General features: G+C 39.5%; 4 protein-coding genes across 8 annotated transcripts; 2 read left to right on the forward strand and 2 right to left on the reverse strand.

Moving 5' to 3' along the window:
- The first annotated feature begins 13,785 nt into the window (after positions 1 to 13,785).
- On the forward strand, positions 13,786 to 36,982 carry klf5l (Kruppel like factor 5 like). Its single transcript, XM_026329175.1, has 4 exons — positions 13,786 to 14,052; positions 24,348 to 25,278; positions 25,833 to 25,892; positions 33,676 to 36,982. Exons 1-4 carry the CDS (start codon positions 13,912 to 13,914, stop codon positions 33,852 to 33,854), a joined length of 1,311 nt encoding a protein of 436 aa, XP_026184960.1. The 5' UTR covers positions 13,786 to 13,911; the 3' UTR covers positions 33,855 to 36,982.
- Positions 36,983 to 43,408: 6,426 nt separating this feature from the next.
- Positions 43,409 to 101,375, reverse strand: klf8 (Kruppel like factor 8). 2 transcript variants are annotated; one of them, XM_026329073.1, is made up of 7 exons: positions 101,010 to 101,375; positions 72,730 to 73,083; positions 56,278 to 56,541; positions 55,948 to 56,179; positions 51,589 to 51,700; positions 49,715 to 49,854; positions 43,409 to 49,277 (listed from the first exon to the last, which is right to left on the reverse strand). In XM_026329073.1, exons 1-7 carry the CDS (start codon positions 101,034 to 101,036, stop codon positions 49,096 to 49,098), a joined length of 1,311 nt encoding a protein of 436 aa, XP_026184858.1. In that variant the 5' UTR covers positions 101,037 to 101,375; the 3' UTR covers positions 43,409 to 49,095. The 2 variants fall into 2 exon arrangements, with proteins under 2 accessions (XP_026184858.1, XP_026184857.1); XM_026329072.1 differs by having other exon boundaries at positions 56,278 to 56,544.
- rbm41 (RNA binding motif protein 41) lies at positions 100,809 to 108,451 on the forward strand. 4 transcript variants are annotated; one of them, XM_026329071.2, is made up of 9 exons: positions 100,809 to 100,941; positions 101,435 to 101,725; positions 102,839 to 102,919; positions 104,363 to 104,479; positions 105,088 to 105,289; positions 105,530 to 105,734; positions 106,457 to 106,986; positions 107,773 to 107,905; positions 108,109 to 108,451. In XM_026329071.2, exons 3-9 carry the CDS (start codon positions 102,912 to 102,914, stop codon positions 108,246 to 108,248), a joined length of 1,335 nt encoding a protein of 444 aa, XP_026184856.1. In that variant the 5' UTR covers positions 100,809 to 100,941; positions 101,435 to 101,725; positions 102,839 to 102,911; the 3' UTR covers positions 108,249 to 108,451. The 4 variants fall into 4 exon arrangements, with proteins under 4 accessions (XP_026184856.1, XP_026184853.1, XP_026184854.1 ...); XM_026329068.2 differs by having other exon boundaries at positions 100,810 to 100,941; positions 107,758 to 107,905; positions 108,109 to 108,446; XM_026329069.2 differs by having other exon boundaries at positions 100,810 to 100,941; positions 101,435 to 101,662; positions 107,758 to 107,905; positions 108,109 to 108,446.
- Positions 108,452 to 110,900: 2,449 nt separating this feature from the next.
- On the reverse strand, positions 110,901 to 113,368 carry cldn2 (claudin 2). The gene is made up of 2 exons (XM_026328884.1): positions 113,255 to 113,368; positions 110,901 to 111,732 (listed from the first exon to the last, which is right to left on the reverse strand). Exon 2 carries the CDS (start codon positions 111,720 to 111,722, stop codon positions 110,901 to 110,903), a length of 822 nt encoding a protein of 273 aa, XP_026184669.1. The 5' UTR covers positions 111,723 to 111,732; positions 113,255 to 113,368.
- Between the last annotated feature and the right edge of the window lie 864 nt (positions 113,369 to 114,232).

A 114,232-nucleotide genomic window follows, 5' to 3' on the forward strand; every position in this document is an offset into this window, starting at 1 on the left:
TGTCAGTTCCACAATCAACCAGGCATAACACATTATCTCACTCATTATTGATAACTAGCAATTTGTCATATAACAACACTGCTGTAGCTGTGGCTAATTAATTTGTAGGCATATGGTGTTTCATCTGTGACTGTCTGAATTAAAATCCTGTCAATTAATTTAATTAATTAATTGATTATGTGGTATCTACTATAAGTTCAGCTTTTTACACCAGAAAGATTTTCATTAGGTTTGATAATGCAGTGAAAGGTCCAAAACTATGGAGGTTTGTCTGTGAATTTCAAAAATAGTGGATATTCTCATCAGACCAAGTCCAACAGTGATTAGTTACATTTTTGTAGAGATGAATTATATCCTGCCTATAAGGATGTCAGATCAGAATGTGTTGTCCTAGAGGACAATGTACAGTATTTTGACATTTAAGTTGGAGGATGTGTCAGAAGGACCTGTTCACAGAGAAGATGGCTGTAGACTTTCAGTGACTGGAGAATCCAATCAGTGATCTTTTGTTTTCATCAACTGCTGCACCACCCAGATAGTTGTCACATTTATGAACAAAAAGCATGTGGAGTAACCCACTGCAATGAGTGCTTTAAAGAAACTGCCTTTCTCACATGTACAATTTGAGTGGAGTACTGTTGCCTCTTTGGTCTCTTCAGAAACATAAACCTAAAATACAGTGGTGTGAAAAAGTGTTGGTCCCCTTCCTGATTTATTTTTTTTGCATGTTTGTCACACTTTGTTTCAGATCATCAAACAAATTTAAATATTAGGCAAAGATAACACAAGTAAACACATCATGCAGTCTTTAAAATCAATCAGGAAGGGGGCCAACACTTTTCCACACCACTGTATACCTCCCCACCCTAAAACACACACTGATTGTCTCAAGTCTCCAATGGTTTACCCATTCAATGACACATTGTTTTACATTGTGGTTACGGGCACTCCTGTTGACACATAGAGCTTTGTGACAGTGTAGAGTTATGTTAACATGACACCGTGATACTCGCTTTAACAGCCAGAGAACCTGATGCTGACAGCAACTCTGTACACTGTGTGTGTGTCTGCGTGTCTGTGGGTGTGTGTGTGTGTGTGTGTGTGTACTTGTACTTCTATATTTGTGAAGTCCATTTTGTCAGACTCTTTCTTGAGTGTTAACACTTGTTTTTAGTGTAACATTAGATTTAGGTTTTGGTTAGAGTAATGATTAAAGTTAGGCATTTAGTTGTGACAGTTAAGATTAAGGTAAGGGTCTAGGGAATGCATTATCTCGAGGAGTGTCCTTACAAAGATAGAAGTACAAGTATGCGTGTGCATCCGTTATTACTCACAATCTAGGAACCAAAACCTGTTTACATACTTACAATGCGTGCCTTCCTTGTGGGGACCAGTTAGGGTGAGAGTTAAAGTGTTTTAGCTACTTTCAGTACCCCTACACCTAGATTTATAACCCTTGAGAGAAAGGTTGTAGGGCAATGAATTTTTTTTTTTTTTTATGACTTGAGATCAAGTGTAGATGACGATCAATGTAACTTCTATCATATTTGAAAAATCTAAAAAAAGTGATTTAAAAATGGGACTATGTCTTTTGTGTGTGTGACTCAGCCTCCAGCACTGATCCTCTTGCAGGAGTGTTGGAGACATGTAGAAAAGAGAGAAAGCAAGAAATGTGAGTGCAGTGGAGACCTAGACATGGGGGAAAGCGTACATATGTGTGTCTGATGTCTGGCCTTTTCTAACCTCCAGCAGGCTTTGGACAAGTGGACAAATGTCTCTTGACATTAGGAGGAAGGCAGAGCTGCATCAAGCTGCTGCTTTCTTGTGTCCCCTGAGTTCAGGTTCGGGTCAGAGTGCATCTCCTATCCATCCCACCCCTCAACCTGCCCTCAAACCGCACACACTGCTACTTCTGTCTTTGTGTGTGAGGACGTGAGGGAAAAGCTAGCACCGCCATGATGCCTTCCCTCTAACCTTAACCACTCCTACTAGGCAGTAGTGGGTATGGTTAAGGTTAGGGTAAAGCTTGAGGTAATGAATCAATGTGGGGTTGGGCTTGGGGGTTAGGGTTTCTTCCCCATGAGGAATGAATGTGTGTCAGCAGTGAAATCAGATAAACTACCAAAATAATGCATAAATGTCCAGTTGTCACTGACATTTCGTGTATATGTGTGTGTGTGTGTGTGTGTGTGTGTGTGTGTGTGTGTGTGTGTGTGTGTGTGTGTGTGTGTGTGTGTGTGTGTGTGTGCGTGCGTGTGTGTGTGTGTGTGTATGTGTGTGTACCACCAGAGGTTTTATGATGTTTAAGGTCAATCATTCACCACAATTACTGCTCTTCTAGAGGTTTCCTGCCATTTGAAACTGGGATGACTCAGACCAGGAAACCTGCTATTTTCATTGTGAAAATTTCGTGCATGTCTTTAGTTCACTCTTGTGTTCACATAAATCTTGAGGTACATGACAAATTATGTTGTTGTTACATGTTGTTAACTCACAGAAACATTCACATACAATGCTGCACATTGGTATTGTCAATTTCAGCATTGTACTTCTAGCAAACAGAAGAAATGTGATCACTGTACTGCAGGAGTGACACAATACCACCAACATTCATCCCCAAGATAATTAACACATTTCCGGAAAAGCTTGTGCTATCACTTTGTAATAGGGAGTGACAACATACATTGAATGATTTGAAGAAAATGTTTCTAAGGTGTGTGTGTGTGTGTGTGTGTGTGTGTGTGTGTGTGTGTGTGTGTGCGTGTGTGTGTGTGTCTATACATAAACATCACGCTTGTTAGTATATCACAATGGCAGAAATGGAGAAGCAGGTTAAACAGAAGTAATATAACAAAATGGTTTTTAAGAGGCTGTGGAACAAACCAGACAATTGGATTTGCAGTAAATTGTTTGAATAATGAAATATGTAATAAGATCACAATATTACAGTTTCCCATAAATAATCATTTTTCTTTAACAAAGCCCCTTTGTTAAACCCCCTTCAGGGGTTTTTATGCCTCCTAACACTGTACTAATGTTTAGCTAGCAACAGGAACAACATTACGACTTCCAGACTAATTCCTTTTAAAGAAATGTGTCACATCTACAAATGAAAGCTGAACTTTTAGTTCTTTGTACAAAAGCTGTATTTTATCTTCACACTAATAAATCCTAGTTGTTTCAGTGTTTTACAGTTAATTTACAGATTTGTAAATTGTAACAACACCCTGTCATACTTAACCACTGTGCTTGCTGCTTGACTGTACTATCCCCGTTTCAGTCTGACTGCATTCAGATTCATAAATTTGTAGATTTTAACTTGTCACTAATTTGTGTCAGTTTACTAATTTGGGTATTCTCACTGATGTTTACACAAACTGGGCTTTATATATTATATTTTTTCTTCTCCCTGTCACCTTTAGCAAAACAACCACACCAACACAGTCTACTGCATCTAATCTAGTGTGATTTCCAACCAGAGTTTCCCAACTGTATTGTTACCTAAATCTAACCTGATGTGGGACTCAGGATGCAATCGCAGTCTCCAGTGTCACAGTCTCATTGCACCCTAACCCCACACTTAGCACTTGTGTGCAATACAAGCATAGAAGGTTTCCTTTGATGGAAAATATGCTGCTACTAAATGTAACATAATAACACAACAACATAATTGGCTAAAGCAATTAGTAGTTCTAAATTGGAATTTAAATCAGACCAGCCAAACTGGTCAGTAACCTGCAGGATATAATCAGACTTTACTGTCTTTAATGTCCTTGGTCTAACAGCAATTGGTCTGTGTAGAATACTCACAGTGGGAAAATGAGAACATAGCCTTAAAATTTCAAAACACTACTACTGAACTATAGTGGTGTTCAAAATAAATGTACAGGTACCATAATACTACTAATAATAAAACTATCAAAGTAGTTTTACAGTATATATCAATTATTTAAATGTTATCTATGCAGAATGTGGACTTGGGGCACACAGTAGGCCTCTACTTAGCCAGTTGCATATATTCATGGTTATTAAGTTTCTCATAACTACGTGGGTGATGGGAAGACATGGCTTAGCATGAAAAAGCACTAGACAAAAGCAACACATTTCAATGGGTTAAAGTCCTTATGAGCCTGTCAGGAGGTTTTACACTTTACACACCAACAATGAAGAGTTAATAATAGCTCAGCCATCCTCTCTTTTCTTCTGGTAGTTGTCTCTCTCACCTTCCCCCCTTGTTATACCCCTCTCAGACAGGTGGAGGGGTAACTTGATATTGTGGGAGTATTCTGTCTTTAGGGGTTAAATTAACAATCAGCACTCCACTCTTTACTGGGAAAACTGGAATGATAAATGGATTTCTGAGACCAGAGGAAAATAGGATTTTATCAGAAGTGTTTGAAAAGCAGTCATTGTTTATATTTTTCTGACAGTATTTATACTTTTTGAATCTACATCTACCTGTTGATCTGCATGAGTTTGGGCTCACAAGACATGCTGATTTGCAGCTTTCAGAGTCACACATTGTGATGGAATAGTGTGGGTTGCCTCAGCCAATTATCAGTCACAGGAAACCAATAACACAGCGATCACTGTGCACTCTACCCCCTTGTTCCCTCATGCCCTCTACCTGATGATGTCACTAGCCCACTCATATCTCACCTGAAGGAATTCCAGAACTTCCTGAACCCAAATATGGTCATGGATCCTGTAAATTATCAGCAGCCTGGGAGTTGCGAAACACATTTCTTGCTTTCTCTTGTCCTACTTTAAGCCTTTGGCAAGAGAGATATGAGCTTACTTGATAGTAAATCTGATAGACAAATATTCTATGGAACACCACAATGGCCCTGCTTATTGTCTTGCATGATCATGATTTAGAAATCAAATATTGTGGATTTGAATAGTTGCTAATGAATTCATATTACAGGTCATTTGTTTTTTTCTGTCAGTATGTTGTGTTGTCAAACCATAAAGTATGTGTTTTTCCATAGACATTCCTACCTTAGTAATCTGATTACTCGTAATTTTGTGATTCATTAACATTGGGTAATATGCTAGTACAGTGTTGTAGTTGTCACCATAGACTTAGGGAAGATACCGGCAAGGGTGTAAACTGCGTAACTTCCCTGTAAACACACCAAAGATTGCATGAGTAAACGGTAAATTGTTGCATCTGGATAGCTAGGCCAACAAATGACATGCAGTCACAGGAAGTGAGGGGTTATCAGCATATAAAATAACTTGGTAGTAATCCAGATGGGGCTAGTCTGAGACTTTACAGTATACAGTTGCATGAAAAAGTAATGGCACTGTTTGCAATGTACTGGTTTTCTGTATAAATTGTAATACAGAATAATATCTAATAATATCTAATACTCACTAAAGTCACAAATATCATCCATCTATCCATGCAATATCTATACCCGCTTATTCCTTAACCAGGGTCATGGGGATCTGCTGGGGCCTATCCCAACTCTCTTTTGAGTGGAAGGCAGGGGTACACCCTGGACAGGTCACAAATATCAACAAACACAATATTTCTAAGCTAAGGAAACACAAACAGTCAGGTCTTTCAACACAGCCATTAAACATACAAAGTGATGGAGAAAACATAATGGCATCAGTCTGTTAAAAAAAAGTCAGTCCTATCAGATCAATTTTTAAGCTCTTACCTTAGAGTAATGTAAACATACTGGCGTATGGTGTAATTCCTAAGAACAGTCAAAGGCTGTTCCTCCTTCAGTCAATAAGAGGCTTCTGAGTCCTAACGGCTAATCTGAGGATTTCATTTACTCACACGCAGCATTCACTACAACTGCAAAGGGAAGATTTATTCTGTTACTGTCATGATTATTATCACAACTACCATCATTATCACAACAATGCCATCATCACATGTCTTGCTTTCTCTTACTTTACTTCCTAATATGTCAGCCCAGTGTTCTTGAATGTTCCTGAAAAAAGCTCATGGCTGGTGTAGGAGGTAAGGCAAGTTTATTTGTATAGCACAATTCATACACAGAGTAATTCAAAGTGCTTTACGGGAATAAAAGACAAGTTAAAAGCACAAAGGCAAAAATGAAAATAAAAGAAGCAAATAGAAAATTAACTTGAAGTTAAATTAAAGGAGAATCAGTGCAGATAAAACTTTCAGTTGTCATATGCAGAGCTAAAAAGAAAAGTTTTTAGCTTGGACTTAAACATTGGCTTCTCTAACATCATCAAGAAGACTATTCCAGATTTTAGCTGCATAAAACTGAAAAACTGCTTCTCCCTGTTTAGTCCTGACTTTGGGCACGAGCAGTAGGCCTATCTCTGATGTTCTCAGAGTTCAAAATGGTTCACATGGCAATGATATGTCATTACTGTACTGTGGTGCTGAGCTATGAAGACACTTATACACAAGCAGTGTTGTTTTAAAGTCTATTCTCTGAGCGACAGGAAGCCAGTGCAGAGATCTGAGAACAGGAGTAATGTGGTTGTACTCCCTGGTTCTAGTCAGGACCCGAGCAGCAGCATTCTGAATGTACTGCAGCTGCCTTACAGCTTGTTTGGAGAGCCCTGTGAGCAGGCCCTTACAGTAATCTAACTTGCTGGAGATAAATGCATGGACGATTCTCTCCAAATCTGGTTTAGACATGATCCCTTGATTCTGCTTCTAAGATGTTTTTGAGGTGGTAAAATGCTGATGAGGTAATTGATTTAATGTGGCTGAGTCAATGATTATCCCTAGATTTCCAACCTGATTTTTAAATTTTAGAGAGTCTTGAGGTGACTGCTGACACTTTCTCTTTGTTTCTGTGGGCCAAAGATAATTACTTCAGTCTTGTCTGTTTAGTTGGAGAAAGTTGTTTTGGATCTGTTCAATGCAGTGACAGTGAATCGACTTGTCCATATTCAACTGCTGTGAGTGATATGTAAGTCTGAGTGTCATCTGCATAGTTATAGTAGGACACATTATTGCTGCATATTAACTGGCCGAAAGGAAACGTAAATATTGAACAAAAGAGGTCCCAAGATGGACCCCTGGGGGACCCCACATGTCAAGGCCATTTGGTCTGAGACACAGTTAACAATTTTAAAGTACTGTACACTTTGGAGTGCCCCTGCAAACATTCTGAACTTTTTTGACAATTTTTATTGATTTTTACTTTAGTTATTGATTTTTTCCTACTATAACACTTCCTGAAAGTACTTTCAGTTCACCAGCCTCTTTCTGATCAACAGGCATGGTCCAAACAGGTTTTTAGGACAGATGTATCACCTCTGAAACTGGAGCTCTGATCTGAATATGAAATAAGATTCAATGCAATGCTGCTGTCATTGGCATTATTTTGTTTGCTGAGTGACCCACTGGGTTCTTGGATGAGAAGATTAACCGATTCATAAAAGCACAATATGTCTTCGTGCATCACTAGAGCAACTTTGAATGAATGCAAAAAAAGAACATTGCATGTTTTAATCGATAAAATCTATTTGATGGGGCAGCATGGTGGCTGTTCTCCCTGTGCTTGTGTGGGTTTACTCTGGGTACTCTGGTTTCCTCCCACAGTCCAAAAAACATGCATGTTAGCTTGACTGGTGACTCTGAATTGTCCATATGAGTCTATATGTGGCCCTGTGATGGACTGGTGATCTGTCCAGGGTGTACCCCTGCCTTACACCCGAAAGAGAGCTGAGATAGGCTCCAGCAGATCACTGTGACCCTGGTTAAGGAATAGAAAATGGATGGATGGATGGAAATCTATTTGATTATTAGATGTTTTAGGTATTTATTCAAAAATGTAGCTGACCCAAAAATGTAATATTTTGGTATTTGTATTTCCTTCTAAATTTGACCTACTTTCTGTTAGCATGTGAGCACAACAAACATGGTAAAGGCTGAACATATATAGAAATTGCTTTCTGGTGCTCACTGGTGAGTTAACCTACATGCTCTTCTAAAGTGTTAAGCATGTTAAGAAAATAGTTAAATAGTAATAGAAATGCCCAGCTTTATTCCTTTACCAATGCCCTTCTTACCTATTCATTAATTTTGGTCTAGTTTTCCAATTTGTTCCAAACTTCATCCATTTCACAAGCATTGAGTCCACCATGGACCTAGACACACTGAAAACTTTAAAAATGGCTTTATACTCTTGCCCTGGTTTGTGCCTTGCAGCAGTTTTATCACATAGGCCTACAGAGAGTTCCTTGGACTTTATAGCTTGGTTTTTGTCCTGACATGTCATTTGGATTGTTAGACTTTATATAACCAGGTGTGTGCCTTTCAAAATTCTGTCCAGTCAAACCAATTTGCCAGAGGTGACGCCAATCGAGTTCTAGGCAAACCTCAAAGATAATTACAGCAAACGGGATGCACCTGACCACAATGGTGACTTGGTGGTTAGCACTGTTGCTTCACAGCAAGAAGGTTCTTGGTTCAAAACCCGAACGGGCTCATTGGCTCTTTGTGTTACTGGGGCATGGTTCTACATGTGAACGAAACTGAGCAATACCTTTTCAGTAATTAACTAAGTATTAAGAGTGAATTAGTTTATTCAACTGTTACACAATTAATGTTATTAACGACATCTAAAGATGAAAGGTGAAAATAACCACAGAGCACAGATTTAAACACCAACGCCATCTGTGACCTTTTCAAACTAGTGACCTTTTGCTCACAGCTCATAGCTGCAGGGTAGCACAACCCAATGACCTCGCTGGACCCTGTTCAAGATGAACAACCTGCCACTGCTCAGGCTAATTATTTGCAACATTAATGAAGGTTGCTTGAACGTCACTAGAATGTTTTTCTTATAGAGCTAACCTGCTGAATCCTAGGTACCTGTGATTCAAATGTTTTTGTTTAAATTGTTCTCTTGTAAAATAAATTAAGGCCCAGCAAATAAAATATGTATCCCAGAAATCTCACATCAATCAATCAGTTACTGATCTACAAATATACCAGCGCCTGGTAGATGTACTGTTTTATAGAAGGTGGGCGTTCAAAAATGCATGTATACATGTATTTCCTAAACTTAAAGTCTCATGAGCCAAGATCTAGAGGGCGGTAACCTGCTGGGTATGAAATGTGTGTCCTCATCTGCCCTCTGCCTAATAATACACCACAGCTAGAGAGAAACAGGCAGGAATGCAGTGTTTCCTGTTCACCTCATCTACAGATGTGGCTTCTTCTTTGAAAAACCAAATAACTTTGTTTCCATAGATTTTTTTCTACTATTTGCTATCCATCCTTCTTTATCACTATTCTTTAAGTTCTCATTTGCACTCCATCCATTTCATTCTCTATTTTCTGTTTACACACACATTGCAAATGCACACGCAATGATGAAAATGACAATTGACAGCTGACAGAAAATAAGTAGTCATACAGGTTTTGCCTTTGTAACAAGCTGCAGCCTGTTGGACTATCTGTTGTTGTGATCTTGTTTGATTTTCTTTGTGTTTTTATAGTCTACTATGTTACCTGATACATGTGAAAGACCATTCAATCATGTATTAGGTTGACTTCCATGTAAAAAACAGAGAAATAAATAAAGATAATATAAGCTCAACTTTATTCATCTCCAAAGGGAAATTCAGGTAGCCTTATAGTTAATTAGTAAGTCAGTAGTGAAGAGTAGTCAGTTGTCATCTGCCATTGTCTGAGGTGTAGTAGAGCCTCATGGCAGTGGGGATGAAGGATCTCCTGTATCGTTCAGACCTGCAGCTCAGTGAGGTGAGTCGTCCACTGCAGATGCTTCTCTGCTCCATCAGGATGTTGTAAGGGAACTTGTTCAGTGTATTCCAGGATGGCCTCTACCTTTTCCTGTGGGCATCTCTTCACCACAGCTTCCAGTGAGTCCAGCCTCATTCCAGTCACCAAACCAGCTTTTTGCACCAGTTTGTCCAGCTGCCTTGCATCCGTCTGCTTTATGTTGCCTCCCCAGCAGACTGCAGCATAAAACAGCACACTGGATCCCATAGTTTGGTAAAACGTGTAGCATCTTCCTACAGACGTCAAAGGACCCAAGCCACCTTAGGAGGAAAAGTCGTCTCCACCCTTTTTTGTATTGTACATCAGTTCAGTGACCAGTCCAACCAGGTGCACGCCTAGATATCTGTAGGCTGACACCATTTCAATGTCCGCACCATAGGTGTTTGCTGGATAACGAGTATGTTTATACCTTTACCATTTCCTTGGTTTTAGAGGAAGAAGAGAAAGAAGCAGTTCTATCTAGCCCCTGTATTCCTTTTATTGTCCATTTTTGATAGATGCATTTATAAATAAATTTATCATAATTTTTATCATATTTTTCCTGCAATAAAGGATTTGAAGTTCAATAGATCAGTGAGAAATAACCCAAATATGCTTATTCTTACAAGTCACCAGACAAAGTCAAACTGGTGAGCATCTTCAGAATTTTTGGAGCTATCTATAGAAATAGTGGTATTGCTATTACATACGACCATTTCTTACCAATTCTTCTACATCTAACATTTTGTAACACTAATGTTATACGGTGCTGTTTTATTCCTCACTTACTATTCTGATCACTTTGGTCTAATAAGACAGTCATGCAAAAGAATCCTCTCCTAAGATTATAGTTAACACGTTTACATATGTTGTATATTTTGTGTCAGCTTGTTCTGTGATTCTGTGAAGTGATTATACCTTACTTTTTATGGCTGTATTATTTCAACAAATAGAAATATTCTATTTGTTTATTATTGTATTAAAATGCCTCCATATTTGCAAATCTGCTGCTCTTCATTAGAATTAGATTGAATGAATTTGCATTTGAATAAAGTCTGGGCTGCACATCAGGAGCGTAATGACTGAGGTTAATACTTTCTGTGATGAACATTTGTTGTCTAAAAAGTCAGAAACCAAATGTTCCAAACCTATAACAACCTGAATACCTATTATCTGAGCAGTATAAGACAGTAAACACAGCAATAAAAGGTATTACACAGAAAAAACTGGGTTCTTTTGGACCATGACAAGTTGTGAAAAACCTCGAGGGGCATTTTTGGTTCACAGTGTTTGATATTTCAGTCATTATGATCGTGTCAGATGAAACCAACCTGTGTCACCATGTGGCCACAGTATATACTGTTAGGTCTGCTTCTAAGAAATGAATTATGTGTATGTGCTTTGTACAGAGCACAGGGATGGAGAAGTAGATTTTCCTTCAGTAGCAGTTTAAACATTTTTAGGAGCAATGAAAAACAACCGTCTTAAAGCTGTCTTTCAAATATACAGGAGTGGCTGCTTCATAGTCAAAGATAGCTTTTGGGTGGAGTATCATTTTACAACGATTTCACTTGGTATTATTATGTTTGCTTAATAAGAGCATAACAAAAGTAGCATAAGCCAGACTTAAGAGGTGTAATTAAATCAAAATCATCAGTAATGTAGTTGACCGATCTGGTTTTTTGACTCTAGCCTGCCCTCCCCTCAAAAACGGCGCCCAAATCAGTGCGAGCTATTACTTAAACATTTATTGGTAGACAAAAGCTTATTGTTTTTTAAAATGCAGCATACAGCTATAAAAAAACTTTAAAATACTAATAAAAAATCTGTAATTCACATTGCTAAAGTTAATAAGCAACATTTGTTCCTCTACAACTAACAAATATTGCCAGACATAGCTTTAATTTCTATGCCATACAGCTGTTGTTGTCCAAACACACTGAAGAACACACTACTGAGACACGGATTGAACTGAGTGCTAACATAGGGATGGATCCTCCAATGGGGTTTAGAAGCTGCTGGATTGAATTTTCCCACTGGTGAATGTCATGGGTTGTGTGAAACTCAGCAGGTATTTTCCCTTCTGAAATTTATCCTTTAAATTGTTTTAGGTATGCACAGGTTATTGAACAAAACGTTTATCACAGCCTACTTTGGTATACTCATAGACTGCAAATATGCAGGCCAACCAGTGGGACACACTAGACCAGTTCCTGTAGTTATATGCAGTATAAAGAGAATCCACATCAGTCAAGATTTTTCTCACGGTTTGTGACCATACAGAGCAGTAAATATAGTATGATCAGACAGTGACACTGCACAGGTATGTTGTTACTCAGGGTGGCAAAATGTTGAAGTATGATGGGTGGTATAAATCTAGGCCTTGTGACAAAATTATAAAAAACATTTGACATTTATGTGCAGTTAAATGAATCATAGGACAACATTAACTACTTTGAACAGAGAGGAGCAAATGTTGTAGAAAAGCTAGTCGCTGGTTTTGGTCATGAGTGTCTCTCTCAGCTGTAAAACCCTGAGCTAATCACTCCATGCTTCAAATTACAGGGCCCCACGTTGTCTCCACACTGGTAACCCCAAGGCTGAACACCCAGCCAAACACAACAGTAATTCTCTCTTCACTGAGGGGCAGGAGCATTTGATTGGCTTAAATTAGTGACATGCTACCTGTCAAAGCTGACAAAAAACATATTGCATCATCACTGCTCGGACTGTAAGGTATGTAATACATGGAGTTATGTCATATATGTGCTGTCTTAAATAAAAGATATCAATTCCTAGAGCACAACTCATTCGTGTGTTTAATATCATATGTTTCAAAGACAATGAAAGGCAGAAGCACATTAATGCACCCAGTTATTTTCTTTGTGTTTGTCCTTTTATATATAGCCAGAGCCAAGCCTACGAAACTCCAATAGGATTACATAAGTTCACATGCTCTCACAGAAAAAAAATGCCTAAATATGGATCTTGTAAAATATAAAAAAGCAAAAAATAAATTAATTAATTTTAAAAAAGCAAAACAAAAAAATAAATAAAACAAGTGAGGATCTCTGATGCAAAAATCATCAGAAGAGTCACTGATATGCACACCAGGCCTGCCTTCATAACACTTTTGTAAGCTCTCAAAGACCCGACTCACTGAAAAGTCCTATTTTATTCCTACCAACCATGTTTATTGGCCTGTTCTTCTTGCCTGTGCTGTGAACAAGCCTAATTTTCCTAATCTTTGTCTTATCTGTGCCTACTGTACATTTAACTTACTTTTATTACTCACTATGACTAAAGTTAAATCATTTTGTTGACTCTGCTGCACACTCATGATAAAGTTGACTGGCTTTCTCTGTTAATGTGAGCACTTAATGAGTATTACAAAATAATTACTTGGATTTTTTCTTAAGTTTAAACATTAGGTAGGCAGGTCTAATAGACAGAGAAAGAGGGCGATGCTGCCAGATCAAACATATCCTGAGTGGACGTGCAGCAGTGATTTTAAAAACACTCATCATACAGTTAAAAGATCCAATTTTCTCCTGGTAATTCCACAGTTACACTTGCCTGTTATCAAATACAATAGGTTTTAACTGCTTGTACAGGCACAAGGCAACTTTATCAGCATGACTCATTTATTTCCTTTTGTGTTGCAGGAATGCACATTATTGCAGAATCAAAATTTCAAAGAACATAATCAGGAAAAAGTAAAAGATATTTATTTGTTTGGTAGTTAATGGTCTATATAAGACACTTTCATCAAAGTAAAGGAAGATGGCCAGATTTTTGTTTTATAAACTTAATATCCACATTACTGTAAAAGTGAACATTGTACTTTTTGTAGTTGTATTTGGTTTTATGGTTTAATATGTGCGTGTGCGTGCGTGTGGTTGAGGAGACAGTACTGAAGCCTGATGTCTTCCAGTTCTTTTCCGCCTTCAGATCCTGCGGTGTGATTGGCTGTGCTGTGTGTCTGTCGTCGCCTGCAGGTAGCAGGTCCGTACATGAGCACAGGTGAAGCCTACCTGGGAAGCAGAAGCGAGGGGAGGGCTGTGGAATTACACTGTGGCTTCCAGCTTCAGTAGGGCACAGTTAGCATTAATAACTCTGTATGTGCTTGTAATCCATAATTCTGAAGAAGATTTGTTTATGCAGTAATTTTAATGGCAGCGAGCGTAGGACTGGCCATGAATCCGCCCCATACAACAGACGAAAGGGCAGTTTTCACGCAGCTCAAGCCGGTGAGGTTGTCGGGAGCAGACGGCGCAGAGGAGGCGTCCGTGTTTGACGACGTCAAACCCGGGGTGAGCCACTGAGCAGGGCCGGGCTCCCGGTGAGCCGGAGGTTCGGCCTGTTGAACTGCTTTTGTTTTTTAATGTTGACGTTTTGACTGTTTTAACAAGGTTTTTAGGTTCACGACAACAGGGCTGCAGGGACGGCCTCAGTCAAAATAAAAGGGAGTTGTGAGGATAAACAAAGCTGCTAATAGCTATTTCATTACCGTTGAGCTGGATGTTTTAATATTAATCATGTTGGTTTGACATGTGGGAAGAAGCAGTTTAACTGTAAAAACAGGCCTGCAGACTGAAGTCCCACACGGACACATGTTAGAAAATGCAGGTGATGTTCACCTGTAAGCTGTGGTTGAGGCAGCTAGTGACAGTTTAGTAGCACTAATGTTTCCAGTCACACTTTATTTGTACATCTGTCATATAAGGAAGATTGATTTTAGTAAATTTAATGTAAAATTGCTATTAGTTCATACTGTTGTTAAGTTTTTTATTGATATATTAGCATAAATGATCACACAAAGCACTTACATTGCATTTATTGTACATAGGCTAATAATAGACTGAAAGGGTGATGCAGTCTGTCAGCATATTAAAAGGAAAGACCTCAGTATAGCTGGTATAATACACTTATTGCTTGGTTTGACCGTTTTGAGTAAATACACATAGATGAGGTTTGATCAGTGAGCAGCACAGCACACATTCCACTCGTTTCCGGCTGGTCATGGGATGTGATCACATCACTGAGAGCAACAGGTTGAGTTTTTAGATTGAGATTGGAGTTTGTTCTGCAGAATGTTATCACACGTCTTTGTAGATCTGTCTGTCCGAGATAAAGTCTGCGAATATTTGTCGCTCTGATGCTAGAAACATGTGCACATTTCAGGAAGTAACTTGTTGTGAGACTATGTAAACACGTCACCGTGTCTAAGAACAAACTAACAAAACAAAAACAAAACAACAAGTTCAGCAAAACAGTGTTCAATGACCACCTCACCACCTCTTTTATTAAACATGAACAACTGATCACAGCAGAGGCATGAGAGAGGCATTAAAGTTAAATGGCTGAGAATTGTACGTTGGCCCTCCGTGATCACAGCAGAATGCAAACAGAAATCGGACACCATTGTACTGTGGTGAGTCTGGCCTCCCGCCAGGTGTTTGGTAAACAGGGAGCAGACCTTAAGACCTGAGGCTAAAACTACCCTGCTCCTCCAAGGGTCCCACATGACCAGCAGTGCAAACCCACAATTTTTCTGATAGATGGATGATTGTCGTATAGTTGATGCTTCATGAGTTTTTTTTTTTTGTTTTTTGGGCTTTTTTTGTTGTTCTGTTGTTCCGATATTGGTGATGTGTACATAGATATGGCTCAGTCTGTCATATGTTCGCCTGCATGATCAGGCTTGGAACATGCAATGGTAGTAGTCACATGCTGGAGCTGTTTTGAACTTACTTTAATGGCATTGTTATCTGAACGTTGTAATTATAGAAGGTAACCAGCAGCAGTCAAATGTGTATTTTCAAGTGTGATTTCTTTTTACTTTATTACTTCAGTTTTTAATGTCACCCTGTATCAGGACAAGAGTGGACTGTGCATCTGGTTTGTTTCAGGGAAAAATTATATGGTCTCAGAACTGGTATTGGATTAAGAGTTACAAAATCTTGGATTATCAGTAATCTGTCTTGTTTTCTTTTGTGGCTAGCCACATGACCATACAACTAACATTTAAGGAGTATTGTTTTTCATTTTTTGTTTTTGTTCTGTCTACACCACTATACTGACTCAAACTATAAACTGTATGACCTTATTATGCCTGTTCATATCAACAAAGCTAAGTTGGTTAGTTTTTCTGTGCTTTTTTATTTAAGATTTTTTATTTTTGAAGATAAACACATGATGCCATTGCAGTCATGAACAGAAGTATTTTATAGCTTAAATGAACTCATTTGTGAGTTTGTGGAATTCCATGAATCACAATGTAATGCACACACAGCACAGGTTTTAACTGTCAACTATTAACTTGAGCCTCTTAAGACGCAACTTTTGTCATGTTTGCATGGGTATCTTAAGATGGTAAGCACAATTGCTTTACATGAAACATCTCGTATATTTTGATAGAAATACTGCAGTGTTTTATGTCACTTTTGTTACCTGCTTTTTCTCATTTTTTCATTGCTTCGTGTTATGCAAAACGTGACTTTGGCAAGAACAAAGAAGTCAGGTTAAGTGAAATAGTGACCCTTCAGGCAAATAAATGCCAACCGCAGCAGAGAAGGTTTACTTTATATGTACTCTTGTTTCATCAGGAAGGTGGTTGCAGTTGGTTTGTCAAACACATTCCACACAGATCATTTTGTCCTCCTGTTTGTGAGTTTCCTTCACCGTCTTTCTCTCTTATTGTCCACATCATCCTTTTTCTTTCCCCATCTATAATTTAGACAGGATTTCTGTCTCAGGCAAAGGACAACAGTATGTTCTGGGTTCAAAAGTCTTTTTTTTCTTTCTTTTTTCCTCTGAGACCTGTCTTTGTGTCATTATGTTGGTTTTAAAGAGAGGTTAACTCCAGTGTCGTGACAGCAGTATGTTGCCTGACCTGTCTGAGCAGGGCCCGCATCTGTGTAGGCTGCCTCGAGGCAAGAGAGTGGATGATAAAAAGCCGACCTCATGAGAAAGCCAGAGCAGCAGTGAAAGGCTGATGAAGCTCCTCAAACACTAGTCACAATGCAGGTTTTGAGTTATCAGCAATATTGTTGTTTTCGTTCTTTTTAGCAGTACTATTTACGTGTTTGTGTGTAAAAAAAAACAGTTTTCCAACTGCTGAGTAGTTTGTCAAAAACCTGTTGTGTAAATTCATTTACTAATCTTTTGCCTATATCTCTGGCAAGAGTTTTGGAATAGTTTTTAGTTGTAAACAGTCTATAAGAGTTTTTAGTAACGGTCTAAAATTTGATGTTTTAGCCTTATTAGTCAAATAAGATTTTGGTGGTTTTAATCAACTAAAGCGAAAGTTATTTTGGCCACTTTTCTGTCAATGATGTTATAATCTCATTTTTGTCCAGTATTTTTAATATTTATATCCTCTAAATTTTTGTCAACTTTGTTGTGTACAGTTAATGTGAGTTGCTTCTTATTAATGGTGGTGCAGCAGGTCAAGAAGACTTTTTAACAAATAGAGCACAAGACGTTACAGGCAGCAAAACCAAAACAATGACCTGAAAGACACTAAAATGCTCCATAGAGCCAAAGGAAACAGAGTTGGCTCTAGGCTTTTTCACTCTATAATAGTCAAACAATGCAGTATTTATATAAATACATTGATGAGTGCAGCTTTAAAAAAGGAATGGTAGATATTTCTCATGTGTAACTTCTCTGAGGCACTGGAGGACCTTCTACTTTTGGTATTTGAATCATTTTGGAATGGCTCAGAGAACCTCTGGCCACGGGGTATCCACATTGTTCCCTTTGTAGTTTAATGAATCAGTGACTGCTATGTTGTGCATCAAGCAAGCCGCACAGCCAGAGTTACCATTTGATAAACATAGCAGTTCCAATTAATCACAATGGCAATAAATCTGCCTGACAAGTTTGAAAATGTAAAACTACAGTCTGAGTTTTTAAAGAAGTCCAGGACATAACTTGGCTGGAGTGTTCAGACTGAATGTTAAGATATTTTACTTTATTTATACAATATTGAAAACTGAGACAATACAGTTATGTTTTGTCTTTACATTTGTTGGAAACAGTTCATGGTTTATTCTAGATTGAATCTGTTTATGTTCCTCAGTAGTAATGACAGAATAAGTAACTGATATGAAACCTGTTTCCAGATTCTTTGTGCATTATATCACTGAGATGTAGACGACAGGAGAAGTTACAGAGTAACTTCATCGTGTACAGATCAAGAGTAGGTCGCCAGTCATGCCTAATGATTCCTGAAGATCAATACGCAGATATGCCTTAAGCGTACTTCTTCCAAGGGTTTTCAGGATGTTTTGTACATCCTGGGATTGTACTGGGTGCCCATTGTGTTTGGGTTAGTGTGTTTGATGCTGCAGTTCTGTCCAGACTGACCCTCATCCCCACATTTTCCATCATGTCAGCCCCCATTTTGTGACTTCATTGTAGAGCCCCTTGTCTTTTTGCCTCTTGTTGCACACATTTTCCTACAGCTGAAGGATGAAATGATTTTGGTTTGACTAATGATTTGACTTCCAGGACAACACATGCACCTGATTTGCATCTGAGCAAGTGTCTGCTGACAACAAGTCTGAGCTCGCTAGAATACCACAATGATTGGTGAAGGAAAGTGTGCAGGAAAGAAAAGTTTAATGTTTTGCCCTTTCTTGGGGAGATTTTGACTTTTTTTGTGTTTATGTATTTAAAATTAATTATTGATTGGATTTAGTTGCAAAGTGTTATTTTCAGGCAAGCTTTCAGTTTTTAATTAGCAGTTTTGGTTGGTCTCTTGTTTGAAGATACTGACTTAGTAGTCATTTAGTTTTTCTTCTTCAGACTACATCACATCGACACATGACCCCAAATATAAAACAGGTCTTACCTGATGTATAAGTACAGCCATAAATCTGTTTCATGCAGAGCATCAGTTTACAAGCAGACAAACTCGAAACTAAGTAAAGATTAATTATTTGACTCATGCTGTTCTCTGCTCGGATTATTTAGTCTGCTGATGTCATCTGTTCCCATCGTGCCCGGCCATGTTTCTATTCCAGACAATCCACATCAGCAGACATATTCTATTGCTTTCAAATTCATGTGGTTTGGAAACTCATTTCTCAAGCTGCAAAATCTTTTTAATGACTTATTGTTTAACCTTCATTTGTCTGGAAAAACAGCTCTTGTAAATGAACACAAAACGTGAAATCATTTTGTGGATGTGTGTTGACATTACCAATGCAGAACACATCCGTCATCTTAAAAAGTGTCATATTGATTTTCTTCAAGTAGTGTGCAATTTCCACATATTTTGCATAAAGATTATCACTTATGCCATTGTACATGTATCATTTTCCACCTTACTCTTTGAAAGAGTATATGTAGTATAAAAATACCCAATCATTACGGGTATTATAGCATATATCAGACTATTGGATTAAAATCTGTTTTGTAAATGCACCATTAAGGTGTTATCCATGTAATTACACCACATCCATTTCCTATACCCACTTATTTCTATTTAGGGTCACGGGGACATGCTGGAGCCTATCCTAGCTATCTTCGAACAAAAAGCAGCGGTACACCCTGGACAGGTCGCCAGTCCCTTGCAATGAAATTACACTCTTTGATGATATTTTAATTTGGGTGTAAAGTAAGAACTATCTGTATTTTGGCTGTTCAGCAGTAACTCTTGTTCTTACTCGTCACTGTCCTGTAAAGCCAAAGAAAGCTTTCCTATCTCACCCTCCATAAGTGCCCATAAAATGTCACGTAGATCTCAAAGGTTCTGTTTTTGCTCTGATGACCCTGCCATAATTTGTGGTTTGTTGATTCACAGCCAGCAGACAAAGGGGCCCCAACACTATCAGTTCTTTGTGTTTTATGAAGATTCAAAAGCGAATAGCTACTTTTTCTCTGCATTCCTAGGAACCATAAAGGAAAACTGTTGTGCAGTTACAGACATTTCTTCTATAGTTTGCGGTCTTAGTCTTCTGGGGTCAGTAGAAATAGTGTGTGAAGATGAATCTTACATTATTTTGGACAATGCTGGCATTGGAATTTCACCTCATTCTGCAGTGAATGTCCTTATCACAGATATCTGACATTAAAGAAAGAATCAGTTCTGAGATATACATGTATAGATCCTTCCGCCAGATCATTTATTCATTCAGTAAGGAAGAGCCTTTTTCAGTTAGAAAAAAGTATTGAACGTTGGCTTTGTTCCTCAACATGGAAAAGTGGAAATTATGGCATTGGTGTTGTACATTTGTGAATATATTTGTTTTGGCCTGGCACCACAATGAGCATTGTTTGGTTAAATTTAGACTGTTGTGCAGTAACAAAGTACAGACATTTCAAAATACTGTCAGCTGCAGCCAACAGTAATATCATAAGATTGTGGTGTATTACAGTATCACGCAAGTTCTGAATCTCTGTTAGGGCACTAAAAGGAAAACAATGGCTGGAAGCAGAATGAGGAAAAACATTTGTTAAATGAATAACATTGTAAAACATTTTGTCTCTGCAACATTTGAAGATCCTTTAAGTATGGATGTCTTATTGGCCAGAAGAGTGGAAACTCCCACTCCATCCCATAAACCTGAACAGATCCGATAAGAGACTGTTATCAGGCAGAAGGATTCATAGCAGAGCAGTTGTGCATGTTCTCCAATTATTAACTGACTCAGGCTTGGCCTGAAGATATTCTTAAGAACATAAAATAGAAATATTGATAAGAAAATTGATCCTTTAACGTTCCACAACTTGAGCTGCTTCATGCTAACTTCACCATTCATACCACTGAAAATTTTTGCCTTAAAAGATATTCTTTGCATGTACATCCCAGAAAAAGAGTCTAAAGAGAGAAATTCCAGTAGCAGGAAAAGATGCAGACGAGAGCAGAGAGCAGCGATTAACGGCAGAAGAGATCAGCAGTAGGTCATGGCCAAGGGCACCCAAAGGTTAGAGTTGCCATCACCCCAGCAGCACAGAACCTTTCTGTGTTTTATCCTGAAAATCAGACAGGCACTTTCAGTGGAAAGGAAACTGAAAGGCTTTTTTTGTTTTCTTTTTTTCCATGGTAAATACCCAAGACTTCGATTTCACAGAGCACTCAGATTGCACAGATGACAAGTGGTGCGAGTTAACCAGCGATGAATGATAGACATCTATTAGCCCAGCAAACATGATTGGATAAACACACACATACATGGACACATATATACAGCGCACACACACAATCAAATTAAAGAAAACACATGACATGCAGGACACGCACAATACACATTTGTTCCTTTACAAATAAAGACAAGCATTTTAATAAAGAACACACACACACACAAATAAGACCAATAATAATAATCCTCAAATGTGTGTATGAAAATATATCAGCTGATTGTGTACAGATTGGATGTATTTGTGTGTTATAATGATTCTGGTGCTTGAAACTATGCTGCAGAATAAATTTTGAAACTGTCTTTCTCTTCTCCTATGTATCTTTGTACCTTTGTACCTGCTTTTAACGCAACCACAAGTACATCAGCACTTTGTTACGTCATTTGCCCCACATCAGTAGATTCAGTCCTGAACTCCACTGCAAGCTCTGTTTTTTGATTTCCCATTGGGAGTGCAGTACCTATAATTCAACTCCCATTGATAAGTGGTCTGGTGTGTCAGTGGTCAAAATGTAAAATGTAAAAATGCTGTAAATACTTTAATCACTGATCTCAGTAACCAGTGCTGAAATCATAAGTGGATTGATCTAATAATAATTATAATAATTAGTGAATTTTGTCAAATTTCTTAGGAACATGCATTTCTCTGAAAGGGGGTTTCTGTGCCGCTGCACGTTCAGCCATCACTTTCTGTCCTTTCTGATGTCTTCATCAGATTAGCTGTCCGCATTCGCATATCAGTATCACTTTCATAATTGGCTGCTCACTTTCTTCCCTCACATGGTTCTGTCCTTTTCTTTTGCTCTTTTGTTCATGCTCATTTCCTTATCCTATTTCTATTTTTTTTCTTTTTGCTCTCTCTGGGCTCTCCTCCCTACCTTCATCTTTTCTTCAGGACTGTGTATCTGTTGTCACTGTGAGGATCAAATTTGTCTGGCCGGTCTATTTTTACCCGACAGTGTTTAAGTTTTCGCTGTGCTTTCTCATGCCTTCTGCCTGTGTTTTGGTTTGGCTTTGTATTTTTTTCTTCGTCTCTTTCGTTATCCACCAAACCACTTCCATCGACCACACCCATGGTGGAACGCTGTACTTGTGTATTTGTGTGCCTGTGCATAGCTAAGTGTGTGCACCTGCATGCCTTTTATTTGTGTGCATTTGTGCATGCATATGTAGATTTGCCGTTTTTTCTATTGCACATATATTTATAGATTTGTACGGACTTGTTTGTGTTTGTGTTTGTGTGTGTGTGTGCGTGTGCGTGTGTGTGTGTGTGTGTGTGTGTGTGGTCTCTGCAGCAGAGATTCCTTACTTAACGGCTTGTGCACCTCTAAAGGAGTGACTGTCTGCTTCATAGACTCTGAATAGCACACACACAAACACACAGAGGAGTAAATGATTCAGATCAGATAATACCTTCTGCTTACACAGAGGAAAATGCCTGCGATTTATTTTTCTCAGTCAGCCATACAATCAGCCAGCCCAGTCTTGTTGGTTGAAAACGTTTCTGTCTGTTTTAACAAAGGCACTATTTCCACAGCTATCACATGAGTAGATCTCATTTGACTGACAGTTGTGTCTCCCTGGTGACATAAGAAAGCAACAATAACGGCCGCCCGATTCTGGTTTTTATGATGCTAAATTCAGTTTGGTGCATTGAAAAACTTGACTATCAACTTTAGACGAGTGCTAAAAGCACAAATGAAACACAAATACATGTATGTTTCATGTGAAATGAACAGTATTTTGGCAGGTCCATGTAGGATCCCACCATTCATAGTAAAAAGGGATGATTAAGAAAATAAGGATTTGATATCCTTATATAAATTTGCAATAAACCACAAAATGAAACTTTTGGCTGTTGTCTAGTTGGTATGCTTCCTGCATTCTAGTATGTGTAGTAACAGCTCTCATCTAAACATGGTTTTCTTAAGAAGGAAACACTCACTTTCAATTGGGCCAATAAGAAGAGATGCATCTGCTGCTATAAACAAGATGACTTATAATTTTCAGACAACATGTAGCCATGGAGTACAAATGACCAACTTTTATTCAGGAAGTCACAATATTAGAAATAGCAACAAATGCAGTGGATTAAAGTTGGAGACGGGTCTTTTACTAAGCTACTGAAAGTAGTTCTGACCATTTTATTTTAATAGAATAACAAATTTAAAGTTGTAGTCACAGGTCAGTCTCAGACTTCATGAGCATGTTGAGGATGTTATGAATGTTTTGTTTTCTCCCTTTCTTTTACACAGGTTATACAGAGTTCTATTGTACCTTATTGTAACCCTTGTGGTTTGACTGCATCTTTTTCTTTGTAAGTGAAATATAGAACACATTACTTCCAGTGTCCCAGTAGATTCCTGCAAAATGGGTGAAACTGGGGAAAGGTTTTAGGTGTGTGGGTAGTAGGTAGATTTTTTTTTAATATCATCTGCAAAACATTAACATCAATTCAACAGTTACCATGTCACTGAATAATACACCTCCAAGCAAACAGCAGGTGCTTACAAGTAAAATACATGGTACCCCTGGAGACAGCAGGAGTAGTGGGAGTAAAGCTGAATGTAGGTGAAATCCCTTGGTTCCTAATCCTGGTCCTGGCTGTTTGTCAGAACAGTGAGCTCCACTGGAAAACAGGAATGTGAGGTATGAAGAAGGGGAGGATGATGGAGGAGGACATTTTGGTACCAACCTCTTCAAATCTTTTCTTTTATCCTCTTTAAATTGCTTTAATTCCCCCACTATATGTATGTGAACTTTATTTGTTTCTACTGGGTGGAGCGGAGCTGTGTCACAGCCACCTTATCACTATCTTGAGCCCATTAATCTCACAAAATAACTACATTGGTTAAACCAATACTTTATCCATGTTGATTTAACACAATGACCATGCCAAACAGTAGCTCCTGCAGCAGCTGTTTCCAGTTTTGTCCGAACGCTTTTTAAAACCTTCAGTTGATCTTTTGATTCACGTTAAAATATTTTTACCCACAGGGAAGTAGTGATAGGCCACTCAAAGTCTCGCAGTTAAGCTAATTTTCCTGCACAGGTCTGGCCATATTTTGGTGTTTTTAGAACAGAACATTTTTTTTCTTAAAGTCGTCATTTTGCATCAACTAACAGGGGCTGAGAGTCATCAGAAGAGAAAGATGTCATTTCTAATATGCACAGTAACACAATGAATAGACCGAATGGCACTGCATCTGTGGAATAGGTGTGGTTTATGAGTTTGACCAGCCACAACTTGGACACATCACGGTGTTCATGATCTAGTTGGCTCAGTTGTGTTGTTTACATTGAAGTGTGCTGACATTGGACTGAGGATAGGTTTATGTTCCTGCTCTGGTGTTCAGGTATGATAGGACAGTTGGGAAATCACTGAGATCATAGTAAATTGCAGTTTTAAAAATGTTGAATTCTTCGTTTAACCTTCTCTGACCTTTCTTTCTTTTCAGACTCGGCTAGAGTTGGACAAATACTTCCCTCAGCTCAACAGTCCTCTCTTGAGTTCCTTGACTGACACTGGTGACAAGAAGTACAGACGAGACAGTGCTTCTGTAGTCGATGAGTACTTCTCAGAAGACAAACCTGCCACCCCTTACAGCCTTAACATCAATGTCATCCTTCCCAGCACCACTCACCTTCGCACAGGCCTCTATCGGCCTAACACCAAGACCCTCACGCCCCAGCAGATCAAGACAGAACCAGGGCTGGAGGTACCCTGCTCCAACCCCACAACCACCACTACCCAGGCCTTGCCAGACTTCACCTCTGTCTTCAGCGTGCCACCTGTTGTCAACAATGTTTTCATCAAACCTGACATGAGCTCTGGAGGAGTGGTCAATGTGACTGCAGGGTCCCAGCAGCAGCAGCCAAATTTGGACCCAGAACTTCACATCGGACCCCCAGCACCCCAGCCACAGGTCTATCACATGCCCATAACTAGCTGTGCTGACCTTACCATGACTCTGTCGCACACAAGCCCATCAGCGCATGGCTCCAGCAACAACAGGACCATGTTGAACCTCGGCAGCGTCACACTACCAACAAACAACAATTACATGATGGCAGAACACCAAGTGTCACAGCACCATGGTTACTACCAGGCCACAACCAATTCATCTCAGCACCCAGCACCCCACAGCCTACCCCCATCACCCCCAAACTCCCAGCCAGGGAGCCCAGATGGGCAGGTAGAGATGATCAGCTTAGCACCCCAGCCTCCGCCTCCTTACCAGCAGCGTCTGGGAGGGATCAAGGTGACAGGACTGTCTCCTCATGCCATGCTGATGACACATGGCCAGGGCGTCCTAACAGGTCCCAAATATAACAGACGGAACAACCCAGAGCTGGAAAAGAGAAGAATCCACTTTTGTGACTACCCAGGTGTGTCTCCTTTTCACTAAAACCTCAGAGGGATATGTTTGGCTCACAAAAACAGCGCAACAAGTAATTTACTCTCATATTAAACTATATAGTTTCAAAATTGTTTGACTCCTGGACTATTCCCTAAACAATACAAACTGAATTCTGGACAAACTTGCAGTTGGCATTGGCTTACTTGTCATGTTTTGAGAAAATCCCATGCCATGCCTTTTTCATCTAGAAGTATTTTGCAGTTAATTAACCAGTTAGCCAGTGTACAATTAGGTTTGTCATTCAGAGAGCGAAGTACTATATCTGTGTGATGCTCTTACAATTATTACCTTCCACAAACAATTGGAAACTGTTTTGATTGCCAAATATCCTGTTTGGCAAATGTGTGGAGTTGTCCTCGTTTTCCGCCTGTGTGTACCTCTCATTGGTTCCTGGATAAAGAACATATCAGTAAACAGCAAAAATTTTCTCCTGGATCACGTCTTTATGGCCATTGTCAACATTTCTGTTGTCAGCTTGGCTCAGGTCTCTAATTCTCTCTGTCACTGATTTTTTTTTTTTAGGCTGCACCAAAGTTTACACAAAGAGCTCTCATCTGAAGGCACACCAAAGAACACACACAGGTAAGAAAGTCTTCTTTGTGGGTTAACTTGAAATACTCTCTGATTATAAAGTTCACTTAGATACAGCCATAACAAAGTTATGTTTGATTGCACACTAGTCAGCTGGTAGCCGTGCAGCTGTTAAAAGAGCCACTGTTATGATCAGTCTGGCAGACTTTAGTTGTGTAAAGACTTTAGACTTTAACTAAAGTAATGCACCATTTAACATGCTAGAAAATAATCAGTTCTGATTTACCAAAAGCTGCCGCACATTTCTGTATACAGGTTCAGTCACAGACCAATAAGCTTCTTACCCAAAATTATAAAAAATACAAATTTATATTTTATAATATGGAGGAAGATCAGGTGCTGCAGGTGCAATGTAAGTTCTGATTCTGGTTCTGGTTTTGCTTGTGTGTGAAATTCTGTTTTGGCAGAAGTGTGGTGAGTTGTATTTGTAGTATTGCCTAGAAAAAGACATGGTTTTGTGGAGGTGGTCTCTCAAATTTTCAAGATTGATGATAATCCTGAACTTCCTGAACTTATTCTGGTTTAAACAAGCAATAGTCCAATCACAATATCACCTTTGTTGCTGTTAAGCTCAGAGTTTAGTTGGCTCCAGTTTATTTATTTGTGTACTGCATATTTTTTCAAATCACCAGTTTCGATCCACCCAGTAACTATAAAGGAGATGAACACAAAGAAAAGGAAGAACAACATAGAAGCAACATTAGTTTGCTTCATACTTTTTTTTTTTTTTTTTTTTTTTTTGCTCCACCATGTTTATACATGCTCGTGCCTGTCTTCATAGCTTCACCAGAAAGAGAACAAAGAAGGGAGGGAGGAGGAAAGGATGAAGGAAAGAGGAAAAAAAGAGAGGGAAGACATGCTGCTAAAATGAAGGCCAAACCAGTTACTCCTGCTTTTCAGTCCCTTTTCAGATGATGGAGGAGGAAGGTGGGGGGTTTGCAGAATGGGGGAGGGCTGGTTTCGATGCGTTTCCCTTGTGTAAGATGAACCCTGTGGATTCCCAGCAGCCTCAGAACTGGATCTTGGAGATTTACTCATGTAATTAATGCTGCAGAGCTCATTGAATATGAAAGCAGTGACAGACAGAAAAAGAGCACAAAACACGTGAAAGAATGTGCAAATAGAAAGAGATCAGTTCGTGGTCATAAATAGATAAGCTCAAACTTTATGGATCTTGTTGGGGAAGTTGGGTTGTTGCTCAAAAGTACAAACTGCACAAAAGACCAATAGACTATAAAATATGCAGTGAGAATAGTAAACAGAACAATTAGTACAAGGTTAGAGATGTTATACAAGTATGCTTATAGTCTCCTGTTAAGATCAAATTAAACTTTGCAGTGTTAAAGTAAATTGTCTTGTAGCTTGTACAGCATAACATGGTCAAATTGTGCATCTAACTTTAGAGGTAACAAAAGAACCAAAGATGAACAAACAACAACAACCAAAACTTTGTATTCTGCACACCACTTTCTCAATAGTTGAGTCATCTGTGGCTTCATATAACCACAGCTAGAAAATCATTTTGCATCTAAAGGACAACATTTTTGTCATTGTTTATGCTGGAATACAGATATGGCTGCTGAATGTGTCTTACAGTTTATTCGCTGGTCTAAAAACAATGGGCTGTTCTTTCTCAGATTGCTTTAACTAAAGCACTTAACGGAAAATTGATCACAAGAACAGCAACATTTAAAAGAAATCTGCAAAACAGTTGCATGATTGTGTGTTTCAGAAATATGTTCTTGGTGCCCTATTCTGATAACTATCTGATCATCCCCTTGGTCTTAACCTTTAGGATGGGAACTACTACCAAAAGGCATTTAAAGTCACCCAAGCCTTACTAACAGCCGAGTAACTCCATCTTGAAAGAAGCTACCGATACTTCTCATAGACATCAGGGGTCCCTTCAGCCTGCTGTGTTCACTGAAGAGCAGCCCAAATGAACCATGTAATAGACTACAATGTGCACTTGTGTGAAAAGTAAATAGCCTGGTTTTCATGTTCAGGTCACAGCGAATATTACCAACAGACTTGCGATCTTGTAATAGAACACTTGCCCGGTCTTGTTTTACATTCAGTTGATGACTCATGAGTTGAGCATGTAAAGAAACATTGGGCTGGCTGTCATAAAATGTAGGAAGTGCCCCAGGCAAATCAAACAAAATTAACAAAATCTTAACCAGAGTATAGACAAAATATAGATGTTAAGCCTACGTACTGCTTCTATTAATTGTCCTTAGTTTTTTTTAGAAATATGGCAATGTAGACAGATCCTCTTCTTCTCTGTTTGTTAGTTTAAACTCATTCATCTCCTGTCTCTAAAAGCTCAACAGCTCACACTGCTTCACAGATCCGTAGACCATACACACAAATCAGTGTACCTGTAGAGTTTTGGGCTCAATTGCTAAAAATCTAATTGCTAAACTTATTTTTGTGACATACAGTACAAAGTAAAGATACATCAAATTACCGGTAGTCTAATTTGGCTCACTCATCAGTTTAGGAACCAGACACATTATGTTAAACTAAATTAAGAAATTATCTTCAACTCTAGACTTGAGTTTTGATGCTTTATCTTCTCCAGAACTGACTAATGCAGCTCCCTGTTTGCCAACTTGAGTGGTAAAGCCTGTTCACACCTACAACACATACAGAAAGCTGCAGCCAGTGCGGTCTCCATAGTAAATATAAAAGATAACATAAGCCTCATTATATACTCTTTTCATTGGCGGCCAGTTGAGTTTAAGGTTCTATTTTTTGTCTTGCTCCTGTGTGTTTGTGCCCTTGTTTACATTGGATAGACAGTGATTGACAGACTTGCTGATAAAATACGATCTTTGTGTAGTCACTGGAGTCTAATTATGGGGTTTAAAGGTTAAAATAGACACTGACATTTTTGTAAGGGACATATTTTCACATCATTCTTCTCTTATCTCTTTCTAGTTTACACCAGAGATCTGTGAGTTTGTCATAATGTGATTAATTCTGATTAAACTATGTACCTTTGATTACTCATTAACCCCAATACACAGTATGTGTTCAGGTATCTATGTTTTCTGTTCTACAAGTTGCATTGACACTTGTTTGACTATGTCGGCACAGAATCTTTAATGTGTGCTGACATTTCACATCCCACATTTGTCTGTTTCAGTTCAGTGAACATTACATATGAGTTGTTTTTTCTTACTCATTTTTTCTTTCGTTGTTTTTCCTTGAGATGATAAGATCAGGAAGTTGTGTAGGTGTGTGGGTGTGTGTCAGCAGGATGATATCATAGAATATGCTATGAATCTTTCATTTCTTTTTTTTTTTTTTTTACCTAATGCACATCCTATCTTGCAAACTACTCTTTAAGTGTTGATATGTACTAATCCCCATTATAGAGTAGCCATCATTAGCTTTCATTGCAGGTATGTGTCAAGTTGCTTGTCTTGGTCAGGGGCAAATGGCAACAAGACGAAGCGTCATTCGTGTGCAGTTTGTACTTTCTTCAGGTTGCTTTCCTCCCTAAGGTCAGACACACGCAGTTGAATTGACTAGGAATCTTTAAATTAATATAAATAATTGATATAGTGATAAATACATATTAGACCTGTGACCTGCTTAGTGTGTACCTTTCCTCTCACCTAGTGCATGCTGAGACTGGCTCATGACTGAGCTTAAGGTGAAGTTGCCTTACGCTAAAATCCTAGATACTAGAATAAATGATAAATGATAACATTAAATTATGTGTTTCTCATTATTACTCACTTCAAACAGAGTGTTTCTCCATAATGCAAATTTGTCTTTTTCATACTACATTTTGTTGGTAGTTTGTGTAGTTTGTCGGTGACATTTTGAAAATAGGACCTGTGATGCAGTGTTTTTAGACAAAGATCAATACCAGCTTTAATGTTATTGCTGGAAAGAGCAGCTATTGTGCCATTTGACCGAGGCATGAACTGTCTGGGAATTGTTGATGTGCAAGTTCATTACTATCTGTGGTCATTGGCAGCTCTTCTGTCCTAACAGTTCGTCCCTGTCTGTCCCAGTGGTCAAGGGGTATCAAGCTCGACCATCACCTCAGCAGCCATTAAAGGCTTTGCAAGTTGACTTTTGTAATTTTGTTAGTATGTGTATATGTATGTTTGTACAGAGTAAAGAGTGTGTAAAGAGTAGAGTTCTATCAGCCTGATTAGGGAACCCTCCAGCCCTCTTCACAAACACTGAGCTGATAAAGCTAAGAGGTCCACAAAGAGTTTATGGGCGTTCTGGAAAGCCTTAGCGTGTTTGCTCTTTGACTCAGGCAGAGATGGTTATAAAATGGTATTATTGCAGTCCCAGTATGTGTATTGGTCTGTGTATAGTCATTTATGGCATGAATGGTTTGAAATATAAGAAATAAAATTGTATGTTCAAATCTGTCGTCTCTTCAGTTTTAGGTGTTTTATTCTTTTCTTGTCAGTACAGTTGCAGTAGTGATGGATAATTATTGTGGCTGGAAATATTTTGATATAACTACTGTAATTTCACTATAATTTTGACCATTGCACCATTACTGTCAGGAAATGACTCATTCTGAGTAAGACCTTTAGTGACTCAACACGACTCGAATCGACTCGGTTTTTTGGGTTTTCCATTTGGGGATAATACCTGGTAGCAGGTACTTTTTTAGTACCTCCTTGGCTGTGGTTCCAAGCGAGCCGAGCCGATACTACAATGTGACGTCATCAGACTACAGGCCACTGATTGGCTAAGGAGTGACATCACTAGAAGAGTCATGAGTGCAACATCCAACCGCATCCGACACAAGAATCAAACCTGCCATTTTTAAAAACTGGCAACAGCGACCAGTGATCTATACAGTATGTCACTTATAACATACAGGAGCTTGTTTGTCCCAAAATGACTGATGTATTGTAGCAGTTACACTGAGTGTGGTTTGTGGTGTTTGCGTGTTCGGGACTGTGTGTTTGCTCATTATATAATTTATGGTGTGTTCATTTGTGTATGTGTGTGTTTGTGAGAGTTAGTTTGGCAGTTTCTAATCAGCCACCTGATCAAACAGCCTCTGTCTGTCATGTACAAAAGTGTGTAAAGGCTTTTGAGCACTGATGCCTTTTAGTTTTAAAGGTGAGCCATGGTGAACTGACATGTTATGTGATGAGCACACACATTAAAATAAGCTGCGTTTCCCACAGATCACAATCAGACATTTAGCCGTGGATCAAAGGAGATAACTTACATTAGCAGCAGCTCGCTTTAAATACTTTTTACAACAATGAAGAAAAGCTGTGTATGTATTTACTATTACTTATTTTGGTTTCATTATTGTTTGAGATTCATTCAAGATGCAGTATTTTTAATTTACTAAAAATAAAAGAGTGGGAAGATTTTTTATTAGTGTTGTGAAAAGGTTTTTTGTCTCAGTCTCCCCAAAACCTAATGGTCTTCGTAAGAATAAAGGACAATGAAAGCATGTGAGGATGGGTGGTGGACTAGGTGCTCACCTGACCTTTTGGCAGCTTGTTTAGGAATATATACTAGTCAAGTGTGTTTGTTCTGTGTGCATGTGTCGTATTTCACCGGACTGTTTGCTAGCCCTCGAAGATAATATGTCTGTGCTTTTGACCCCGACACCGCAACTATAGAGCAAAAACCAAACACACCTGCGGCTCGAGAGCCTCAACCTTTTATATGGAGGCATTAGTACTCCACCTCTACACACACATTAAGAGCAGTTAACTCTAGAAACAGGATATTATACAGACTGGAGGTAGGACTGCTTCTGAGCTTCTGCTGGGGTTTAGTTGCTATTGGGATAAAATAACTTCCCAGATTTTAACCTGTAAAAAAGATCCATGATCCATGGTACTCAAAACATGTTGAGAGGCCGTTATCATGCTTATAATCCTAAAAACAACATGTGTTTATCCAAAAACATGTGAAATATATCATTTTTAACTTATAGCCATCTAAAAGGAATTTGTAAACGGTTGCTGGACTCTTGAGATAGTTTTGCAAAAGTATCGTTTCAAAAGGCTCCTTAACAATGCATTTCTGTTTATTCTTTTTTTCTTTCTTTCTTTTTGTCACCTGTTTGCCCATGTGCTCTTTGGACCTCGTCTAATGCCTGTCAACACATGATTCATGGTCAATAGCAGAAGCTATCTAATCAGCACTAATGGGGCCAACGTTGGTAATGAGCACTTGATGACCAAAAGGGCTAAAGACAGCCACACTCCCTCCACACTAACTGATATAAGAATTTCTTCAAGCATTTGCAGTCAAGTACATAAGTTTTGTTTCAATATAAATCTAGAAAATCGTTTTCATTTAGTCAGGCAAAGACTACAACACTTCAAAATTTAAGAAGATGAACAATGAGCAAACATTACAAACAAACCCAAAACAAAACAAAAAAACAGACGATTCTAAAAACTAACTTTCATTTCTTGGATGAACCAATGACCTGTTGATAAAATGGTGTCATAAACTTTCAGATACATGTTTTCCAGAAACAAATAAACAAGCATGGACTTGAACATGTTTACTTTTGCCCCTGAGAGTACTAAACCACAGATTGAGGAATCTGGCTTCAGGAGAGTTGTATTCATTTAGTTATCTCTGTTTCAGTTTTTTGTGCTCATTCCCTGACATTAATTTCCACCTCAACTATGGAAGATGACATTTTTTTTTCTGCTGTATACATAGCAGCCTATTCAAGAGACCGTTTTCTCTTTGTTGATGATTAGCTCACTGTTTGACAATAGCAACGTTTTAGTACAGCAGACAAATGTCAGTGGTTGGGTGGAGTAGGGTTAGTGTCATGTCAGATTTGTTTTTGTCGTCGTTCCTGAGTGCTTTGAATTCCTCTATCAAAAACCATCTTATAATTAGAGTACATTATAATTGAATTGGGCCTCGTTTTTAAAGGTCCACCAGTCATTTTTTATATACCATTGAGGTTTTTTCTCCACATTACATTTAAATTCAGCATATCTAAACATAAAAAAAACTCGTGAGTTTCTTTTAGGTCTCATAAATAGGATATACGCTTCTCTTTCCTAATCAAACATTTGCCAGTTTTTTAAAGTTGTGTATTGCGTACACCTATGTTTGCTAGCTTGCAGTGTGAAGGGACCCACTCATCAGACACAACTCGATAGTGTTACAAGTTGTTAAAAACTACACAGTGTGCCTGAAGAAGTTTTAGCTGCCATAATTTGTAACAATTACTGTTAGCATGTCTTCATCTAACCGATGGGGCTGTTGAACTGCACTCATTATTAGTTAAAAGGACTTGTTAAGCAAGTTTACACTTGGCTCTGCTCACCATTTTTCCACATACAGGCAGAAAAATGCAAATTGCCAGGACAATGAATTAATAACTTCACAAGTGTTCAGTTGTTGGGAACATATCAGTCACAGGTCGGCTTATTATGCCTGTGATTATCAGAGAGAAAAAACTACAGGCAGGCTGAGGAGCTGAAAAATAAGCACATTTTCCTATAAGAGTTTCCACATGATTTAGGTGTAACCTACCATAAAATGCATGTTTTGGGTTGATTTACCTGGGGCATACACACACTAATGTAACACTTTAATTTGCTACAAACTCAAAAAAGCCTCATGAGTCTCATTTACTACACCAACACACACACACACACACAGACACACACACACACGGTCCAATAATGACAAATGTAACTATAAATAAAGGTGTGTCAGTTACCACTACTTTTACAACAAAGTGTGCTATGTTGCTGACTCCTCTCCTCCTCCCTCTTCGCAGGTGAGAAGCCATACCGTTGTACATGGGATAACTGCGACTGGCGTTTTGCCCGGTCAGATGAGCTCACCAGACACTATCGGAAACATACTGGGGCTAAACCTTTCAAGTGCATCGCATGCAGCCGCTGCTTCTCGCGCTCTGACCACTTGGCCCTGCACATGAAGCGTCACCAGAATTAATACAACCCTGTATATACACACAACATATAACACATTTACTCAGAAATACAACAATACCAATACATGACAACCAAGAAACCTAATTGCAAGAAATTATATCTGACAGTACCAAAATCATCTCTGTGAACCCATGATTTTTCTAATACTACATGCTAACATAATACTAGCAGTCATCTAACAGTATCCTAAGAAGGATAAATGATCTTTTTGCAATGAAAAATTACAACGACAGGTACTCCAACAAACAGACAAAGATCTTGCATTGGCAGATGGGAAGCCGGTGAGGGATCACATCCTTGTTGCTGAACCTATTTCTCAGTCAGGGCTCCTGCTCAGTGGTTTGATCAGAGGGAGATAGAGTGAGCTGTCCATACACTTTATGATCTCCTGATGACGCTCGTCTCTGGCAGGTGAAAAGAAGAAGACTGTGTGTTAAAGGAGCTTCCACAAGCTAACAGGAAGTACACACAAAGTGGGAACTGGAATAGAAAAAAGGAAAAAATAAAAAGCAAAAAGACATAGAAGGCAAATTATCTACCAGGATCTCAGAGATGATTTTGGTGTCTGTTCTCACCACTGAACGGATTTAAAACACACACTTGTTCAGCATCTATAAACAATCAATACATACACATCTACACACACACGATATACATCATCAGAACTGTGGTGTCAGGCTTCTGTCGTGGACATGAACAACACATCATGAGCTGTTTGTGTACAACAATTCTGCTGCCAACTTCAAAATCAACTATCATTTTGAGGTGTGAACTTTAAAGAAAAGGTGGGAAGGTGTTTCCCTGGTCCCTGCCTCTGTAAATATTTGTTTATATATGTGTGTCTGAGAATTCAATGAATGTATTGAGATTTATACTTGACATTTTTTTTATATTGAATGTTAATATGGGTAATATGCCATGTTGAAACTTCCTTGTGATGTAATCTCCATTTAATGGCCTAAGAGTAAACAAATCAACAGGCACAATCACAGAACCCTCTATGGAAAAGTTAATAAATGCCTTGTTGTACCTGTTTCGGCACAGGTAATACCTGTCGAGCTCAGCGAGCAGAGCAGTTTGCCAATGTTTGTATCCATGACATTACCTGTTGCCATGGTAACCAAGCTCCTTTGATGGTGGTTTGCTTACAGTTTCTTTTCAGAACAGTTTTTTCTCCACTTTTTTTTCTGCCTGAATTTGCTCAACACTTCATCTCCGGAATGACATTAATGGGTGGAGATAGCTCTTATATAATCATTCATTGTTCTAATGTGCTGAGCGCCTGGTGAATTACACTCCCATGAATCCCAGAGTTGGTCTTATTAATTGGATGAACGACAGGATAATGTTCACTTGATTGCACAATATCTTTTCCGCCAGCTCAGTGGTGTAGTTTTCATACTCGCTAACAACAGGAATTACAAGAGGCAACAAACTGGGAAAATATTCTTGTATTCCTGATTACAGCTTTGAAACAAGAGCGGATTATACTGTTGATTTTAACCTTCACATGGTAAAAAACATTCCAGCTTTTGGACAAAAAGAACAGCAAACCAATGCAAACCAATGCACACGAACTTTAAATGTCTTCCAAATAAGCTTGTATATTGATCAATAACATTAGTTGAAAGATTTTATGTGTCCCCTCCATCCAGATGCAGTGAATGCATTCTCTGCATGGCAGTGAGCTACGGCTTATTTATGAATGGGAAGCATTTATTTTAGCAGTCAGCTGAGACAGCCAAACCTAAACCAATTGAACTGAATGTTGATGCTGTACCCACAACTGATCTCACCCTTACACTTCACCAGGGAATGTTTTCTTTTGTCTTCTCTTCATTTTTAGCACTTTGCTGTGAGTAAGATTATTGTGATAACACAAGATGTGTTGCCCCGGTAACGCATACAAAGGTACATGTTAAGAGAACAAAATGGTTTTGTCATTAGTGTCATGTATAGAAATGTCTCCAAGAGAATATGAATTGTTGAATTGATTCAGAATATCATGAAGCAACTCCTTGTGACTCACTCGTTATTCATAACCTGCTTATTCATGTTTAGCGGCCACTTCTCCACGTGAGCTTTTCAGTTAGATCAGTTCTACACCTGCTGACCTGTGCCACCTTTAGGAAAGGAAAGCAATAACATCAGCAAGTCAGATCTGCAGCTGTAGATATTGTTTGTTGATCTTGCCTCCATCTTGCAAAGAACATTGTAATTACTGCAGTTGTGAGGATGTTAGTCCCTTTATTGAAAACAGTTGTGCCACCTACAGGCAACGGATGTTAAAGCCAAATTATTAATCTCAGCTGTTTTCTTTTAATATTTAACAACAAAATGATGAGTAGAAATTAAAAAATTAGTTACCAGTTAGGCCTAAGAACAGTTGTAGCTGAAAAGAAAAAAAGGTTTTGCATTTTTCCAAATGAATTTATAAGTTACAATCTATATTTTTGAAGACTGCCAGAAATCTACCATGGCATTACTCTGTACTTACTTTGCTAAAACAAAAGCTGTGCACAGATGAGCAGTTTTGAAGTGCTGCTGCTTTTTTTGCCTGTAGAGGGCACAGTTTGGGCTGGGATTGCTGGTCTGAAACTTCTCACTCTGCAGCATGATGATATTGGTATCAAAACCACTGTGCCTCTGTTTTTTAAAAACCTCAAACTTTATGAACCCATACAACATTATGGCAGTTTTCTAACAATAAGAAGTGGTACCCCAAGGAGGTTAAAACAAGCAAGAAGCTTTGATTGACCCAGGTCTGTCCGATGTGTGTTTACTTAGGGGAAACACGTGTTATTTCAACACTATGATTGTCAGGATACAAGTTCTCCTGTCTCTCTTACGGAGGGAGCACTGACCACCCACTGTGTACATAACTGTAGTTTTAGTTTCAGCAGAAGACTTTGTAAATATTTGTTTGGTTTTATTTCTTATTATAATATTAATATTTTTCCTTTTGAAAAAATGGGATTTTAGATCGGTTTTATGTAAATTCTTGTTTAATTTTCTTTTTTACACTGTGTATGTCTGGCAAATATCAATTTGTGTACAAATTAAGAACAGTTTCTTTTGTTTTTTGTTTGTGAATGCCACAACAAAATAATAAACAGATTCATAAAATAATGCTGGTTCAGTTTCTTCGTTTTTTGATCTTTCGACACATTTTGACAAATTTTTCAATGAAAGTGTTTAATAATGGAGCACACGACTGTGGGTATAAGTTGAAAAACACAGAGAACAAGCTAACAGGATGGATTTATGTTTCCAAACACTCCATGTCTTCAGGTGGAGACTCTGTTAAGATAATTAACCACAACATAACTCATGTCAGTTCTGACATAATGTTTCTGGCTGAACCTGAAAATACCGTGCTTGGTATGTGAACTCTTTCACTGAGATTAAAGTAAACCTTATGCAGTTAGTGTTTATTGCCTTCACAAAACTTTCTAACCTGGAGGGACATCTCAAACCTTTGACCAGTGATCAAGTTTCTTGGTCCATGTGACTTCTGTTTCGAGTTCATAGGTTGCTGAGAATTTAAATGACTCAACAAAAAGTATTTAGTAAACTCGACGAAGACATTTTGATGCCTAAACCTAACGAAGAAGTTTTAATGCCTAAATATAACCCAGTAGTTGTCCTGCTTAAATGTACGTAATGTATGTAATGACGATGATAAAGATCTGTAGGATGAAAACAACCCACTGAACCTTCCAGTAGGTTCCAGTGGGTGAGTAGGGACCTACTGACCCATAACTACAGTCTGAAGGGAAGCCCAAACAGGCTACTGAATAGCATGACAACAATCCATACGGGTGGGCAGGAACTTTGCTGATAACATCCATGAGGCAATAACAGACACAGCCTCAAAAACAGAGAAAACAGTTAATCGTTCCTCTGCATGAACTTCTCTGCTCCGTTATGGCTTTGCCCATTCAACATACCTAATTGTCTTCATGTGATGTGGCAGGTGAAAGGTAATCCTGCCAGAAGGCAGCCCTGCTGGGGCTGCGTGACATAACAGAACCTGCTTGTTTGACAAAAAAAGCCAACAATTAAGAGAGAATAATAAGACATGGAGCATGAGGGAATAAAGGTAGAGAGGGTGGAGTTTGTGTTTTGTGGTGTGGGGAGTAATCATTATGTTTGTGCCAAGATGCTTTCAACAGAGAGTCTCAGAGATTTGCCTCATCATCTGAGACAACGCCCGTAATGTTAACAGATAATGTACTGAGCATCTGTATGCAAGGGTGTTAGTCTCTTTATTCTCTATTTATATTATGAGTCACCAAGAAATATGTGTTTGATGTGGATTTCTGAACCTTCAGTACATCATGTGCAGCTCCAATCTTGTATGCTGTGATTGGTATATTTTCATGCACAAGCCTTTAGAACATTATTTTTATAAACGTATCATAGTAACATCAGGAAAAACATTGTGTTCCTTGTTGTGTTCCTTGTCAAGTGCCATGAAAATTGGACCCTTCTCCTCAGGTTTTTAATGGATCAGCACAACATGTGTACTGATCTGATGGTTCCCAGTCCTTAGATTTCATTGACTTTGCACCATTGTGAGGTTTTAAGAGAATTTTTTTTGGCACATATTGGATGGACTGTCAAGAAATCGGGCACAAAATTAGGTTAAAAGAAATGAACAGATCAGTGTTTTGCATATTCCCAAACTCTCCTGGTTTTGCCAGATGATGCATTGACGCTGACAGAAGTAGTGTGACAGGCTGTTTACTGCTTCAACCCAAAAACTCACCTGTTTATTTACAGTCAGTTGCTTCTCCATTTGCTGTTAAGATGAGTTTTCTTTCACCTGAGTCTCCTGAAAATTCACCCGAGGGCCTGGTGAAACTAGCTGCTCAGCTCGCTGCTCATTCCACAGTCGCAGCAGTTAAAGTCCTGTTAAAACTTGTTCAGATGATTCTGCAGTGCTGCTGAGTTCAGTGTCTCTCAGCAAGAACATGAACTGAAGAAAACAGATGAGCTCGGATTAACTGAGTAATTGAAGAATTGTATGGATGTAGAATAAAACACTTGAAGTGGTCCAAGTAGAATATGAATCAGTGCTTATTACAATCAATTATCTTTTATGTAGAAGATGTGAAAGTATGACAAAATGAATAAATCACCAGGTAAACTTTAGTAAGTTCATTTGCCTCTTAGACATTTGGCGTTTTAACCTTTTGCTAAGGTGAAGACAACCTGTTTCATTTTTATTAGGCTGCATTACATTATGAACTGGTCCAGATAATATTTGTAAGAGTTTGTGAACAAACAAAATCAGATTTTTCCAAATCAGATCTGGGCCAGTTGCATCTGATTTGTATCTGCCTTCTAACTATGTGGCCGCTGTCTGCAGGGTGAAATCTCAAACTTTTGTTCACACACATATTGACTAAATACATCATTCAGTGTTGGAACCTCACAGGCTTGTACAAATAAACTCAGAGAAGAGCATGAACAGCAAAGGAGGTCTGTGGAGAGGATGTTCCACATTTGATGGGCATTTATGGAGAATGTTCTAATAAAGTAAAAGTGGATGAAACATATTGTAACTGAATCATTTCTAATGAAATTTGGTTGACTATTGCAGAAATGACATTGTTGCTCTTCTTATATGCATGTGGGTCATATTTCAGTTAAACCTGGACACGTGTGAGAGTTTACTGCTGTTCACATAAGACCTGAATATATCACCACCAGATCCAGAAATTTGGAAGTGAGCAGTAAAGCCTTTAAAGGGAATGTAATCACGCAATCTCATGATTTCCACTGAGCTGAGGCCCAATCAGCCAGAATAAGTGACACCTGTGTGAGTGAGCCAGAGCTTGAACTTGTGAACTACTGTGAAACGATAAAAATTCAGTCAAACTGCTGATCCCTCAGGTTTATCAGATAAATGATGGCATGCAGGAGGTTGCAGGGGTCAAGCATGATTGTCAGAGTAAATTCAAAGAAAGATAATGTCTTGTCAGCTTCCCCAAACATTGATTGGTTAGGTAGGGTTTCCTCTGCAAGGGCCTGGAGGCAGAGCAAAGAGTCGTCAGAGAAAATTCACATCACCTGGTTTGACTGCAGCACATAAGACTGTCAGCCGAACAGCTTCTTGTAATTTCCACTGGGCTCCATCTGTTTGGGGTCTAGGTTGTTTGGTGTGTTTTGTTTAGTTTAGTATCTCCTTTTAGTTGGAAATGAACCTTTTTTTTTATTTTCCCCATGCAGTATCTTTCATTTAACTTACATGAACATATGAATTTAATCAAACTTTTTTTTTTCGCTCTCTCTCTCTCTCAAACTGCTGGAAAGTGTCACTCCTCACATTCTGATACTGAGAGTCTTTATTTCAGTCAACAGCAGTCAGATAAGCTTGAAAATGCATGTGTGAGGAATGAAATTCAATGATAATCAGATGTAGCTTTGGTGGCATGGTGGTGCTGTAGTTAGCACCTCAAAGCAAAAATGTTTTGAAACCCTTTTTAACATGGGGGCTTTTCTCTGTGACATGTTTCGCTCTGTGTCAGTGGGTTTTAAAACATGCAGATTGGGGTTACATTAACTGGTGGCTCTAAATATCTCATAGGTGTCTATTTCCTGAAAAATTATGCACCACAAAAGCACACATCAGGATTTTTCTTGATCCAGCTTAAGTATTCCCCCTTTTCTTTTTTTAACTAGCAGAGCACACTGTAGATGATGGTTTCAAACACTAAATGACAGCAAATTTACGGTTTCAGTCTCTAATGGATAGAAACATAAAAATATTTAATCATTTTTGGAAACCTCTTAACTGATCTCTCATGTATTAATGCTAAACCTGTAGCAGCATGTCATGGTTAATAAAAAAAACGTAAGTACATTAATGGCAACATGATTGGACTTAAATTCTTTGTATAGCTTGATCAGGCCTCTGTGAGGTTATTAAGTTCACAACTGGAACAACAAGCTCTCACTATTCATCTCAGTCAAAGTGCATTCAAGGTAACAATCCCATTACTTTAATCCTTGGCCGGACTGGTATCACTGTGCATAGGCGTTGTTTTAACCGCTTATATTAATAACAACTGCCTGCACATCATGCCATGCCCAGATGACACGTGAAGATGAAAAAGATGTAAAGGGAAACCAGCCAACACAGTTGTCAAAACAACCCACAGTGCCTGCAAACTGTGACTTGTCACTCAGACATGCAGAGATCAGCCCTATTGTTTACCTGGATCTATGGGTTGGCAAAGTGCTGCTTGGATAAGACCAACCAAACCCACAAAACATATATAATATTATGGAGTACAAAGAATTGTCTGTATTGCACATGGAAGCACCAAAGCAACCTGCAAGATCCTAGTCTTGTCTCTTTACACTGGCTGCATGTTACCATGCAGCCAGACAAGTTTATGTTCCTAGAGAACAGCCCTGTCCTTCATCACCACAGGTTTTTTTTTTTTCTCAAGTGAATTGTCATCTGTACAAATGTCATCTGATGTCTGATATGTGAGATTCATATCAGTCAGACAACCAGAAGAAAAGTGAGTTTCTATACAAACACAGCTTCCTCTCATTGTCTGTACATTGTCTGTGTACTTTTCTGCCCTGTGAGACGGAAACTGTAATTAGCATGGGAAATAAAATATTCTTGTGAATGGTCCTGAACAAGCAGGCCAACTTGTACATCATTTGAAAATGCATTTTTTAAAGAGTTAAGCACAGCATCAATGTATTTAGACTGAAACAGTTATAAAAATACATTTTAGTTAATTAATGGCAAAATGGATTGTTGGTTAACAAACACTGTATTTCTCAGAGTAATAGCAATACACACACATTGTTGAAAACTCTTTTATTGAACTCAATGATTTACACTTTTAAGGGATAATAAAATTTCCTATAAATCTTGATACATTTCTTAAATATCAGAAAACGTGGCTTTACAAATTCATATTTTACCTGAGTGATCATATTTTCACATTTTTATTTTAAGTATCAAAATCCTGTGACAGTTATGTGGACATCCAGTTTAACAGTATACACAGGAACTGTTGATGGCAAATTCAGCATGACTTTTCATAGTTATCTTCAGCAAGTCCGCACTTACACGCATTTACGTAACATGTGACAGCACGGCTTCGAGTCGGATTTTATTATTCCAAGAAAGTGATGCTCTAAGTGCAGTGTCAGTGCTTAGAAACCATGAAAGTCATATTTGCATTGACTTTACTGCTTCATTCTGTCAGTGAATGAACGGTGGTTTTGAAATCCGGCTGGGCCGCTGTGGGTGCAATCTGTTATAAAGTTCACTGAGACCAACTGAGTTTGTGGGTTGTAGAGGTTGTGGAGTTGAAGAGAGTTGTCAGTACCAAGTGCACAAGCGCAGTTGGCCGTTGCAATAAAACTAGATTTGTCTGCCAATAGAAATGATATATTTCTGCTCACTCATTGTTTCTGTAAGTATTTTGTTTTCTCGTGAAATCGTATCAACCCGGCTCTCAAACCATTTTCTATAAAACTGACAGGTAAATTACAGACAAACAAACTTGTCAAATCTAGTTAAGCCTGAAGTCACTTGCATAGCAGTGATCCTCTGTGTGGGAGTTAACACATTCAACTATTCAGACAGGTTTTGAGGCCAAAGAGACACCGACAATTAGGATGGCAGTGAACTGGTTTGATTTGTGAAACTGGAACATGCAAAAATAAAATAATTACATTAAAAAAATAAAACAACTTAAAGATCAGTGTGCAGGTGACCTGTGGCCTCAGCAGAGTGTTGATATGCAAACTGCCAAATCACATAAGGAAGCAAAGTTTTCCTTTGTGTGTGTTGCATTTATATGCTGTGTGTCTGTCTCCATCTGTTTGGATGTAATGACTGGCGCTATGTGTGTTAATGATTGACCTGATCATGACTACATGAGGCTAATAAACCAATTTAGAGCAAATGGCAAAGTTTCTTTTGGATTCAACACACATACACACACACACACACACACACACAATTTTTATGATTTTGTTCATGCACCTAAGTCATTTTTTTTAATAACCTACTTTGATCTCAGTGTTCTGTTTGGACTGCAAATGAAGGATCTTGTGTAAACTTAGTTTTGTCTTGTTAACAGAAGGTGCTCCATAGTTTAAATGAGCTAATTATTGACTCAGGCAGATGTTTATACCTGGAACCTCAGCTGACCCTGCCTCCTACCTGAGCTGGATGTTTTGCCACTTCTGTCCTCTCTTGTGGGATTCCTCCATCCTCTGTTACATTGTGCCCCCTTGTGGCAGACAGCTTAATTTACAAGAGTAGGGCAAAAGACTACACTGATTAACACATTTCTCACTGTAGCTCATGTGACCCACTAGGTCTAAGGATATGTATCATCATTGTAATACATAATCTTGACTCTAAAAGTTGTCTTACAGTTAACAGGAACTCATTAACAATGCATTGATATGATCTTTATTGGACTTTTGAACTCCTATATATCCTACCGCTGAATTCTGAATAGAACCATCATCCAAACGTAAGAAACAACACAGACACACCAGGTATTAAATTGCACCAAAAACATTTTTTATTCTATAAAAGAAGAAGAAAGGGAGGGGGAAATAATCACAACTGTACAGGGAGAAACCGACTTTTAAACACCATGAGTCACAGTATCAAAAGCTCACGTTTTCCTCACTGATCTTTACACATTTGTTCTGTACAAATACAAAAGAAGAGAAAATTATTAATATTATTAATATTTGTATTATTATAATAACTGCATTGCACTGAGTAAATATAGTACTGGCCCATAAGTTACTGCATTCAATAGAAAATACCTAAAATTTGTGATTTGCAGAGCAAGTGATTTGTGGTGAGCAGAGGCACTCGCACACAGATGGACAGTCAGTGACGTCACCCTCAGACATGAACTCTATTCTGTTAAGGTCTCAGCAGGGACAAAACTCTTTAAAGGTCTGTTATAGATGAACATTCCTGCTTTATACATGAACAGAAGATTAAGAAGAATACGGAGGAAAACAAGCTTTCACAAACTGCAACAAAAACAACAGGAAGCAGGAAAAATCACAAACACATGCATTAGTTTTCTGGCAAAAACTCCAAGACCAGCAAAACGACTGTGTGGGTCAGCAGGTTTTTGAGGTGCAATAAATGAGTATTGGCAGGGTGACAGTGGGGGGTTTAGTGTGTGTGTCTGTTCGTAAAGTGTGATCTGTGAATTGAATGATCATAGAGATTGATGTGGATTTAAGATCAATTTACTTTGTTTTTGTTTCTCCAAATAAAAAGATTTAATTTATTTCTAGTGGTATCCAGCCATGCAGACAAGTTAGTTTAATATTTGCAGGTTTTGTGATATCTGCCTCTATCATAGCACAGTAAAGGTGTTTATTTTTTTTAATTCAAAGACCACCTGCTATCACGTGACCCAAGTTCCATATGCAGGTCACATGACAACTGAACCATCTCCATAGCAAGTGAATAAAAAACATGCACTGGAAATGCTAACAAGAGGACCTTGACTTCAGTTATGTGGATTGGATAGGAAAATAGTTTTTATATATCACAAACAAAATTCCCTTTACCTGCATTCAGAGATGCAGACTAATGCAGCTCAAACCTTATACATATCTGTTTACCACTAGAGGTGATTCAGTGTCTGAATTTCCATTGTGACATCATATATTTACTGTCTCCTTTTTATTTGGGAGCAAACTTTGCTGAAATTACATATTGGCAAACTGATTTTCTATGGGCAGCTATATGTTGTTTGTGTGACTTAGATAGAAGAAAGTGTATGAAGTTGGATATGTTTGCACCTATAGTAACTTTTCTATTGACCTCTAGTAAGTCAGTCTGGGGAGTCTAAAACCAGCAACCAACTCATTGTCCAAACACCTAAAATGACACCAAAAACAAAGGAAAAAAAATTGAATATATCTACGTTTTCTGACCCAAACCAACATGGTAAATCCCACATTTCACAGACTTTCACTGTTGAGTGGTGTTTTAAATCAGGTCTATTGCAGAAAGACCCAACTGTATTGTAAAGAAACAGTTGCCTAATTAATCAATTTCTCTGTGGAGTTTGTTTTTTTTTTTTTTCCTCAGGTCACTAATGTCAGGGGAACTCCACTTTCTCATACACCGTGACATGCTCACCAACATCAATATAAGAAAACAAGAAGGCTACTCTCCATGCAACACAAATGTGCACAACACAAGTGGGACCATTTTTTTTAAGAAACTACAAAACAAATGTATTATTAGATTTGAAAAAAAAAAATGAACACATGATAAAACACATTTCATCAAACCAACTGAAGAAAGAAAAAAAAATGTTTTTCACATTTTCTAGTCAGTGTTAAAAATAGAAATTCACCCGTTACATTTACTCTGCACATTTTGATTATATACATTTATGTACATGGATTTCTCTTAATTATTTGTCATTTTGCTTAATGTCTTTATCAACAGTTTACAAAAGAAAGAAAATTGCAATCAAATGCATATACTCTTCTAAAAAGATGTGCTTAGTAATGTTTTTGTTGTTTGTTTTTTTTTTTTAGTTGAAGTAGAAGGGAAAGATGTTAACAGAAACTGGAACATTGCATTGCTCTGCACTACAAAAACACAACATCCCTCCGAAACTAGTGACTGAATTTAGCTCAGATTCTTCATAAAGTTTTTCTTTTAAAAAAAAACATTTCGAAATCCCAAACCAGAGTCAGTGACTTGGTAAGAGGGATGTTGTTTGTTTTTTTTTTGTGTTTTTTTTTTTTTTTGCAGTGTGCAGACCAAGTAACAATCTGCCCTGTTCATGGCATGCACTCAGCTTACAGAAAGCGTGCATATCCATCTCAGTTATGAAAAGTCAGATGTTTAATGTTTTGCTCTCACCTACTTGTTTGTGAAATGACAACGACTCTGAATGGCTAGGAATAGTATCGCCATGTGATTTCTTTCCGTTTTTTTTTTGGTTTTTTTTTGTTGTCTGTAAAGGGGACAGGTCAGGATTATAAAAAAGTGTGTTACAGTGATCACATACTCAGCACCGCACTTATGACATCACAACACAGGTTTGTGTGGGTTCCTGTCAGTTTGATGGCCTCAGTCCACAGTCTCAAGCGTTTCTGAAAGCAGCTTCTGAGGCTTTGTTCAGTGATCGACAGCACAGGTTTCTACACATCCTGACCTCCCTTTTAAGGTTTGTGTTGCTATGTGAGCTGCATGTCAGCAGGACAACTACCAGCTAGTGCTCTATTACTGAGTTCAGAACAGCGCTTGGAGCGAGGTCTGCGTTATGTTGCATAATCAAGTTTAGCCCAAGATCAGGTGCTGAAAAACAGCCCACTTAAGACATGGACACTGTGGGTTTGAGGGCAGGGTCATGGGGGTCAATTCTGTCTCAAATGCCACAATGCCTAAATCTATTCACAGATGAATGATTTGAAAAATGTGCTGATTAGATTTAGAGTTCTGCACAGTTTGAATATAGCAGCAGGGTTAGGTTGGAAAGGATTTAGGGAAACTTTGAGGAAGAAGAGGCAATAAAAAAGCTAATCTGTTTTATTTATAAGCAGTTAAGTTTTTGAGAGATAAGATTAAGTTCTATAACAAAAACAAACTCAGTTGAAGGAGAATTGACCCCCACCCTGGTAGAAATCTTAGCGAGGAGAGAGTTTCCCCATAGTTTAAACCCCAGGTTCTGCAGACAGCCTGAGCGCCTGGTTTCTCCCAGAACCACTGAAAGACGTCCTGGTCACTGGGACTTTTCAGCCATGTTGGCTCCACTGTTTTAATGGTCCATGGATTTTGTCATAAATTCAGAGCAAATTGTTTTTACTTTGTTGCAGCATGGTGGCTTGAAGTGGCTGATGACAGCTCTTGCTGCTGTTTCAAAGTCATTTTGTTGAAAGTTTAAATGGCATCAAATGTGAGAATTTTTTTCAAAATTAGGACCAAATTTTGCAAAATCCAATAATGTAGATGTGAACTACATGATTCTAATTCTTTCCCTAACTTTATAGGACAAGTGATTTTTTAAATTTTTTTACAAACTTTCACGAACTCCAAAAGCTTTAAATCTTCTTGCTTTGAAGGAAACGTGCCCTATTTATATTTTGTGTCACAAAAGTAGAAATAGTAAGTAATCCAGCACGTTCCCTGCAACTACCTACTATACAAAGTAGAACCCTGTAAAAAACAAAACGGGCTTGCATCATCGTCCGATTACATTGCAGTTCAGTCTCCCTATAAAAAACAGGAATACCTAAAAGCTTCTACATGCTTTTATCACTGCAAGAACAATGGAAAAAAACAAGCCAACAGTGCAAATATCTGGTTGTCAGAGACAATGTTATGGTACTTCCAAAAAACAGAGTCGTCGTCGGTCTTTGGCCAAATGTCGTCTGTCAGTGGTTCTGGTTTCACCCTTACAGATTGACTTCGGTTATTAAGGCTCGACGGGCAAGAGGTAAAAGAACAAGTGCCCGGAACACACTCGTAAAAATCTTAAATTCTTATGTGTTTGTCTCAAAATATGCACACACCCCACCATCAGACACGCACGCAAAAAACACACACTCAGAAAAGCTCCCCAATTCCCTGCGTTTTGCTTGTAATCTCGAACTCTTTGTGTCTCCTCTGTCATTTTCACAGCCTCAGAACACAACAAAAGGATCTGAAGTTTTTTTTTTTTTTCTTTAAAAAAAGGGTGCCATTCTGTTACGAGTGCCAGTCTTGTAGAGAAGAAAAGAAAAAGAACTGAAGGCCTTATTTAAAAAACAAAAACAACAGCAACAAGAATGCATGAAAAGCAAATACTGTTATTGACGAAGAAACAGAAAGGTGTGTGCGCAACTGATAGAACACGTGAACCACAATAATGTGATTGATACAATGAAAACAAATCTTTAGAAAGTTCACAGTCTTGTAGCTCCATGTACCAGGGGAAAGGGGTCAGTTTGGGAATGGGAAGAGGACACCAGGTGGAAAAAAAAAGGGGGGGGAACAGGACAAAATAAACTACTTTTAGATCTTAGCCTCAGACACCTACGAGGAAATATGTATGTGATGTCTCTTCAGCTGCTGTGAAAAAGCTTGTTAACACAGAAACAGACTCACACGATGATATACACAGAGTTGGGAAGCGAATACTTTAGCCCAAAGGTCTGATTTGGTTCTTTTAGCCCCTTTTTCCTGGAAGATTAGACAAATCTGCAAAGTTAGGTTAGAAGCTGCATTTGCTTAGAGCTGGGACTTATTTTGGAACAGGAATGATGGCTCAGAGAGGGGCTGGTATTGAACTGCAATACTTTATTTGGTACCAACTCAAAAATGTCCATAGTACTGACCAAGTATGATTTCAAGTATGGAAAGTTGGCATCAAATGTCTTGTCAGATTTGTAGTCTTGTTTACCTATTTCCAGACACATTAATGAGGGTAAAGTGAAGTTCATGGATTCCTGATAAGTTCCTTGCAAAAGGGGCTTTTTAAGTCATTTGTGAAAGTCGCCTTTGCTCCCCAAAATCCATCGAATCTGGTTTATCATTGACATAACTTCCCAACTCCAAATTTGCAGGGACTGTAAAAAGTGTACAAAAGAAAAGAGCAGCTGGAGAGACATCCATTTTATGATTCCTCTGTTAGTTGACAAATAGTACACACATTCCTCCTCTTATCCTTTCCTCTTCATCCTTTCCTTTGAATGGATGGATGCATGTGATGGATGGATGAATGGATGGATGGATGGATGAATGGATGGATGGATGGATGGATGTCCCTGCTGTTGGATGTCCTTCAGTCCATCCTTCTCTTCCTGACAAAGATATGTACTATGTGACAGGTGGGGCTGAGCTGGAGGAGGATGGTAGGGGGAGGGGGTTTTGAAGAGCAAGGGGTGGACGGTGGTGATGATTATGAATTAGGGATCCTGTAATTTCCACAGTTCATACACACATCAATATGCTCATATACATTCCTGATGTTCCTGCAGGTTTAGGATGAAGAGGAGCCGGGAGGTACAGTGTCTTTGTTTATCTGCTGATGGGGCTTAAAATCCTGATAGTGGGGTCAGCACAGCTGAGGAGGAAAATAGGAAGTAGGAGTTCAAGTGAGGTGGGGGCACTGGTACAAGATGTGCTGTGAGGGATTTTGAGACATCAGAGGGTAAGAGGTTAGTTTGTTGGGGAGGTGTGGGCACTGGGGAAGGAGGGAGGTCAGAGTTCACATCATGACATGGCGGCGGCGGTGCAGGGAAAGGTGGTCAGACCGGGAGAAGGAGCGATCGCACTCGGTGCAGCGGAAAGGTTTGATTCCTGTGTGCTTGCGGAAGTGTCGGGTAAGCTCATCAGAACGGGCGAAGCGCCAGGTGCAGCCCTCCCAGGTACAGTGGTAGGGTTTCTCTCCTGGAGGGAGGCAGGAGACAAGGAGACGAGTTAGTGGGAGAGAAAAGGATGTGAGGAAGCAGCAGAAGAAAAGGAAAAACAAGAAGCTTGGAAAAATGGTGGAAAGAAAAATGTTTTTTTCTTACTATATTTTCTATATTTACTATATATCTCATCTCAGGAAAACTGTTTGCCTCTGCTCCTTTAACATGTATTTCTTCACTCATTAATATTAGCATTGGATAATAACTAATTTGATTTTATTTGGTACAGTCAGTTTATTGGATACTTTCAGGATTTTTGGAATGAGTTAAACTGCAACCTTACTGCAAAGATTATTATGTTCAGTGTACAGTGATGGAGTTTGATATTTTTTGGATGAACTACTCCTTTAAACCTGAACAGACCCAGGTTGGATGGATTTTGTTGTGTTGGTGTTTGCTTTGCTCAGGTCTCACCTGTGTGTATCCTCCTGTGGGCTTTTAAGTGAGAACTTTTGGTGTAAACTTTTTTACAACCCTCATAGTCACACATGTGGATTCTCCGCCTCTTGATGTCCGGAGAATCTGGATCAACGGGCTCCAAGTCCACAACGGACCTGAGAAAAGAACGGGAGCGAGTGTTGTTGATCACTGGTTAAGAAACGTCAGAGAATGATAACTTTCTGGGAGATGGTCCAGTTTCCCCAAAAACGATTCAACTGAACTTTAAATAATATTTCCAGATACATTATGTTGACTTTATAAAAACACTATCCATGTGAGAAAACTGACCATGACTCAAAAGTTGAAAATGGCCACCAGGGGGCATCAGAGAGTCATGCTGTTTTCAGTACAGCTGCACAAAAGCTTCCACTTGAGCATTAGTGTATCGCTCTCTCTCTCTCTTTGCTTTCCTTATATCTTCTCTCCCTTCCATGTTTTTTATTCCATCATCACTTCACCAACAAAAGACAAAATCTGAGTAAACCCACTGAGTCTTTTGTCTTGGTCTGTCTCCCCCCTTTTCCTTTTTTCACTCAGATGTCAAAGAAACATCATCTGTACAGTGAAAAAAAAAAAAAAAACAACATTCTCCCTTGCCATTTTACAAGGAGGTGTGACGGCAAACTGCATTACGTAACCTTGTTTATATCCCAGTACTGGGACAGCCCTGCCCAGCAACACACACACATAAGCAGACATGCACACAAACACAACCACACAAATAAATCCTTCTTGAAAACACACACACACACAAAAACAACACAAACACACTTGTTTAGTTTTTTTCTCTTAAACATTCTCTGTTTCATACTTCTCTCTTTCTCACTCACACACACACAGACACACACACAGCAGATTACAGCACTAACCTAACCGTCTATATATCCACACCCTGAATTTCTGTTACTCTCAAGCAGCCTCACCCACTGGGTGTGGCTGGAGCGCCAACTCACACACACATGCAAACAAACACAAGTAAACATTTAGTTGCGATGGTTAAGGTGAGGGCAAGGGACTAGGGAATGTGTTATGTCGAATGTCCACACTTTCCTCTGGAGCATCAAATGGATGAAGTGTATAGAGAGCACACACAGACACACACACACACACACACACATACAAATTATAGACATGCATACACTTGTCTCCCTAATACAACCAGGGTGTCTCCAGTGTGGTGCTCTGTACAGAGAGAGTCATATAAGGTTATATAAGTGTCCAGTCATGGTAGCACTGCAGTAATGTAATTAGTCTAGAGGCTGCAAGCAAAAGAGGTGGTCCACACAAAGACTGCATTTTCCACAAACCCTACTGTGCATCAGTGTCTCTCTCCCAAGCACTGCCAACTTGTATCATGGACTTTACGCCCAGACAACATCACGCACAGTTTAAGTTATTTAGGCTCCTGTTAATTCTGTTGCTGTCTACAACCCACTAAACATTTGCCTCCTCTGCAGCTACAGGAAACTGACCTGCATCAGCTACATGCTAATGCATATGATGGTAGAGGACAATATCCAAACAAAAGAGAGCTGCACTAGTGGTTCGGATCACACTATACCTAACACATGTCTGCTCTATCCCAAGTATCACCCCAAAGAGCAAAAACCTAGTTCTAATTATCTGACGCACAACTGGACATAAAAAATGTCAAAAAGTGTTGAAGAGGTCCATGTGTTCCAGCGTGTTGTGTGTTTTTTTGTTTTGTTTTTTTTCTCAAGCACTGCACCAATTTGTGTTAGTGTTTTATTTTTGTACTTAACTCAGACAAGTGTGGGAAAATTTTGGCTTTCCATTGGCTGGTCAGTGTGGTTTACATTGTGTGTGCTTGTGTAGCAATGGCTCACCCTGCATCGATGCTCTGGGCGCTGAGGGAGGCTGATCCAGACTCCGTACCACTCTCTGCATCACTGTCACTCTGATACTCCACCGGAGACGTCGAACCTGGCTTAATACGAACTGCAGTGAGGGCAGGACAAGGGAATGGTGATATAAGGGGAGACATAAAGAGGGAAATGAGAGACATAAAACAGAAACAGTGGTGCCAATAGGAAGGAAAGGATGGCAATTTAGACAGAGTGAAGGTGGGATGGAAAGAAAGAGAAAAGATGACAAAGGGCATGAAGCCAAATGACAGAAATAAATCAGTGAATGAAATTAGGAAATGGAAGAAGCAGAACAGAAATAAGTGAGAGCAGAAAATTAGGATATGGGGGATTGGAAACACAAGAGAACAGTAGGTGGTTAATAACTTTTTAACACTGGTGCCTGAATTCCAGCAACTTAGCAAGACAAAGACTTGCTGCAAGAGTGTGTGTGTGTGTGTGTGTGTGTGTGTGTGTGTGTGTGTGTGTGTGTGTGTGTGTGTTTAGTTAGGTGTGGTCTGCTAGCCTGCAGACTTAATTGATCAAATTTGTGGCTGGATTTCTCTGCACGTCTCCTCTCCTCCCCAGCTTTCTCAAAATTTCCCCAATTTTAACTTTTAAAACAAGCATCTTATCCAAGTCTTTCTTTCACTTTCCCTCAATTCAATAACCTTTTACAATGTCAAAGCAGGAGGAAGGAGATGTGAACAGATGTTAATGAAAAATATTCCTCAGAACTCACAGACAATGCTAATTAGCAATTAAATGAAAGACAAATCTCTCGAGGCTATCAGAAGTCTCTGCTGGTTGTCCTCAGGTTTAGGAAAGCTGTTATAAATTCTAACACCTTCACCAAGGAGGATAGTCATTTTTAAGTTGTGGTCTTGCTTTTGAATTCTTGAGTGCCGAAAATAACGGTGCACAGGATATTTTCCATGGAATGCTAAGCAGTTTAATTCATTTAAATTCTCAGCTACTATGCGGAGGAAACACAGCCGGATCACACAGCGTTATATGTTGCAATGATCAACATATGCTATGATCAATAGGTTTTTTTTGTTGTTGTTTTTTTCTTTTTTTATCAGCAGTTTTAGGGGAAACACATTCCCCCTCGCCCTGTGTCGGTCAGTGTCTCCATCATCACTCCTTGTTTTCACTAAAGTCATAGTTTGTGGACTTTGTATTCTCCTGCTTATAAGAAACAATCTTACCAAAGTGGACGAGAGCAAACAGAGAACAATTCGTGCATCAAAATCAGTTTGTGATAATTAGTTAGTTGATCTGAAAACATAACAAAAGAAAACAAAAGTGCCCCCTCCCCTGCTCTATCTGCAGGAATGTGGCAGCCATACTGCTCAAAGTCCACCCAGCCTGGAGAGAGAGAGAGGAGAGGAGGAGGGGTGGGGCGGTTGGAAGGGTGACGCAAGGAATTTGGGTGGAGTATCTTTATGTGTGTGTGTGTGTGTGTGTCTGTGTATGTGTGTATATGTGTTGGTGTGGGGAGGGTCACACACCAAAAGAAGTGCTCTTTGTCTCTGGAGACAATTAAGCCGCCCCCGCCCCTCCACCATTGCTGCCTTCCTTTTTTCAAAGACGTGACGACCCATCTCCTCTTCTTCCGACCCCAGCACCCTCTCCTCCTCAGCCTTCCTCACCCCTGCAGCATTTCTAGCTCCCTGCCACCCCCCCACCTCAATTTCACCCACCCAGTCTCGCTCTCCTCTCCCATCTGCATCTACCTATCCAAGCCTTCTTTCTCTTTTTCCTCCTACACAACACCACAGCACATGAACAGCGAACGTCAGCGGCTCGTTCTCTTTGCAGGTACAGGAAAAAGAACAGCAAGTATCAAAGTTCCCATCTTGTTCTCTTTCTCCCTCACTCACTCCTCTCGTCTGCCTCATGTCTTCACTCTTTGTTTCTGTTGCTGTGTGTTACAGCACTCCTGGCTGTGAAATGCAGCAGCAAAACAGAATTTAAATATGAGCTACAAGAACAGGCAGCTCCACAATTGACAGCTTCACCGTCAGCATCCACCCGGCCGCACTCTAAAATACTTTAAATAAACCACTGGCTTGTTGACAGTGTGTTGTTTGTCTTTCTTTAGATGGACTTCAGTAGAGCAGTGTTGTTATCACAGGCAAAAGGAATGACCGTCAAACCTGCACACTGGACTAATACTTTTAAATAGCCACTTAACGCCAGTTGGAAATCTTATTATTGTTGACCTTAAGCAAGTTCAGGGCGTGTCATCATACTCTAAGATCACTGTTAGGTGTGGTGACGGGTACCACACAGTGAAGCATGCTGCTTTTCAGCCTATTATTAAGTTATCCTTCAGTGCCAAAAGATTACTGTCACCAGTTACTGACGTTTACAGTAACTCAAACAGGCAAAGTTACCAAACGTGGCTTGGAAGGCAACATTACATGGAAACTTGATTAACATGATGGAATTGCTTGTGACTGTACTAATCGAACAGGGATGGCAATCTTAAGTCTAAAATGTTTTTTTTTTTCTACATCTACTCACGACTTAAATGCAACATCTTCTTGTGCTTGTCTTTGGAGATTTTTGCATGTAGCACGTATTGAACGCTTGTTTTTCAGTCAGACAGTTTGCATCTTCAGGTCGGTCTCTGTGCTGCAGATTCTTGTAGAAGTCGAGGCCGTGCACATTTGGACTGAAAACCAAGGTGAACTAAATTTACTGAGGGACTTTACTGCAGTTTGTGAAAGGGGTGGAGTTGTGTTTTGCCAGCTTGCCTGAGCAAACGTCAAGCTTCCCCTTGTGTTTACTCAGGGATGGATTACACTCCCTGTAACCTCTCCATTCACTGTTGTTTAATCAATTGACCGGATCGCTTAACGTGTTTAAGGTGCTCCTGACTTCCAGCTGACACGATGACAGCAGCACAAACTCTGATTTCAGGGGGTGGTTTGATATAAAAAAACTCCACTTCTGTCTCATTGGTTCTTAACTATTGATCACCATTGCAGAATATTTGAGGAGCAGAACATGGCCAAGTACAGGCTTAGGTACAATTAAATTTTTTTTAAAAATCAACCAAGTTCCTAGATAATATCTTGATTTTTGATAAGTGAGCTGTTGAAATGCTGAATTACAAGCAGAAACATTTTACTACAACATATGAAACATTTCTCTCCCTGAGTTTCCACAATTTAATGGGACCATAAATCATCTGGCACATATGGAGAGCATCCAGAATGACAGAAGCAGGCAGGCAGACAGACAGCAAGTCCGTTCGTCTACTCCTAACCACAAACACACACCACCTCCCTCGAGAGACACACTGTACTCCGCTGAGGCTGTGAACTACCCATAAATGACAGTATGAGCAAGAGTGACAGAACCATGGATGAACAATGGGAGGTGTGACAGTCACAGACAAAAAAATTCACTAAGGAGAGAAGAGTTCTAGTAAGCTGATGCCATCTCAGACTGCCTTCCTTTGTCTAACTGATGTTATTTTGCAAAATTTTAACCAAGCGCTCATCCTGCTGCAATGTACATGGCATTACAGGAAGAAAAGTGCTAGTTGAGGCTGTATGATTATCACTGGTCATATTTGCCTGTTGATACCCATTTGATGCATATGAGAGGCACCAAGCTGCAGCATTTCAACAAAACATCTTTATCATGATATATGATATATATAGTTACAGTCACGTCCTGCTATTAGTTTATTTATTTGAAGAGCCTATCTCCCATGCTATGATTTGCCAGAAGCTGTATTGTTTTAATATTATCTTTAAAAGCTGGAAGTGTGTGTCCTCTCTTGACAAGAGAAGAAGTCAAGGCACAGTAGACAAGAGAGAACAAGTTTGAAAATAGGACAGTGGCCTAATCTGCCACAGTATATGACTCACTGTTTGCTGGTGTGTAGATTTATATAGAAACTAACGGAGGAGGCTGTTATGACATGTGGCACACTGTCAGCATGGTTTGAACTCTGCAGTAGTTGTAGGAACAGTAATGTTTGCCTCTTAAGTTTTAGAGTGTGATGTTTAGATCTTTAAAAACACACACACACACACACACACACACACAGAAAATGTCTAACACAAACATGATGTCAGACTGAATAATGAATTGGAAACCAAATGGCAAGTCAGTGACATTATCCTGACATGCTCTCATTGAGCATGTTAGCTAGTGAGGTCTGCCAGCTGTTGTTGGCATGTTAGTATATTAAAATTAATCTCATACTACAGTGGATGTGAATAGTTTCATTATTTTAAAGGACATGACTTGATGAACTGAAGTAGTAGAAGAGTAATAATATAGTATCTTCCTGGAGGTTTTCATTTAACCACTCACCAGATCCTTCTGAACGCCCGTCGCTGCCTATGAGCGGAACTGTAATGGCTGCTGTGGCCACGCCGTCAGTAGGCATGGTGTAGACAACAGGCAGTGACTGCACCACCACAGGTATGGTCTGCAGCTGGCCCACCTTGCTGGGCATGCTGACCGAAGGGATTGTATGTATGACATGGAGGATCTGTTGTCCTCCAGCACCCTGCGTGGCTAAGATGGAGCCTGGAGAGAGCACCTGGGTGAAAAGAAGTTTAACAGGTCACTCTAATTCTGCTGTGCACAATGTTCTACAGCTTCATTTTAACAATGGAGGAGGTAAGAGTTTATAGTTACCATGGAGCCTATCGATTGCACCGCAGAGGGGACTGGTGTAGCCGGCATGCTGGGTTGGGTCACTGCACTGCTGGGTGCAGGGTTGACTGTGGTGCTCATTGTGGAGGCAGGGAGCGAAGAGGAGCGGGGTTTGTTAAGAGACAGATCAACGGGTTCAGTCTGGTCCTCAGCGGGGCATGGCTGTGGTGACGAGGGCTCAGTCTTGCAAAGTGGTGACTCTGTCTTCACCTTCAGGTCTGTGGGCTGTGGACAGTTGGCACCCGCCTGCTAGAGAGGACATGGGGGTAAAGTTAAAGTTAATGGACATATAAAGACTGCAACTTTAGCCCCAAGATATATATTGATAAATAGTATTAAAAAACCATCTATATGGCATTTACGTCATTGTTGTTCTATTAATTGAGGCAGGTTTTTGACTCTTGCAAATGACACATCATCCTCAACTTAATTTGAGTTTTTATTCTGAAAGGATAATTTTACTGACAAACAAAAATCTTGCTCATTTGCTGTGTAAAAAGTCAGCAAGAGTCAAGGAATAAATGGTTTCATTAGATTTCTTATGTTTATGAAACACAGGCAGAGGAAATACAACAGTCATTTAAACTATTGTTTTGTCTGCTACAAGCCATGCTAGAAAAAACATTCATCAGGATAAATCAGTTCTTTTTCAGCTGGGTTGATGTGAAGATGAAATCAGAAACTACAGCTAACTAACTTCTTAGAATCATCAGACAAACCAAAATAATGTTTCACAAATTAAGCTGAAATAACAAGAACTAAAGGCTTTAACATCAACCTATAACATTTAAATTCTCCGTGAGACTCTTATGTTTCTCCGTTAAGGAATATTGAGGGTAACATTACAGGAAAACTATGAATTGGGAATTTACAATGGAGAATATTACTTATGAAACCAGCTAAACTCTACACATTCTGCTCATCTTTCAAATGTCTAATACTATGTTGACATGAAGTTTTCTTTGAAGAACTGCTTCAACCTGGAGTGATGCTTTTCTATAACTTGCATCAGGCATTTTCATACTACGCCCTCCTCAGAGGAATGGAGCTCCCCATTCGCCTCTACAACCACTCAGGGCTCAGCTGTCATGTAGCTCGGAAGCACAGGGAACAATGGCTGCAGTGTGGGACACTGGAGGGGAGGTGGAGCAGAAAAAGAGTGAGAGACACAGAAAGGAGGGCTGGATGGGTATAGAGACAGACTGGTACTGACTGAGAGAGTAAAAAAAAAAAAAAAGAAAAAGAAAAGCGATCGAGGAACAGGAGGAATGGAGTGAGAGCATAGCTGGCTCTGGGTGAGGACCAGAGGGTGGAGACTACACTACAGCCTTTAGTCGGTCACACAGTTCAGCGGAAGCCTGGGCTGTGTGACGGCAGATGAAGACGCAAATATAAAGATCGGTAAACTACCTCCTGCAGCCCACAGCCAGGAGCATATTGGTGGTCTTACGTCCCCTTTTTTCTGTGTTAAACTTGGAAATTAACGCAGTCTGCAAAACCTGTGCCAAACTTGGATGAAGTAAGAAAGAATTAAACAAGCTCCATAATAGCTCTATGATAAGCAAATAGGGAAAAAAAGAAAAAGAAAACACCAGGGAGTAGAGATGAGGAAGAAAAATGCAAGGACAAAAAAGAGAGATCTGCAAAGAAGAGGAAGGGGTTGTGATGGAAGTATGGAAAGATATCATCAAATAAAAAACCCAAAAAAAAATCTGTGAAAGAAGTGAGGGAGTGGGTGAGGCTGACGAGAGAGAAAGAGACGAGAGGGAAAGAGTGGGTGGGAAAGGCCTACAGTTGCCATGGAAACTGGGAGCTATCAGCTGACTCCATGTTTTCCACTCATTCCCCACCCACCATCAACACCCTTCCCTTTCCCTCCCAGTCTGTTCATCTTTCCATCACTTCATCCCGACCTCCTCTGGCCTTCTTTTCTTTCTCTCACTCTCTCTATCATGGCGACACCCCTTTTCACCTTTCTCTCCCACACCTCCGCCTCTCCATCCAGCACCTTTCGCTCTTTACATCAGCCACACCCTTGTTTCTTCCCACCTCACCCTCTCATCCCTCGTTGGCTCCATTTCCACCCACTCACTCTCGGATTTCTCTGTTCTCCTCTATTCATGTCTGTCTTTTCCCCTCCCCTCTCCCCTCCTCTCCTCTTTTCACAGTTGCTCAGATTAAACCCACAACCCTTTAAAAAATCCCCAAAAGAAAAGACTGAAAGTCCAATAGAAAAGAGAAAAGAAATGGAAAAACCTCACAGGACTCCTGCAAGCTCCTCTGATCTCAGAGCCAGCCTGAGGAAGAAAAAATGAGAGAAGATAGACAGAGAAACCTTCAGATATGAGGACAGAGTGATTAGTTTAAAAGTGAGGATGTGTAGCAGGAGGAGAAAAAAAACTTGTCTTCCCACTTTTCATGCTGAACCACAGATGCTAATTTTGGGGCGAAAGAAGGAGACATCCAGCTCAGTATTAGAAGGAGGCTTTTCCCCCCCTAATCGCTTTCACAAGTGAAGCGATTATATGAAAATAAAGTTATGATGGACCAAAGCACATTTTGTAATTAACGCTGGTCACAAGACAATGTACTAAAAGAATTTAGAAACAGAAAGATTTGAATATCAATTACTCTGCAAGTTAAAAGTCTGAGAGCACACAAAAAAGCATACAAGACCAGACAGAAGAAAAGCTTTGGAGATGATTCGATGTCAAGCACAGGTGTTTTAAGCTGAAAAGAAAATAGGTGTTAAAAAGACAAGAAAGATAGATAAGGAAAAACTGTGTAAAGTTAAGATTGAAAGCAATATAACCTCAGAAATATTTCTTTTAATTAAGAAACTTCTTCAGGTACTTTAACACAATACAGCACTCAGCTCAATAGCTTGGCAATGTTTCCTCACCAGCCTTGATTTACATATCAACACACAGACCCACTGTCTCTGTGTTGTCTCTCTGTTCACATAAAGGCAAGAAACTGAACTTTGCATGTCAAACTTCCACTTGCTCTCAAATAAAACGTGTTTACATTTATTTATTTGAAACAGTCACAACAATGACCAGGGCCAGTAGACAGTTCACCTTAAACATTAAAGTCAACATTGTCTGTATGCAACAAAATTTAAAAACCCTGGCTGAGTTGCAGCTCGCCAGATTACTCCATTCTCCCCCTTGTACTTCTCAGTTCAACTGCTCCTCCATAAAATGGGTCACCCAGTCCTCGCTTTGCAATTAATTCATGTGATCTCTAACGTGAATGGAAGTGGGTAGCAGCTGTGACTGCAGTGGCGTGAAAGCCAGGCAGAAGGAAAGATGTAATATCTCCAGAGGACTTTAATTGTGTTGTATTCACACTAGGTCTCATAAGGATGAAGTAATGAGTGAATTACGATAACAATACATTGTCCTCGTATGGTCCAGTATGTACGACTACAGCAGGATAATACTGTATGTGAGCGGAGAATAAGGCTTTTGTAATTTCATCATTATTATTTCTCCTTCCTGTTTCCTCTCAGTTTGGTCCCATCCAAAGCACCACTGCCACAAACCGAACCCAATGAGTGTCTCTGGGTAAATTATATGACATGTGCCAGTTTAACAAAGGGTTATAAGGAAACACTAAATATGTCAATGCCGACAGGCTGAATGAAAACCAGATAATCAGCAGCCACATAACTTATTGATGACACTGTAGAGGGCAAGTGGGGCCAACAGCAACAGCTCCTATACCAAATTCCCATTAAGTAATGACATTTTAATGACAGTGTTTCTGTTTACTCTGTTATGACCCACACCCTAAGAGACTTCCTTAAAGCAGACTGCTAGTAATAATCTCACTTTTTTGTAAGGTGGCAGATGTTCAATGTACACCATCTGTTCTCCAACCCAAGTACATGAAAAAAAAAAAAATCGACCAATTTTTACACAATGTTGTTATAAGCTCACCAGTGTCCCTAAATATTAAACAAGGATGTCAAAAATTAGACAGGTAGATCTATTTCACAAAGCAAGTCTTGGGTGGCTCCTTTCATCATATGAACTTTTCCAACAAACTGCTGATAAAATGGATTACTTATTACTTTAGCCGCACAAACCGCAGTAACCAAGTTCTGGTTTTGGTTTCTGTGCCATACTTTTCACTAAGGAACTCAGCAGTTTTTCTTACTATAATTCTGTTACTCAAATAACGCACTGTCACAGTCTTGTGTGGTTAAAAATAAAATAAAAAATGTAGGATTTAATTGGGATGGATTCCACTGAATCCTAATAAGCGTGTCTTCAAGGGAAGATGGAGGAAGAAAAGGACATGTTTGGGTATAATGAGAACAGATAAGGGATAGAGAGGGTGAAAAAGAGTTGAAGGGAAGGGCACCTTTGGTATTGATTTGCCTGTAATGTCTATGTGTCAGTCTCATACACTGTGCTGAATTTATGCTGCATTTAAGTATATCCTCCTTATGCCTGTGTACGCCTGAGTAGGTGGAGTGTGAAGGCAGATATGGACGATATAATAAAGACAGAGAGCAAAAACAACAGCTGGGGGAGATATTAACTCCAGCACACACTGCCCCACCCAGCACACCCACACACACACACACACACATATGCAGCTCCACCCCACACAACCTGACCCACCCAAAGAAAGAAGCACCAACTGCCCCCACCCAACGTTAAAGAGTAAGGCTATTCCTCTCTATTCCTCTCGCTGACTCCCTGTGCTTCACCCACCTGTTAGCAGGCTGATCCTAGCACAGCTCACTGCGTCTGTTAGCCAGCCTTTATGTTGACTCTCCTAATGTTACCTAATAGGAGTTGCCAGTGTTGATTTCCTGGGTGCTTAGTAACTTGTTCGTCCCAAACGTCTCGAACGTTTATGGTGGATCTTATTTCAACCCACAAAACAAGCAAAATATTCATAAAGCTTTAATCAGTTTTTGTAAAGAAATTATAGAATAACCCCAAATAGTCAAATATAAGTATTCTTCTAATAGCTGTCGTTCCTCATTGGAACATGTATTTCTAAATAGTGACACACACAATAGTGTAAGTCAAAAATTCCTTAATTCCTCTTTATGTACGTTTTCTTGTTTTATGCCCTGCAGAGTAACAGTTTTGCTAGAGAAGAAAAGAAACAGTTCCTCAACAACCTACAGCTGGGTTGATAGTTTTGGCCACCCTTCATGTCAATTATGAATACATTTTTCTAAAAGGCTAAACAGCTGGACAGATGGGAATGTAGAAGAAGGACCTCTGAAACAAACCAATTTGGATGCTGTTATTGTTCACATTTGGTTTTACTTCCAAAGAAGTACTTTACATAACTAGGTTATACTGGACTTCTTTTTAAAACATTGTGTTGCAATTCCCTGTCCACAAAAGTCCATCTAGCTGTGTCTCTGCTCTCTGTTTCTATACTCAAGATTTTAAATAGTGTCACCAGAGTTGACAGAAGGAAGACAATAAAGACGTAATAAAATTATTTCTTAACCTGCTGTATGGTTCCTTTATCAGTTTCCATCAGTTAGTTTCAACCCTATAAGAATGTGCCTGAACATGCTGCATCCAGCTGTGGAAAGCGTAAGTGGGCAGAGGGTTGACAATAGTTCACCGGTCGGAGCAGATTAACAGCTTGTGGCTTGTCGCTCCAGTCCCTGATTGATGCTTAGAATCACTCCTACATCAACAATATATGTAGAAATTCCTGTAGAACACCTCTTTAAGGTCAGACCAGTAATCCAAGCATGCCATCCTTTTATGTCACTGGAGTGTTACAATCAGTTTCACCTTACTCCCTCCCTTGAATATAAATGTCATACACCACAGGCAGGTTCTCAGTGCCCTGTGAATCAAACACCATCACTGACAATATTCAGTGACCACAAAAGGCTGCTGAAGGTGGAGAAACATAAACCCGTCAGAAGGAACAAAAAACAGTGTTGATAAGTCTGCGGACTCATCCATTATTTCAGAATCATTGTTCACATGAATCAATGGAAAGCCACAAACACCTTGGCTCAGTCATCCTGGCAGTGAGACTTTAAACACCAGTAATGCTCATTACAATGACAGCGTCAACACCTAGGCCTCGTCGGCTTAACTCGGGGAAACAGTCTGTTTGTGTTGGATCCAGGTACATTTATCCCACCATACTGGAACTTTTTTACACTTGATTGAATAACATCCTACTTTTAGAGCTGAACAGGCAGAATGACCTGTTAACATGAAGATTTTCTCTGCTGATGTTAAGTGATGGGATGGAAAGTAATGATGAGAGTAAAAACTGCGCACCACAGCAGACGTGCTCTAGTACTTGGTCACTTTCCAGTAATTATCTCAAAATGAATATGTCCATTTCAGATAGAACAATGGACCTTTAAAGCTACTTTAAAGGTCCTTTACTAAAAAATTATATGTTCCAAGGTAAAAAATGTCTGTGGTCTTTGTTGTTTTCCTACCTGTCTCTGTACTAAATACGCTCTCACTTGAACATTAACACTTGAAAAAGCAGCAGAATAATAAGACAGTGCCTCATGATCCACACATCTTACCTAACTGGACATACTAAAAGCAGCCTTCATCAAAAGTGTTTATCTGATATCTAGCAGCCTCAGAAAACCTTTTCCACACATACCTTTCCCACAACAAAATTAGAGGATGATTTGCCTGACATATTTTCTAAGTTTCCAAAAATGACAGTGTGACCAGCTGCTTGATGCAGAAAACTCTCACGACTAAAACACAACAATATTTAACTATGGACGTGAAGAATACTGGCAGCCAAACACTACAGCAATCTCTGAACATCAGTCAATCTGCTTAATTAACTAGATCTCAATAAATATACACCCAAAACAGCTGTATCCGTTTCCTGTATCAGTCAGAGTGGGTCTTTTTACTTCCTGGAGGCTCCAATGCCAACAATGACATCATCATCCTGCACCAGCAGAGAAAACTGCATCTGTCCAATATCTGCAATGCATTTGCCACCTCTCTCACTCTCTGCATCCCAAAACCGTGAATGTGAACCTCTTTGAATGGACTGAATGCTCTAACACAGACACTCAAATACATACTGACTAGCACTCATGCTTGCAAAGCCCTCCTGGCAAAAGCACAGTAAATAGGCCTCTAACCTCTCATGTCTCATGCTCTCACACACACACACACACACACACATACATGTGGACACACACATACACCCAAATACACAGGGAGCGATAGAGTCTGTGTACATGTGTGCATGTGTGGCCTGTCTTTGTGCATGATTGCTCTTGTTTGCTGGAGGACAACTGACTTGTTTATGTGCATGCATCAGTGACACACACACACATGCACAGAAAGCTGTGTGTGTGTGAGCTAGAGAGAGATTACAGAGCTATTCACTGCTGTGCTGGCAGGTATTCAGTATGTGTGCAGGACTGTGTGTGTGTGTGTGTGTGTGTGTGTGTGTGTGTGTGTGTGCTCGCCTTTGGCTGAAGTGGCAAGTTAGAGAGAGAGAGTGAGGAGGGGGCAGGGAGAGAGTGAGGGAGGCAGAGAACAACATGGAGACAAGAGAGAGAGGCTGGTTTGGAAAGGTGGAGGAGGAAGAGGAGGAGTGGGGAAGGGGAGGGAGGGTGTCAGGCTACTCCCGCCAGAGCCGCGGTTGCCATGGTGATGGGGCGAGCGGAAGCAGAGCCTCCCTTGACATATCCTAGTAGGGCAAGAGAGAGAGAAAGAGAGGGACTGGAGAAAGAAAAGAAAGAGAGACATTAGAAAGGGAGAAAGCGCTTGAAGGAGAAAGAGAGAAAGTAGTAGAACAACTGCAGGAAAAACATAAGATAAGATGAGATAAAGTGTGTAAGTGTGTGTGTTTTGGGCGACAGTCTTCTAACTTTTGCTGGAAAGTCCTAACGAGACCACAGAATGACCTTTGACCTTGTTCTGACACTGACAAACAATAGTTAACTTGTATGAACCAGCGAGCATGTTTAATCCTCTCCTTTCTTTTCTTTGGTCCCCACCTAAATCAGTCTGCATACCTCTTTTCGACAACAGCCAATCCTCTCCTGAATCCAGAGCTTTTTTATCTGTCCTTAACGTTGATGTGTGATTGTGGACCAGCAGCCTGTCACCTGTTTGACAAGTGTTCGACATGATGTCATGCTATGCCAGCTCCTCTGTAGCCCTGTGCACCCTGTCTACAGCTAGTTCTTTTTCCTTATGGGAGGTGTCATTGCATGCACCAGATACCAGCACAAAATGCAAGCAAAAATCTGCATATTACTTTGAATAATTCTTATAGTCTGGCTCTTTCAGCTAACAAACCTGAACCTCTTTAGGTTTTAGAGAGATTACTCACAACAACAAAAACAAGATATATTATTTGAAGACATTACCTTAAGCTTTTTGGAACTGTGATGGGCATTTTGCACTATTTTCAGACATTTTATAAACCAAATAAAAATCAGTTTCTTAATCCGGACAACAATCGGCTGATTAATCAATAACACAAACAATTTTTGGATACAGGCCTCCTGAGTTCATTCAAAAGTGTCTTCCTTTAGGAATTTATTCATGACAGCAGTCTCACAATGAAACAAAAGAACCAGCACAAACCCTGATGTTTGTGTTTGAGATATTTCCTCCAGCGGATAAAGCAACATCGTGTTACCTTGACTAAAGAATATTGTCCTGTGTGACCACTGAGCCTTTCAATGCTGTCAGACAACTCATCATGCAAACCGATTCTAGCATAATGTGATTCTTAGTCACACAGACAGGAGCAAATCATCAACAAAGAATAGCTTCAAGTCATTATAGACTTAGACCATAATGTTTCAAAATATGAGAGACATGCACTTCATCCATGGATAATCTGCATGTAATTGCAAAGGTTTGCGCATAGATCTGAACTAAAAGCATCGACGGCCCAGCTTCTCTTTCTGATGAATTATTTTGAGTTATATTGTTACTTTCACTTGGTTTAGAAAGCTTAGGATGAAAACTCCTGTCGTATCTGGGTTCTTTTACCTCTACTGTATTGTTGTGTTTGTGTATTTGCAGCATTTCTGGATTCAGAGCAAATGTATTCTATATTTGGGCTTTGAGTCTTGATGGGTTTGGTCCCTAGGGGCCAGTGTGCGCAGTTTTCAATGAATTACTATAAAATTCATTGCTAAAAGAATCCAGGCTGTGCTAATTGGGAAAATGACATCCTGTCTAAACAAAAAATGTAAAGCCGGAGCACCAAAACAATCACCTTTCCAGTGTTATTGTTAGCTGGCAGCGATAATACAAACAAGTCATATTAAATGTGACAATAATGAACCTGACTTAAGATGATGTAACATTAATGAAGATGTAAGCCATTGAAGGGTTTGTGGGTTCCCAGTGGAGTCGATACCAGGAGGATCTGTTTCCTAGAGACTTTATCTTTGGACAGGAAACTCCACTCCCCTCTGTTTGAGGCAGCCACAGGGATGTGGTCAGTAGACACACGCACGCACACACACACCCTTTAATGATCCCTTATGCAATAGTACTCCACCCAGCCCCCACCCTTCACTAACCCAAATAACAAGACGCCACAATGAACAACAAACGCACATAGACAAGCCCCTCCCCCTCTACCCTCACACCCACATGTGAAAATACTGACTAAATGCTGCTTTTTCTCTGAAATATAAGATGTTTTAAGTCAGTTAATCAGGGCTCTATTTTTTATAAACAGGCAAACTTTTCAGGGGTAAAATTAGAGGATAGTCTCCCACCAAATCCTCTACAACCTGCTACCAAATGCTTCAGTTTGACATTATAATGTCATCTGGCATTCAATTTTTTTATTCAAAATAAATAAATATAATAACTTAATGGAAATCTCAATAGAAACATGACCAATAAACCATTAAAGCAACATATAACACATGATACCTGTTCTTCCTACAATGCATCTGTGTCTGAAGTCGCCTACTCAAATTCTTTAAACTCATCAAGATAATATAAGAGTACATATAGCACAAACTTGAGACAAAATGGTACCTATAGCATATAAACATAAGAATATATTTTTTAATTGAAAGTGGCACAGGTACAAAGCCTTGGAGAACTCTGCATATTAAACTTGTATGTTTAGATGGATAGGTGCTGATACAAAGTCATGTATGTACATAAAAGAATAGGTATTATAAAATCCTAGAATTTAGATTTTCATTTAGATTTGTTTCTTTATAACTGGAAAAAACAGAGACATAACTTACATTGTATGATTAGTATGCTAAAAAACAAGTACCTTCTTAATTGAATCGTGGCAACCAGTGAAAGCATACTTTTAGCAAAGCAATGTATATCTATATCATGGAAAATATCTGACTGGGCAGATAAGATATATCTGTTGTCAAAACTTTTGATACATGTCTGGGCATGTTTGATGCAAGTTTTCAACTGTTTTCTCAATAACAGAAATTTTAAAACATCAGCTGGATGGTAGATGGTAGACTGGAAATGTGTGCAAAGCAAACCTGCCATTATCTGTAAGAACAGTGAAAAGCACCTCGTTGTTAAGGTCATTCTTTAAACGTTGGGATCATCTAACTTTGCTGACCACTACAGAAAGATCAAATCGGCTTTGCATCAAACCAGCTGTGAAACAACAGAATTTAAATCTCTCCTGTATCATTACCTGGCTTGGTGCTGGATGAAAGAAAAGAGATGTACTACCAGAATCAACTAAAAGACACAATTTTACATGCAAGGTTGACCACAAGCTGTCAACCTGCTCTTGAATATGACACTAACAAAATCTAACTGAACATGATCTACTTCCACCAGATCAAATTAATCTCCAGTAAAGTAAATTCAATTTCTGAGCCTCAACAAAAGAGACAGACACTATTCATTTACTATACACTTTCTTCTCAGTTTTATCAATGTGCACTGTGAGTTCACTTTAAATGTGCATTTTTATTCATGCTCAGTCCTAAACTCAATCTTTAGCCCAAATTTTACCTAAATGAAGACAAAGCACCACTGGTGATAATATATCTAGGAAACATTCAGGAATATTGGTCCCCTGCGTATCCAAATCTGTATTTTATCAAGTCAGTCAGTCTTTTATTTGCTATTTATCTGTTTATCAGACCTCATATCTAAACAAACCAAACTTCACTCAATCATGTGACACTTAAACACAGATTCTACATGGTTTTGCTGAATTTTGACTTAAAAACCCTGGAAGGTATGCAGATGTAAGGTTTTTCTAAAAGCTAAAGATTTGTGAATATTAGCTAAGAGCAAAAACAGTTGCAAAAGTTGGTGTCCAATTTTATCTCCAATTGTACAGTATAGTACACCACTCTGCTAACAGAGCGAGTCCTGTGTATCCTACATTTTTACATACCATTCAATCTCCTTTAGGTTGGAACATTTTTCTGGGTCAAAGTGTGTCACAAATCTTGCTCTGCACATCATGGGGCACGTCAATCAAGCAAACAGGACAATAAACACCTTCTGGTATTGCCAAGGCTTCACTGCAACTTTGTTCTTTACAATTACAGTATAGGCACGTCAATCAGTTTGACAGGTAGGTAGCAAACACGCAATTGAGATTTGGCAGGGACCCCACAGAACATTTTCCGTGTTATGATTGTAGACAGAACCGCAGTCATTATTGTGACTAAAGAGAAAATGAATGAAAATGTAATGGTTGAATCATCCATCCATCCATCTTCTATACCCGCTTTTCCTGTTCAGGGTCACGGGGATCCGCTGGAGCCTATCCCAGCTCTCTCTCGGGTGGAAGGCAGGGGTACACCCTAGACAGGTCACCAGTCTGTCGCAGGGCCACATATAGACACACAAAGACAGACACACACTCACACTCACTCCTACGGGCAATTTTAGAGTCACCAATCAACCTGACATGCATGTTTTTGGACTGTGGGAGGAAACCGGAGTACCCGGAGTAAACCCACGCAAGCACAGGGAGAACATGCAAACTCCACACAGAAAGGCCGGGATGCGAACCCACGACCTTCTTGCTGTGAGGCAACAGTGCTAACCACTCAGCCACCATGCTGCCCATGGTTGAATCAAAATATTCTTAATGTTTACCCTCAAGTCAAAATATTTACTGAAACTAGTTTAATACTTGACTAAATATGTTTCAATAATTCTATGTATTATGAATCCAAAATATAAAGACACTCAGTTTTAAATATAACAGTGTGTGTGTGGCACTTTTGAATAATTAAGATATGCAGTGTTGGAGTTTGGTATGTGTCTTCCAAATAGCTGGTGTATGCCGTCAATTATTGCGACTGAGTTTTTGGAAAAATAATAAATTATATCAGTGTGGCCTAGATTTACTAAAAAAGGGCTATTAAGAATATTAGCTTTCATAATGAAAGCACAGAAAGCAGTTAGCCTCAGTCTGTTTCTTCTTGCTGATGCTGTACAAAGCCAAACACAACAGCAACATTACACAAAACAAAAAAAAAAAAAATCAATTGAAGGCAGCACACACAAAAACAAAATGGATGGCAATCACAACACTGCGTTGGAGCTTGTTCCTATCTGAACATCCACACCCTCTCCACCTCCACCTCGCTACCTTTCCTGCTATCCCTCCTCTCCCTCATCTTGACTCTTTCAACGTGTCCCTTCACCACCAGCTGTTTGTTTTTCAGCTCTTCCCTCTCTGCGTTTTGAGATTTCCTGCAGATTTCTGTCTTCATACCTACCCATCCAGCTGACAAGACCCTTCCCCCCGTCCTCCTATATGTAGCCTGTGTTAATTGTTACCATAGTGTGCATGTGACTCCAACAGGCCTCACCTTATCATTACTGCTTACACCCTTTATTCTATACCCTCCTGTCTCTGATTATACTTAGACCTACCTTTCCACTTAACACTAAAGTGAGAAATGTCAAAGGTGTAACAACATGCCTGCGCTGCCAACCAGTGAGCTCAGCCAGAGAGAAACACTCCCAATGTACTTATTAGTTATGATTATATTTAATTGACATACTCCATCTACCATTTAATCACTGATCACAATAGCAAACTATAACCAGCCAAAAAACAATCATTTATAAACATAAGCTGTGAAAAGCAGGTTTGTCTCTTCTAATAGCAACGAGTTCAGCCATCTGTTTACGTCAGTAGTTCCCAGCCTTTTCAGCATGTGACCCCTTTATACAAAGTCGTGTCTATGGGTGACCAAAAAGAATCTATAAGTATCTCATTTGAATGATTTTTAGAGGCTTAAGAGGTCAAATCTCACAGTATTTCATAAGTCAAAAAACAAGAAAAATATTTGTCACCCTAAATATTTCTCAAATATTAAGCTGTAGGTCCATCCCTAATGTCAGTATCCCTGGTTTAACTTAGATTTAGAATTAGGATTGGTTTACAAAACAAAGTCCTTTTTTCATTCAAAACATGATGTGAAGTATGGAAAAATTGACACCAAAAAATATAAATAAATAAATAAATACACAAGGCTTGAGCTCGAAGTGATTATAAACCCTTATACATCTACAACCACTTTCAGTATTGCCACTAAATTGAATGATAAGTGTGTTAAACCTTTGACTGATAGTTATAGTAGGTGTGTCTCACAAGACTGCATCCTAATTTACAGCGATTAATAGCTATAAACTTTTGAAGGTATTATTACAAATTGCTTTGAAAACAAGTCTGACAGCTGAATGTAATGTAATGCACTAAAAGTAGTCTAGGAAAACCTAGACTGGATGCAACATCTGTCAAAGGCAAACTAATTAACCCCAATCAAAGCAGGAACTAACAAAGAGATAAAGTACATATACAATATAAAAGAGACATATGTCCATCACTCTTACCTGGAATCAAACCTGTAACGTTTTATGTGGTAGTGCAGATTGATTTACTTACAGTTTAATCCTTTGGCTATAAAGTGTTATGTTATTTTTTGTCTATTCCAAAAATGTTCTTGTCTGACCATGAGTCAGTGAAGTGGACTGCAGAATTTCATTATCAAATTCAAGTTTAACTACAGTCATCATAGAATACTACTTTATTAGTAATTAAAAAGTGTAGATTTCTGTGTGACTCGATTGTCTCCTATAGTTTAGGACAACCTAAATATTGATGCCTAATGCAAAAGAAGACTAGAAAAAAGTCAGTGGGAAATAATCAGGATAAGTTTTACTACTCAAACCCATAGAGGAAAAAACAAGAGTTGACTACCAGATATGGGTTTCCCCCTGCTTTAGAGAAACTCCTATGGGCTCTGTAAATATTATATTACTGCTCTACACTAATTTATTATCAAACAGCCAGACAGAAATAGTTTGATCCTGAGAGATGAAACTGCTGGAGAATTCAGGATTGACTGTTCAAGAGTCTGGCTTGTTCAAGAGGTGCTGTTCTTCTCAACATTCATGCACTCTGCTGTCAGAACGATCTGGCCCTGCTCTGACCTCCTCACTATTTGTTTCATGGAACTCATTCTGCTGATACGCTCCCTGAAATTAAGCCAGCATAAAAACAAACAAAAGGTCAACTTTGCTGCTTGAAATGCAGAACTGCAAATGTCAACACACTCACACCATGTGAGACCACTCAAGTGTCTGTTCGTACAGCTTTTAATCCATCCACCCCTCAGGACTACTTGCTCTTCCTACTTCCCTCAGCCGACTAGAGCAAGGGATAAGGTACACCCTGAATAAATCACCAGTCAATCACAGGCCTGACACATAGAGACATTAATTGTCACATTCACACCTACAGGCAATTTAGAGTCACCAATCAACCTGACCTGCATGTGTTTGGATTGTTGGAGGAAGAACACGAGGAGAACATGCAAACTCCAACACAGAAAGACCCTGGCGGGTTTCAAACCAACAACTTCATGCCGTGAGGCAACAGTGCTAACCACCAACCCACCGTGCTGCCCAGACCCTAAGTCAACAGCATATATCCAGAGAAGCCAAGTATAGGTCACATGTTTTCTCTCACATCTGCCACACTTCATACAGTTCAACTAATTCATTCAGCACCACTGGAACCCCAGACAAATCTTTGCTTCAAGGCTTTCCAACATTAAAGTCTCATTCAGTTGTAATGTTCAGAGATTCCACTTTGGAACTGCTGAAGATGATGTCAAAGGCCTAATGTGAAAATCTTTATCTAACAAATGAATAAACTATCAAGAAAAGTCTCAAACATTGTCTGGTTCTCAAATCTATGAATTCATTTTATTCTAAACTAAATATTTTTAGGCTTTGGCTTCTATAAGAAACTACCTGCAGGAAATAGCCATCCATCTATTAATATACCGCCAATCATGTGAGGGGCTATAGCTAGAATGTCCCAACCAAGAACTTTATTGCTGTGATGACCCAGCATTCTTTTATGGGAGCAAAACACCCACAAAATATGAAACTACAACATGTGTAACATTTAGAAATTGTCATTTTACAATGCGCTGCTCAATTCTATGTGTAAAATGTCTTTGCCCTGTTGTCTATCAGCAAAATGACAATATGAAAAAAATGTTTAAAATGACTACATTTAAATTGAACTGATTATATTTGGGTGTGTTTGATAATCTACATCTGGACTTCTGCCAAAATAATTTTCAGATGTGACTGTATAAGTGTAGATAATATAAAAAAATAATTTATGATGAAGGGGTCGGTCTAATAATGCTGCATAGTAAATCAACAACTGATTTAGAGATCTGTGTCTCCATAAAGGCAAAGAAAATCTTGAATTCCTGCACTGAGTATTTACAGACAATTATTCCATCATGCATCTGTGTTGCTTTTTGTTTAGTTGTTAAATGAACAAATTCAGACCTGAGTTAGACTGCCTTCACAGGGAAAAGGGCCCTTCAGAATCCAGAAAAAAAAAAAATCACCAGAGTGGGCACCAAAAAAGATGAACCTGGCCCAGTGAAACTGTAACAGGAACATTTTTTTTCTTCCATGTACCAATAAAAGATAAAACTATTGCTGCAGGAACAACTAAAATCCTTCCTCAGGTTTATAAGATTTGATTCAGTATCTTAAAGCAATGCTGCCATGTTCCAAGATCTCAATTTCTGACAATAAGACCCAGTTTGTTATAAACTAGAACTCCTATGTGAAATGTAGTGATCTGAATGGTGTTGCTTCTCTAAAGTAGATTTTTCTGGTTGAATTGTAATGTGATATGGAAGCAATGGCTCTTGTTTACACATGGCCTCCATGTTTCCTGTTAATTTTTCTTTGGAGAATTTTAGTCCTTTGTGTGTTGAGTGTGAACTTGACGTGATCAAACACGCCTGATAAGCTTTGCAAATCAGAGCCACACCTGCCTACACCCACCTGACTCTCATCCACCCAGCTGTCAATCAATCCTTCTGCCTCTTCAACCACAGCTCCCCCATCTAATCAATCACCCAACCAATAAGTTGCATCCACCCCTCCTCACCGTGCACTCCATCTCCTCTGGCTCCGGTTTGATCTGTACAGAGGGCATGTCTGTCTTGGCTTCTTCCTCCTCCTGCTCCTCTTCACTTTTTCCTTCCCCCTTCTTCTTCACAGACTTCGGCGCCACTTCCTCTCGCTCCTCCTCACCCGATTCCTCCTCCTCCTCCTCCCGAGGCGGTCGAGGTCTGGTCTCTGGCTCTTCCTCCTTCTCCTCCTCGTCCCGGGCTGTGGGCGGCGGAGGTGATGATGATGTCCGTGATTGCTGCTGCTGGGTCAAGGCGCTCTGCTTAGCCGGGGTCCTCTGCTTCTTCCGGGCGCCAACAGCACTCTTCTTCTGTTTAGGAGATGACTGGCACTGAGGAAGAGAAGAGACACAAGGTGAGAGGTCAGGGGGGTGGACTCAGTGAGAAATAAAAGAAGGTAGGGAAAGTAGAGCAAGGGGGCTTTAGGAAGGGAGGAGTGGAGGTGAGGAAGAGGGTAGATGAGGAGAAAATGGGAGTTGAGGGGGAGGGGGATCAGAGAAAAGCAGGGGGAGGAGAGGGTGAGAACAAGGTATAAACAAAAAAAGTCAAAAAGTTCCAGGCCAGGGGGGAGAGTGAAAGGGAGGGGACTTGTTAAAGGAGTTGAAGATGTAATGAGAAGTGGGTGGAGGAAGAAAAAGAAGGAACCAAGAGATGAGGAACGAGAATATGTAAAAAGAGGTGAAAAGATAAAGAGCACAGGAGAGGAGGGTGGGTAGAAGAAGAAGAAGAAGACAGGAAATGACATGTTAGAATTGGAGAATAAAAAAAGCAAACACATGACTATAAGCATTACCTCGGCTCTAAAAGCCAGCTAAAGAAAAAAAATCTCAAAAATCTGCCAGAAGGTGGAGTAAAACACACACAGAAACACAGTCTGTTGAGAATGAAGATAGAAATTTAAAGACAGACAAGGGACAGAGGAGGCAGAGAGACAGAGGCCTAATCCTGAGCCTGCCACTGAGGGAATGAGAGTGAAGGAGAAATAACACAGACACAGAGAGAGCAGGGAGGAGTAGCCGTGAACTGACCCCTCCCTCCCTTTCAGCGGCAGGCAGGCGGACACACCCTTTTCTGGAAGCCAAGCGACACACACACACACGCATACAGAAAGAGAGAGAGGGGTGTGGGGAGTGCCGAGGCAGAGGGACTCGACACACACATACACTTGTGATAATGCACACACCCCTTCTCTTCTTTTCTGTCACGATTTTTTCTCCATGTCCACTTCCTCTCTCACACATTTATTGCTTTCGGTGACGTACCAGTAGTTCTAGTAAAAGCCAATAAGAACTTTTAGATAGTTGGGAAAGTAAATCCACGTCTCAATTTGACCCAATTATTTACTGAGGCATAGCGTTGTGTTGGTCAACACAGGACAATATTATACCAAGGTTTTGGTATTGACACCTAACCCACAGTTCTTAATTCTTCTTCTCCAAGGTTTTCAAATATTACATGTAACTGTCTAAAGTCATGATTTAGAATCCAGTTAACCTTTCAGCCTGCCTTGGGCAGCTGTGTTTTTTCAATCAATAAACCTTTAATATGTAAACTGACCGTGTTAGTGATCACAGTGCTGATATAAAAATGGAAGGAAAAGTAACTTTTCACCAAAATGTACTTTGATGAGTCTGTGGGAAACAAAGCAATGACAGTCTGGAAGGCAGTTTCTGTCCGAGCCCTGACCCACAGTTTGAAACCACTGTTTTACATCAGTGGAAGTTGTAAAAAAATATAACTTCCCTTCCAGATCTGTCTTTTTCTTCTTCCCCTCTGAGTTCCACTATTGCTGATGTGAATGTGGTCACAGTCGACATTTCAGTAGAATTTTTTTAGAGTTGTGGTTTTTCAGAAGAAAACTGACTGTGAAAGCTGCATGTCAGCCCTTAGGCTGTATTTCGTACAGTCTTCGATATATGCATAACGTGATTAAAAACTAACAGAAAGATCTCTTTGGGTTTCCTGATGAGGATGGTTAAACCTGCACATAGTACAGAAGATTTAGGCAGATCAGTGATGCAGCATGGCTTAGTGTCAATCATACCATCTGCTGTGAGCACTAAAAAAAGGAACAGGAAGTGACTTCACACCTTTTTTATCTTTCTGACAGACTCTCAAACACACAAAAACAAGTTCTCTTCTTCCTTCTGCTACATCTACCCCGCACCCACTGAACACCTACTGCTTAATGGGAAAATGAGCGCCACGTGCAATAAACTCGACTCAGGGAGGGGCTGTCCATATCCCTCTAGGTGTTAACACTGACTGATCAATGTGTACATGTGTACAATGTGTACATGTGTACAAATCCTCAGTAACACTGATTGGAAAAATATATTCAAATATCTACTTCAATGCATTTAGCGATAAAGGTCTATATACTAAAAAAGAACTTAAGATTTAGCAATAAAATTATAGGCATGTTAGCCTTTCATTGACATAGTTTGACTCAAACTATCAAATTCTTGATGTGTTGAACACTGAGCAGTATTTTAATGTTGCAGCTGCTCCAGGTTGCAGGAGACCAACTGCTATACGCTGATGTGAGAGATGATAGATTAACCCAAAGCAGTACATCACTTTTGTGTAATTGAGCAAAAGGGGGGGATTTGTCAACACTATAATGGTAGACATTAGGTACAACACTTGGCAGCCAAGTGTCATGTTATTGGATGCATGTAAATTGAATTCATACTAAATGATCATGGATCAATACAAAACATGCAACAAAACAGAATGAGTCCCAGTAGAGTAGGTGGGATGTGCCAATCTTGACAGCAAACATGATAAAATCGCTGTTTTTCTGGAGCTTTGACATCGCCTGCCATAGTCAGAGAAAACAATCCATGTAGGTATTTCAATGCACAGAATATGCCTCTGGTATGTTCTGTCCTTTAAGGCTTTGAAAGGGAAATGCAGTAATAGTCATACAAGTAGTTGCACACAGTAACACAATCTCAGCCTGCCTGCAGCTTTGAACCACTGGCATTTTCACCTAATGTCTTACTTGCACATAGCTGTTGATTTATGAACAAGGTCTGGGAATAATAAACTGAAAATATGAGTTTCATATTTTGTTCCAGAATACAGAGTCAACATGTCAATCATGAGTTTTTAGCTGTTTAGAAAAAAGCATTAGTCTACGTAATATTAACAGTCAGATTAGAAATTAACAACCTAATCTCATTTGTTTTCTTTCTTTATCGTTAACTCAGTGCTGAGAGCAGACATGAAGGAAAAACCCAGCTCGGCCACAGGACTTTCCTATGTATTTTTATTTGTTACGTTTGTTATCTGTGCTTTGTTTTATTTCGGATTGAGTGTTGTTCTAAGGAAAGTCTGACATGTGACCCAGCTCCAGTGGATTCCACAGTGAGGTGTGACCTGGGTGTGGCTGCAAGCACCACCACTCCCACAATTATGCACATACATACATACACACACACATACACACACTGGTCTATTGGTCCCATTGTGAAGGGACAGAGCCCCCTCTGTGTCTCTAAACAAAGGTAAAGGCAGCTTGATCCACCTTCCCCCCAACCAGGAACCCACACTCAGCCAAGACCTGACATTACACCAAACTTCCTTCCTGATAACATTTTGTACGTTGCATTCTACCTCTGCATTTCTACTTTTTATTTCTCTGGGCAAGGGTTAGGTCTTTCTGAGCTGTGTTTTTTTTTTCTAGTCACCATTTTGCACCAAAATTCAACAATCATATGGTGAAATCTGTCAGCGAAAATGAAACAGAGTTTTAATCTACAGCTGAAAATGCGGTGCAGTTTACAAGCCAGTAAAAGAGTGCCACTGTTAAAGTCACAGGTATTGTTAGGTGTTGTTTTCTGGTTGTGAGAAGGTGCATTGACTTGACATTATAAAAAACAATGTGCATAGATTTATGAAGATGATAAACAGAAACACAACCATGCTGTTACAAATTTAGCTACATGTAAATTATAAATGCATGAGTGAAAATTGTTCAAGTGTAGATTGTAAAAATAAGCAAAACAGATTCAGAAAATTTGTCCCTTAAAGGTAAAAAGGAATTTGAAAATTTTCCAATTTTGTAAATTTCCAGAAAACATTTTTAGAGTAAATTACAATCTTCAGTTTGAGTCTGTCCTCTCCCAAAAAAAAAGGGGTCAATGTGTCTTTCATGCCATCAGGTTATTACCACGAACAGTAACGTGTTAAAATTAGCTGACCTCTAATGACCCTATGAAGTCCGACCCACGCAAAGGACGTTATTCAGGTAATGTAATAGTAGGTCTGAATAAAAGGAGGGTGGATATATGGGTCAATCAACACTGAATAGTGTTGATTTCTGAGTGAAACATTGTGATTCCCACCTTTGTCCACTCCACAACATTAACCATGTGTTTATCATTGTAACCATGGCAACAGAGGTTATTTTAACCGACAATCCTTTTGTAAACCTAACCAAGGAGTTAATGTGGCTAAACCTAATGAAACCAAAACATATCCAGAATCATAACTCCGGGTTTATGATTGTTACCATGACAACAAAGGTCTGGGAAGCTTGTTGCTGGAAGGGTCTTGTGGCTCATACTCTTAGTTATGGACAAACAGTAAATTGCCTTTCAGGTTGGAGGACTTGGTGTTCAGTTAACTGTGAATTTGTTCCAGCATTTTTTGGCCTCATTATCATCTGTTCTCTTCTGTGATTGGCCACTTCACACCTACCATTCACGTTGAACCTGCCCATTCAGAATTGTGCAGGCACCATGAATGAAAATGGCTCTTCTTCAAGAATGAGTTACCCTGAATAACAGGTCCTCATCACCTCTATTTAAATGTGTCAGTAAATTGTAAATTTGCAAAGAAAATGCAATGTGTTAATGGCTGTTGATAGTCACATGACTGAAGACGCATCCAGAGGTGCTTTATCTTGTATCTCTAAGCCAAATCTTTTTTCTACACTTTCATAACCCAAGACTGAAGAGGTCTGGTAAATCAGATTTGGTCCTCTGCTCCCAGACACGATACATAGCACTTTTACTTTTGGTTATGAAAGCACCACTTTTTGAGGTGTCAGACATGAGGAGGGAGGTTTTGTTATTGTCTGTTGGAAACAGCTGAAGGCTGCAGACGGCTAACCTGAAGGGCAAAACTCCACCAGTCAAACACACTCCCTGGATTCCAACTTTTCACAGAAATTTAATACAGTTTTTGCAATAAAACCTGTGCTGATCCTACATTTACTCAGGAAAATGCAGTATTATACTGATCATATAGATGGGGAATGCAGAAGAAATGTTTATTTACTCTCTAAAAACGCATCGTTGCGATTCACTTACTGACTTCAGCAGCTTTCCAGAATTCTTAATGAAATGATTTGTGCAGAGCAAAACGTACATCTTTTCAAAACTCATTTGAAAAGTTTACTTGCTGCAGACAGACCTTGATTGCGCAGGATTTGCACATAAATCCCAAGCTTTTATTTTGACGTAACATGGAGCTGCAGTTGGGTGGAGATCAGCACTCCAGGGCAGTTCACACAGAACCATGTGAACAGTAAGTTCCAGAAAAGAAAAAAGAAAAAAAAAAAAAACAGCAAATTGAAATATTAAGTCGTCTGAACTTCATAGAGCTACACTTGAGCTTACAAACCACACCAAGCAGAGGGAGGCAAACCTTAGGAATCTTTTGTAAATCCAATTTAATCTACATCTGCTGGCAGACAAAGCAGTCAGGTGGAAGGAGTATAGTGAGGGGGGCAGGTGTTGCACGTGTGTGGAGAGCAGCACAAGTGACCAGTAATAGTAAGAGACTGTCCGTGTGTGTGCCTGTTGTGTGTGTGTGTGTGTGTGTGTGTGTGCCTCCCCCCGGTAGAGGTGTACCACTGTGGAGTTCCAGGAATAAAAAAAGGTGGGGTGGGTGTGCAACCTCTGATCCCATCACAGGAAGTCGGGGAGAGGGTAGAGAAGGACCAGAAAGATTGAAAAAAAAAAAGTATTTTTTCACAGTGTCAGCGCTGAGTTGAAGAAACAGCAAACCTTTCTATGACCTGGCCCATATTTACACTGATTTAAAGCTGCATGACAACATAATCAGATGATGGAGTACCCAAGCAACAAACTCAAGGCATACCAACTACCATGCTGAATTACTTTGTTCCAATAGAGTATAAGCAAATAACAATAAAGCCTGCTCTGAAAGTGTGTTCACTCTGACTTCAAAACAGAGCTGGCTCGACTGCACATTGTGTCAGTGCAAACACATGGTGATGCCAACAGGCACATATCCGCTATGAGTGGAAGTGAGAATGCATTGAAAACATTTCAACTTCTGCACAAAATGTGAGATTATGCCAGTGATGAACGACTCCACTTAATGACCCAAGTGAAAGAAGAAGAAAAGGAATAAAAGAAGAGGAAAGTAACAAAGACCTGGAGTCTGTGATCAGCTTTGAGATCAGAATCTAAACTAGAGCGTCACTTATTATTCAATGAATTGATTGGCCAGTCAAAAGAACCTATTTAGATAACTGATTAAAATCATTTAGATCCAGGTTCCTAATTGTTAGAAGTGTTTTTTAATCAATCTAAATAATAGTGAATCAAACAAAGCCAATTAAATAAGAACACACTGGGCACACTTCGCATTCAGTTAGGATGCATCACAAAATGTTTTAACTTTTTTTTTTTTTATTAGAAAGTTTTCGCAAAAAGTAGCATTTAATAAAAAGAGAAAGACGTCCCTCTGAAGGACACTGTTAATGCCCTGTGCTAGTGACCGAAGCTAAAATTCTTTTAAGTTTTCTTACAGCTGATATCTCATCTCCCCTGGTGCTTTGTGCATGTGATGAGCAACAGGTGGTGTTCCAGGATTGGCCCATTCGAATAGATTGCTGTCACCTGATTGGGTAAGATGCTGACCTGAGTCTATTTAAATCCCAGCTGATAGTCTCCTGCTGCTCCTAATCATACTAGTATACTGTCTCTTGAGTTGTGGGAATAGAACTAAACTAGAAGTTTGTGAAAAGAGATAAACTCTGGTCAAGTAGTGGCTTTGGATTAGATTTTGGTGCTTAGACAAATAAATATATCACTGTAGATATTGAGGACTTTTGTAGCACAGAGTAGGAATGAGAAGCTCTTTTCTTTCTCATGTTTTTTCTTGTTTTTCTTATAAAAACTCTTTAATTTTCTGAGTTTTTGTTTTTGGTTAAGTGAATTTGGAATATTTTATCAGCACTTTTGTTTGTTGTCTTTGGCATGGTTCATATTTGAAGGAAATAAAACTGTTAGCTTGGACTATACTGGTCTTTCTTTGGAGTGGGAAGAGAGTGGGAGCTACATGTTATGTCTATGTTCCATTAATAATCGATCATCATAAATCGATCAGTTGACTGTATTTAGAATCATTAATTGCTGGCATAAAGGGACATCAGGCCAGTTATTCTTAAGGAATAGTCCCACGATAATTTTGGAGAAAAGTCAGATTTGTTTGCAGAGTTGTTCTGTTCTCATCCACAAGAAGATCTCTCTCTCTCTGGGCCTCAACTGGCCAATCTGGACATTTTTAAAATCTATTTTTAACTGCTGAAGGCTGACTGAGTGTGAACTGAACGCTCTGCTTCATCCTCATATGGTCCCACACATTCACACCCGCTCAGAACAACCAGTCTGTTACTGTTAAGCTGAAGGGAGCTGAGGAAAAGAGTCATGGAGCTGGTCTCTGAGGGAGGGTTTCATTCTTTAATGTTCATTCTTTAATGTCTTGGGTGGAGTTTCAGGGCAATTATCCAATATCTCACAAAAAAAAAGGCAAGACAAGATTTTGTGCAGTCCAGCTTTTTCATTCACTTGCATCTGTGAATATGTTTCATTTGTTTAACACAGGTTTGACAGCACACTGATCTGTCCATAACAATACAGATATTGTGAAATCAAATCTAATAAGACAAACTGTTAAGTCCTCACATAACTGTTGGATGCAACAGAAAACTGGCTTCTTATAATTCAACTTACTGTGATAATGTTTGACAAAGAGTAAGACAGACAACCTCCTCCTATACAGGGGCATGAAAGCTTGGAGATACCATCTCAGATGAGGGTAGAATAAGGGAAGACAAACTGAATTGATGTCTTTCATGTTCTGATTGGCTGAACACACCTGATACAGGTAACCAGCAGTGAGTAGGGCAGGGAGAGTTCGGAAAAAGAAAAAAAAAAAGCAGGACTGAACCTCTGTGAAGATGGGTTGGTCTTGGTTGCATATTTTTCTGTTCCTTTTGTCAGACAAAGAAATGAGTATGAAATGATGATCTAATTGCAGATCTTCCACAAAGTGCTTCACATTAACATATATTCATTGAAACTATTTCAACCACATGAACACTGAAATAATAGCACTTGCTGAGCATATTTTTTTTTTTCAGTGTTTGTGAGTGAGGGAGTGGGTGGGACAGCGAGACTATCTGGGTCAATGCTCTCCTCTCTGTCACTGCAAACCCCCCGGCCCTGTGTGCGTGTATGTATGTGTGCGTTTTGGGTGGGGGGTGGGGGATTGCCCCAGTCTGTTCATGCCTCCAAAGAGTCCGCACACACACACACTTCATTTCTGGTTATGCCCACACCCATGAATGCACATGAAGCAATTTCCCCAAGCTGTTCCACAAAGCCTATCAAAGGTACACACATACACATAAACACGCGCAGAAACAGACACACAACATTATGTCGTTTTCATCAAAAGTGCAGATGAAGATAATTTGGCTCCAGTTGGCTCCAGTTTTCAGTATCTGTCTGTAATCTGCCACAGCCTGAGTTTCCTTTTATAATGCTATTATTTAACTACGCAGCAGCAGCAGTAGTTCAGTTTGGGTTTCATTATCAATGGATGTAACTCAGAGTACAATCAGCAGGAGCAGAAGAAGAGAAATGACCAAAATAAAAAAAGAGGCAGAAGGTTTTTTTCCTTATAATAGCCACCTGTTCATACTGCTGAGGGTTCATTCTCAGTTCATAGAACCATCTAACATCCTCCAGACACGTTGCTGATAGCACTCAGATATAAAGCAGTAATTTGTCAGGGCGCTGAATGCAAAAGCAGTCAAAGCTTGTGCTTTTCTATAGATTTTATGTCATTCTTAGGATTATTTGGACACATCTTTACAGAAATTGATAGAGACAGAATTGGGTGCTACAGGAGATCTAGGCTGGTTGCAGGTAGAACAATAATGGGAGCATACAAAGGATTCTCAGTCACTCCTTACACCAAATCAAGCCTGTCTTGTGGCTTTGTAATTTTTTTTCCTATTTGCTGCTCCTAAGAATGTTGAAATCTTGACACCTCTGACTTCAAGAGCACACAAATGGCAGAAAAATACTTTTTACTCTTTTGTCACTTTCTGCATTTATTGGATAGAATACAGAGGAGAAGAATGAGTAAATAAGGGGAGAAGTGACAGTAGGGACCAGGAACAAGGGTCAAACACCAACTGGGCAACATTATGGAAACAGTTTATGGTTATCCTAAACCCAGAGGTCCTTTATGATGCCCTGATTTGTTTTTTATTGGACCAAATGACTCAAATTGTAATAATACAAAGATATAATTCACAGACAGCAAAATGTCTTCTGTTTCTATCGAATGGATTTTGTGTGGTAGTGTGTCACATGAGCTTTATAGCTTAATTATAGCCACAGGTGCTTCTTGGATTTTGGATTCTGTTGAATATTGTTTCAAAATAATAGCTGTATAAACAAACCAACAACAATTCAATTTGACATTTTAAGGGCTGGTTAATTCTCTATGTCAAATTCAACAGCTACAGTCAACGGAAGATATATAAATATATATATAGCACACACTTTTAGACATTGTCTCTGCATTTGTGCTGCCCTGACAAGTGACATAATTGCTAGTTGAAGTGGGGGTGGATGCTGATTGTTGTTATCAGAAAGTTTCAGAAATGGTCAGACACAGAACTCCATAATCTAACAACGAAAAGGTGTGCAAGGAGGAATTTTCTGTAGTTATCTGACCATCCAACAAGCTGTTTGAGCAGAATATAAAGCTGGCTTAAGGTGCTTTTGAGACGAGTGGTTACTTGCAGCACCTTCCACCCAGCAATGCTGATATTCTGAGGCAGCACAGTTCAAAAGTCCTACCATGGCTACCAACTACTACTGATCCTGTATGTGCAGTCCACAATAGGTTACAGGTTTGCACCTGCACCACTTTCATCATCACTTTTGCAGTCATACAATTGCTTCTAGTAATCAAGTAGCCTGTTGTTTAAATGGTCGACATCAATTACAGTGTCACAGTTTGGAGCTGATGGTGCTTCAGGATCATTTCTATGCCCTGGTTTGTTTATTCACCACTGGATGAGCACAAATTGTATAACTCAGACAACTGTTGCATAATTTCTGTGGTTGAAATGCTCACACCAGCATCAACTCAGACAGCAGCAGCAAAGAGCTGTGCACCCTAAGGAGGGTGGGAGATAGCCTTCGTGTTTACGCTGGAAACAAAGAAGACTGGAGCAGCTAATGTTCACAGCCTGAAAGTAATTTAAAATGCACTAAAACATTTATTTCTAATAAACAATAGTGCAGCTGCTGGAAATAGTTGGATATGGCATCAGTCATTAATAAAAAATGGGCAGAAAATGTTGGGCCAGTGGCCAAAAAACATACACCACATGGCTGAGGGCAGGCTTCCATTTACAGACAGGACTAATTCAAGGGAAGGTCAGGAAGGTCTGTGTGGTCAAAGTGCCAGAACTACAGTGAGTCTCATCCACATCAAATATGGTTGATATTTGTGAGACCTTGCTGGTTGGTCAAAGTGGCCAATGATAGTTTCAGCAGGGTTTACCACCATTTGGGAGCTCATGAGACATTACATAGTGACTAATTTTAATTTTGTGAATTATATTCACATTCCATTACAACAGCATTAAAACACAGGGTCAATTGAAATACATGAGAGAAGAGAAGGTGGAGCAGAAAAGCTGGGAGAGGGCAGGATGGTCAGTTCTCATTGGTTTCTAGTTGAGGTCCAAACATTGCACAACTCCTGTAACTGGAGTCCATAACACACATACACACACGTACACACAATCCTCCCCACACAGCTTCGGCCCTGAGAAGGAAGTGGACCCTTTGTGTGGGACGGAGCCTACAATGGAGAAAATGTAAAACTCAGCATCAGCGTGTTAGTATGTGTTTGTGTGTGTTACTTACATTTCCTTAATATAGACAAACTGACACATGCACGCCTCTTTCATTCTTCTGGCCCTCCCCTTTTCCTCTCATTTGTCTTTTTCCACTCAATCTCGTGCAAATGGAAGGGTGGCACTTGGTTAATAAGTGACAGCAATGAGGTAAAGGTTGGCTGAGTGCTAAAGGGCCATTTCACTAAAAACCTACTTTAGCTCAAAAACAACATTAACTACAAAGGACAATGAACTTTGTGACCTACGTATGTACTTTATTATCTAGTAGCAATACTATGAGTCTACAGCTATAGTATATTGCTTCAGACAGGAGACGTGCTCAACACCTGTTGGACCCATTCAGATGGGACAGCTGTCAACCTGCTTCTCACCGTCAGCAGAAGGTCCAGTCTGAGGTCTACTTCATACTCTCCAGTGATAGAAGCAGTAATGACACTGACTGTCAGGGAGCAAGTTACGTTTGGTGATCATGAACAAAGCATGACAAAACTGGAACTATGTTCAACATTTTAAGCTTAATGGTGGCCCTGCATTTTTTTTTTTTGCATTAGTTAAATTAGCCCAAAAAAGTTTCAATTAAAGGTGCAATGTGTAAAATATGACAGATTTAGCAGCATCTAGTGGTGAGACTGCAGAATGCAACCTTCTGAGCACCACTCACACCTCATCCCATCTGTTTCCAGCAGCGAGGAAGCGTACAGTGTTCGTCACCTTTAAAATAAAATAGGATGAGTTTGATTTGTCTGTTCTAGGCTACTGCAGAAACATGGCAGCACAACATGGCTGCTCTGTGAAAGGGGAACTGTTTCCTACTGTATGTAGATTAAAAAATCTAATTCCAAGATTAAGAAAATGCAAGTTTACAGACTGACGACATATTTATGAATACTATATTCAATTTCGGCTAATAGACCACTCTTTATATCACACTTTTAATCTTTACGTAAAAGAAGAGGTTGTGTCTGATGTAATGCTGTTTGTCTGAACAGCCTTACAAATTTATCATGGGAACAGTTTCTTGCCCAACATATGAATCTCTATGTTGCATGCAACTTCCTCTCCTGTTGCTGTGGTGTGAAGCGTGAGTGCACCAAGCAGTCGCATCTCTATATTGTCCAGTGATGTCAGGGGACAGATAATGATGACTGAAGTGTGGGATGAGGTGAAGAGGCAAGGTGGAAAAAACAAACAAAAAAAAAAACAGAGAGAGAAGATGTCAATATATAATGAAAACCACAACTAGACCGACCAAGAGGCAAGATGAACAAAAACAGGAACACTTTCCTCCCACTGTCTATCGCACCCAGCTGTGACCTCGTCAGTTTACTTCCCTTCCCTCTCATTTAACTCATACACTCAGAAACAGTCACTCTTCTCTATATCTATCCTCTTTATAACCCTTGCACACTCTTTCTTGCTCCTGTTTTTAATGTTGTTATATTAATCTGTAATCTTACATGATCACATGATGCAACAGCAACCTCACAATGCAGACATTATACTTTGAATTCTCCTTTGCAATGATGCCGAGAGGACAAACTTCTCTCTCTGTCCCCGACCACTCCCTTCCACCCCTCCTTCAGCCGAGGTGAGACCACTGACTTCTAAAGGTTAATGGGCCTCCTCTAAGGGCCCTGCCCCAGAGCTGTGCACTGGGCCCATGGCAAAACGATTGAGGCCCGAGCTCCTCTGATGATCACCAGAGAAACACAAGATGTGATGCATACAATGTGTATGTGATAAATGTGCAGGTATTTTGCAAACTTAGTTAATTTAGTTAATTTAAGAAAACATAATTCAGGTCATTCATTCATGTTTATCAACAACTTGAGAATAATTCTGCTTGAAAAAAAAAACACATTTTTATAATGTTGTTTCCCTTGTTTTGTTCCTTTCTTATTTTCCTTTTGTAGGGTCACTTGAATGCACATGCTTTTAGCACATTCGTGTTTTTGTTGTGGTTGTCATTATTACAACAATAACAAATGCCATGTTGCTTGTTTATGACAAACTAAACTTTAAAATATTTAAACTCACATTTTATGAAAACTCTTTACTTTACAGTTTGTAAAGTTTACAGTTTGTTTGTTTTTTTAGTTCTAGGACCAATATAAGATCAGAAATAGACGACTATGTATCATATGCCAACTTATTGATGAGCAAAGTTTTGTCGATAATCAAAATAGTTTGTTTGATTCAAAGTCTTATAATCTATAACTGTACATGTAGAAATTTATGGTTTTTTTTCTAAAAATCTGTAACTATACTATACTGTAACTGTCAATACTGATCAAAATCACATTACGCATAACACTGTATTAGCATTAGCTTTATAAATTCGATTGTCAATTATGCTGACATCAATAAACTGTTCCTTCCTGACAGCATGTCACTGAGCAGTATGACTATGTAGAGATTCAGCTTGCACACTCTCAGTCACCACAAAAACTCTTCATGTTTGACATTCCTGGGCAAACATTTTCAGGTTATTTTTTCAAGGTCCATGAGGAAAACGCTGCAGGGATTTTTCTTGACAGCAGGGAATCTGACTAGGAGACTGAGAAATCCTGTAACACTGATCCGCTATCAGGTTTATATTTTACATAAAACAACACAGAGAAATGAAGAAAGAGGTTAAAAAAACAGCAGCAATGCAAAGACCGCTGCATTGATGGGTCATGTCAGATTGCCTTGAGCTAAGTCCTGCTAGTTAACTGTGCAATAACTCATTTACTTTCTCACTGGTATCATTTTGTTGATCTAGTTTTATTGTATTTATCTTTTCTGATTTTGATCATTATTATATATTATGAAGACATTGGTGCTGCGGTCAGTACTGTAAACTCGCAGCTCGAGGCTTTAGGTTTGAATCTTCCTGTGTGGCGTTCAAAGACATTCAGGGTACATTAATTAGCGACTCTAAATTTTCCAATAGAAGTGAATGTGCTTGTTGTTCGTTGCAGTTTTGTCAGTGTTTGCCAGATGTTACCCTGATTTTCAAGGCCTTTCTACGCTCTGTATTTTCTATCGTTGCTGTATAGGCTTGGACTGTCTGGTCCCTTCTGGATCTCTGTTACTTGACTCATGTTGCTGCTGATTGGCACTTTTATGGCCGACAGATGCTGCTAACTGGCAACCGGCCAAATATGACCCATCACTGCTGTGTTTTCTAACTGCAATTTAGTTACTTCAGACTTCAAGCGGTCTATAATGTGTGAACAGTGTTTTATCGACAATTTCTCAATATGGAGCAGAAAAACATACTGGCATTTTAATTCCTTTTGATTCTCAGAATTTTGGTCAGATAAAAACACACAGGGATATGCAGACAAGTGCCGAGAAGAACAGGGTGTGTCTCCATCTGGCTGAAGCAAGTGAGAGAGAGAAAGAGAGAGAGAGCTAGAAACAGAGCCGGAGAAAGTGAGAGAGAAACTGCCTGGTTGTTATCACACCACACCCTGTTGACGCAAAGCCTTCCGCCACTTCCCCACACACCCTCTTATCCACACACACATACAACTACACTAGACAAAGTTTGTGTACTCTGTACTAAGTTAAATACATACATATTATCCCTACATACACATACATGCACAAACACACACACGTGCCCAAACCACAGTGCTGTGGTCAGAACACTTCTCTAAAGCTCACACTGAATTCAAAGCACTTACACGCCACAAATAACCTCAAACATTACTGAGCGTGTGCAGAAACACTCATGCACAAAAAGCAAATCTGTAGGATTCACACTGTGAAAAAAGTTACAATACATGTTTCCTGTTTGTCAGATATTCTGCACAGACATTATGAAAAAGAGATCAAAAACTGTTACCTTCATTTTTGAAGGCACACACATTTATACCTGTTCTAAATGACCATACACACGTACACACTAAACCCGACTGGAAATCCGATTTCTCAACATCAACAGTACACCCTAATGTTGCAGCACCTGCTTCTGTTTCTTCTACATAGTAGCAATCAATAAATTAACCAGTAACTACCATTTTCTCTTTCTATTCAGTGTCTATTTTTTTTGTAATTTGTTCATACCTCATTTGTATGCTGTCATTCTCTTAGACTGTCAAAGCCCCTTCCTTTTTCAGAAGACCCTTTCACACACAATCTAAAGCTCTGAAAAAAGATTTGTGAAAATAGTCTCAGACCACCTCTGCTGCTTCATGACACTTTGCTTACTCAGACATCGAATGCATTTTGCCAAGGGGGAACTTTCTTCAGGCATACTTTAAATTGCATTTCACCTCAGTGTGTACAAGTGTACAATCAGTTTAGTGCAGACATTTTATGTGTTATTTATTTTTTTCTATACAGATGCCTATTATAGCTAATGTCATTAAGCTCCATCAAGATGATGAGAACAACAACAGCCTCCAGACACACGAAACCCTCATGAAAAAACATGAGCCACAGATAAGTAGTTTTCGAGGAGTGAGGTGTGTATGATCACTCATTTCACTAAATTGTGAAAATATAAGGACAAATTTTATTTTACACAATTGTCAGACAACCATCTATTCTTCTTCCCACATGCATCACTGCTTGTGTGGCACATATCTCAAAATGAAATGAAAAAGCAGCACCTAAGACTGAGCTAGTGTGGAAGCAAACCCTGAGCTTTTTTGACTCTAGTGATGCCAACACAGACAGCAAGGACCCTGCGTGTGACCCTAGACAGCGTGAAAGCAGTATCCTGCCCCTGTCAACTGAGCCTCTTCCTTCCCGTTTGATCATCCAGGCACTTCTCCTCTCTCACCTGGACCAACGCTACTCCTTCTGCAGCCTGCCCACTCCAGCTAGTCCAGAACCTTGCTGCCTGTCAGCTCTATTATCGCTTACAACACCTCTTTTAGGTTCACTACACCGAGCCCTTGTTGGACCTCTTATACAGTTCTCAGTGAAGGGAACAGCTCATTCCTAGCTCCAAACCATGATCAAACACTACTATCAAACCTGAACATTGTGCTCCTTTACCACCCAGTCACTTTATGGAGCCCATTAAGGTTCTTTCCTGCTCTGGCACCACTGTGGTGAAATGAACTCCACACTGTAGTCAAGACACCAGAGTAGCTGCAGTGTGAAAACCCACCTATCAGCTAACACTTCACTTGTACTCATTGAGATAACACTGAGTTCCACTGCAAAAAAACAAAAAAGAAAAACATACATATACAGTACACATTCAGAGTCCTATAAGGTACACTAGGAAAGTTCAGAATGAAAGGCATCCCTTATTTTATCATTTTAGACGTGAAGCAAATGTGTTTCTCCTGCTGCTAATGAAGTGCAAAGTAACGTCTTGAAAATACATAAAAGATCTAACTGATTTAATATTTGCACTTCCCTCGAACACTCCTAATGTCCAAACATTTCCTGGTTAGGTAGGAATGGAGGCAAAGTAGACTCAGTGATAGAAATTCCAGACCTCAAATTTATGAAGTCAAAAATGGAAGATGAAAAATGGAGGCTTTTGTGTGTGCCATTACCCCCCCCCCCAACCCATGTATAACGTGGGGCAGAAACCTGCTGTGGTGATGTGCTGATGATGATCAGCTGATTTTATTCAACTTTTAAACCTGTCTCTGTTTCCACTTAAAGCTGCACTGGAAACATAAATACTTCCAAAACATCAAGCCGCTCTTTTAGCTCAGTATCATTTTTCCCAAGAAAAACCACAAATGTTTGTGTGTGCATTGGAAACCATGACCTGATTATCTGATCTTCCTATCACCTACTTGCTCCTGTCATTCCCATAACCTTTATCTCTCACCACACACACACACACACATTTTCTGACACACCCTCACCGCCTCAACCGCCGCCCAAAAAACCAACCACCCCCTCCCCATCCCTTCAGCACCTTCGTCATTCTCCTCCTCTTCCTGCTCCCTCACTCCCTCATCCAACCCGCTCTCTCCCCTCCCACGTCCCCTTTTCTTTTCATTGTGGCCGTTTTGGCAGCACGGCCATGGTTGCCATAGCGACGGGATTCTTTGCCCCTGTTAATGACTGTGGCGTGGTTGGTAGGGGGTCACTCTCAACCACCATCGCACCACACCACATCAGGGCCTAATCCGAGGTGACACGGCCAATATCCTCACAAACACGCACAAGAAAAATGTGCGCACACACACCCACACACATGCACAAAACTGCATTCAACAAAAGCATGCACCCTGGCATGTGGCAAACATTCACAGGAACCCACTGAGAAGAATGTGTGTGTATGTGTATGCACAGACACACACACACACATATGCACACTCTCGACAGGCCCCACCTCTCACCATCCTCCCACCACACACACTCATTCACATAATTCACAGTCACATATTCCCACTAGAACACAACAATCCTCCAATAATGAGCCCTCACACATACACACACACACACACACTTGCTTCCTCTCCTTGAACATCCATAACCAGAAGCCTCTCCTCTCTTTTCCCATTGCTGGCAAGATGAAAGACCTGTAAATTCTAGCTGTTGAATTATAACTCCTTACATAAACATCAGTCTCCCTTTTATAAATTTCAGTCTTCCATTTTTTAGCTCTTAATGCAACTAACCTACTTTCAACTTTTCCAGGTGATGGTCCAAAAATCCAAAGCATTGCAAATACTGTCAGTATGTGCCCACACTTTATAAAATGGCAGCTGTGCGTGACAGTGCATGTGGGTTGCATATTAGCTTCATATTAGCTGAATTAGCTTCAGGTAATTTCAGGCAATTACAGTAACCATTACCAGGCATTCGTGTGGAAAAACGACTTTTTGGTTGAGCAGCAAAATGACCAGTGCAGCAAACGTCACATCACAACAAGACCTACCTGAAATAACAATAACCAACATCTTGCCACAACCCCTGCAGTGACAAAGGCTTTTTTTAAAAAACAAAAAACAAAGAATAAAAAGAGCATGTTGCATGATGATGATGTCTAAATTGAAACAAAATGTCCTTCACAGTAAAAGAAAAGGCAGACCAGGCATCATATGAATGCAGTGGATTACACACAATGATATACAAGACATAATTTTCACAGATTCCCAAAACACAGCATCATCCACCAAAAAAGTTAAAACATAGTTTTCTTTTTCCAGAAAATAAAATGAAAGACTGATATCTCAAAACCTCAGCAAATAACAATAGAAATAAATCCACTCTTTTGACAGTTGTCAACCATGTGTGAACTGTAATGACTAACGTTTTGGGTCACGGGTAAATTCTTTGACCAACAGTCTGGTATGAAAGGTCAAACATGTGTTCAATGTGAAGTCCTTATCCCTTGTTATTCATGGAATTTCTGCAGAAAAGTGCACTTTCACACTCAGTCAGTAAATTCAGTCACTCATTGTACAGAGCGAACTGATATTCACCGGACAGCACTGCTAATCAATCAGCTGAACAAGGCTTTCAGTAAATGACAGCAAACAAGTCAATAAAAGGGTCATAAAACTAGTCAGTCATGAAGCAACAGGTCAACAAACCAGCATAATCTAATCTTTAACATCATGAAGAGCCAGGCACTTAACAGCAGTGATGCTGATGCAGGAATGGAGCAACAAGGACGAGAGAGAGGAGGAGGAGGAGGAGGCAGAGGGCAAAAAAGAACAAGACTTTCCAAAACCTAAATTATGACCTTGAATTTTTTATTAGACACATTCACTCCTATGGGTAATTTAGAATCACCAATCACCCTGAGATACATGTTTTTTGGACTCTGGGAGGAAACCGGAGTAGAAGACCCACGCACACACAGGAGGAATATGCAAAATCCACACAGAAAGGCCCCTGCTGGGATTCAAATGGGATTTTAATTGATTTTACAAATTCAAATCACTTCAATCACTTCATTGTGTGCGCAATTTAAAGGTGCAAGGTGTAAAATGTGAAAGACTTAGTGGCACCTAGTGGTGAGATTGCAAAATGCAACCTTCTGAGCACCCATCACGCCCACCCATTTCCAGGTGCAAGGGAAGAGGGAGGGTTTGCTTGTCATCTTTAAAACACAATGTAATTCCCTGCATAGATTCAGATTTGATTTGTCCACTCCGGGCCATTGTAGAAACATGGCGGCACAACGTGGCTTCGTCCTTGAAAGGAGACCTGCACCCTATGTAGATTTAAAAGGCTCATTCTAAGATTAAGGTTACACACCAATGACAGCTATTGCATTTCTGATGATAGATTGCTGTAAAAATTATACAATGTACAATTAAATACACTTACACACATATGTGAACTACAAAAATAAATTGAAAAACATTTTTAGCCACCAGGTAACTCGAGGAAATGTTATTTAGAATAAACATAAGGAAATTTGTAGAGCTAAGATTGTCAGAGTCATGAAACATATAAGGAAAACAGATTAACACATCAAGACAGATAGAGGTAAACTGTCACTTCAACGTATAGTCAACACAGATGGCTACTGGGTCGCCCAAGCTGTTCCGTGGAACTCATAAACAAGCTCATCTTAGTTTTTTCTGCCCCAACTCATACTAGGACCTTTCTCACCCTTTCTTATCCATCTCCATATTTCCACCATCCTCTTACTGTTATTGACATGTTAGTGACAGAGAGGCCAGTTAGATATAGAAAAAAAGAGAAGACATAAAAAGACAGAGTCTACATATGTATTATCCATAAATATCTGTTATTTTTATGTATGCTAACAACATTTATTCATCACTGAGACACTAAGTTTGATTCAACTCGGACTAAACTCTAACTAAAATGGAATTTAGCAGGTCTTCAAGCTAAACGTGAAACCACAACCAAAACGAAGTGCAGGGTGGCTGCTTGGCAATGTCATGTGACTGCTAACATTTCCTCCAGTGATTTAAAAAGGTCTGGAGGCTGAAAGGATCTGATTTGATTCTACTTCATTTTCAGAACATCTTTCTGAATTTGCTTGACCTTTTATGATTTTTTTTAATCAGTGACAAATGTCAAACAGTTGCTGCATGTCGGATGTGAAGATTTGCTACTTTTTTCCCATATGAAATCACTGTGAATTAAAAACCTTTATGTTTTAGACTGTTAGTTAGAAATTGTAAACATACTATCAAACATTTCAAAATTGTTACTATTATTATGGACAAAGTAAAAGCATCAACACAAATTTTCATATATGATTTTTACTTATTTACAATTGTGCTTTGGATTCAGAAGTTCTGTTTATTTCAGTGTCACATCCAGATGGTGTAAATGCATACACTGTAATAATGAAAAATGAGGTGGACAAGGCCTTTAATACAGAGCTGTAGTGCAACGGCCTGTGTAACATGCAGCAGAGTGAAATAGTCCATCCCAGTTCACCCAAAACAGTTTGACAACCAATGCAACGAGTAGATCAAGGAGCTATTTTGTTTACAGATCTGACAAATACTAAGCCAGTAGTAAACCACTCCTGTGAAGACGTCCTGCTTGAATCTGACTGGGTATTAATGACTGTGTGTTTAGTATTTATGTCGTAAGATAACTTTAAAATACAACAAACAAACCCAGCAGACCCAGCTTTAATAAGTCTATAAAAATCTATATTTAAGATCTAGGTATCCAGCCCATTTCTCCATCAAGCTGGCTGTGATTTGTGCATGGTTCGCCTTTACCTCCACTGTATCAGTGTAAAAACATAAGGAAAAGGTTGCACACTTCAGTCCAGGTCTGAATTCTATTGAGGGTGATAAAGCAGACGAGATTCTGAGAAAACAAATCAAGTTCAGATCAAAAGCTCAACAGCTCAGTATAAATGCTCTCTGTGAAGGTGGCTCCAGCATGGTTGTACACTGCTTGATGCTTACTACTGTTTGTTGTGGCATTTGTAGTAGACAAGGTGCATATGTTTGGATATTGAAGTTAGTAATGGTGTCCAGGGTTGAATTTTGGTATCGTGACAAGAGAATCAGCCAGCTCCACTCTGCTCTGCCTTCACCATATAAACGGTGTTGTGTCTCTATAAATAGCCCTAAAGCCCTGGGGCAGGCCAGCCTGAGCAAGGCCGCCCAGCAAACACAGAAGAAAAAAAGACACAGTGACACCACCACCAACTCTGCTTCCCCCCTGCACTGCTCTGCTGCCAGGCCAAGAAAATATGTTAACCCTTCTTCTGACACTGCAAGTTACTGTGCATGTTGTCCTGAATAAGACAAGCATTTAAACACGAGGGTCCTCACATTCTCCTAGCTACACTTAGGATACACAAATGCATGAGGACACCCAAACATTATACCCATGGGTGACTGAATGAATATCCTATTCCAAAACCGTGCAATTTAATCTGCTGCTCTTCTCCTCTGAGAAGAATTTCTGCAAAATGCTCCCAGTTCAGTCACAGGAATACTGATGCTGGACAATAAGACCTGGTCAGAGTCTGTGTTTTAGTTTCTCACTAAGGTGTCGGATGGTGCTTGTGTGCAGGCCAGCCAAGTAAATCCATATCAAACTAGGAAAACCATTTCTTCTTGGAGATAGCTTTGTGCACTGGTACTTACAGTGCATATTATAGCCCCATAGTATCAGTGTTTATTGTATTGTCACACAATCACACAGGTTTTCCTCTTTTTATAGAAACTGCTTTGGAGTTCTCAGTCTTTAGTACAGTTTTACATAAGAGGGCAGCACGGTGGATTGGTGATTGACACTGTTGCCTCACAGCAAGAAGGTTCCTGGTTTGAAACTTGTCAGGGGCCTTTCTGTGTGGAGTTTGCATGTTCTCCCTGTGCTTGTGTGGGTTTTCTCCAGGTACTCTGGTTTCCTCCCACAGTCCAAAAACATGTATGTCAGGTTGATTGGTGACTCTAAATTGCCCATAGGAGTGAGTGTGAGTGTGTGAGGTTGTTTGTCTCTATGTGGCCCTGTGATGGACTGGTGACCTGTCCAGGGTGTACCCCTGCCTTTCACCCAGAGAGAGCTGGGATAGGCTCCAGCTGATCCCTGTGACCCTAAATAGGAATAAGGAGGTATAGAAAAGGAATGGATGGAGGTTTTACATAAGTTTAGTGCAACTACTGTATATGACAGTGGTCAAACTACACATGGGAAAGGGAATTAATGGGATTTAGATAGTCCTTACATTGTTTTAGAAGTGTTTACAAGTGTTTGTATATGTCACTTTATTCCACTGTGTCTTTCTAATAGATGGAGCCCCAAAGATGATATAAAAAAATTGCATTTCTCTGCAGCTATCTGTGGCCCAGTAGTGGAATGCACACTATTGAAAAGCACAGATCTGACATTTACCTCCTTTCTGCCCTCCAGACTACTTACTTCGCATTAATTCTCTGTGATTCAGTGACTGAATGACCCGAGCAAAACGCCACCCATTGGCAATGACCCTTGTGATGGCCCTTAGACACTCAGTCCATTCCTCACACCCTGTCTTCATACCTCGCTCTCATTTATCTCTTCTGTCGCACAACCATTCAAGACACACATACACACACAAATACAGTCAGGCAGCCAATTGGCCAACTAAGTAGCCATTCGCTAAGCTGGTTTGTTTTACTGCCTAATACCGATTACTGGTTTGTTTTACACAAATACTCGGTTAAGAATGGAAGATGCTTTCACTAGGGAACATGTCAATATCTCTCCTCTGCTCTCCTCTCCTAGACCTTCTTTCTCTTCTTAACACCTCTCCACTTCATCTGGTGGTCACAGAGACATGTGTCAGCACACTGTCATCCATCCCTTTGCTCTCGTCCCCTCTGGTCTCTTTTTATATTGGTGATCGAGGAACTGAAGCTTATTGTATGGCTGCACACGCAGTGAATTACTCTGAATAAGAGCATCACATAAAATGGAAAATGGAAAAGTGCAGTGAGCCGGTTAGTAGCGACACCACCTCACCACCTGGAAAACACTTACAGAACGCTTATTAGAGCACCCTTAGCTCAGCCACTGAAGCATGAGAGTCCTAATCTCCAGGTCACAGGTGTCTTTCAATTACAATTGCACCCTTTGGATACTTCATTACAAACTATCAATTTATGACATCCCACACCTGGCAAGTCCATCTTTGGGATCAGGTCTTGTGGGTTTACTGCACTTAATTTCCCCACTCTTAACTGGGACTCTTTCTACATTTGCAAAAGACACACCAGGATCACATTCATAAATACAAAAAAAAAAAAATGGTTTCTGTTAATGGAAACAGTGGTGCATTGATGGTGATATTCAAGCAATAAAGTAAGTTGTCTTGAATTGACTCTCCTAACATTGAAACTGATGGTTTGATGGTGCAAAATTGACTCTACAGTGCAATAACTGCTGATTAAAACACTGTGCTCTTTATAAACATCACTGCTCAACCATATTCTAACCACTGAACCACTGACATTTAGTTCTGCAAGGTTAGCCGGAGCACACAGCTTTGGAAAGAAAGATAGATTTCAACGTAGAACCAAACTGCAGATAAAAAAACCATTAAACACACCCACCTGTAAGAACTGGTTTTCATTCAGAAGGGGAATACAATGCAACAGCTACACAAGAATTAATGTGTCTACTGTAGAAACAAACACATTTCCATGCTGGAGCACAGTATCCTGATTTATATTTCATTACTGTGGATGCTGAAATTTACTTGTGTTTTGTATTATGAATTTTTAACTCTATGATTTTATCTTTTTTTTTTTTTAGTATTTTAAATTTAGTTTTTGACAATTAGGTCTGAGAGAATCAGCTTTCTACATTAACTCTTACATTAAAACCTGACATGTACATTTTCTAGTATCAAGCTGCTAGTAATAACTCTCTTTGATATCACATTGTCTGCACAAGTTAAAAGCAAACCCTCACAGGCTTTGGTTTGACATTTCAATTAATAGAGATGGATTTGCTCACAGAGAAGTCAAAAACATGCAAAGCACCTCTGGTTGGTCCAGAATAAAGGAAAGTACACTGTAGCTAATGTCAAGTTATAGATTCCTTCTCTGACAAATGAAACGTTCAATGCATAAACCTTATAGTGTGGTTTGCACTATCAGTGATACAGCAAGTAGCTGTATTTTGTTTTAATCTTCAATGCAGCAAACATCCAATATAATATTCATAAATATGCAGGTTTATAGAGAAAAATATTCTGCCTTAATTTGTCAAAGCTACATTTGCATTGTTTTTGATTTTAATAAATGCTTGGTGCATTCAAAAAACTGCAACATGAAACAACATGTAAATGATATTTGAAGAATCAAACCATGACAAGAAAAATAAGCTATGTTTTCCTGGGACTAACTGGATTTGAGTCATTTCTGACATATAAGAAGTTTATGTTCAGCAGTTTAAATTTAAAGTTATTATGCAAAAAAAACATGTTTTACAAAAGATAAAGTAGCCTAATGGTTCACTGGGACTATTTACCTATGCACAGTAGTTTCCACAAGTTGATTTTCATGTTGTATTAATGAACTGAAAGCAGTTGCAAAGAAACTAGAAAACATACCGTGCTCCGTAATAAGCTTACTGTTGTGCTGTGCACATGTACATAATGAGAACGAACTTCCTAAATTGTGTAATGTATTATTCAATGTTCAAAGTCTACCACAACTGGCAATGATCCAAATGTTTACAAGAAGGCAAAAAGTCCCAAAATGTATTTATAGTTCTCTTATGAAACACAGATAACGTAGACCAGGATAATTCCGTTTGATTATTTTGAATGAACTTTGAAGGATGGGGTGACAATGCTGGCAACAAGTGGCTGATTCTGTTCCCTCCACCCATCTATGTCACCTTGACAGCTGAGGTGTGCGTTTGCATGTGCATGTTTGCATGACTGTGCGTAGATAGAATTACACATAACATCCAGTATCGAGAAGTTTGATCAAACTTTGTTCAACATAGTTAATTATTACTGACTATGTGCCATCAAGTACTCTCTCCCTCTCTCTGTCTTTTACACACACACACACACACACACACACACACACACACACACACACATACACATACACACACACACACATCTCTCTCACACGCCAGCAGACTTTGTATTCAAGGGCACTTTGCTGCTGATCTCCCGCCCAGGAATGTACGGCTGACCCTGCTTTCACGTCTACAGCCCAGCTGATCCAGGACACACAGACACATACAGACACACACACACACACACCTACACACACACAGAGCACAGTTGTGCCTCTGTAATGCAGAATCAGTGCACTGCTATCAGTTAACTACACTTCCAATAACACACCGCCTTAACTATGATGAGAGGAAATTGATTTCCGCTCCCAGAGCATCAAAAATAATTATATGGGTCAAAGGTAAAAGTAAAAACAGAAAGGAGGAACGAATGGGAGGACCACGGACCCAGCGAGAGCAAGGAATAATAAAAAACAATCATTATCTGGATTTTAGAGAATTAAGAGTTTTTTCTGTAACTATGTGGTCCAATATATCTTACCTGCTGTTACTGGTACAATATTATATGTTTATTAGGCCTTAACAAGTGATTCGCACCACACAACTTAAACACCCAACATTATATAGCCTGTGTAAATAAATGTCTGCTTTGTAACTATCGAGTAACTGATGTAACATTACACTTAGATTTTTAGATTGGCTGCTGTAAACAGGGCCTTTTATTTAGCTCTTTATGAGGGAAAATTCTCAGCTACACATGAGAAATTTTATGTTTCTGGTTCGTTTGGAATAAACAAGAGAAAATTGAAGCAGAGTGCAGTGGCTGTGAAAGAAAGTATACCACCTACAAAAATTAAACTCTTCCACCTTGAAAGAAGGAGTTTAGTGATAGACGTGCGGATAACTAGACCTGATGCAAAACACGAATGGACTCAATCGGAGACAAACCCAACACAATTAGCAAGCAGTCACTATCAAAAAGAGCAGCAACACATTTTTGATGCACTTTACTGTTCACACTGTCCTTCAGCCTCCTACAGAAAAACAGAATTTTTCTCCAGTAATAAATATGCCATAGCCTGTCATCAGAGCTGATAGGACGTCAGCCTTTTAGACACACAGACATCAGACTCAAGCAATAAAAGGTGACCCTACACACCTAACTTCCTACATTACAATCCCACCTCATGACAGTGCAGTGCAGCGATGACCTCATAGGGTACATGCACATACAGGTTGTGCAGATGAAATGCACTGCAAACCAATTCAAAGCTTCACCTCATTTTTATTTGAATTTAATACACAACTTTTACCCACAAACATCAGCTGTTGGAACAATTCAGCAATAAACAATTACAATTGTCAGTGCTCTGCTGGCACCTTTTCACTGTATTTACTGAGGGTAAAGCATCACCACTGCTTACAGATTCCAGCAGATTTACTGTATTTGGCAAATAAAGTGCTTGTGACTCAGATACCTTTGTTCATGTGCAATGTCTGGGTTATTGACACGCTGCATAAGTCATAAATACCCTGCTTTAATGTATTCACTGAGGCTAATTATAATTGTACAAGGGGAGTCATGACAACACCTTTGCAGTCTGAAAGCTACTGTTAAAATGACAACATTATGCAGTGCGGGGGGAAAAGCGGTCTTCTTCAGTCACATGGCTGCAGACAGATCTACAGAAATATTGGCTTCTTGTTTCAGTTAAAAGGCCCTTCTTTGAGCGAAGTAATCACATGTTTGCCCTGCAGCCCAAAGAACTTTGACCATCCAAACAGAATTTACCAAACAGGCGTACAAACAGGGTACAGCCAACCTGCTAGCTACCCTAATCCACCTTCACCTGCGGGCAGAGCTGCTCTACACACAGAAGTTATTTTACGGGTTGAGATAGCTGATGCAGACAGTATCTATTAAAGGATAATATTGTTTTTTAAGTGTGATAAAATCCAAATATTCCTTTAGATGGATTTTTTTTTTAAAAAAAAAAAAGGGAAATTCAAGTCATATTTTTTTCCTAATGTGCAAAAGTTAAAATGCCCTTTTTCACAAAGCTACATGACTCACATTGTACATGAGCCTTATTCAGGGTCAAACAAACGCACACAGATAATGCTGACTTCACATGGAAGAATTTGTACAGTGACATTTCATAAAATATCATTAATATGAAATATAATTAGGCAGCCCGAGTATATTATATGTGAACTTCATCCATCTGGTGTGTCCCTACAGCAAAAAAAAACACATCATGAGCTGCAACTGGTCAACAATGTCAGTCAGTAAAAACTAATTTTAAAAATAAACACAATTAAAATATATTACGCAAACAGTGTTCAAATAGAAGATGCATCGAATGGCACTATTGGTTGGTCATTTAAATCCACAGGTTAAAGTTTAATTCTCTATTGAGGAACTTGGATAATGTGTTGTGCCAAATGTAACTTGGCTCCATCAACCAAACAGATCTGGAGCTGCAGTACTGCTGTTTGCTCCCAGCTTACTACTCCACAACAGTCTGACAGGGCTCCAGGTGTATTTCCCGTTCTGAGCATATTGACAGGCTTACAGACACATAAACATATTCTGAAGCAAGACACATTTAAAGGCACCAGTGGGCAGCAGGGCCCTTTCAGAGTGTCCAGAGTGCACCTATAGTCTCTTCCCTGGGTTGTGTGTTTGTGGGTTTTAAAACAGGCTGCTGGCCCTTTAAAAGCTAAGATGGTGTCCTACAAGCTGCAGTTTCTGCTTTCCGTTTCCTTCCTGCTTCTCAGAGATCACAGAGCATTTCAAATTGAACTTGAACTAACCTAGCGCTCACGGAGAAGCGAGAAAGCCTGAGACAGAGGCGACGGAGAGGTTTCCGTATTGGCCACAGACATGTCAGTGCGCTCAGCTTGGTGTTCTTACAATGCAATGAGGTCGTTGTTACAAAACTCTTCCAGTAATTGCAAAATCAACTGCTTGCCTGCAAGGATACACCTGCAACTGACACATATAGTCACTGACATTCATATCTGGCACATGTTGAGCTGACAATGTCAACTCTGCTTGTGTACAGGCAGATCATCCACACAGGTAGATGTCTTCTCTCTCTCTCTCTCTTTTTTTCATTGACCAGGGCAAAGTCAATAACGTGCACTTACTTTCTTGTTACGGGTCTCCGTGTGCATCTCGATTGCCGGAGCGGTGCAGCGGCGGAGGGGTGGAGCAGCAGGAGCAGTAGGGGGTCGCTCGGGGCTTTGGGTGTAGCTCTATCTGGATAAGAACTGTCAGGGAGAGTGGGGGGCTTGGGGGGGGCACTAGTTTTCCACCTTTGCACTAAATTTTCGGGATATAGAAACACGATCCCTGTCTCTTCCAGTGTTTCTTTTCAGTTCATATCCGCAGCGTCGAAGGCTCCCTTTGCTCCCCCCAAAAAACAGCCAGTCTCTCTGTGTCTCTCCCTCTCTCTGTCGGCGTGTTGTTGCCGTGTATTCAAGGGCTGGGCTCTCTCTCACTGCCTTTTCCTCCTCCGCCTCTCCCTGCTTGTGACCCCACCCTGCGTCCCCACCCCTCATCTCTCTGTCAGTCAGGAGCTGCGCAGCCCCGCAGCCCTGCAGAGGAGCCGAGCGGAGCTGAGCTGCCCGCGACCTGACACCGGCTGCAGGCAGTGCGGGCGAGGCGGGCGGTCAGGAGGAGAGGAGCAGCAGGACTAATGCATAGGAAATCTCTAATTGAATGCAAGCAGCACCGGCCCCTCTTGCATTCATCCATTAATGCCACGCTGCAGCAGCGGGCTGCCTATTGCTCAGAGACGGTGAAGAGAAGCACCCATGTCACCTTACTGACGTCAGCCAGCAGGCTAATTGAGGACAAGTTGGTAGGGAGGGAGGGTGGGAGCGATTTAGAGAATATTCAGTATGGCTTTGCACCATTCAGCCTGATAAATATGGCACAATGTGCAGCTCAGGATGATGAAGAGAAGGGAGCCAGTTATGACGAAAGCCTTGTTTATAACCACACCCTTTGTAATACAAAGGGGCGTGACACATTACGTTTTTTTTTTGTTACAACTGTAAATCATCCATGCATCTATTATCATTATGATATTTATACTTCCATACAGAGAGAAGATCAGACTTTATTTTTGCAGGATTTGGTTTTAGCCTTTGGCTTATTGAAGAAAATGTGAAGGCAAAATGTGAATATTTCATTTCTGTTCAGTTTGATCTGGTTTTAGTTTTGGTCAGTGACATCTTGACTCGTTTTGTCAAGAACTGCTAATATTTATATCGTCTAATCGTCTTTGTTGTGTACGGTTACCATAGTTACAGGTTTTCTTCTCATCTATCGCGAGGTTTGTAGAAATGGCTGTTTATTTGATCGCATCTAAAGTATTCACGTTTCCGGCTATGATTCAGAAAAATACTCCTCAATAGTCTTAGCTTTACTAATTCTTTCGAAGGCAATAAATAAATAAATCATCCACAGCCATTAACGTCACATTGTAGCCTACCTTTTTTTTTGTTGGATTATAGGTTACATTATTTAAATTCATTTCTCCCAGGATCTGGTGACGTGAGACAGTGTTTCTGAACGTGTCTCATTAAAGTTATTGCAACAGGTCCAAGCTAAATCAACCCGAAGAGAGAAATTTTAATCAGGAGCTGTAGTTGTGATGATACATGCAGACATATGTTTTAGACTAAACAAAACGACTGCGTGTACTTTATAGTTGTCTTTCACATTATCAATGAGTTATTATGCATTGTTGAAAATGTAACACATTTTCTCATAATTTGGTTTTAGTCTTGTTATCGTCGTGAAAAATAACGAATATTTGTCATAATTCTTGGTACCTAAATGAGACCAACGCGGTCTTGTAAGAATGTATTCCTTTTATTTGTTTCTGTGCTTAATATAATACACATCGTTTTGTTTACACTTCCTAAATACCCAAAATCTAAGCTGTGGTATTATTTTCTCACTATAGTTTGTGATTCACGTCGTTTCAACTGCATTTCCCATGAAGCCACACACCGGATGCGGAAGCATTGAGCGGAAGCATGCGGAGGTAAACACGGTTTTGTTAATTGTGTTATATGTGCAGTTATTGAGATGTTGTGGTATTTGAATCAAACTGTTTTTTTTTTACCTCCACTCTGTTGTTTCCAGAAAATTACAGTCAAAAACCATTACGTATATTTTATGTCGGTCATTCGTTCTACCTCAGACACCGCAGTGTTGTCATAGCTACAGCAAACTAGTAAGCTAGCATTAGCTTAAAAAGGTAAATCTTATAGAAACATGTTAGCCTTCTCTTGCTCTCCTCGTTTCAAAGTCAGTTATTAAGGTGCTTTACAAGGCTAGACGTTGAGCTGTCAGGGTACTGTGATTATTGTCAATATTAGAGTAACAAACAAAGACATGCTAACTAGCTAGCTTAGTTAGATAAATGTTTCTGAATAGGAAACACAGCTGTCAAATATTATGGTTTAAAAAGCCTAATACTGCCTTTAAATGTTGGATGTAGAAGTTGGCAATACTCAAGGACAAATAACTGAAAACTAGTTAACTGTTACTTTCAAATTGTGGTTTTCACGTCATTCTTTGCCTTTTCTTATTTCGCTTTAGACAAATTTAGACTTGGGCAAGATGAAACTGCGTTATGGATCATGTCAGTTTATTTACTGAAACAGATATAGCTGTGATTCAGGATGTTTAAAGTTTTTGCAAATAAAATGAAACATGGGCATGTGTGTTTTTGACAGAATTGTTAGTAGAAATACCAAAATGCTAAACCACAGTAAGAAAAAAAAATCCATTGATGCTATAAAGAAATCCTGCTTATTTATCTGAAACATTATCTGCAATGACCTAATACACCCAGTGATTTCAAACTGCTCCTTACCTCAGTAGAAAACGTACACAAAAATCTATCACACATGTATATCTTCTTATGCTACGCTGTACATAGTTATATTTAGAGTCCAAACCATTGATGGGTTGGCAAACACAAAATCAATCAACAGCTATTTTAATAATTGATGAATGAAGTAAATTTTTTTTCTTTTTTTTAGCAAAAATGCCTAAAATATCCTGTTTATGCTTCCCAAATGTGAAAGTTTCCTGGTTTGTCTTTCATTTTTTATGCGATTGTAAACCTAATGCCTTTAGGTTTTGGACAGTTAATCAGGCAAAACAAGACAGCACTTTGTGCTTCATGCAGTTTTGATGGTGATTTTCAGTGCTGTCTGACATTTTCTAGACCATTTATTGAGAAAACATTTGGCAGATTAATGAAAATTAAAATAATTGTTCGTTTCAGCCCTCAATATATTGTCCAAGCAGACACAAAAGATATGTATTTAACTTTCTGCACAAGTTTTCACTTGCAGTACTGTCACCTGAAATTAATACATTACAACATGTTTGTTGTGCCCATTTCTATTTGTTACCATGTATATCAGGATACACTGTATATCTAAACTCTTGTCTTGCTGTATTAAATTGTCAGAGTGAGCCGGCAATCCTGTGACGATGGCCCGTTGCTGGAGGAGCAGGAGACAGAGGGCCAACGGCAGCTGCACAACCTCCTTCTGCAGCAGCTCTACACTGATGTTGACATTGAGCGGTCAGAAACTTTGTTTATATCTGCAAAAAACAGGTTTACTGTAGTAATATGACATGATCATTTATGGAAAATATTTCAAAACCTTAATTCATTCCTTAATAATAAGCTATGGACAGATCAAATGGATGAATTGTACATCAGTATTTTGCAGTCCACAGTCTCTGTGCTGGATTTTGTTTAGTAGCCAATCATTCTGTACTACCAGTAGTACACTTTTAGAATTAATAAATAGTAAAAAGACAACGCTAGCAACCATTATTTAAATATAGCTTTCTAAAAGCAATGACCAGTTGACCAACAGACCCAAATAAAACAATTAAAAAATACAATAATACAATCAAAAGAAAGAAGAGTAATCTAGAAATAATCAAAAGAAAGGGAATAAGACTAAGCTAGTTTTCAACCCTTCACAAAAATCTTTATATACAATTACCCTTTTTAGCAAAACTTCTGACTTTAAAATATCAGAAACAACAGACATTTCAAAGTGTCACTTAAAACTTTGATGTGGCTGCTTTTGAAGCAGCAGTGAGTGCATCCTAAATGCTGTATTCATCATGTACACACAAAGTCACAGAAACATAGACTGGAATAGCTCTGTCTTACAGATGTGTAGCCAAGAAGCAGTGCTTTGCCCCAGCGGCACTGTATCTGCCATTTGGGGAGCAGGCAGCAGGAGTGAGGAGCCTGTCCCAATTCCAGGCCCTGCAGGATGGGGAGAAGGAGCTGGCCAGCCTGCGAGAACTGGGCCTCACCGATGCTGAGATTAAGCTGTGGCAGAGCAGAGATGCACCAGAGGCAGCAGAGAAGGTAAAATTGTTGATAGAAGAGAGTTACATTTTCTGACCCTGTATTTCTGATGTTTGCATCTTTGCAATGGTCAGCTCCACTTTGTTCTGGTTTACTTTATGCAAACAAATTCACGTCATCTGAATTAACAACTCAGAGCTAAGAATGATGTGTTTCCAATATTCATGTACACCTCGGCCAAATCTAATGTCTTAATCTAAACCTAAACTATTGTCTGATCCCAACATTGTGCCCACGCAGTCGAATGGTGTGTGTGCAGCTCCAGGTGTGAAACAGCAGCGTTTGCAAGTGATCAGAGACAAGATTGAAGCCAGGGCGGAGCTCCTGTCTCGTCCACAGCGCTTTGCAGCCAGTCGGCCGCTGTCACGTCGAGAAATGGAGATCGAACGAGCTCTGTTCCAGGGAAATGACCGTCTGGGTTTTCTCACTGCACTTTACCATCAAGGTACTGAGTGTTAAATGCCAAACCAGAGTTGAAATGATGAAAGAGACATTGAAAGAAACATTTAATAAGGAGAGGTTAATCCCAAGAATCACACAAAAGCATCTCACTTCCAAATATAAACAAAGCAAACAAAAAAAAAGGAACAGGTCATTCAGGCATTTACAGTAAATGAGTTTCCTATTTAGAGCAGTTTAATAACTGACAGCAGAAGAAATAACTTCTTGAACACTAGATTTAGGACAGACTTTAAAGAAAGGCCAAATTATGTTTCTACACCCAAGGGCTTCAGCTGCAGCTATCATAGATCTTCTAATCTTCAGTTAAATTTTAGATTGCAAAAATATGTTTTAGATGTTTTGGCCTGGGGCAATTGAGTGGTTAGCACTGTTGCCTCACAGCAAGAAGGTCCTGGGTTCGCAACCTGGCCTTTCTGTGTGGAGTTTGCATGTTCTCCTTGTGCTTGTGTGGGTTTTCTCCAGGTACTCTGGTTTCCACAGTCCAAAAATATGCATGTTAGGTTGATTGGTGACTCTAAATTGCCCATAGGAGTGAGTAATGGTGAAATTAGATAATTAGAACATTATCAATGAAAATGAAACCTGCATGTAAACATGTGATCCTGGAATTGTCAGATAAGTGAAAGAAGTCAGAACGAGGTAAGCAGAGCAACAAATAATAGAATGAATGTAAGTAACCTGGTTTGCTCTGTCTCACAAACACAGATTGTGACATTATCCAGGAGGACCAGCAGGGGGCTTCATCGTCTGATCCAATGGCCTCTGTCTACAGAGATGTTCTTAGCAAGGAGAGACAACACGCTTCACTACAGGACTCTAAGGGAGAAACAACTCTAGTATCAGACCTGTCCACCCACAGAACTGTATCTGACCAATCACAAAACTCATTAAGAGAGAGTGACCACTCAGAAGACACCGCTGATCATCAATCCCAACTTCAGGGTGAAATAAGTAGATCATCTGATGTCTCAGAGTCCAGTTCAGACACCTCAGAGCAACAGCACGCTCAGGACAGAGCAGGGCATCCGCAATTATGTGCTCCAACAAAAATAGCTATAAACCAGCAAATCGGCAGTCTCTGTGGAGTGGTAAAGACAGGCTCAGACAAGCCACTGACTGTCAGAGGAAAAATTGAGACTATTACAGATGAAGAAATCCTGAAGAACCGCGAATCGGAGGAAGTAATCCGCAGCATCCCAAGGTTCCAAAACTACCAGACAGGAAAGCCCTCCAAGGTATCACATCTACGTCTACAAGCCACGAAGTGTTGGTTAGTGTGTAAACAAGACGATCTTGTGGGTTGGCTGATCAGACATTTGTTTTAGGTTAGCCACACACAAGGGTCTCAAATGAAGCTTAAATGTATGCAAAAATCATTTTAGAAATGCTCTCAGCACTTCCCCTGATATTATTTCCTAGCCAGCATAGGAGGCAGTACATGCCAAGTATGAACATTTATTTAATGGCAGAGTATATACTTTAATTGTAAATCCAGTTTTATATGACACCGGTGATCTCTCTATGGACTATAAACAGTATAAAGTCATAAAATGTTGCATTTAATCAGACAAGCAGTACTCCTTTGAGAAATTAAAATGCAGTAACTTTCCTCACAGGAACAACATTAGAGACCTAGCGCTGATCTCCTGAAGTTAAGTATTAAAATCATTTCACAGTAATTTACAACCATCATGGTCTGCAGGTTGAGAACCACTGACTCATAAATTGGACTTGTTTCACTCTGTCAAACCAAAAGAAAAAATGTTCTGTTTAAAACTGCAGCTCTAAACAAAACACCACACCCTTAGATAAGCAGTGTGCACGGTGGTGTGACGGGCAGACAGAAGAATAGTTAGGTCACAGAATATTTAGGCCACGATGAGAGAGAAGCTCAGAAGGATTGTCCACATGATGCTATGCTGTAAAGAAACAGCAGTGAGTGCATAGAGTCTTTCTTTGAAGTGTTTAAAGTGATTTATTGGGGGTGGTTGTGTGATTTACTGTAGGTGTTGTGTGTCAAGAACCTGAGTGCACAGGCGTCTGTGGCCCAGCTGGTGGCACTGTTCTCCAGGTTTGAGCCTGACAATGGGCCTTCAGTCCTTTACCGCCTCCTGACTGGAAGGATGAAGGGTCAGGCTTTCATCACTCTGAGAGGTGAGAAAGGATTTCTTTGATGCATTCTGCATTGATGGTCATAATAGTCTGTACCTGATGGCAGTCCAGAATGACTGACAGACCACACAGCATTTCCATCTTTAGAGCCACTTTTAACTTTACTAAATACATGTACAAATAAACAAAGTTATGTGCATTTCCTTATACGTAACACATCAGGTGTACTTGTTTTCTTTTGGCAGATGCTGAAACAGCCCAGAAAGCCTTGCAGCTGGTCCATGGATACAGGTTGCTAGGGAAACCTTTGGTAGTTGAGTTTGGCCGTGAACGACAGAAAGAGGAGACACAGACAGAGATTGAAGTGCAAGATGAGAAGAAATAATCAAATATATATATATACTTATTCATGACAACAACATGGATCCTCCAGATGGATGTGACTGTATATTCTGTATTTTTTCTGGATATGAAGTGGTCATATTTGCCAGTTTCATATTAATAAACCGTTTTTAACTAAACTACCATTAGTTGTGAGGTTTCTGAAGTTTCAGTAACTTTTTTTTTTAACCTTTTTTTGTCACTATGATAATACAGTGTTTTTATTTTATATATATATATATATATAAACAGGTTTAAAAAATACATTTAAAAAAACGCAAATTACAATAAGAACACTAACAAATGCAGGAAAAACTAAAGACAATAAACCTGAAAAGCAAGTAGAACAATAGTACTAATTTATTCCTGTTAAATTTATTTTTGGTTGTTTACTTGTATAAATAACACGACTAAAGAGACACAATACCCAGATGTTTTTTGGCAGAGTTAATACACAATCAATCTGCATGATTATCAACTGCTGTGTAATATGGAGGCTAATTAAAATGCTTTTCTGGACACTTATGTGTTATTTTACTGTTGGACGTTAGATGGAGCCATTTAGTTGTTGAAGTCTCACAAAATGAAAACAGAATCCGTATACTCAGAGGTTAAACACAAACACGCAGAATGCTTATTATGTGTCACTGCATATTTTATTCTTTTTCCTAACATTAATGTCACTGATGTCCTACATCACTGATCTATATGATCTTTACTGTCAAGACAGATATCTGATCTTGTTCTTAAATGTTTTTATTTTTGAAGGGCCAAGCATGAGCTTGAAGAAATTAAAATTTACATAGAAATAAACATTTTATAAACTACTGTTTGAATTATACCAATTTTGTGTATTAATTGTTAACTTTTCATGTTAATCAATTATTATTGAAATATTGGCAATAGGACAAACATGGCATTGTCAATGTGCTTCTGTAGTGTCACATCATTTTGAGTGGCATTTGGCTGAACAAGCAAAAAAAGGTCAATACTCCATGCTGACATGTCTGGTGCGTGTTTACCATTAATGTACTGAATGGCAATGAGAACAACTCTTCCCATGTTGCCAAATTGACCAAGTTGTCCTGTGCATTTTGGTGTGAGGATCCACCTGTAAGTCAAACTTAAACTACATACTGATAAGACGAGAAGTGACTTTGTTTATTTAGTTTTGTTTGTGCTGATCATGTTTGTCTTTAGTTCAAGGCTGTGATCTTTTTCCCATTACAAACTATAAAAACACCAGTTGAAACACCAGCAGTCTTTGTATGCTTTATAATGGCCTTTGCTTGCCAGTTCTGAGTTTATATTATGGGGTTTAAGGAAATTCAGAATAATTTGATATCTTGATATTTGATATCTTTTAAAATTAAAACATTCAAGGAAGTAACACTGTTGACTTTTAAACACAGGTGTATTTAATAACATTAACAACAGCTGCTACCCGTTCACAGTTATTAGGACACCTAAATCAAGCAGAAACATCATGAATGATAATAACTGTACCTGTGACAGGTCAAAATATTTGCAGCTGCCAGTGGTGCAATAAATAAGAGGTTAGACAAAAAATGTTCGACCAATGCGTAGAAAAAGTTTGTATTTATTTCACAAAAGAAAAAAGAAATACACAGGACACATTTTGCTTGTTTCCTGTACTTGAAATATATTCCTGATGATCAGCAGAGGTTCCTGATAGTACCCGATTCTGATCCTAAGAGATCATTTGAACTATTTTTTTTTTTAGTTTATATGCAAAATTGTGAGACACAATATTAATCAGTTGTAATCCAGTTTAGAGATCTTCAGATGAATAGACATAAAAAAAAATAAAGATGGCACCCGTTAACACAAATTGACATAACACTTGCATGCTATGATAATAAGGCACGATATTAATTAATGTGAAAACGCCTTTGGAAAGTTATTTAGGCAGTTAAGTGCTGATTTGGATTTAATGTTAATTAGTTGGGAAAAAGAAAAAAAGCTTAAAGTGTTCAAAATAAACATTATGGTTATAGGTTAAGGTTGAATGAGAGTTTTTGAGAATTTTCACAGATGCTGCAAAAAAATGCAACACTCTAATGTCCAAATAATGAAGTAATTAATAGTCAATTGAAAATCTAAATCTTTCTGGCCATACTGACATGCTCGGTCAAAGAATCCAAAACAAAGAAAAAATTTCTTTTCAGTCAGAACCTGCATGTGTCACACTGCCGAAGCAACCACTGTATTGGTATTTCTAGACAAAAAAGATGGCCCTCAATAGCAAATTTCTGTGATCTAATCTGGATCGTTGGAATGTATCATATATGTCCAGTCAAAACATGGACTTTATGAATAGTCACCATGTTGCACCAAACATTTCCAAATTTTCATTTTTGTACATACATAAACCTGCTGGGTATTACAGACAAAGCAAACAACACAAATAAGACGATGTTTCATTGTTGAGAAAAAGGCCAAAAATACACTGAGACAATCCAGATTCTAGAGATATTCGCTGACTTTTCCCTCATGTACAGTATGTCATGTATTTCATTTACCTTGTTTCAACAAGCATATGACCACATTTGATTAAATCTGACATATAAATATGTTTAGCTCAACAGAAATGGCCAGGAGCCATTTTTATAGGTGTGTTGGAGTGACAATATCCTTAAACATATCCTGTGATGTCGTATCCCTCTGCAGCGGGCTTCTTAGTTCCCTGGACTTCACGCGTAGTCGACTGGGAGCTGCCAGTGTTATTGCGGATGAGTGTCTGCCCCCTGCTGGCTGTGTTGATGCCCCCTACCTGCAGGGAGGGGTTGGGGTAAGTCTGTGAGGTCGTTCGTACCCCTGTGCCCATCACACCACCTCCCACTGGATATGGATACCCTCCACCGTGGTGTCTCCCACGGCCACCATCCTGCTCCTCACAGCATGAGACACACAGCATCCCTCCACCCAGTATGGAGATGAGTGCGGAGGCAAGGCCAACATACAGGCACTCCCCCAGCTCATACTTCATACTAGCAGGTATGTCTGGACGGTAAAAGGTCTGGATCACTTCATGTGTGGTCCATGCCACAGGAATCAGTGCGAGGAAGCCTGCAGCAAGGAATAAGCCACCACCAGCACCGGCAACACGACTTTTAACTGGACCAGAGCCCTCCAGGCACACGGTACACTGCATCCCCAGAACAGCCATGGCAATGGCGAGGATTGACAGCACCACTGAGATCACCATGAGGGCACGAGAGGCCTGCATGTCGGACGGCAGGGCCAGCATGGAATTGTAGACCTCGCACTGGAAAGCCCCGGTGCTCTGGTAGACACAATCCATCCAGAGGCCCCTCATGTTGCTCACAGCTGTGACAATGTTTGAGCCGACATGGGCAGAAGTCTGCCAGTATGGTAGCACTGTGATGACCAGAGTACCCAGCATCCCCAGCAGGCCCAGGAAGAAGCCCATGAGCTCCAGAGCTGCTGATGCCATGGCCACAACTCTGATGGAGGAGACGCAAAAGCACACACAGAACAAGATGACCCAGAGAGGCCAATTCCAGAGGAAGTCACAAGAATAAATAATTTGTCAGCAGCATTGGGGTTCATGTAATCACAAGTTCAAATAGCAAATAGCATTCACATCAAAATCCAAAACATAATTACAACAAATGCAAAGAATCTGAGCCCAGTCTAGTGTCTATGTAATATAATGCTATATAATGTCAGATAGGTTGTTAGCCATTTAAAAACTATAAAATCAATGACTTGCTAACACAGGATCGTGTACTACAAATAATGTGTATAGTAGGAGGTCTGAGGACACTTTTATCATTTCATTACTTAACGTTATTTAAATGTTATCCGGCACCACACTGTCGTATTTAGCTTGGCTAACCTGAGCAACCATCTGGTTTTTAGCTTGAGCTTGCTAACTGTCAAACAAGCTAATTCAGAAACACAACTGCTGCATAAATAAACAACCACTTAAAACCACTTTAAATGAATATAGCTCACGTTAGCTACTGTCCTAGCTAACAGTGTTAGCTAGCAAGCTAACAAGCCGTGATTAGCTGTGTGTTATTTAGCTAAGAAGTTGTGACAACTAATTTACCATTTTCATCAGCAAAACTGCTAAACGTCCATTATCGAGGAGCTCACCAGGTGACTGTATGACTGTGTTCTCTACTAACAATTCACATCACTAATGCTAATGATTGTATCGTTAGTGTTTTCAGCAAGGTGGCTTTTGGTCCCTTGTTTCTCCATATTAAGCTGCTTTTAATAATATGGATGTCAGAAAGTTACATTTCTCAGATTCTGAGCTGATGCGAAAGTATTTTTCTCCTTATCTGTTCAGTTACAGACGGAAAGACTCCATGTTGAACATTGTATTGATCCTGACCTCTAGCCTAGTCTATGTTTTTGGCAATGTTTACAATGTATACAAAGTTTACACCAACACAAATGCTACTCAACTCAAACCACAAAGGCTAAAACAACTAAGAAATTAGACTGTGGATAAACACACCACCACTGCAAACACTCCTGTGAGTTGAGATTAGATAAAATAAAATGAGTTTAGATTAATTTAATTAATCCCCATTTAAAAATTCAGGATATATTTTATATTATACATTGTGGACCATATATATATATATATTATTGTTCATTTAGCTTCATACTGTTCTTCCATAGCTTGGTGCCATTTTCATAACATTTTGTAATATTTCTTTATTGTTCTTCTGATTTTGCAGTGATTTGGACTACAGCAGCTACAGGTACTCATCTGACAACTCTATTAATAGTCACATGATGATTTGAAATCTGATTACCAGATAGTATTTAAATGCTGCTAATTGGCATTCAAGCAAATACAGCAATCTTTCCTCTAGAATTACTGTATTAATACAAAGTTAAATGCCTTTTTCATTATGAAATAATATTGTGTGTAGCCCACATTCAAATACAGTACTATTTTGCACACACACACACACACACACACACACCACTTTCATGCATTACCTGAGACTGCTGCAGGTTACGGAAGAGCCAGGCGCTGGGCTAGTCTCAGATTTGATTATGTTGGTTTGCTGCAGGAGCTAAAGTTGTGCTGGAGTGAAGGGTGAGGAGGAGGAGGATGAAGACAATAGAGTCAGCAGACTGTACAGATTGTAGTCACCAGTGGTATTTCTGTTGAATCTCCTCCTGGTTGTCGAGTAGAAAAAAAATGTGTTTTTTTTCCCCCTGTTTGCTGTATCAGAGTCTGACTGCTTCCTCAGACCTTGACATAGTCGCAGCTGTTGTGCTGCTGCTGTACTTCTAAATGGCACTTACTCTGCTGACTGCTCTGGACCAAGGGAGCCAAAATACACTTTCAGAACAAATGCTGTTTAAGAAAAAAACACAGTCCTTTAAATTTAATTTTGCTTGATGCAGAAGAGTCTCCACTGAAAAGCCCCAAAACGAAGGACAACAGACATACACTGACTTTCTCTGTGTCTCGTCCCTGCACTGGTTGGATGTTCTGCTGGTTTTGTTTGAGTGTAAAGGCTTTGTTTAAGGTCGGTCCTTCATCCAGACCTTCATGTCCTGTCATGTACACACAGTGACACTGACGCCTGTAACAGTGACACACATATTCTCTTTGCCAGCCAGGTTAATCATTCTGTCATTGGCCATTTCTCCAAAACAGACCTTTGGTTCACCATCAGCAGCAGGTCGATGCAAAAAAAAAAAAACAAAAAAAAAAAACCCCAAAAGAGAATGCTTCAAGATATCTGTTTGTATTGTTGAGTCAAATCTGTTTAATAAAGCAAAATGGTTAAAGTGACATACTGCATTACTATTATGAAGATGCTTTTAATTTCATTGAATATAATTTTTATTTTATTTTATGTTTTCCCACTGTGTGGCACTTGGTGAAAAAAGAGGGTGGACTAAAGGTAAGTGTTCACACTACCCTTACTTCATTTTGTATTTCCTTTTCATTACTTTTTTAAA

Source organism: Mastacembelus armatus, chromosome 14 (genome assembly GCF_900324485.2).
Source record: "Mastacembelus armatus chromosome 14, fMasArm1.2, whole genome shotgun sequence".
NCBI lineage: Eukaryota > Metazoa > Chordata > Actinopteri > Synbranchiformes > Mastacembelidae > Mastacembelus > Mastacembelus armatus.

Bases quoted from the DNA above. Each gene is read 5' to 3' on its own strand.
- klf5l (XM_026329175.1), top strand. From the start codon at position 13,912: ATGGCAGCGAGCGTAGGACTGGCCATGAATCCGCCCCATACAACAGAC. The intron at 25,279-25,832 runs GTGTGTCTCCTT...TTTTTTTTTTAG, and splicing joins CCACTTTTGTGACTACCCAG to GCTGCACCAAAGTTTACACA. The intron at 25,893-33,675 runs GTAAGAAAGTCT...CCCTCTTCGCAG, and splicing joins ACACCAAAGAACACACACAG to GTGAGAAGCCATACCGTTGT.
- klf8 (XM_026329072.1), bottom strand. From the start codon at position 101,036: ATGCACACGGAGACCCGTAACAAGAAA. The intron at 56,180-56,277 runs GTAACTATAAAC...CTTTTCACCCAG, and splicing joins TGCAATCGATAGGCTCCATG to GTGCTCTCTCCAGGCTCCAT. The intron at 49,855-51,588 runs GTGAGCCATTGC...TTCTTTTCTCAG, and splicing joins GCCCAGAGCATCGATGCAGG to GTCCGTTGTGGACTTGGAGC.
- rbm41 (XM_026329068.2), top strand. The intron at 105,735-106,456 runs GTACTGAGTGTT...TCACAAACACAG, and splicing joins CACTGCACTTTACCATCAAG to ATTGTGACATTATCCAGGAG. The intron at 106,987-107,757 runs GTATCACATCTA...GATTTACTGTAG, and splicing joins AGACAGGAAAGCCCTCCAAG to GTGTTGTGTGTCAAGAACCT.
- cldn2 (XM_026328884.1), bottom strand. From the start codon at position 111,722: ATGGCATCAGCAGCTCTGGAGCTCATGGGCTTCTTCCTGGGCCTGCTG.